The sequence below is a fragment of the Physcomitrium patens genome, chromosome 6 (assembly GCF_059467195.1).
Source record: "Physcomitrium patens ecotype Gransden chromosome 6, ASM5946719v1, whole genome shotgun sequence".
NCBI lineage: Eukaryota > Viridiplantae > Streptophyta > Bryopsida > Funariales > Funariaceae > Physcomitrium > Physcomitrium patens.
Window position 1 is genome coordinate 11,718,386 of NC_143415.1, and position 123,663 is coordinate 11,842,048.

The following is a 123,663-nucleotide window of genomic DNA, read 5'->3' on the forward strand; positions in this document are numbered from 1 at the left end:
AATAAGCCAATTTGTTTTTGGATTTTTATTATAAAAAATAATAATTTATATTAAAAAAATTATAAATAATTGAATTTTTTTGTAGAATAATTTTATTAATTTTAAATTTAAAATATATGTTTTATATTTTTGAATTTATAATGCTAAATTTTTTATTATAAATTATTTAAATACCAATGAAAATGTTTTAGTTCTATTACTTATAGACCTTTCATTAAAATAAATCATTTTATCTTGTGTACCAAGTCTATTTTTAATGAAGAAAAAAATTACATATCTATTAAATTTTTAGATTGCCAAATTTTTAGATATATCAGGTATATATTAGATATATATTAGAAGAATGTATAGTTAATAAATAAATATATAATTTATCATTTAATCACCAATGAAGGTTTATAAATAAAAAAAATATTTGTCCTTTAAAGCATGCATGAGAAAGAAGAAACAAAACATTTAAAAAATGTCATTAGTTTCTCATTTTTTTTACAACTAAAGGTGCTTTAAAATTATTTTTGTAGATTATATTTGTTAAATTAGTATATTTTTATAAAGATTAAAGATTTTGAATGTGATCTCTTTTTTTTGCAATTATTGTACCAACAATTTTTATAATCTTTATCATAATATTGATGCTTTTAAAATGATATTATTCCTTTTGAACATTGAATATGAGCTTGGTACAAATAGCTATTTTAGACATTCTTTAAAAAAAACCCTCAAACCTTTACTATAGTACTAGAAGATAAGACTATTAAAATTGACAATGGCAAAGTTGTTTTTCAAGGGTGTTTTGAAGTCCAAATTTTAACCAAGTTATTGGTATGAGTTTATCAATGTTAAATAATTGCAACCATATTTGTTGGTCAAATAGATTCATTGATTTATTTTATAAATACCAAAAAATTATATATGTTAATTAGAAGATATTTAAAATTTTAAAATATATTTAGATACATAAATAAATATGTGTTTAAATATAATTATTAAATATGTGTTTAAATATAATTATTAAATATGTTGCTAGTAAAAAGAATATTGCTAGACATAAAAAAAAATTCTGGCTTTTAAGTACCTTTTAGAACTTTTTAGACCCTTCTAAAATCCGAAAGATATATCAACTACGTTTTGTAGATTTGTAGAATTTTTAAAAGATTCTAAAACATTTCATAATTGTAAATATTTTGGAGAACCTTTTATAACCTTCCAAAAGTTAATATTATTTCCCACAACTACTCAAGACCTTCTACAGTCTTGTAAAAGTTTTTATAAAAGATTAAATAGAAAATTTTACGATTTTCTATTACTTTTAGAATCTATACTATAAGCTAGTTGTTAGATTTAGAGTTCAAAAACATAGTTGCTATTTTACAAAAAAAAGAGCTAGCAAGATATACTTTAGTCTTGCTTTAAATATTATGAAAACTTGTGAATTTTATTTATTTATTATTTATTTTTACTTAAACATACATGTATATATTTTGAAACATACAATGCAGTTTTTCAAAAGTTTATTGAATGCAATTTCGCAAAAAACGTATCACAAAACATTGAAAGAAAAACAGAAAGAAAAGCAAAAAAAACAAACATATTGATCCCAAGGTTTTTAGGCAACGTCCATGTGGTATCATGCAGAAACATCATCATGGAGTAAAGATACGCTGTGTTCAAAAATCATTCAAAAAAACCAATTTTTCCATAAGAACAGCCTCCAACGACGCCTATCTACATCATCCTTGTCTCGGTGTCGGTAGCCACATTCAACGCCGTCGCAGCAAAACAGAGTAAGAATGGCCATCAGGCGTGGCTTTCGAGGCTCCTCCTCCTCCTAGGCAGGCAGGCAACCCACCCACCCTCGCAATTTGTTTCCCGATCCGTTTCTGAGCTATTCCCCGAGCATTGCCGAAACCATCGGCTACGTTGTGCCCGAAGCTACGCAAACTGAACACATCGCTAATTTTCAACCAAATTAGTCTTTTGGTGCACAAGCATGGCGCCTCGAAGCTCAGATATGAAGAGTGAACAGTGGAACACGGAGTTGTTGGGTCGATCGTCCCCATCAGGGTGCGTGAGCACGAGCACTGCTACTGCTTCACACCGATCGCTAAGAGTATCTTCGTAAAAGCGGCAGCAGCAGCAGTCGAGTCGTTCTTCTTGTATTTTGGGTCCGTCGCTCTGCTGTAGGAATTTTACTTCTCAGTCGATTGTTTGCCAAGCACTTCTCATCGCTGGGGTTGCAAGTCTGCTGCTGCTGCTGCTGCTTCTGCTGCAACGACCCGAAGTTAAGGAAATCATTGATGAAAAGGATTTTTGGAATGCTTTGCTAATTTCTCTTGTAGTCTGGAGTAATCTTTGACGTCCGTGAATTCTACGTGTACTTGGATGTTGAGAAGGTGAATAAAATAGCGTGAGATTGTCCTTGGGTGAGATTCTTGTTGATTGATTCAGGCTGGAAATTCGTGTTCGATCTTCTTCTCTTCAGATCGATATCATTTTACTGTGAAGCTGCGGTTGTAGAGGTTAGGAGCATTGTGGGAGTGATCATGTGTAATTACTTCTGAGGGTTGAGGGTTACGTCCTGTTTACTCAGAACAGGTTTTTGGGTTAGGCTTTCCTGGTCTGTCACTTCGTTCCTCAGAAATTGGTAGAAAACGTGATCAAATCGATCGAGTTCTGGGTAACTTTTTTACCGCTTGCATGCATCGCGCCCTTACAGTGCGTCTTGAAGGGCGGATTCCGTTGTGAATACTTGTGTTCGCTGCATGTATAAGGCTTTGACTGTTTGACCGGCTTCGGAAAGAAATTTAGCCATCCTCTGAAATTTCCTTTCTAGTTACTCTGCTAAGTCTAAACATCGCGGATTGTCACCATTCATATTGCGGTTCCGAGCGCCAGGATTACGCAGCAATCACAGGAATAGGCTGACAGATGGTTTGTCAACAGAAGCAGCTCTCCAAAATTAGTCAAGAATGTACAAATTTGATGGGGTCGTTCGTTGCTTGGCCATGGAGCATAATAGTCATGCTCCTCTGCATTTACCTCATTCCGATTTCCAGCACAGCTTTGAATTCTGAAGGTGTTCTTTCCTCCATATTTTACATTTTGTCAGAGCAGTCACTTTTTGCTGTCTGTTTGGTAATATCGACATCGCATCTTCTGTATAGGGCTCTACTTGAGAAATGTGTTCACGTGCATGCGTCATACGTACATGTCCGATGTCGAGAAAGGTTTTCAGGTTCGACTTAGCTCGGCCCTTATTCACTCAGATACTTGCAACTCATACCCTACAGATTTAAGCAGTCTTTTTTCTTTTTTCTTTTTTATCTTTCGCCGTTGTAATCTCGTCATTGTTAGACCCCAACGTGTCCTCTTTTCTCAAACACCCACATGAATTAGAACTAGCGATGCTACCTTTCAATGCAGACGATACGCAAGTAATAGTTTTACATTTTCTTTTTCTTGTATGGGCTTGACAGCTATCAAATTGTGTGCAGGTTATGCTCTTCTTGACTTTGTTTCTAATGCCGCTGTCGGCGAAAGCGGCCTTGAGGATTGGAACTCGTCACACACAACACCTTGTCACTGGACTGGTATCCAGTGTTCCAACGAATTTTACGTGTTGGTCATGTGAGCACCTCTCCACCCTTTCCTGCTTGATGGCGGACCTGCTCATTGTGCACAATGCTATGAATCTCGAACCTTAGAACACTCTCAAATATCAGGTCGTTCGAAATTGATAAGTACGCTAATACCCAATCACAAGGTGTAGAAATTTGGCAGACAGGAAACTACGCGGCAATTTAACCCTGGATACGAGCAAGTTTAAGTGGCTGCAAGCATTGTAAGTTGGCGAAAAGAAACGTTTGTATTGTCTTTATATGAGCTAATATCCATGCATACAAGAAAAAAGTACTCCTTTCAATTTATTCTGAACATCTGAGATGCCTGTCGGATTCCGCAGAAACTTATCAACAAACCATTTGGAGAGTGAAATACCGTCACATTGGGGGTGCTCCAGGAGCTTAAAAAGTCTGTACGTAATATTCCCTGTGTCTTAGTGGCTATTCCTGCTTTTTTGGTGTTTCGAATCTCAGGATAGTACTCATTGGATTGATGGATACAAGTTGGAGGAAATGCAGATCTTATAAGTAACGTCCATTGAACCTTTCGTTAATCTTGCAGAAACATGAATTCTAACAAGTTGTCGGGCACGATTCCCTGTGTTTCAGAGCTGGGCCTGTTACAAAATCTCGTGGAATTGTATGCGTTGAGACACATGCCCATCGTTTGATTCTGTTTTATGTGTTAGCTTTCAAAAAGGGTAATCACTTATATTCACTAATGATAATGATGGGGATTTGCAGAGACCTGTCAAATAACCAGTTGCAAGGCGCAATACCGAGCAGCTTGAATCAATTGACTCAACTTTTGACTCTGTAAGTAAGGTTTGGGTTACAATTCTGCATGTCGGAAGAAATCCTCAACGTGGCTTTACATTTGAGATTGGTAGGTATGATTATGAAGTTTTCAGTTGAGCAGACTATTAAAATTTAATATTCAGTGTTCATAAAACATGTTCTGAAATACGCACACCACCAACCATCCCCGTGTATTCTTCTCTGAGAATTCTTTCGCTTTCCTCTAATAATTTGTCAAGAATTTTCATAACTATTGCAGAAACTTGTCAATGAATCATCTTCAAGGGCTTCTGCCACAAGGAGGGGTGCTGTCATCCCTCTCTATTGCCTCGTAAGCCAACCTTAATCCCTGTGGTAATTTACCTTTGAAATCTACGGTTATAGTGAATACAATCCAGATTTCGCGACATGCAAGATTGGAGTTATTTTTCTATGTGATTGATTGCAATGAACCAGATATCAGCTCAACAATCTTTGCGGCCTTCCCATCACTCTTGCTTGTGATACTAGAAGATCAATCGCGGAAAATACCGACACTACTATTAATGCAGCTTCTCCCGTCGTTTTTGGTGAGTGTATGTGATATTGTATATATAAGAAGTTTCAGCATGTAAGGTAGTGCTTGTTCGACTCTTCGAGGTGCGCTTGTTGTTCATAATTATTCCTAAATTTGCCTTGGCCATACTCATTGGATTCTTATGAGTTGATATCGTGTGGCAGCGGTTTCCAAGAGCAGCGGAGTGCAATTTGTGAAGAACAAGAAGCTCAGCATAGTTGTCATCGTCATCGTTTGTGTTGCTACTCTTGCAATATCCAAGCTGTTTTTAGGTGGTCTCTGGTATTGGCGGCGTACACGACAACGTAACGTTTGTGAAATCAAACTCTCTGGTACAACCTCTTTTTATCCGTAGATGAGCTTTGAATATGCATTGAATAAGCTTCAAATAGTGTTCATCGCTTCAGCGTTTCCATAACTGTGCTCATGGCGTTGGTCAGCTTGTGCCACAATGACAAACAAACCATTTGCACACACAGATGAAAAAAAGAAGTTCGTAATCATTCTTGCAACGGTAAGTGTCATTTGAAACTCTGGAAATGGTTTCCGACCTTGGATGTAGGTGGAAAGGTGGTATTGTTTCAAATGGCGGGTAAACCGAATCTCTCAACGACTGTCCTAATGGAGAAAATCGAGAAGCTTACTGCTGAAGACATAATCGGAACCGGTGGCTTTGGTACGGTGTATAGGCTTGTCCTAGATGATCAAACTGCACTTGCAGTCAAGAAATTGATCCGCGGAATTGACCGAGATCGAGGGTTCGAAAGAGAGCTGGAGGCCCTGGCAGATCTTAAACACAAGAACTTGGTTACACTTCGTGGCCATTACAGTGCACCAAATATCAACATTCTTCTTTATGACCTGGTGGGGAACGGGAGCTTGGACACATGGTTATATGGTGCGTCATCATCCCCTACTATTTTGTACTGCTCGTCTCATGTCTGTTCAACAGGCCGATGTTAACTCAGAGGTGTTCGACAAGGTGCGTATTTTCATGTAAGCAGAATACGAAGCAGCAGGACTACAGCCTCTGGATTGGGATACGCGAGCGAAGATAGGGATTGGAGCTGCTCGAGGCCTGGCGTACTTACACCATGATTGTGTCCCTCGAATCATTCACCGAGACGTCAAGAGCAGTAATATACTTTTAGATGCTGACCTAGAGGCCCGTGTGTCTGATTTTGGACTCGCAAAGCTTATGGACCTCGATAAAACACATGTCACTACGATGGTGGCGGGAACTCTCGGGTTTCTTGCCCCTGGTAAGAACTCTAATGCTTGTGTCTAATGGTGCTTCAGGTCCTTTTTTTAGTCGTATTTTTATATGATGCCTGTTGACGATACAAAGTTTTGATTTCACGGTTGAATGTGTGTGGTATCCAACATCAGAGTACGTCGCCACCGGCCTTGCTACCGAGAAAGTGGATATCTACAGCTTTGGCGTTGTTCTTTTAGAGCTTGTCACCGGAAGACATCCTTGTGACAATTTATTCAAAGATAGTGGAATTAGTCTTCCTCAATCAGTAAGAAACTGACCTTTTTTTAGTGTTGTGAGCTCAGAAAATCTCCTTATTGCTCAACCTAAAAAAGAAGCTTGCTCTCACTTGTTAGAACGTTCACGAGATTACTGTTGTGCTGCAGGTCCGCAACATGATTGACGAGAAAAATCTTGCAGTAGTTTTAGATGGCTTGCTGGTAGGCACATGCCCTGATGAAGAAGTGGCCGTGTTTGTAGACACTGCACTATTTTGTACAAGCAGTCTACCCTCTCATCGACCGAGTATGGCTCAGGTAGTGAAAATGCTCGAGGGCCATCAGTCTTCAAGACCTTCTATCGGCAATGACAGCATTGCGAGCTCAAGTCACAAACCTCGTTAGAATGAGAGCGTTACTTCATGGCAGGAAAAGTGCCCAACTTTGGAACCATTGCACCGGAAACACGATTATATAGGAATCAATTTTTTTTCCTTGGGGCAGCATCTAAATACAATCTCCAGAAGGCGAGCCTTTCCTTCCACCAAGGTTGCACGTGTACATTATTATTTCCTTAGCTGGATACCGAACAATCTAATTAAATCGATACTAACTGAGAAGTGACCGTTGATCTTTTGGTAATCCGCTTTTACGACTCATTTTCTCGGCAAGCAGATTGTCATCGATCACAAAGGAAGCCCGCATGATTCCTTGGCTCATGGAAGCACGGAGACTCCAGTTTCCATATTGTTAACATTCCGGTAAGCAATTGTGCCTCTCAAGTTTCCAGCTTGAATTTGAGAATTTACTTGTTCATAACGACATAAGCAATCTTTTTAACTTGCAGACTTTCATCGTATCTGAGTGTGTTTCAAGGTATCGTATGCAATATATGTTAGCGAGACGCCCTAGTGTCTAGGCTTCTCATCCCTCGCGTTGGGTATGTACCTAGACCGGGTATCTGTTTTGCACGCTGGTAAATTTGTATAAGAAAGATGAACTAAGCAGTTCTTGGCAGTAAAGATTGAGAGCTCCTGTAGTGGAGAAGCAGACTTGTTGCAAACATTTAAGTCTCGTTTTTGATCCCCTGTGTCGTCATTCTGTTCTATAATGTCATTACTTGATTGTTACTTGGCATGTGTAATGTGGTATCAGAGCAAACCAGGTAGTAGAGAAAGTGATGAACAGGAGTAACTTCATGAGTATAATGGATCTTGTGATAGCGCAATCGAAGATGTTAGTGGGACTAAAAAATTATAAGTCTTGGAGGAGTACAATCCAGAGCGCATTAGAAAGAGGATCTATGGGAAGTAGTGGCCTCGATTGAAACGACGTCAAAAAGACATAGTACAAGGAGAGCAACGTCTGAAAACAAAGCCTCTTCAAACACAACCACAACGGAGCACGAGTTGGAAGAAATGGACACACTTGAAGGAGTTGACAACAACACGGCGCCACAAACATCATAAGAATAAGAACTCATCAAAAGGAGAAAAATGCGAGCTATGGGTTTTCTTAGACTTTTGCTGACAAACATAGTAAAACCATACATTTTAGCCATAACTAATCTTGCAGTGGCATGGAAAATACTTGCTAATGTTTATTCAACTCAGACAATGGCAGATGTCATGAAAATCCTTGATAAGTGGGAGAATCTCAGCATGACAGACAAAATGACGATTTCAATTTTTATGCAAAACGTGTATGATTTCATAAATGATATGAGAGAAATAAATCAACTTCCATCAGATATAGTGGCAGTTCATAAAATATTGAAAATACTTCCCGCAAAATTCGAAACGTTTGTAAGGGTGCTGCGATCCGAGAAGGATGCACCAACTCTAGAAAATCTAGCGAGTCGCTTGTACATCGAAGAGATGGCGTTTAAACAGCGCAAGGAGCAGAACGGAGAGGCACTTGTATTAAATTTCAGGAACAACAACATCGACAAGTTCAGGACTACGTTCGGACATCGAACTGCGAGCTCATCAAGTAGCTTGTTTTGTAAGGGAGGACCACAAAACTGATCACAGTACAGAGAGCGAAGAAGCGAACAAGTGTGTCATAGATGCGGTAAATCAGGGCATATAGCCTGGTTTTGTAGAGCACCAGTACCAAATCAACATCAATCAAGAGCCAACAGTGCGAAAGAAATTTCGAGGAGTAACTTTCCAACATCGGAAGAAATTCAGAAGGCTCTGCAAGTTCTTTCAATAGTATCATCGCAGGATAAGGAATGGGTTATCGATAGCGGCGCATCAAGCCATTTTTCAGGAAGTCAGAGTGTTTTTTTGAATTTGGAATCACCGTCCCAACACGGTGCGGTTGCTACCGCAGATGGCAAATCGCATAGTGTGAGAGGACAAGGAAATGTGGACATAATGGTTCAAAACGAAGAAACAAATTGCCTCCCCGATGATTTTATGTATCGGGCCTGAAGCAAAATTTTCTATCAGTTGGAGAGTATGTCCGAAATACAGGTTATTTGATTGTTTTTGGAAGGAATCAATGCTTTACTGTAACTCGAACAAATCTACCAAAGGTAGCTATATTGGGTTACTTGGATGAACGATCCAACCTATACAAACTGATCAATGACAAGATCCCACAGCCGACAATATTAGTGAATCACAGTCGAACTCTCGAACAATATTTCAAAATTAATACTGTAAATATATCACAGGCATTAAAAGAAATTACCTAGTTATGGCACTGCCGCTTCGGGCACGCATGAAATTCAACACTTATGATACTAAATTCTGAACACACTCCTGGATTTAATGCAACTATAACTATATGTCAGTATTGCCTCAAAGGAAGGCAGACTTGAGAACCAATATCTAGATAAGGAGCAAGTAGATCACAAGAAATTTTAGAATTGTTACATGCAGATTTATGTGGACCATTTCCGGTGGGGTCATTGTCAGGTACAAAATATTTTCTGCTCCTAGTTGATGACTACTCTAGGAATTGCTTTATTAAAAAAAAAAGCCAAACCTTTGGTAAATTTGTTGAATTTAAAACCATGATTGACAAACAAACAGGAAAATTAATTAAGCAAATAAGAATGGATAATGGGGGAGAGTTTACCTCACAAGAATTCTTGAACTATTGTTTAAAATATGGCATTACATGCCAATATACATAGCTATACACACCCCAATATAATGGGGTAGTTGAAAGAAGAAATTGCACCATCATTGAAAAAGTTTGAAGTATGTTATTGCATGAAAAATTGTCCATTTATTTATAGCCAAACATAGCAAAAAGTACAATATATTTATTATATAGACTACCTATGGGAGTGAATTTTCAAAACAAATCTCTAGAACTATTTTGTGGGGCTTATGTAGATTTCAAATTTAGAACCGAATTCATATTACAAAGCTTCAAAACACAAAAGCTAGATGCAAGCAATAGAAAAAAAGAAAATGAATTCTATACATAAAAATGAAATGTGGCATCTCACAAGTCTTTTAATAGGTAAATTTATAATTTCTACAATATGGATTTATAAAGAAAAATTAAATACGGATGGATTACTTCAAAAACATAAAGGTAGATTAGTTGCCATGGAATTTGAACAAAAAAAGAGAATTGACTATGAAGAAATATTTGCACCAGTAATAAAATGGGCAATGATTACAGCCATGATATTGATTGCCACTCAAAAAAATTGGAAATTATATCATGAACAATAAGGAACAAATGGTACATAGACTACATAAGGTATCATATAAATTAAAACAATTATTTTGAATATGGTACAAAAAATTAGACTCCTACCTAAAAGAAGCAAGTTTTAGCAAGACAATGGAGATCATAATCTATATTCAAAAATATCACATGGCAAAATTATTCTTCTTGCACTATATGGAGATAATCTTCTTATGATGAGAAATTGCATAAAAAAATTAATCAAATTGAAGAAAAAAATATATGAAAAATTTGAAATGTCAAAATTGTCAAAAAAGAAAGTTACTCTATATTTAAAAACAAAATGCATATAGGTAAAAGAAGGAATATTTATGATCCAAAAGGCTTATATATAAAATATATTGACAAATTTTGGAATGGAGAATTGTGCATCTACAATAATTTCCATGGACGAGAAAAAAAAAAAAAAAAAAAAAAAAAAAAACTCAAAATAGATATGGAGGATGAAATAGACACTATACATTATTGTTATATTGTAGGAAAACGATTACATTTGATCTACATCCAATTGGACATAAAATTTGCAAGAAGATTTGTAAGTAGATTTATGGCAAGACCTCAATAATTTCATTTATTAATAGCCAAAAGAATATTATGTTACATCAAGAGTACTTAAAATTATGGAACATCATATTCAAACTACAATCAAACAAATCTTTCAAGTTATTGGATTTTGATTGGATTTTGATTGGATTGGGAATATAAGACAAGTCAAATCCACCATTGGAGTCATATTCAATATGGGTACAATTCCAATATCATGGTCATCTAAAAAACAACCCATGGTAGCTTTATAATCATCAATAGCAAAATATAGAGCATTAGTCAATTCATCAAAAGAGGCTATGTGGCTTGAAATGCTACTCAAGGACTTACATGTGGAAGTAGAACAACCACTGATTGACATCTCATGTAGTAGAAAAGTAGACTTGTTGTAAAGTCTTTAGTCTTATTTTTTATTCCATGTGTCAAAATTCTCCTCTATAATGTCATTATTCAATTGTTACTTGGCATGTGCAATAATATAGAGCCTAGAAAAATTCTTGAGTTTTTTACTCTAAAAAAGCATTTAATTTGATTCACATTGCTCAAGGATATCTTGCACGTATTTACATTTCTACAAAATGGATGTATTGTAGTCACAAATTGTGCTATGTCTTCCTTCTTTCACTCCATATTGAATGAATATTTTTAATTTTTAGTTTTAAAGAAAAATTAATATTATTTTTTGAAAAAATTATTGTTGAGGTTTTTCCTCCTCGATTGCTAGATATTGTTATATCATATTTCAATTAAAGAATCGATATTATCAACTTTCTTTGAATCACACTTGTTGAAGCACTTGGATTATTATAGGTTTTAAAAGATAAGATTGCTTCAACAAACCACAGGTATGGAACCTCTCAAAAATTTCACTTTTGTAAGCATAAATAATCACATACTGGGTGAAATAGATGTTTATTATTCTTTTCATTAATATTATTGCTAAAATATGTAGCACAATAGTATTTGTTCTAAACATTTAACACATATATATATATAATAATATTTAATTTTGATGATTTTATAATTTTAATATTTTTTTGAAAAAAATTAAAACTATTTTATATAAAACACTTTTACAACAGTAAAAATTGATGATGTGAGAATCAAAGTTTTAATACATAAAAAATTTAGATACTTCTATGTGAATTAAATATTTAAAGATTTTAAATAATAAAATAAAATAAAAAATTTCAAAAATATTATAAGAGACTAATAACATTTGTTGATGTGATTATTTAGCATCAAGATAGATATAATTTAGATAACTTCAATAATCACTTCAAAAATGGATGATGTGAAAAAAAATATTAGAAATATTTAAATCAAGTAATATTACAAATAAAAAGTTACTTCTAAAATCAATGAAGATAATATTTTAAAAGAATAATAATTACATTAAAATTTATGGTATTACAAGATTTTTTTTAAAGATAGGCTTGATAAATGTTCACTTATTAAAAATAGGCCTAATTAATTTTTTGAACTCAAAAATAATTTTTATAATAGAATTATGGAATTTGATATATAAGTTTAAGTATAAAAAAGAAGATTTAAGAAGATAATGTCTTCCAAAAGAAAATTTTGTAAATTTAAGTATTTTAATGTACAAAAAAAAAGGTTTTTAAAAAAAATAATAAAATTAAGTATGACAAATGTTGATACATATTCAATGCTTGCAAACTTAAGAAATCTATTGCTATGCATGATCATGCTTGCTCTGCAATTATTTAGTCTTGAATTGATACTTTTAGTACTTGAAGTTATTAGTCTTGTACTTTTAATTTTTCCAAGTGCTATTAATATTAATCTTGTACTTTTGATTTTTCTAAGTACTATTAATATTAGTCTTGTACTTTTTATCTTTTCAAGTGCTATCAATATTAGTGTTGGGAGAGAGTATTATAAAAATAGAGAGAATTTATTTTAAGAAAGCATTAAACTTTTAGCTAATGTTAATTATTCAATCAATTTTTAAAATAAAAAAATTCCAAATTAATATAAATATTTTTTCTATATGAGCAATTACATCAAATATTTAAGTCTTAAATATACAAAAATATCCAAAACATATATAAAAAAAAAATTAAATCTTATTTATCTAAAATGAGCATTTTTTTCAAAATCCAAAAATTTATATCTTTCAATTCAGCTATCCAAATGGTTTCAATTTTTTTTAAAAGTAATGATGTATTTTTAAAAGTTACCAAAATTAAATTTATTACTTTCAGTTCATTATATCTCCTCTATTCAAACTTTAGATATAATAATTCTTCTATGTAAGACATAGTTCTTGAAATCAACTTTACAACTGCACCTTTAATCTTTAAAAGCTTCCATACAACTCCTTTATATCTTTAAAAGATTGAGAATATACTTGAAATCCACACCCTAACTTGAAACAACTAATTTTCTTTCATCTCAATTATGAATCTCTTAAAATTTACATATAAATTATAATCCAAATCCTAAGATATACAATCTTCTCTTATTTTTTTAACATACTCTATGAAGTCATTGAAACTCTCTAAAACAGTTGTGTATAACCTATTGAAAGCCTATTGGACATAACCATTGGCCAAAGAAATTGAAGACCTCCATTTTTTGTTCTTCTTTCTCCATACCTTACTTTCATCTTTCTAAACTAGGCTTTTAGTAATTTTTTAGTCACCTTTAGTTTTCAAATCTCTACTTGAGGCTTCATACTTATTATTTAGGTCTCATAGAATTTAAACACCATAATCAAATTTTTTTAAAATAAAAAAATAAACCAAAAAAAAGTCTTAAAATAAATTTTTTTTAAATTAATTTACTAATAATTCTAATACAAATTTGGACTTATGAATATATTATATGCTTTGATTAGATTTTAGATACTATAAGCAATTGCAATACAACAGTATGAAGTAATATCAAAAAAAAATTAGGAATTAATTAGGGATTTTTTAATAAAGAAAAATAAAGAATATAATCTTCCTTATAGATAGTTATTTTTTAGACCTACAAAGCAATTAAGTTAGAAATTTCAAAATCTACATTGAAAAAGCTCTAAAAAAATGCAAAAATACAAGATTGCAGATTGTTCAAGGAAGATGCATGTAATAAAATTGACAACAAAATTAACATCCATAATATGCATTTACAACAACAATCATTTATGAATTGAACATGTATAATTGGAGAACTAATAAGTGTTGATAGTATGAATAATAAATAGCTTGTAGTTCAAGTTAACAATGTGGCATGTATGTAAGAAACTTGTCTTATAAATTAAGACATATGTCTTGGAAATCAGACACATATTGGAGGTCCTATAGGATGTTGCCATATAGCACCTACTTGATAATATATATGGAGGAAAGAGTGAAGCCTTCTTCACTCTTATCAATGCCTTTCAAGTCTTTAGTCTTATTTCAAGACTTTCTAGTCTTTTTATCTTTCACAATAGCTATTCCAATTTTAATACAATATTAATTTTGAATGAATATCTTTTCTTTTTGAGTTACATAAGAGTATATTGAATTTTTGGCTCTTTCAGATTTAAGTCTTTTATAGTTTGATAAGAGTGCTAAGTCATTGTTTTTTTCTTATTTTTAGAAGTGAATGAATTATCCCACTCTTATTATTGGATTTTAAAGGTTGCGGATTATTCACCTTTAATCTAATATTTTAGTTTCCTAATAGTGATTTTTTCTTTAAAGAGATTAAACTATCTTTTTTTGTAGAAATTTTTATTTTATTTTAGAAGTTATAAATTACCTTTATCTAATTTAATTTATAGATTTATTTGAATTATCTATAGAAAGAAAAATTATAGATGCTACTCTTAATAAAAGTGAATAGATTTGTAACCATTTCAAATCTTTATGAGCTTGTTAATACTAGTAGCATAGAAATCTCATGTATCTCTAATATCAACCATAGAGGTAGTATTTTAATGCCTATAAAAGAGATCAACAATAAAGTTCAAAGTTTACGCCAAATATGAGCTCTTAATTATGCTACCAAATTTAAATTTATTTTATTTTATTTTATGATAATTAAATAAATATGATTATGATTTATATAAGAAAAATCTAATTTTGTAGAGTTTTGAGGGTTGTTACCTTTGATAGTACAAATCCTAGCCTAATTCCTTAAATTGGATTAATTAGGACTAAAGTGATAAGATTTAGAATATTAATTAATAATAATAATAATAAAATATTAATTAACATTGATAACTATTGGTAAGAAGAAATAAATTAAATTAAATTATAAATACCTATAATTAAATTAATTTTGCTATTGTATAATTTGGAATTTTCCATTCTACCTCTTGAATCTATTGTGTAGTATTAGTTTCATAGAATGGTGGAATTTGGACTCATACTACGAAGTTATACAATTGAGAGAAGCAAGTAGATCAAATTCACAACAAAATCTGAGGAGCCTTACTATTACAAGTATGAAAGAGGTAAAGTTAAGTATGTTAAAGAAGTTCAATGGAACAAGATCAAAGTCTTGAAGGTTTTCACAACAAATAATTTTTTTTCTAATGTTGCATCTTTCTTAATACAGTGATGGATTTACTCAAGTTAGATTCATAGATCTATTTTTTTTTGGAAGTGCTTGCTCTTGATTTGTATCTTTGATGGAAAAGGATTTATAACTATTCTATGATTTAAATCCATTTTTGAAAGTCTTTGTAGCCACATTTAAAAAAAGTGATCAAGGAGGGATAGCAAAGATCAAATTCATATCTTTACAATAAGAATCATATTCAACTATTATATATACTAATGAATTCTAAAATCTTGCTTGCAACATGGATTGAAATGACAACACCTTTATTAATCAATTTTAATATGGATTAAAAGATAGCATCAAAGATTTATTATTGGTAATACCAAAAATAGATTCATTAAAGCAATTTATTTCTCAAGTCATTGCATGCAACAATTGACTCTTTAAAAGATGCCAAGAATAAAGATTTGATTAAAAAGATACAAGTCAAGTCATAGTAGCAGCATCTAAGTTTATAAAAACTTATTCATTAAGATCAAAATCTATACAAATTGATATGATACGTTTCAAATTTTTTATTGAGTAAAAAAAGATTTGATATTGTCAAGAAGGATTGTGCCTATATTATGGAAAATCTAAGTACATTATTTAATATTATCCAAAGAAGCAACACAACCATAAAATAAGAAGCATGATTGCTAAAATAAACAATTTGTTGAAAATCAAGTTTTTTCAATTATAATAAGAACCATGCAGCTAAAATCTTATGTGACACCTAGCAAAGGTCTTTTTTTCTTGTCAAATCCTTCACCTTATTTTACAATAGAAATTTTTTTAAATCCACAAAATCACAAAGTTTTAGCCTTATTAGATTTAGGAGCCTCAACTTGCTTTATAGATAAAGACTTTATTAAAAATAAGAAATATCTTTAATTAAAAAAATCACCCATATATATATATATATATATATATATATAGAAATAATTTATGGTTGTTTATTGTCTTTCAAAGATGTTATCCATGAAATAGTTCTTTTAGATATAGCAATTAGTAGTTATAATAGCTTAATAATATTTAATATAATTAAATCTTCTTATAATCCAATTAATTTAGGATTATTGTCGCTAGTAAATAAATAAGTGAGACTTTTTGAAAGAAAGATAAAAAAATAGAAATAAAAAAATATGTATATTAAAAAGAAACTAGAATGGCTATTGCCAAAAGACAAGAAAATTAGAGACTTCTTGAAACGAGACTACAAATTAAAAAAATAATTGATAAGAGTGAAGAAGGTTTTATTCTTGCATCTATATATACTATCTATCTAATAGCTATGTCGCAATGTTCTATAGGACCTCCAAAATATATTAACTTTATACAATAGGTATTTTAACTTGAAAGACAAGTTTTCTATATAGGCACCATATAATCAACTTATTCTGAAAGCTACTAATATATGTGGCATGTGATAAACTTGTTGACCAAGTTTCTAACCTATCAATTAACTACAAATACATTTAAAGTCAAAACAATGTTTATGAAGTTTTTAAAAAAAATTCTTAGAAGATATTATGAAATTAATCTATTTTTATTTATTTCTATCTATCCATATTACTTAAATAATAATTACAATAAATATATGTTTATGGCATTATCTCTTCTTCTAGGGATGAGTTCCAAGAGGAGTAGTAATCACATATTGAAGAAGTCTAAGATGTAGTGAATTGTATTTGTTACATACTTTGATCTTTGTTTCTTTAAAATATAATTGATAGGTCTTATTAGCCATTGGTAATATCTCATTTTAAGGTAGAGAGACTACCTTATTATTTGATCATTGCCAAGATCATTGTAACTTTTTTCAAATAAAATATTTGTAATACCATTAAGAATTGTTTCTATCTCCAATGAAATCACCAAATATTGAAACTCTCTTCTTAGGTTGTGTTATCAAATGAATTGTATCTTACCATCTATTCAAAGAAGACCATGTTATTTTTGAAGGTCTTTATTTCTACTATATCATCTTAAAGGCTACAATAATTATAATATTTTATTTGATAAGTCAAAAAATAATGGTTCTTGAGTTAAATTTATTAGCTATTGATTTTTCATCTTCTTAATGCCATAATTACACAAAAACTACAAACAAGGATAGAAGGTAGAATGCAATTTTTTCTTAATTTTATTTCTTTTATAACAAAGGTTTGCTATCTTTCATCTAAATTTTCATGGATGTCATTGATAAAAAGCTTTGACCTTCTTTCTTGCATTTATAAGATTTTTTTACTGGCTCCTTTGTGCATTTGCAAATATTTCTATCTATACCAATGAATAAGATATTTGAACTTAAGTAGGCACCACCTTTATTCTAAGACTTCTTTTACCTCAAATTTTTTATTATTATCCACTTCTATAAGAAGAGGTGGTATTTATCTTCTTCCCAAGATATTCACTATCTCATATGGCTCCAAAAGAGATACATAAAATATAAGATAGATTTTCATAAGAATTGAATTGATTGGCTATACCAAAAAAAGAAGATATGGGACTTAACGAGATTGTACGTAGGATGCGAGATCTTCAAATCAAACTTGTAAGGCTTGAGGAGAAGACTTCTACAAGAAATTCAAAAGCTACTTTTAAACAAGGATATGTATAAAGATGTATTTGATATGATGATGATTCTCATTCTTAAAAAAATTGTGGTGAATTCAATGAGATGGTACAACAAAGCATTGTTTATTAAAAAAATAGAAAAGTTACATTGAAGGATATTATTGATCTTCTTCAAACTAACTTTGATAAAAAAAAGTATCAAAGCATTGATTAATGATTATTTGGCAATACATAGAGTTATAGCAATAAAAGCTGTAAGTTATGGAACTAGGATAGATAATAATAGCAAACAAAATTTTGTTATAAATATTCAATCAAGTGGAGTTTGGTCTTCTACCATTTCTATAATGCAAAAAGAAAAGATAGCAGGGGTAGCTTTATTGAGGATTGTTGCAATAATTTGTGGTGCTACAAGTTGAGATGATCTTATAGAAGCTTTGTCAATACATGCATATATTACTAAAAGCCAATATGAAGCTTTAATGGAAGAAAAGAAAAGAATAAATTTTGATGATACTAGAGAAAGAAATTCTTCTAAGATGCAAACTTGAGGAGATGAAGCTCATGAAGTGACTTCTTAAAAATTATCTAAAAAAGATATTTTAATAATATTTAAAAATAAAAAATAAAAAAATAAAGATAATTTGATAATTTATAAATTACTTAGGATGTTAATGCAGCAACAGATTTAAAAAAAGTTCTTAAAGAACATATGATTAATACTAAGATTAGATCACATTAAAGAAGATTTTGAAAATTATCAAGAAAGAATTCTATCATGTCATTATTGATAGTATTAAACAAAAGAGGCAATTAATGAAAGAAGTTGGATTGAGTAATGCTATTGATGCTTGCATATATGAGGATGAAGAAGATGAAACTAATAATTGTTACAAATAATTAACAAGTGAGGAAAAGAATCATAATCAAAGAATATATTTTGATGATCAAAGTAATAAGGATAAAGAGATTTCAAGTCATTATATTCAAAAGTATTGGACTAGAGCAACTACATAGGCATTAGTAAAGGTTGGAAATATGGATGAAGCAGTTGTTGCTTTCATTGACCACGGCTCGAAAATAAATCTTATGTCTAAGGATCATTACATGAAGCAAAGGTAGCCAATTGATATGGAGCATGGATGGATAATATGTGCAACTAATAATATATAAGGTGAGTTATATGGTACTTGCGTAGATGTAAAAATTTGAATTAGTGACGTTGCAATGGAGAAAAATTTCTTTATTCAAGAAGCAATGACTTATCCTTGTTAGGAACATAGTCCTTAGAACCTTCTAGAGACAAGTTTCTAGAACCTTCTAGAAGCAAGTCTCTGAAACCTTCTAGAAGCTTTTTAGTTGGTAGAAGATGTTAGGGACATAGTCCTTAGAACCTTCTAGAGATAAATTTCTAGAACCTTCTAGAAGCAAGTCTCTGGAACCTTCTAGAAGCTTCTTAGTTGGTAGAAGATGTTAGGGACATAGTCCTTAGAACCTTCTAGAGATAAGTTTCTAGAACCTTCTAGAAGCAAGTCTCTGGAACCTTCTAGAAGCTTCCTTGTTGATAGAAGTTGCTTGAGAAGCTTCCTAAATAGGATTATATATTGGAATCGAGGCTGAAGAGTTCTTCAGTCTCGACAACACATCTCTTGGAGCTCTAGCTCACCTCTCTGGTATTGTTCTTGTATTCATCTGATTAATCTAGTTCTTGCTAGTTCTTCTTGAACTTCTTGTTAGATCTCAAGTCTGTATTTCTGTGTCCGTGACAGTTTTTCGAGACTTCACTCACCTCAGATATTAGAGCTAGTTTCTTCTTTGTTAGAGTGTGAATTACTCCTCTGCTTGGAAGTGTACTAGCATTTTAGAGGTTGCGGATTACCCTCCTCTAAACTGATACTTCTTTTGTTGCAATATTAGAGTCTTATTCTTCTTGGAGAGAGTGGATTACCCCTTTTCTTGAAGCTCTTAAGGCATTTTAGAGGTTGCGGAGTACCCTCCTCTAAACCAATATTGTCTTCTTGTTGAGTCATTTCTGTCCTTCTCTTAGAATGGTCGGGGGCCAAGACTTTCATATGACAGAAAGTTCAGAGTCCAAGTTAGATGCTATCATGAATACCCTCGCTACGTTATTGCAAAGAACTGCAGAGATTGAAGGAGTCGTGGCAAGGCTTCATAATGATGGAGCATTTGGGATGGCACAATCTAGGTTGCACCAGCCTCAAACTTCTGCACTTGGAGAAGCAACTTTGCCTCAGGTTCGACAAGCACCACTGGTTCTACAACATAAGGAGCTCCGAGTTAGCCTTCCGGACAAGTTCGATGGTACGCGTTCCAAGTTTCAAAGATTCGTCAACCAAATCAGGTTGATAACAGTTTTACAGTCCGAACGCTATCCAACAAAGGAGTCACGTGTTGGGCTTGTTGGAACCTTACTTACAAGACAAGCTTTATCATGGTTTGCTCCTTTGTTTGAGAAACGATCATCCATACTAAACAACTTTGAAACCTTTTTGGATGCGTTTGCGGAAGCATTTGGTGAACACGACATGGTTCGATGGGCTACAACAAAGATCCGGTCATTACGACAAAGGATGCATTCTACATCAATCTATACATCGGACTTCAGGCAATTAGCATGCGACATCAATTGGGACGAAGAAGCATGATGAGTCAATTCTATTGGGGTTTAAGGGACGATGTGAAGGATTTGCTGTTAACTCTTCCTGATCCGCAAACGCTCAATGAAGCTATTAGCCAAGCTGTGAAGTGCGATAACCGCCTATTCCAACGTCACCAAGACCAACGTTCAAGACAACATACGGTTCGCCACACCCCAACTATGTCGGCAAGCAGCGTGAATTCACATTCAGAGGTAGAAGACATGCAAATTGATGCGGTACGTGTCAAATCTCTTACTCTAGAAGAAAAAAAGCGGCATATGGAGGAAGGTCTATGCTTGTATTGCGGTGAAGAAGGCCACAAAGTTGGAAACTATCCCAAGAAGAAAAATCGACGTATTATCAAGACTAGGGGCGCGTTTATTCAAGAAAACGAGGATGCCCAGCCACAATAAGAACCGTGCGGCTGGACAGTGAAATATCCCAACAACAACCAGATTCTTTTCTTTCCGCTCAACCTGTCCTTTGTTTTACAATCCCTTTGCTTATTGGCCCTCAGAAACTGAGAACCTTAGCATTATTAGATTCAGGAGCATCTGCTTGTTTCTTAGACGAAGAAGTTGCGAAGCATCATAAGATCCCTTTAGTACAAAAATCCAAACCTATTCACGTTGAGGTCATAGATGGACGACCTTTATTGTCTGGTAGTATCACCCATGAATCAGAACCTATAGAAGTGACGCTTAAGGGCCATAGTAGTCATATTATTTTTAATATTATTAGAACTCCATCAAATCCTATTATTTTTGGTCTTTTCTGGTTGGAAAAGCATAATCCATCCATAGATTGGAAGTTGTGGAAGATAACCTTTTCCACAAAACCACCCAAGAGCAAGCCTAGTAGAAAACCCCGAATAGAAAAATCCTTAATTATTGGAGCAAGAGCGTTTATAAGATTGTCCAAAGAAGGAGCACAACCGCCTTTTGGCCCAATCTACAATCTATCGCAGACGAAGTTGGCGGAGTTGCGGAAGTACATCGACGAGAATCTAGCCAAGAACTTCATCCGTCATTCAAAATCGTCAACTAGAGCACCCATCTTATTTGTGAAGAAAAAAGATGGCTCATTGCGGATGTGCATGGACTATCGAGGCCTCAACAAGATAACAAAGAAGAATCGTTATCCATTATCCTTGATTTTTGGTCTCTTAGAACAACTTGGACGTGCAAGGATCTTTATAAAAATTGATCTAAGGGGAGCTTACAACCTCGTACGAATTAAGGAAGGAGATGATTGGAAGACAGCGTTCCATACAAGGTATGGCCATTTTGAGTATAATGTCATGCCCTTTAGTCTTACCAATGCTCCAGCAGTCTTTCAACATATGATGAATGACATTTTCCGAGAGCACCTTGATGATTTTGTTATCATCTATTTGGATGATATTTTGATATTCTCCAAAAATGAGGAAGAGCATGAAAAACATGCTCGTTTGGTCTTGGAGAAACTACGCGAGCGAGGACTATATGCCAAGTTGGAGAAGTGTTTATTTCACCAAATAGAGATGGAATTTTTGGGGTTTGTTGCGACTACGGAAGGCTTGAAGATGGACCCCAAGAAGGTGGAAGCAATCGTGTCCTGGGAGGTTGTGAAGACGGTTAGAGACGTACAATGCTTTCTTGGTTTTGCTAACTTCTATCGGATCTTTATCAAAAATTACTCTCAAGTTGCTGCTCTCCTCACTCAGTTGACATGCAAGGATAAGCTGGAATGGGGACCTCTAGCAGAGAAGGCGTTTCAAGACCTGAAGACCGCATTTACTACGGCTCCAATCTTGGTACATCCAGACTTTACAAAGGCCTTTTATTTAGAAATTGATGCTTCGGATTTTGCTTTAGGAGCTGTACTTTCACAAATGGGAGAAGACAAGAAGCTCCATCTGGTTGCATTCTATTCTCGAAAGTTCTTTGTTGCTGAAATCAATTATGAGATCTATGATAAGGAACTTCTTGCTATAGTGGATTCTTTCCAAGAATGGCGTCACTTTCTTGAAGGAGCTGCACATCTAGTGACCGTATACACAAATCACAAGAATTTGGAGTATTTCATGTCGGCTCAAGTCCTAAATCGACGTCAAGCTCGGTGGAGTATGTTGCTATCTAGGTTCGATTTTGTTATCACTTATCGACCTGGAAAGCAGCAAGGCCTATCTGATGCCTTATCGAGGAGATCGTATCTTGTACCAAAGGCTGGAGAAGTAGCGTTTGATCAACAATGCATGACATTATTGAAGCCAGAGCAATTTCAGCTTTGCGCTACTATTTTACCAATTGATGCTGACTTCCTGAATCAGGTACGTGCCGTGACCATTGAAGATTCAGTAGCCATTGATATTAAGTAACGTGCCAATGACGACAAGTTCAAGGTGGAGGAAGATCTTTTATACTTTGATGAGCGGTTATATATCCCAAAAGAACCAGTACGACTCCGAGTTCTTCAATCTCGCCATGATTTTCCAACTGCGGGACATTTTAGATTCAACAAGACCTTGGAGCTTATTTCTCGAGATTTTTGGTGGCCCCAAATATGGAAGGATGTGAAAGATTTTTTCCTCTCCTGCGACATTTGTTCAAGATCCAAGAATCCTCGACATCGCCCTTATGGACTCCTACAACCATTGTCGATTCCACGTTGACCATGGTCTTTAATTTCCATGGACTTCATCACGGACCTGCCATCATCGAACTCATTTGACAGCATCTTTGTCGTGGTAGATCGGCTTACAAAAATGACGCACTTTGTCCTTTGCAAGAAGACATCGTCCAGTGAAGTCACAGCAAGGCTCTTTCTCGATAATGTGTATCGTTATCATGGACTACCAGATGATATCATATCAGATCGAGGAACCCAGTTCGTATCAAAGTTTTGGAGATCTCTCTTTGAGATACTGAAGGTGGATATCAAGCTTTCTTCGGCTTTTCATCCTCAAAGTGACGGCCAAACGGAACGGGTGAACCAAGTCTTGGAACAATACTTACAATACAACATCAACTATCAGCAAGACAATTGGACCACATATCTGCCGCTAGCCGAGTTTACATATAACAACACTCTCCATGGGTCGATTCAATACACACCATTCTTTTCCAACTATGGGTATCATCCGAAGCTTGATTTATTGAGTCCATCAACAAATAACAATCCAGCAGTTGAAGGATTTGTGAAACAACTATCAGAGCTTCAAAATACGTTGAAGCTTCAATTACAATCCGCTCAAGAATTCTACAAGGTGTCTACAGATAGATTTCGGAATCAAGCACCTACTTTCAAAATTGGAGATAAAGCATGGCTTCTTCGACAGAATATCAAGACCAAGCGACCATGTGATAAGTTGGACTATCGAAGATTGGGACCATTTATCATCCAGAAGCAAATCAATCCAATGGCATACTATTTGGAATTACCAGCTTCTATGAAGGTACATCCAATCTTTCATGTTTCTCTGTTGGAGCCTTATCGAGAGTCGTCTTTTCCTGGAAGAGTGCAATGTCCGCCACCTAGTATTGAGATCGAGAACCACGAGGAATACGAGGTTGAAAAGGTACTGGATTCAGGACAAAGGTGGGGCAAGTTGGAGTATCTTGTTCATTGGTGCAGCTACGATATTAATGAGCGAACGTGGAAGCTAGCTGAAAATCTCGCCAATGTGCCACAAAAGGTACAGGAGTTTCATCAACAACATCCTCATAAACCTAAGCCGGTTCGACGATAGCTTCTTTTTGAAGCTTTCTCACCCAAGAATATAAGAAAGGGGGAGAGCACGACCAAAATTCGTAGTTGATGTAGTTATTTTTTCCAAGATAAAATAGAATTTTTTCAGTAGTCATAGTTTGGTCTTCTGATATGGATAGCCAAGAGATAGATACTATGCCAGTCAGATTATCTCAACTAACTAGCTCATGAAGGCGACCCCAAGATGAAGAACCACCTGCACCACAACGACGACGGAGGATACTAAGTAACCGATCACTGGTGATTGTATTTGATTCTGAGCCTGCTTACGATGGTCAACCAGAAGGCATATTTAGAGGACAATTTCACAATGAAGACACGGAAGTTCATGCTTGGTCAGAAATTGAAGGAGTGGGCCACTACCGTTGGCTTCAAGGGCCGATGAACCACTTACCTCGTGAACAACAGTTGGAGTTCATAGCAGACGTTATGTGACAAATCTTCATTTTCTTGCATTGGTACTGATTGACAACAACATTGCTTCTCAGAGACCTCGAAGCTAAAGGAGGGGGTGATGTTAGGGACATAGTCCTTAGAACCTTCTAGAGACAAGTTTCTAGAACCTTCTAGAGACAAGCTTCTAGAACCTTCTAGAAGCAAGTCTCTGGAACCTTCTAGAAGCTTCTTAGTTGGTAGAAGATGTTAGGGACATAGTCCTTAGAACCTTCTAGAGAAAAGTTTCTAGAACCTTCTAGAAGCAAGTCTCTGGAACCTTCTAGAAGCTTCCTTCTTAATAGAAGTTGCTTGAGAAGCATCCTTAATAGGAGTATATATTGGATTCAAGGCTGAAGAGTTCTTCAGTCTCGACAACACATCTCTTGGAGCTCTAGCTCACCTCTCTGGTGTTGTTCTTGTATTCATCTGATTAATCTAGTTCTTACCAATTTTTTTTGAACTTCTTATTAGATCTCAAGTCTATATTTCTATATCCGTGACACCATCTTAGTTGTTTCCCTTTTGTGTCATGTGCTTCCAAAGGTAAATCTTATGATTGCATATAAAGTCTTCTTATCCTAGTACATATTTTTTTTTTAACATGAAAAATTAGCTCATTTAATCAAGCAATTTTATAAGACAAATTTAACTACATATTCTTTGTGTAGCCCTCCTCAAACATTGTTTATTTCACCAATGAACACAAGGTGTCATGGACATACCCATATAAACTAGTAATTACATGTATAAATGGGTAGAAGTAAGTAAAAGTAGATAAAAGTAAGTTAATTCTATAATATTTGCTATGAAGCTTCTTAGAAGCTTCATAGACTCTGCTTTGACTTTATAGGTATCTTTAATTGACTTTTTGGATTAGAAACGTGGTCAACAAGTTGGCCATGTATCACACATGTTGTTAGTTTGAAGACCAAGCTATCTATGTGGCCCACACGTAGAAAAACTTGCCTTGTAAGTCAAGGCATGTGTCCTACAAAGTCAATTTATATTGGAGGTCCTATAGAACATCACCATGTAGCCCTTAGTTAGATAGTATATATAGAGACAAGAGTAAAGCCTTCTTCACTATTGTCAACTCCTTTCTTACTTCCAGTCTAGTTTCAAGGGTCTCTAGTTTTCTTCACTTTTGGCAATAGCCATTCCAGTTTCTTTCTTAATATCCATATCAAGTTATTTCTATTTTGTCATCTTTCTTTGAGAGAAGTTTCACTTGTTTATTTGTTTATATCATGTTCTTGTCATTGATGCAAGGTGTATGTTATGTTGAAGCTTAGGACTTACAATAAAGAAGTGAACATCTTGTATCTATAAAATTTAGAATATCAAATTCAATTAATGCATCTTATTGAAGTAGAAGTTAGATTATTTCAATCACCATTTGTAATGGTGTTAAAAGCAATACATATAAAATATTATATCTTATACTTTAAATGTAGAAAACATAACAATAAAATATGTAATTTCCTTTCAACCTTCAAAATTTATAAATCTTATGTCATACTTAATAACTTTTATTACACCTAATAACTACTCAAAAATATTTTTTTTAAAGTTTATTCAATGAAGATTAGAATAACAATTATATATATATATATATATATATATATATATATATATTTGATGTTAAAAAAAATCATGAATGTGTTACTATTACAAAATATTACAAGCATTGCTTTTACAAAAAATACATTGATAAGTAATAATTCTATTAAAAATTAATGAACTTACTAAAATAAAAATCATTATGAACTTAAAACATGAAAGAATTGGAAACTAACTTGTTAGTTGAATATGTCAATAAATCAAGTTTATTTTTAAAATACCATATACGAATTAAATAAAATATATATCTTGATTAATATTCAAAATGTCTCACAAAATAAAGATATACACAAATAAGTATTTTAGAATATACCAAGCTAAGGGTTTTGTTACAAGAATTGCTAAATATAAAATAATTAAAATTAATAATTTCTAGGTAATAATCAATACATTTTGTACAAAATTGTATGCAAAGAGACATTGAAATAGATTGCATTTTATTTCAAACATTTTACTATTCTTTTTATGAGCAATATACTCATACAAACTGTTAATCTATTATATTCTTTAATTAAATTCCACCAATATAGTATGTAATAATTTTTAATTTTTAAGAAAATAAAATTATTACTAATAAACTACCCAAAATATATATTTAAAATGCTTACCACTTATTTTGACTTGTTTTTGAGGCTTTCTTCATTCGATCTGATAATAAACATGGCTTTAAATTAATCAAAGATTAAAACTTAATAAAAATAAAAATGTCATTTACAGGTTTGTCATAAAATATTAAATAAGTAAATGTGTAAATCTGAAACTGCCCAAAAAGAAATAAATCTTTGATTTCCTATGCCTATATCTAAGCTGTTGTTTTTAGTCTATTCAAATATGGAAAATACTACCAAATAAATTGCAATTCAGACAACGTACAAAGACACTGTTTATGCAGAATTGAGCATTAAAAAACACTATCAAATAATATACATCTGCGAACAACCACCCTTCAATCATAAATAAAATCTTTGGCGTACATTAAAATCTTCGTGATTCAATGGTACAACTTTGATGTACAGTGGGGTACAGAAATAATTCGAATTTTTTTCTAGAGCACCACTTTTGCTAAAAAAATCTTGTTGTTCAATTGAATGTTGTGATCATGTTGGAAGGAATTTTTCCCCGACACTTGGCCATCTATTTTTGGAGTGCAAGAAGTGTCTAATTGCATGTAATTAGCCATGTGTCTTCAAAAGCAGATTGCAAATGTGATGATTAATGTGGAAGTGGTTAGGTGAGCTAAAAAATCACAGTTGCAATTAGGCATGCATGCAGCCAGCAAAATGGAGTGATAGCATAGAATGCTTGGATGGGGTGACTTATATAATCCATCTGAAGATGTGAAGCACATTGCACTGCCACAGATTGAGATTGTGAAGCACATATAGATTTTAGAAGTGTTCTTTTTTGGTTTTGGACATCGTTAGCTTCAGTGACTCCTCTCCTTCAAACTAGAAGTTGGTTTGTGCTATTTGAAGGCTTACAGCAAGCACCATGAAGTACAGAACATTGTCCCCTATGCAGAAGAATCAGATTGTGGGGATGAGGAAGGCTGGGATGAAGTGTAAGGACATTGCAGAAGTCTTCAGTGCTCCCTATTCCACCATTTCAACTATCTTGAGTCATTGGAAGGTCCATGGAAGTGTGGAGTCGTTGAAATCACAATGTGGCAGACCCAGGAAGTTGTCTGAGCGGGATTTTCGGGTGTTATGTCATGCTGTCAGTTCAAATAGAAGGCATACTCTAGTAGAACTTGCAAACTTGGTGAGTGTTTCCCGGACTACTGTTCGATTCTACCTCCGTGAGCTTGGTTTTAGAAATTGTATAGCACCTAAAAAGCCATATTTGAATGTCAAACATAAAGCAGATAGGCTTGCATTTGCACGTGCTTATGAGAGTTGGACGTTTGAAGATTGGTGTAATATTATTTGGACGGATGAGTCGTCATTCGAAACTGGCAAAAATCCACGGCAAATTAGAGTGTGGCGGAAGGCGTACGAAAAATATAATTGGGATTGTATAGCACCAAGTTTTAAGTCTGGACGTAGTTCAGTGATGGTTTGGGGTGCCTTTACTGGCTTTGATAAGTCTCCATTGATCATCATTCCTTTAGATAAGAGATCAGCAAGGGATTTTGTCACTATTGTTTATGAAGGAGTATTAAGTGGCTTTTATTTCTTACATGATGACCCTGAGGAATTGATATTGATGGAGGATGGCGCTCCAGTCCACCGTAGCTCATTGCCACTACAATGGAGACGTGCTCATGGTATAGAAAAGTTGTTTTGGCCTGCCAATTCACCAGACTTGAATCCAATAGAGAACGTTTGGATGGTTGTAAAAGATTTGCTCAAACATCATAGTAGACCTAATAGTAAGCTAGAAATGATTGAAAAAATTCAATCCGTATGAGATACCATATCTATAAAGTGGCTTCGTACATTGATTTCCACTATGCATTATAGGATGCAAGCAAGCGGTGATTGCAGCTGGGGGTGGTAGTACGAGATGGTAGATAGTATGTAACAAAAAGCTCTCTTGATGTATATTTTCACAACTTTATAATGCAAACTTGTTACACCATGAAACTAGATTCTACTATCTTCGCAATGCATTTTACTGCTCAAAAATGCGTTCGTTTTTGACACTGCTGGAGCTTTTTGAAGTTCAGTGATTTCTAACACTGATTCACTTTGAAAAAAAATTCGAATTATTTCTGTACCCCACTGTACAATTGCGACCTCGACCATTCATTCTGATCGTTACCTTCAATGCATCATAGGCCTACATGTGGGAACACGGCGTATCACCGTTCTTCCAAAAATAGCTGAATCTCAATGTTGGACAATGGCTTCTCAATGTTCTCCAAATCCACTGAAAAACAGTACGCTGAGTCGACCTAATTAGGACAAGCACAGCGTTAAATCTTGTACAAGAATGGTGTTCAATAATAATAATAATAATAAATGAATAAATAATAAGTAATTAAAGTACTAATTCAAAACGTTTCCATTTCCAGCACACGTAACATTTCGATAATTAGAACCACAAACAAGTTAGGAAAAATTGTACACATGTATTACAGTACATTGCAGTAAATGCCAACACCCAGAAGTCAATATAATCCTTTGAAATTTTCCACGTGGAAATTAACGTGGGTTTAAACACTGTTTTCAACAGCACAATGCTCGCTTAATAACTGATAATCTGGTAACATCGTACGGGAAGGCAGGATTTGACAAGACCTATCCAAAAGAAATTAATAATCAGAAACTCGCTCACTCTTTCTTACAGGTCGACTGACGGATAAAAAGAACCGGTACAACCCGGCACTGATGCACTGTCAAGTTGCGAAATCATCTCTCTTGAATGACGTCCGAGGAAATATCTCCATCCTCTACCGGTATACTCAATATGGAACGTTGAGCACTTAACAATCGCCTGCATATTCATTCAAAATATATATATATATATATATATATATATAGATAATTTACTCCCTGCGCAAAGAGTTCAAGGATATAACCTTAACTTATAGTCAACAAAAGCAGCAACCGTTACAGTCTTTCCTAATAAATTAAAGACCCTTGGAAACAAATTCTCAGCTTACCAAGGCGAATCCCTCCAACAATGATGGCGTTATTGATAAAAACACTCAACACACCAGAAAATCTCGTACTCAGAATACTTAGCCTTGCTACGCTGCACCAGTTTGAAAGAGCTGCAAATAGACTTCCCTCATTTTCACATGTTTATTAGCTTGTTCAAGTACAAGAAAAAACGTCCACATTACTTATCAGTTGTCCATACAGTAAAAGTCTCAACTAAACTACAAAGTCGATGACGTGATAATTCCAAACTATGTCAAGAATACATTTCCAATCCTGCCTGTCAAAAAGGACATGGTACAATATAAGAAATGTCAAAACATGATGACATAGTCTTGACAGACAGCCACATCCTGAGATGTTTGAAGTACCCAGACAACGGTTCGTACAGCACATTGTCCCAAGCACGAGCTGCAAACCCACAGTAATTGGTCCAAGTCAAACTCCTGAAGAACAGTCCAGTGCCCCACGAATCTATGATTAAGACGCAATAAAAACTACTTCACAGAAGAGCTAGAGAAGAACAATTTACTGAAAACCAAAAAGATTCAACCTACGATACTAAGGCGATCATAGACATCAACCAATCGAAAACTAAAGACGCTAACCAGATCGACAACTAGCCTTGTACTGGATAGAGACTTGCTGGTAAGAACCGACATAGTGACTTGTTATCCAAACAACCTGAAAAGCTTCGAGTTTCGGCTCTTGGTTCTCCAAATAGCGCTTAGCTTCTAGCTCCAAGCCTGATTTTAGCAACTCACAATACTGAGTACTTTCCAGGTTGAGCTGGCCCTGGGAGTTGAATAGCCGCTGAGGTTGATTCCTCAAGAATGCGTTTCACTTCCGCCTTGGCTTTCTTAACAGAGGCCTCAGTAGGGCCCTCAATAAACAAGAATAGCTTGCGTTCTCCAGGCGCCGGGACCTTTCCAGGAGGAAAATACTGACCTCGAGTGGTAATTGCTGCTCCAGTCCATTCACTGATCTGTCCCAAAGCATCCTTATGCGTAACTTTCCAGCGAGCATGCTGAGGAAAGTCATTGATCTCGAGCTCGATCTCATAACTCTCGGGAGCCACGTCTGCTTGTATCTTTGCCAGATTATTTTGAAGGTTGTACGCAGCGGCCATGGCAGCTGCTCGTGCAGCTGGATTCCCGTCGGTCAATCCTGCTGTAGCAGATGCGCCAGCAGCCATCCCCAACATTGGAGAACCAAGATGACCCATGGCACCTGCCATATTGGCCAGCGCCATCTGATTGGCAATTTGCTGCAGATTCGAGACTTGGCCCATGTTGGGCATGCTCATTGAAGCCATAATTTGTGCCATATTTGGCATCACTGGCATGCCAGGCATATTCATCACTCCAAGTCCTGGCACTCCCACACTAGGGAAGGGCATTGCAGGCAGACCAGCTGCTCCCGCTGCCGCTGCTGCAGCAGCTGCTTGATTGGCTACGGCAGCTTGAGCCATATTTGCTAAAGCTGCTTGTAACTGTGGGTTGGCAGCTAATGCCGGATTCATTGGTGCGGGTAGACCAGCTTTCGCAGCTGCGGCTAGGGCTGCTGCGTGCATGTTGGCCACCGATGACATTTCTCCACCTGCTTTACGAATGCCTTCATCATCAGATTCTGAATCTGACTTGTCCTCCTCTTCTTCAAAACCATATTCTCTGGCTTGAGCCTTTTTGGCTGCCTTTAAAGCCTCATCTTCCTCTTCATTAAACTTAAACCCACTGCCTCCGTATCCACTGCCATGAGCTTGCTCGCTACCCTGCTTAACTTTCACCATAAAATCATCTGCTAGTTTCTTTAAATCCTCAGGAATAGGCTGCTCTGAAAGCTCTAATGCCTTTACAAGGTCTGGGGCATACCTCTCCTCTTCAGTAGATATGAAAGTCACAGCGAACCCTTTCCGTCCAGCACGACCTGTGCGACCCACACGATGCACGTAATCCTCGTAGTGATTAGGGACATCATAATTTACCACCAGCTCAAGCTCCTTCACGTCCAAACCCCTCGCAGCAATACTTGTCGCTATCATTAAGTTACAAACACTTGTCTTAAAGTCTGTGATAGTGGACTCCCTGTCCGTTTGGTCCTTAGCACCATGTAATGACAGGCATGGGTAACCAGCCTTTAACAAATCCTTGAACAAGCTGTCACACTTCTCTTGAGAATGTACAAAAACAAGGATTTTTCCTTTCTCGTACCACTCTCCAAGAAGCTCAAGCAATCGTAAAAATCTTTCACTCTCTGGGCGAACTTCCACAGTCTGCGTGATGTCACTGTTAACAACGCTTCGTCCACCGATTTGAATTTCCACAGGTTTCGTTAAAACCTTGCGAGCAAGAACTTCGACCTGCCTGAAAATATTCAGAATGCAAAGCAATGTATCAGTATTAAATTCAATCATTGAAACAACCTTAACAAGCAAACTAGACTCCGATTCACCAATACAAGAAAACATAAACCAAGTAATCTAGGAAACACAACTCACCTAGGAAAAGTAGCTGAAAAGAGCACTGTTTGCCTATCTGGTCTAGTATTTTGGACAATGCGAGTTATCTGAGGTTCAAAACCCATGTCGAACATCCGATCTGCTTCATCCATCACAAGATAAGTCACACGTCGCAAATTTGTGATTTTCCCAGAACTCGTGCAAAGAATATCAATCATTCGACCAGGTGTGCACACCACAATCTCTGTTCCTCTTTTAAGGTCGCTAATCTGTTGCGCTACACCTGAACCGCCATATACTGGCACGCATGTCAACCCCACGACCTTTGAGAACTTCCTAATGTCGTTGTATATTTGTTGCACAAGCTCTCTTGTTGGAGCCATGATCAATCCTATCGGCCCATCCCCTTGTTGAAGGGGTGGCTGATCCATAATGTGCCGGAGCATGGGCAACACGAAAGCCAACGTTTTACCAGAACCGGTCTTTGCAATCCCAATGCAATCTCTTCCACTCATAATAATTGGAAGTGCCTGCGTTTGAATGGGCATTGGCTTTTCGAAACCTGATTTCTTAATTACATCCAAGACCTTGCTGTTCAAACCTGTCTGGTTCCACGTCTTCAGTGGACGAGGTACATCCTTTCCTCTAATCTTTAATTCCAACTCTTTCCTATATGCTTCAGCTTCCGCTTTAGTCATACGGGATATTTCCTTGACCTCGATGTAGAAATTTTTACGGAAGGAAGGATACTGGATCTTTGAATGGTCCACAATAGCCAATTTCTCTGCTTTGGTCTTTTTAACCCTCTTCAAAAACTCGTCGTCATCTTCATCACCTTCCTTTCCTGGAAGCAAACACCGAGATGTACACGGGAAAAGGTTAAAAGAAGAAGAAAAAAGAAAAAACGGAATTATAGAGAATTCCAAACACAGAGACATGGTAACAAAACACAACAAACAAAAAATAGAACTAGAATGATATGCCTATCATATTACCTTCTCCATCATCTTCATCCTCGGAGGCAGAATCGTCACCGGGCATGATTCGGCCGAGAGTGTTCCTATTATTTCGCTTAACAGGTTTAACATTATCCTGACCTTTTCCAGAACCCGACTTCGCAACTATTGGTTTGGATTCCGGAGCATCCAATTCCACAGCATCGGTACTACTCACCTGCAAATTCCAACAAACTAGAATCGTCAGTCACAAAGCCATGGCAATTCGCCCCTGGAAAATTGAACTCACATCCCTATGCTTTTAATTCCAGTTTAGTGCACAGATTTGTATCCGTCAATGTGACAATAAAAACTTCACAAGTCGAAATTCGTAAATGTAAAGATACACAAAACGAATGGACATCATAACTTCAACAGAAAACTGGTTAACATCTGTGAAACGGCTATAAAGTTTTATCTCACCTCTGGGATGGTGATCGAGTTCATGAATGCATCAAGTGGATCGATCTCTTCCTCCTCCTCCACTTCCTGCTTAACCTTGACAGTTTGGATTGGTGCTGCAATCTCCTCCTCGCTATCTTCCCGCTTCGGTTTCAACTTAACGAATTTGGCTGCAGGGTCCCCACTTCCATTACCACCGAAATCAGCCATAACTAAGTCTCCATTGTCGAAGGCAGCTACTCTAGAAGCTGTTGTGCCCCCAGACTTCGGCAAAACTGCATCCTCCTCATCATCAGAATCTTCACCTTCCAAAGTCCAAGTCTTCTTCGCGTTCTTAGGCGAAGATACAACGTCCGCATCGGCCTGCACCGATTCTCGCTTCTGTCGGTCCTCTTCATCTTTCCGCCGACGCAATTCTTGCCACTCCTGCACTCTTCGCCGTCTCTTATCAATCTCTTCATCGAGTCTCTTCTGCTCCTCTTCAGGGTCCTCATCGTTTTCAGGATCTTTTTTCACTTTCAAATCATCTCGTGCTGCGTCCTCTTCCTTCCTTCTCCTCTTTCTATCCCGATCCCTATCTCCTTCACCACTTCTTAGGTCACGTTCTCGATCCCTATCCTTGTCTCTGGTTCTCTCTCTGTGTTTGTCCCTTCCCTTTTCCCTATCCTTCTCCTTTTCTTTATCCTTATCTCTGTCTCTCGATTTTTCTCGTTCACGCTCTCTTTCTCTCGATTTCTCCCTCTCTTCTTCTCTATCTCGTTCCTTCTCTCTCTCCCGCAACCTCTCCTTCTCACGCTCACGCTCACGCTCCTCTTTCTCCCTGATTTCTTCCCTCTCCCTGCTCTCATCCTCATCCTTCTTCCTTCGTTTCCGATCCCGCTCCTCCTCAGCCTCCCTCTCACGCTCGCGCTCTCTATCCCTCTCCTTTTTACCCTCCCTATCTCTCTCTCCCCCCTTTCGGTCGCGCTCCTTTTCCTTGTCCTTGACCTCCACTCCATCATCATCACGCCTACTTCGCTTCCTCTCGTCTCGCTCCTTCTCCAAATCCCTATCTCCTCGCTTCTCCCGCTCCCGGTGCTTACGCTCCTTGTCTCTCTCTCGCTCCCAATGCTCCTTGTCTCCATAATCCTTCTCACGATCCCGGTACTTATCTCTCCCCATCTTCGCCTCTCTCTGTTACTCCACCCCCGTTCAAATACGTTGTCGCCGATTACTCCTGAATACTAAGTGAACGCGACAATGGAAAAAAATTGAGATAATTCCCGGCCCTCTCTACCGCATGAACGGGATGACATTCGCTTAAACCCTAAAAAATGAACGACAAACGACAAAGCGGAGGAGGAGTGTCTGGGAACACGCTGAAGCCGCTGTGAGTCGCACACACAGAGCCAGCCCTTTGGTAGGAAAGGAACACGATGACTGCGTAAGTGCGACAAAAGCCGACGGCGCAGTCAGAGTCAGATTGTCTATCGCCGTCGTTTCATCGTTGCCGTCGCCGTCGCCGTCGCCGTTTCCCAATGGATGTCTACATCCATCCAACTACGAATAGTTGCATCACCAAAACGGCCTTAGAGTGGCCACGTCGGATTACGACCATTTCTATGAAGTATTGCTTTGATAGTTTCAATTCCCTTGTATCGAAGTAATTTTATTGGGTATTTAAAAATTAAATTAAAAATAATCTTTTCTCCTTTATGTTTTTTTACCTAATTCAATTGTTTACCATTTATTTATCTTATTCTTTAACAATATTTCTACTTGCACAATTTTAAATATAATTTTGATTTTTTTTTAGCTTTAATATTATTCACAAAGTTTTCTTATTTTGTATTGAATAACATCCCATAGACTCATTTGCAATCTCACCATTTTCTTTAGAATAGAGAAGACAATAATAAATGATCTTTGCAATGCAAAGATACAATATTGATTTGTGGAGTAGTAACTTTGGCAAGATTGTTGTCTAATTATTTTCTAATTCATGTTTGGTATATATTAGTATAATATTTAGGTTCTTTCAAAAAAAAAATACTAAACTTTACACAATAAAAAAATATCCATTGAAGAATATCTATATAAAAATGTACATGTGTACATGTATATAATTAAAAGAATAAGATATTGTGACATTTTAATTACAAATAATATTAAGGTGAAGACATTACACACTTGGCTTTTTATTAAATGATATTTTAATGATTTATAGAACAAGAAAACTTATTTCCATTTATTTCCCTCCTAAATATCATTATTGCAAATAAAATATAAGTTGTGATAATTTTCACAACAACAATTGCATTTTCACCTTGTATTATTTTTTGAATAGAAACCAAGTATCCATAACTAGCTAAACATGAAAAATAATTTAAATACATTAAATATTTTAGTTTTATCCACGTTTTGCAAACATATCATTTTTCAATCAAACCATGATCACAAAATAATAAATAACATGTGATTAACAATAATCAATTTGCACATATAGTAAAGCACATTTAATGCTTATGGAAAGTAGTAGGGGCTAGAAAATTGAATTGGTTTACTAAAGCAATAGATTGGAAAACAACAAAAAATTTAAAGTCGAATCAAAAATCAATTTAATGAAGCATAAAATCAAGGAACGACAAATTTGAAGTGGGGGTTGAAGAGCAACAAGAGTTTTGAGATTTACAGAACATTAATGCCACAAGAATTAAAAAGTTGCAAAAGTTTGAAGATTAGAAACAAATAAAATTCATAAAAGAAGGTAGTTGTATATAAGTAAGTTTTTAGAAAGAATGAAAAATAATAAAAGAGGTTGAAAAACAAAAGAAGCAAAAAATGTCCTATCAATCTTAATGAAGGAATTTATTAAGGAAGAAAATCGACAAAAAAATAGTAAAAAGCTTCCTACTAATCCAAGTTGTGGAAGTCTGTGCTATTAGTCATTTCTTTGCTATATTTGTTGCCTTACACCTTCAAATCATTTGTTAAATGAAATGTGATTAGGAGAAAACTCAGTCTCTAGGAGCACATTTAAGTATTTATGTTTCAAGTTCTGTAGACCTCAACTAATTTCATCCTTTTATAGAAACTAAAACGGCCAATGAAGAAAAAGGCAATCCATCGTAAAAATGAGTGTGAAGCAGATAGTTGAATTGCTACACCGTTTCAGGTCCAAAATGAAGCAAAAAACCAATCTATGTTGCACTCCACAGGACAAAAACGCAGAAAAGGTCGCAATTCGGGTTCAAATATACATCCAAACCTCTTCACATGCGTACCAAGACAACTGATCTGTGGTCTAACGTGAATGTTGCCAGAAGACTTTAACCATGACCACGCCACCTGCCAAAAGATCTTTTCACATCGTGTCGTTTTCAAAATCTACAATGTCTACGAAGACATAGTTGGGCTCCAAACTGTAGCAAGCCGATACTCCAAGGGCTGATATATCATCCACCTTTGAGAACACCTTTTCATTGATACTTTCGTACATGGCATCATGTGACAATGGCTATAAGGTCGACTACATCAGAAGGAATTCAAGTTTTAATAATGACAATACAACTCCGTGCAGACGTTTAGCCGAAGAGTACGTGGGTGCCTGATCTTTAAGAATGTTACAAACTTGGGAGAAGAGAAAAAAAGAATGCAAGTTTGCAGTTAGATCTGGAAATACGGTTCCTTTAATGTGCATTCCAGTGGATCCAGATCTACTGTACAGTCCAAAAAATCCCTAATCAGAGTCGCTGTCTACGCTGCCCATGGCTTTCAGACCCCTCGGCCTCTGCAAGTATGCAACATACTTAGAAAATCAGAGAATATTCACAACCTAGTACCAGCCATGCTCAAGACGTTTGATCCTAAGGCAAAAAATCAGAAAATGAAAAATAAAACAAAACAAAAACAAAAACAAAAACTAACACCAAAATCAGATGCAAAGATTCCAACATCACCTTCTTGATGCATTTCTTTTCTCGTACTTCATACCGCTCCCTCGTTAAGTCACATAGCCAGCTCCCAGGACTCATAACCTTTTCAACACACAAAAACGCATCGAAAATAACTGTGTCAAAACGACGGTTGCAGATTTTCTGAGGACATTCTCCCAGGCAGATTGCAACGTAAGGAAATACAAAAAAATGAAAAGCAGAATCATCCTTCAACCTCTTTACCTGAAGAGTCCTCTCCACATGCTTCAACCTCTTTTTGGGTCTAATTGGGAGCTTGCATCCCTTGATCGCAAAAAAATCGTCCTCCTTTTCTTTCCGAGTCAAAGATATAATAAATTTCGGCCACTGGAAGAGCTCCATGTCAACTTTCCCAGAGGGTGCGATTTTTTCCAGGTGACTGTTCGCATCAGGTCTTGTACTGACAGTTGGGAGAGCTGCAGTATGAGCGTGGACGCTAGATGTCTTATCAGGATTAGCAAGTGGAGGTTGCGAGCTCAAATCGGCATTTCTAGCTGCGTTAGCTTCACTCTCGAGGACACCGTTTGCATCTAAATTCTTGGCAGTGGTTGTCGCTCCATTTCCTTCTGCATCTCTGATATCTCTGGTAAGGATATAATAAGCCAAGGTGAGAATGCTAGACTCCTCACTTCTCCCCAAATCAACTAGAGTATAACAGAAAAATAAGCAACAATAAAGATAAAAGACTACGAAAAACAACTGCACCTCCTGCTGCTTCCGTTGATCGATTTGAGTGGCAACTGCGAGCAAGGGGCGACAGCTGGGGCTTTGACTTGTGAAGGAGATACTTTTTCAGCCCTAACAACACGCCTACCTGGCCTTGAAATCGAATTCTTAGCTCCTGATGACTCCTCCACACTAGCTTTAGTGTCAAATTTATTGTTGCGCGTTCGTTTCTTCTGGCCCCACTGGAGGTTCACTCCATCTGGCTGGGGTCGCTTCGGACCTTCTTCCGACCCTTCCTCTTCGTCCTTCACACGACCATTCTCAACCGTCTCCTGCACTTTGTTGTCACTGCCATTCAGATCCTTCACTTGATGCGCTTGATGAGAGGAGCTGGCTGACTTCAATCTATTGCCTGGCATTTTCAGCAGAACTCTCCTATCCCCAAGCTTCACGCATTCTCCGGCTCGCTTATCATTCGGAACGGAGTTCTCGATTTTTAAAACCTTATCGCTGATCCTCTTCGAAAACTGCCCGGCGTGTTCCGGGAAAATATGTCTGCAAGTTAGGGTAAACCTTGTAAAAATTGGATAAGCATAGAGCTTGGCACTATGAGCACCAAAGCCGCTTCTGAACACAAGATCCCTCGATCCCTTCTCCGACATTATAGGGTTGCAAAAACCAGGTCAACTACGGAAACCTCACTTTGAGAGAGATGCGAGTAGAACACAAAACAAAACAAAATTAAATTAAAATAATTAAAATTCAGCGTTGCTACACGAGAGTGCGCGAGGGAAGCGTGCTTCACCGAATGTTATGGCGAACAGACACAGGTAGGAAATTCGGTTGCCTAGCTGTATCGTGCACGATCTTCGGTTCTAAACTCTTTGAAATATTTGAAAATTACATCTTCTATTGGACCGAAATCTACCTTAACTCAGCGTTTCATTTACCGGACCTCCCGCAGAACCAAAAGTGAGTACTTCTCTAAACATAAACATGGGAGCATTATGTGCACGCAGTGCTTGCTACGTCCCTCTGGCGCAACTTCTATCAGTCTGCAGGGGGTTAATGAACAAAACAAAAACTTTCTGCGGCGCCCACAAGGGATACACCCGACACCTAAACTCAAAACGGAGTGTTACAAAAAAAAAAAAAAAAAAAAAAAAAAAAATCCTCGCAACCACAATTATGACACCCAAACTAACGGCGTCCGTTCGTCGGCCTATGACCGCACTTAGCACGAAAGGTTACAAAAAACCGTGAGCCATCGAAAAATCTGTTTTCTCCTCTAGCGTTCAGATCCCTGCCTCTAAGAATCACCGACATTTCTGTTCTTATTCGTGTTGACCAATTTCCAGAGCAACGCACACAGAATATTATCAGATACTGCCCGGGAGAACTTAAAAATGGGCATAGCCTTATCTCAACTCCACCACGCAAGAGCCAGCTTTGATCCACTCCGAAAAACCAACACGCAAGCAAGCACCATCAATCATACACCACAAGTGCACACGCATAGATTAACATGCAGACCTCATTGCTATCGATGATCACGTCCACAGCGCCAGACTATGCTACAGCACACAGGAGCTTCCGCACTTCCGCGCCTCCCAACGAACAACATCAAGAGACAACAACGTCGCAACCCTGCAGAAAAATCGCGAACAACAACACAACGACGATCAACATCTTCCTTCCCTCTTCTTCTTCTTCTTCTTCATCATCCCCCCCTCCATCCCCCTCCCTGCCCCTCCACCACAAAATCGCCTCACAAATTCATCACAATCCCTCCCCGAACGTCAAATCAACAAACCTCCCATCAGTCCAAACCAATCTCCGCCATCTTCCCACACAAACACCACGCCATCACACACCACCACCACGTACTGCCTAATCAATAAACTCACGTTATGGAGCTCTAGCAACAACATTCACCGCGCACAATCAACGCCCCTCCGACGTGCTCCGGCGCTCTGTTCGTAAATGCTTCCTTCAACGCTTGGCAACCTCAACAACAAAGTCTCACACACACACACACCCGAGAAGGGCCCCCTTTCCTCGAGAGAGCGTTCCTGTAGAACAACACCTACACTATTACGAACCAACCAATTCCACACGAAGGAACAGAAATCATCCACTATATTCATCTATTGTGGGGGTGTATAAGTGGATGAATGCTGTTGCTTACCAGCAGCATCGAGCGGTAGGGAGCCCCCCCCCCCGACACTGGCCCCGTCAGACACGCTACCCTGTAGGGGCCTACCCTTTCAAACTGGCCGTCTAATTCTGAGGGTTTACCGCTATACCTGGAGGAATGCATGAACGTGTTTAATGGATGGATACGTGGATGGCTGGGTGAGTGGATGGATGTGTTGATGGCTGGGTGAGTGGATGGATGTGTTGATGACTGGGTGAGTGGATGGATGTGTTGATGACTGGGTGAGTGGATGGATGTGTGGATGGCTGGGTGAGTGGATGAATGTTTGGATGACTGGGTGAGTGGATGGATGTGTTGATGACTGGGTGAGTGGATGGATGTGTGGATGGCTGGGTGAGTGGATGGATGGGGTGGGCGTCAATGCACGTCTGCCCCCAATAATCCTTGTTTGTTTCTTCTGCTTCAGGTTTTGGCATTGAAAACATGCCTTGCCCTACACACAGTCATCAACCAATTTGATTTCTCAATATAATTTTAACAAGTTGGTGAATCTTATTTGTGTTAGTTCCGCAACTTTTTTGAATAAGCATACCCAAGGTTTTAGTTTACGTGTTAGTTTTAACACCCATATGGCTAACTTATTCACTAAAAACTTGTAAATATTGAAAGTAAAATGTATTTTTTTATGTTAAAAATATAAATATATATATATATATATATATGAATCAAATTTTCTCCAATGAACATAATAAATGTCTAGTGGTGTTATTAGGATATACTCCACAATTGACATATAGAAATTAGCATTGGATACCCTAGCTTTGCTTTCAGAATTACATGTAAAATCAAATCATTAACACTATATATATATATATATATATATATATATATATATTGTGCAACTAACAAATATTCTAGTGGTTTGGTTTGATATATCTATATATATATATATATATATTTTTTTTTTAAATTTTGTTTATGTAGAAAATAAAATGTTATCACAAATATTTTAAAATAACCAAATTTTATTATTGATTTTACCATCACAATTATTTTAATATATATATATGTAAAATCCACCATCTACTCAACATATTTTTTATTTTTAATTCTAATAATAAATTATATTTATACTATCAAAATATTTTCTTTTTAAATTATCTAAAAAGTAAAATTAATTTTAATTAAAATAATTAAAATTTTAATAAGAATAAGTTGTTGTGTAAATAACAAAAATTATGATGGCATTTGCAAAAATCTTAGATGTATTGATATTTTGCAAATATAATATTTTCAAATTTTTGAAATGTGATACCATAGTTGTACTTTTAAAAACAATCTCAAATCAATTTTGATTGAATAGTTGTAATATTTATACGAAACTTATCTATCATAATTTATTTTAATCTTAATTGATTTTATTTGTGCTTTGAAATAAATGACTTGAATGGATTTTTAAAATTTCCATGAAAACACAAAAATAGGGTTTTACTTATAGGAACAACAATTACAAAAAAAATTGCCTTTTGCTTTGTACAATGCAAGCTCAATCTAAAATTTAAAATGAATTTCACAAATAAAATTACAATTTTACTTTATTATAACTCCAATCCTTTTCACTATTGTTACACAAATATTACATTGATCTTTTTTGTAATTGACTACCAACACTTCCATGTTCTATTTTGAACACCAATAATTCAAGTATTTACTTGTAACAGATACTTCACTTGGCTTGCATTTTGATAACCCATTTATGAATTTATTTGTTTTCAGCTTATTGACTCACTTTTTAATTTATAGTTTTTCCATTACTGTAAAATGAAAAGTTGTTGCGTTCATCCCCTAAAAATCTGATCTTTATGTTCAGGTTCTTCATACAACACCAATTCTCCTTGTTTTTATGGGTGAAGTCTACATGCTGTTTGGACTAAAACACTGATTTTTACATTTACAGAAGAATGTGACATGAAATTCTTAAAACATATATATATATATATATATATATATATATAAACTAGTCAACAGAGTATTTGGTGCTGTATAACAGGTATTGGTCTCGCTGTTCTTTCAAACAATAAGTCTTCATTGTTCATTTCATCGTACCCACAAAAAGCTCTTTGACGAACCTGTCGGTGATAGTATTATTGTTCAAGACCTTGACAATTGTAACAGTCAACTACATGGCTCTTTCTTTTCTACGATCATTTCCAAAGCTCTTGCAAAACTTAACTGCCTTGACACCGTATTGCATGACATTCTTGAACATAATCGCTGTATCGAGACTCTTGCTAACCGTTTGCTTGAAGGAGGAAAAGCTGAAAGAAGCAAAGCACCCCAGTTGAAGGCATGCAACGTTAGTTGTTCCATCAGAGAGAGAGAGAGAGCGAGTCTACATCTTAAGTTTCTTCAATCAGCAAGAGCAGAATTCCACAGGCTTCTAGTTCTAAAAAACCCTTCTTATGGTAATCGTTCTAATAATATGATGATCGGATCTAAGGATCGACCTGCTTAACAATGGACAGCATCAAGCGATTCCTCTTGAGAAAACATCCTGTTGCCACAATTGTGAGGAGTATCACAGGCAAGGGGAGTGTCTTCTTCCTTCTTATGGTGATGAATCGGCCAAGGAAACAGTCGATTGACTTCTGCTGCAGGACTTACCACCGATGTAAGCATGTACACAGAAACTAAGGTAACACAAGCTGGATTCCTAGCCTGTGCTGAACCGTCTACTTCTGGTTTTATGGCAATCAACTTCTACCGATCAACACCACAAGCATGGTATGCCGACAGTGAGGTTACGTCACATGATGTTCCATTAGCTCTTATTCGGGCACCATCGGTGTCAAACGAAATGACAAATGCATTCCTGCGAACCTATAACCCCAAATTTAGTGCTGTTTCAAACCCATTCCTCTCTAGCTCATTTTATAGCACTCTGTAGAAAACCAATAAACCTGAGGTTTCAACTTGTTGATTTGAAGAGCTGTCAGGTTAGATAAAGAGGACTGACTGGCATTTCGAAGTTCAATTTCTTTCAGCCAGACTGCTGTGTTTGTTGCGACGCCTCTCCCTTGGCAGAACCGCTGTAGCAAATCTGGAAGTGAATTTCAGTGATGCCATTCGGTCACTACGATCGCAACATTCTTTTCGCATCCGAAGCTTCTACCCATTCACCTTCCTCATCCACAACTGCTTCCTCTGATAGCGAAGCCAATACACGTAATCAACATGACGCAAATTACACAAGCAAGAGAAACCAAATGAAAGGCTATGCAGTTGCTTTCTCTTCACAATAAGTGAGCCATAGGAACAAACAGGCCGTAAGTAGGTTTAAACTAAGATCGAAATAGTAGGTCTACATTAAATATTGGCATTAGTGTAACTAGTACCATTTGGTACATGGACAATATGTTGTAACATAAGACTGATGCGTTAACGTCACTGATGCGTTACAGTGAGTACCTAAAAAAAATGGATAACACAAGACTGACAGCATGGCGTTGATTAAACACATGGTTTTGGAAGAGACAGACTTGCATGAAAGCCTTTACATCTGCAGAGGCGAGTCCAACGCCCGTTCACAAGATGTTAGTCACCAGGCTTGTTTAAGTGACTACCTCAGCCTGGGTTTGGTGGGGCTATCGAAGGCGTTGATGCGGTCCAGTTGCATATTTTTCATTCACTCTAGGCTGCAAATTCCAGACCATCCGAAATTCCTATGGCTCACTTATCCGAATTTTGTCGAGTGTGAACAATGAAACTTCAAAATTTCAACCAGATTCTTCAATAGATTAGAAGAGAACTTGCATGACAAGGGAAATAATGAGAGTACCAATGCAACTATCTAAAGCAACGACTATTATGAGACTGAAGAAGTGATAAGTTCGAGTGTTAGGCATCAAAACAAACGAAGTGATTCTCTGGAGCAGAGGAGCGTCCAGTTCTTTACACTAGAGAGCAAACCAAAAGATTTTGGACACATTGTAGATGTATCAACCAGCACCAATAAACAAGACCAGATTCTTAGATAAACGAATACAATTCCAATTTGACCTCAGGAATTACGGAATATAACATAAGTAGCAGTTTTACATACCGATTGAAGCAAATTCATACTAATATGAGGTAGACATTAGTGTACACTCCATAATTGACAATGTTGCAAAACACTGCAAAGCTACAATTTCAATACATACAAGGGTGGTAGCAAGTAAACAAAACGTGGGTGCGACGTATCAAAAAAAACTTCTCATTCCTTTTTCTAGCGTGGAAGACTTCAAAGAGCGTGTAACAATGTCTCGTCCGAAGCTGCCCTGATTAAAAACACACCAAAATCTTAAATTCATGTATATGGTTCTAACTTCTACAACTCGGAATAGAAGCAAACGTACTCAAGTTTCGCTAAAAGGAAAGGAACAAGCACGTGGATATCATTGGCAAGCTATCGTCATTACAGAGAACATATGACAGGAATGATGTCCTGTCATGCAATAGAACATGAGTGATTGAAGAATTGATGAATTATATATCATTTAGGTAGAATCATGCACCGAAGCAGAGCATTTTGAACATCATCAGCCGACAATCACCCTAAGCTAAGCTTGATAAATAAGGATACTGCAAAAAGCTCAAAGACGTAACAAGACTATCTCAAACTAATCAAGTCTAAAAGAGACATGAGATAACAGTTCCATATAGAATGAAACAAGGAGACACTGCCCAACTACAGGACTAACCAGTTGTGTAGAGCTGAATTATCAGGTAGTGGTCCTCCTTCCGCTCTCCATCGAAACTGCTAGCTTCACCCTGCCAATTTAAAGCGCAGTCAGAATATTGAAGTTTTCACTCGGGAGGAACTGGACGGTGCATCCTTGAAATTAAAGCTCCTATGCAGTTGAGGAAATTTTTGTGGTGCAGGATATGCAGCAGTCACTATAGAAGATGTAGCGATGTCGAAGTGCTGTTATGTTGATCCTGCAATATCGACCCAACATTAGGTCCCCGATTTCAGCTACAGATTCTTTCAGCCTTCCCAATGTTTCTTCAGAATCTGGTATACTGGTCATGTAAACAACTTTGTGACGTAAGACAATCAACATCAGGATAATGTCAGTAATGAATTTGAACAACACATGAAGAATAGTTAAGATGCTCATCAATAAACAAATGCGATTCTATGGTCTCTATCAGTCGTGCTTCTACAGATGCATCTGGGTCTCTGAACCGAAGAATAACAAGGATGATTATTTGCTAAAAGAGATCATACAGGGCAAAGGATTGCTGCCCTAGAAAAGTCATAAGCTTCAATGGAATTTTAGAAACTTACCCAAAAATTTAAAGCACAAAATTTACAGAGCTATTCTGAACTAACCACTATATACAGTGAACTTAATTGTTCGAATAGCAACGCAAACCACGCCCTCTTCATGGCGAACGACCTTCACAGCTTCACTGTAAAAGGAGAATGAAATCATTCTGCACTGCAAAGCAAGTAGGATATGAAGAAAAGGAGACTTGTAGAGAATACAAGGACATCTGTTGCTGTTGTCTACCTGGGGTGCCGCACAAACCTATCAGAGTGGATGGGGTACTTCATGAATATGCAGAAAAATAGCGAGATGATAACACATTGTTAAAATCTTCCAAGTGACCATGATTAACTGTGACTCAACAGTTTGTTCAAAATGGATGGGCTAAATGGAAGCGTAATGGTGACAAGAGGTTGGTGCAGTGTTATGTTTCCCAAGGAACATGATACGATAAGCGAGATGCTATTCATGGTTTAGATCAAAAGGGAAGGAAATTAGACGGTTAGTGTTGTAACTGCTGAAAAAAGTTGACTGCACATGTTCAGGAGATTCGAGACACAGGTCACAAGTGTTCAAGTACTTCGCCTGTAACGTAATGAGGTTAGTGACTCAATTTGATATGCCAATGCATGGATGCACGACTTGCACTTGATAATGTGATCAATGTCGTGATGAGTCCGAGTATAAGATTCGGCCTTTACTTCATGAAAATAAAAACAAGCTATAAGATCCACTAAGATACGACTTCGACTGTCGGTAGCAACCATGTTCTGTTGGACAAAATAATTAAAGAGAAGAAAAAAGAAAAAAACGATATGACGCCTCCCCTATTCCCCTGCATGAGTGAGATTCAGACTTAATACATAAATATGGCGTGTTCGAAGCGTAAAAATTTGTATCATAATAATCAGCGTTAGCAATAGCTGCACAGCTACAGTGGGTGAATTTTTGTCGGCCCTCAAAATGAGAACAAAAACTTCCACCATCTGCTTCAACGCAAAAATACTAAGTAAGCTAGTCAGTACCGGCTAGGGTTAGCAGAATTGCTGCCAACTTGAAGAATTTGTGATACAAAAGATACTGCCAACATCTAAATCTTGAGAGAGCTGTTCAATGTTTCACACAGAACGACTAGATACATCCTCATGACGAAATTCTACAAATCAAAACTTCATCCTTGCAAAACTACAAACTTTGGTTGCAACTTTGACGTGATATGTATTCATGTCATTAAGAAATTCCATCGGAAAGACAGCCAGACCTCATCCAAAACATGTAGGGTCGTGCTGACTTCCCAAAATTCAAAGTACTGCCATGGAACTGTTGTGAACAGTACATGTTGCCATAAAAGTAGATAACCATTTTGTGTTGTAACATTCCCAGACCTGTTAAATCAAACGAGTTGCAGAAATTCCTTTTGCTCCATCCTGTTCAGCTGCGAATTGACAATTACGACAATCTTTCAAATCATGTATTGTGTGACAAGCTCCCTCAATCAAAATTATTTTTTGACGATCTAAACGACTTCTAAACAAAGCAGTCAATACTGACTGCTGACGGACTCAGGTCCATTGCCCTCACATTGTTGGAATATGTAATGGCAGTTTCCATTTGCAGCTGATCGTTAAGGCACCTGCACCTAACCATACAGTACTACATTTAATAAATTGCGCTATAGCTCAGAGAAATTGTAGAATCCATTTCAATTACTTCAACAAGTATCGATACCCATGAGAAATGGCATTACACTCAGCAGATTTTACCAAAGCCAAAGAATCTGGATTGTATTACATCGACGGTAGTGGCAAACACTAGGTCGCTTAACTCGATTTTCATGTAAATCCCCGAAAAAAAAACTTTCAAGTTAGCGAAAAACACATATCACTCCCTCGCTCTTACAACACGAATCCCAACGTAAAAGGTTCCTTCCAAAATTTCGTAACTACCCACACATCTAAAACTTGATATCATAACACGCACAAAACTATGCCCCAAATGCCGAGCCTCAAGCCTCAACCTCTCGACCAGGCGATCACCTACAAAACTTCCCATTATCATATCACCTCCGCCCAATCTCAGCGCCCCGACCACCATAACTGATCCTCGCCATAATTTTACAACTCACCTACGTTAATAAATCGCAAAATGCCGCTTTATCCTCCTTCGTGAAGAGCCGACACTGGGGTGCTCCTTCTACTCCTGCGATCGTTTCCTCTTGCAATTTAATTTTGCCTCCTGGAATCTTGTCCCAAGCGCCTCGCCATTATCCTCCCTCCCACCTCCGAGGCCATTCTTCTCCGCTGCCACATGGGGCCATTGTTCTACAATCATGATCCTTCCACTCCGTCCCATTTTCGAAAATACATAGACAAACCCTTTTTCAATCTATCTACTCGACGCCGCAGTCGCAAATCAATTTCCGCCACTCTTGTCTTGCAAGCCAATTTCCCGAAGGCATCGACTTGATATGGTCCCTGATTCAAACCACAAGAGCGATTTAGTAAGTTAACATTGGCACAGCACGAACTGTTCCATCTGGATAAATTCCACTTGCATCCATTGTTCAATACACTGCTGCTTCGATGCGCACCCTAAATTCCGCTCCTCGGCGGGTGATGGGGGGGATTTTTGCTGAGACAGGAAGAAGGAATGATGAACGTCGTTACCGACACGCACCCTGTGATAGCTGCGAGGACTTCGAATGTTCCCCGTAGCACCCATCGACTTTCCGAGATAGGAAGGCGTTTGATTGTCGGTCGGAATATTTCACAATGAATTCTCGGAAGCCAATGTGGGGCTTTGCCAACCACTTTTACTCGGAAATGTCAATAGTTTTGACAAAAAGCAGCTTGTGTTTCCAGCTCACCCCGCAGCAAAGCAAAAAGAAGATGATACATCATTGGTGAGACAATAGGAAAAGCGGTGATGGGCTTTATGGTCCATCCACTATTGGAAAGACGCACTTTATCATTTGGGTAGTGGTTATCATTATCATCGATTTCTGCTTTTTTAAGTTGGTGAAATCAACGCAAAGATATTCTAAATGAGAGTGTTGTTAGAAGTAGTACGATCTTTTTCTGTGAATGATAAGATATCATGTTTTGATTGCTCACAGCAGGACGTGATTCAAGTTTTGTTGTATCCGAGCTGATACTTGTTTAAAAAGTTCTTGCATTATGGTGCACCGTGCACCGTGAACTGGTTTGTAAGTTGAGCTGTACATCCACTTGTCAAACATTTAATGCTGCGCAACATAGAAAAAAATGAGCGTTTCATGTGTGATATTGGTATGTATTTACATATATAGTATATGTATCTCCAACATCAATATACACACAGGACACATCACATCAAAAAAAACAATTTGCAGGATGTCAACGTAAGGAGGCTTGATGAGTGTCAAATTCTCCCGTCTCCATTTTAGAAAAAATCCTTTCTCAATTTCCAAAACATGCCTACAGCACTGATCCACGTTGCCATGTAGGGTTACCGTATCACTTTACCATCGTTTTTTCTTTATTTTCCTTCAATACTTCCCTTCCAATCATTTTCCCCAGTTGCAACATTCCTCTGCCAGAGCACCTTTGTTGACAAGATACACAGAGCGACAAATTACATTTTTAATAATTATTTATCGGACAATATTCGATGCGAATGGATAATTTAAAGTGATTTACCAGAAGTCACCATGTCTAACATCTTGATAGCCAAGAGAAACGATAAAATGCTGACATTGAACCCGAGTGAAGGTATCCTACAGAAACTCCCGCTGTTCTTTCTCCTAGTGCCAAATTGATTTCCTGATTTTCGAATCAGTCTCCAATTGAATACATGTACAACTGCGACACAGTCTACTCTTATGCACTTTCCCACCTCATGTGGTATGAACTCAGAGTTGCCCTGCCACATCGAATCCAGACACATCTGAAGATTGAAATAGGAATGCATTGAACATTTAGTAATAACATCTATTCTACATAAAAGGACAGCTCATTTCAGAGCATAATTTTGATATTGTACAATTCCGGAGGTAGTGCCTCCGCCACAAGAATAACCTAAACTAACCGAACAGCGCATGGTCTGGATCAGGTAACACCTGCTGGAGGACCAACATCAGTCACGGTCTGATGATATACGATAAGAGACCAACTAGATCATTTCGAATGGTCCTTTGGAGCAAGGCAATCGAATAACTCATTTGAGCCTCCTCGCCTATGATCTGAAATTCTGAAGGTGGAGTTGGATTGTAGGACCTAGGTCGAATGTTGAAGACGAATTAGCTGCAATCTCGCTCCGATAATTGAAGGACTTTCAACTTCAATGCGTTGGAAGTAGACATAATGAAAATCACGCTACCTCAAAAACAGTTAAAGTAAAAACAGACGATTCCTGAGTCTACGTCGCAACTTCAGCCAATTGAGGCATTTTCAAAGACGATCCAAGATCAGGAAGCCGATTCCACTGCAGGTTCGGTTTAACGATTGCATCTTGAAGCATTAGTAGTTTGGAAGTCCTGGGATCTCCGAGCCATTCCCGAACTATATGTCCAGCACAAACCAGACGTCCTTCATTGTATCGACCAACTTGAAAGGGAGCCTTGATCTCTTGTAACCTTAATTCTACAGCTCGTTTCACAGTGCTGACACCTGCCACTTTGCTGTGTTTTCCCCACCCCGTCAAGATGCTGAGCACTCGAGGAAGGGCATGGCCATCCCAGACCAAGGCTCTGAGATCAAGAAGCCAGACATGCAGCATAGCTTGCGCTGCACCTACAGACATAAGGTGAAGGTCGAGACAGAACTGCTGCTCCGAACGCCACCACGCGTTCTCCCACACTTGTCGTCGCTTCGCAGCAACAACTACTTCTTGAGCTCCCTGTCTCTGTTCGAACATGAAGAACGAACCCTTGAATATGAGAATAATATTTTACTGAATATATAACCATATCAACAAGACTCGATTTGTATGATCGACTAACGGGATTTAAGATAAAGCACGAGATGCACATTCCACACAGAAAAGGGATTTAAAAAAACATAGTTAACTAACCTGACCAAAATGCCACAGCACATCCGTAAGAGCATTGTAAAACGCTGCTCCTGTAGCGTAGTCCATCCGAGAAATCTCGTCGAATAATCGTTGCGCCTCAACCCAGACTTGCTCTCTCAAACCCATCAAAAGCCCATGAGCGATACCGTACACCCAGCCATCGAAAAAGCGCATCTGTTCCAGCAGTACAGATGCTTCTTGAAGCGAAGCACACCGACTGCATCCAATTGATCCAAGTCAATCACAAAGATTCAAGACACACATCCATGTAATCCAAGCTACAAATTCGAATGATAGCGTACACATCTGATCTGACAGTGCTCACCTGCAGGCGTTCAGTATAGCAGAGAATGTCACAACATTTGGTTTCAACCCAAACTGCTGCATCTCATGGAACACACTCACAGCAGCTAAGACACCAGTGTGGTCACTCGCATTCTGCTGAGAGGGTGGGGGTTTGCGGACAACTTCCATGCTCCTTTCTCCAATTTTTTGAACGGAGTTCGGCATGTTCGCCTTCACAGCTTCCAGTTTGTCAGCCTGCAGATATCCCACATGTTAATTACACTATACATCGAAGTCAACCTTCCAAGTGAATGAAGCCCACACCAGACACATATCTGAACAATTTCAAGGAAGAATTACCTACTGGCTAAAAACTAAGAAACACAGCGAAGATTTAAAACTCATGCAGATATTACACATACTTGGCCATATCTCCCGTACGCATCGATGAGTGAGTTGTAAGTCACGATGTTTGGCTGAATTCCAGCTTGTGTCATCTCTTGCAGCAAGACTACGGCATCTTCGACCAGACCACACTTGCAGCATGAGTCGATAAGTGAACTATACAGAACAACGTCTGGTTTCAACCCGGCGCGTTTAAATTCGGTAAACACGTTTGAAACATCTTGGTGCATGCCTGCTTTCGAGTACGAATCAATCAAAGCAGAATATGTCAACACGTTGGGAACAAGACCCTCGCCCTTCATCTTATCGAAAAGACACGCGGCATCCTTGTATTTCCCCTGCTTCCCATAAGCATCGATCAACGCGTTGTAAGTAACCACGTCGGCCTTCAGACCAACCCTTTCCATGTCCTTACAAGCAATCAAGGCATCGTCGAAGCGTCCAAGCTTGGCGTAAATGTCAATGAGTGTATTGTATGAAACGCGATCAGGACGAACGCCTGATTCCTTCATGTCGTGGTAAAGACTTATAGCTTCCTCAAAGCACCCCAACTTTCCATAACCATCGATCATGGTACTGTACGTGACCACATTAGGACTAATGTTCTTCCCTCGCATAGTCGTCATGATGGAAGCTGCGAGCTCCATTTGTCCTCCCTTGCAAACGGCGTCAATAAGTGTGTTGAAGGTAAAAATATCTTGTTCGATTCCCCTCCGTTGCATTTCAGCAAACACTCGCTGAGAGTCCTCCCACAGACCACCCCGACTGCAGACAGCAATGAGTGAGTTGAAGGTGATACGGTCAGGCTCCACGCCCTCCTTCTGCATCTCATCAAAGATATCGAGGGCCTGCTTCAGGTCCACTCCACCTTTCCCGCACGCATCGATTATGGTATTGTACGTAATCAAATTCGGCTTGCATCCAGCCTTTTTCATGGCCTGGAAAACCTTGAGCGCCTCACGACATCTTCCGCTCCGCCCATAAGCACTCACCATAGCAGAGTAAGCATACACGTTGTTCCCGAATCCTGCCTTCTGCGCTCTGTTGAACACATCAAGCGCTATTTCCACCTTCCCCAGTCGTCCTAACGTACTGATCATGATACTCGCCAACTTACTCCACTCGCTCCGAAGATGAACTTGCTGCACCATCCACTCGTATCCCTGTAGAGCTCGCTCCCACTCACCCCGGTTCCCAAGCTCGCGCAGCAGATAAGGAAAATCTTCCAGACCGACGAGCTGGTGCGACCACTTCTCCAACAACAAAGCAGTTGAATTCAAGGGTGTTGACGGCGCTGACAGGATCTCCTGCGCGGCCAAATCCGCCTCGGGGCTGTGCTTTCCCATATACAACTTCTGCCGTCCATGATGAAACTTGCTCACCAACCTCGTCGACCTCCGACCACAGAATTCGGCATTTAAACCCCCAGCGGTAGTCGCTGCAGCGGACGCACTTTGCGTCTGCTGCTGATGCCCGGGCTGCTGGTGCCCCCAGCCAGCCCTATTGTTTCCAGTGACAGCCACCCGCTGGGACACCCACGCATCGCCACCGTGATGCCCGCCTTGCCTTGTCGTCGGCCTCCATCTCCCTCCTCGACTACTACTCGCGGATCCTTTCAATCCCGCGCTCCCATGATTCCCAACCACCACTCCAACACCTACCCCGGCACTCGCTGCCTTCGCCTCCGCAGACAGAAAACCCGCTCCACTCGCCATCTCTAATCAAACGCCAAAAAATATTTCCTAGTTTTTTTTCTTTCACCCCCTCTCTCTCTCTCTCTACCCTCGCTACTCACAGCCTAAGCCACGTCGTAGCGTGTTAAAGCTTCGATACAACCATGCAGAACTACGTGAGAGAAAGTCACCATGAGACCACCCGGCAACAACTTCTCCCCGACCCTCCCTCCACCATCTCTAACTTGCCCTAAACTCTACATCAATCCCATGGATCTATCTAAACTCCCAGCAACCCCACCCTCCACCGAGGAATAAGAAGAAGAAATGCTGACTGCTCTATATCTCTCAAATCCTAGCACCTCACGGAAGCAATATACTGGAGGCCGAATAGGGAGTAGCCACGCCCCCTCCCTCCCTAGCGATAAACTTAGGATGCTTCAACGTCGACTGCCCTACTGTTGCTGCGATGGGCGCGGTGGCAGCCTCACGATGACATGCTCCTCCGCTCCCTCCCTCCCTCCGTGAACTCTCATGCCTCGCCATTATCTAACCCAACCTGCCCCACCACCGCCACAATAACAATACGTATTTGTACGTGCTTGTGTATGTATATTCCCTATATTCCACCCCACTCATCCCCCAAACCTAAAACATATGTATATATAGTATGCGCGGAAGCATGCTCACCCCCCGTCCCGGGCCCCGACCCGACCCGTCCCGAACCTGCTTCTGCTTCTCTTCAGCACCTATACGGGATGCCGAGACGGGCACCTCGGGCAGATCTCGGGCAGCCCACAGGAACTTTTTCTCTTTCAATGGAAAGCCTGAGGACGCGCTTGGCTCCGAGCTGTCTCCCCTTCTCTTCCATTATTTGTTTTTATTTATTTATTTAGTTATACTATATTGTTAATTTATATTAGTGTGGGTTCGTGTGTTCGTGTGTTCGTGTACATGTATAATCCGGGAGAATGGGAACTGAGAGTGAAGCAAAGGCGTGGTTAGTAGGTTGAGGGGAAAGAGGGAGCTTCCTCGTTGGAGTTTGTTATTCAACAAACAAATAAATAATGTTCCCGTTCCACATTTATAGCTTTGTGAGCCAATGTGGGGTGTCTATTTTGTGGTGATGATTTTATTACTATGATTATTATTATTAGGGTTTATTCAATGTGCAAAAACCCGTACAGTAGTTAGCTTTCTTTGGTTTTAGTGGACAAATTATTTTAGTGCATGAAGCATTGACTTGCTGAAGTTTTGTAAATTGTTTCTTTTATAAAAGACAGGGTAATTGAAGGAGGGAATGGCATGTTGGGTAGTTTATGATATTGTGACTTTGGCCATACGTCTGCATTGCAATAGATTTGTTGGAATGATGATGATAAAAAAATAAAAAAAAAATAAAAAAAAAAACTCATGTCAACATTGTTTTAATATCACTTTGAACTGTTGTATTTGTTTTTAGTACCCAACCTTTGAAGTCATTTATTTATTTACTCATATAAAACTTTCATGAAATGGATTGAATGATGAAGTGTGAATCAATGATACCAGATCTTTTTACTTTCTTACTTGTTTCAATAATGACAATTAGGTTTTACAAAGATTTTCGAAGAAGATTTTGATTAAATCACGGATTGCTCAAAAGTCTACAGAATCTTTTGCAAACACTTGAATAGTGCAATCAATTTTTTGGAAGCTTATCGAAGTTTCTAAAAGTATGAAATTGCTCATAAAATCTTTTAGAATATTTTTGAAGATTTAATTGCTTTTAAATGTTAATTGAGACTATGATAAAATAGTAAAAAAATAAAATAAAATAAAATAAATCACTAACTAGTACTTGAGCATATTTTTCAAAAAAATCATGCCGGAATTGTTTGGAATGAGATTTTTTAATGACATTATTTAATATTTGGATGGTTTTATTTTTTATGGAGGATATCTATGTAAAAGGCGTTAACTTTTTGTGTGCTTAATGAATTGATTGTTGCAAAGAAAGCTCAAAGTCCAAATCTTGAAATGCTCTAACAGTCTTCAAGTTTGACTCACAAATGGTATGAATATAAGATTATAAAACTTTGGCTTACAAAATTGAAAAAACTATGAACCCAAAATCTAGCATTGTTATTCTGTGATACACATTATGGGGGAATATTTATCTTAAAAATAACATCATTAATAACTATTAAAAACATCCTATAATATATGTATCTATTTAAGACATGCTGGTATTGATTTATAAAGACACAACTAAAACTTTTCAAAAAGCCTCTTTATACATCGATTAGGTTTGAATGTGGTTTCTCTGTATGTTTGTATGAATACACACACACATATATATATATATATATATATATTAAAACAACAAATTAGAGAAACAAAAATAAATAAATAAATAAATAAGTAAATAAAATATATTTATAATCATTGGTAACTTAATTAGCCTCAATTTCACATTTATACTAAGTTATAATATATAGGGTTTTAAAACATATCAATATTACATTTTTTATGTAACATTTTAAAAAATTTCAAAAATATAATTTGATTTACAATGAAATTTTATCATATGTATCAGTTCAAAGATTCAATGATGATTACATGATATAAGTTTTTAATTAGAAAATGCAATCATATAATTAGTTGTTATTATATATTCAAAATAATTAAAATTTAATTTTAAATAATTGTAAGCAGCATTCAAAGAATTTAACTATTTTAATATTATAAAAATTATATTTCAAGGTGGTTGCACTGTATATTATAAATTAGTTCTGTAGATAATTATTAAACCTTTAATACCATTTCATTCTTTCAATATTTCCAACAAATGCTTTACGGTGTTTAGGTATGCTGAAAATTTTCAGTTGTTCCACATTTAATGTCATTATATATATATAGATAGATAGATAGATAGATAGATAGACACACTAGTAGAAAGGTGTGATGTTGGGCACCACAATCTCGAGCATATCCATCCATTTCCATGTTCTTCCATGCTCTCTCGTTTCCTTATCCCCATGTTCCTTGCATTCCACTTGTTCCCTTCTTTATGGCCAATCAAAAGACTTCTTTGTGTCTTTGTATTATAACCAAGTTCTCATATATATATATATATATATATATATAACCCTATTTTAAAGGCTTATATTTATTTCTAATAAAGGTTCATGTGACTAGTGGAAGGTTATCTTAACTTATAAATATATACATATATATATTTTGACATGGGGGTTAATGCAGTTCACATGGTCCAAAATCAAATGCAAGTCAATGCACAAATAAATCATTTCTTAAAAAAATCAAATATTTGAAAGTATTTTGGATGTCAATCATCACTTTCATTATAATTTGTACAAGTAATACATAACAAACACCAATTCCAATCATGCTACACATGTTAGCCAACTTTTATATCATTCTAACTTCCCAAGCAAAACCCTAAAGTTTAATTAATTAACTTGGCAAAGCCAATTTTGATGACCCGAATCGAAACGCGGAGGCGCGACTTTGGGGACCTGGCGTTCGGCCACGATCGAACCCCGGCTCCGACGCCTGTAGAAAAATCGAATGCTCCGTCTACCTTAGCTTGCGCATGTATTCCCAAGTCTTATCCTTACACACGTGACCCAGGTTCGATCCCTCCCGATATTAAGAGGAAGCTTTTAGGGCATTGTTTTCTCCGGCGAGGATTGTGCGGCAGTGTTTGTAGGTGTCAGATCTTGAGTGCGGGCAAGTGGTGGACAGTTGGAGGGCATGGGTGCCGACGTAGGTTATGAATGTGAGTGTGAGCAGTTGTGTTGTTCAGACAATCCATTCGCGTTACGTGTACAGTCTTCTCCCGTTGGCTTGGTGCAGCGTCACTTTTTATTATTCTACAATTAGGGTGGATGGATGAGGTTGTCGTCAGATGGTGTAATGAGCTGACGAGATGCTGTCGTTTCTCTTCGCGAGAGTGGTCATGTGTGATTTCTGTGATTTGTCAGAGCCCTCTTGTCTCTTTCTCCGAGGACGCGGTTCGTGAGATGAAGAGACTAGGTACAGCTGATCTCCTGATGGACTTACCATGTAAAATGACTTCCAAGTTTTCCGATCCACAGTGAAGCGTGTAGTGCCACTGTTGTGAAGGAACCATGAAGCCCTACGGTTAGCTCATGAGGAATTCTTTTAATGTGTGTTGTGATTCCACACGCATTTGAATGTGTACTGGACTTGGTTTCTTTACTGTTGAATCCCAGGCAGTAACCAATTTAGTCATGAATTATGTCTCTTCTATAGCTACTGTTTTGAGAAGGACTCTTGCAATGGTGAAATTAAACAGCGCTTACAAAGCTTACGAATGTAAAATATAGCTATTATTATGGCCATTAGATTATTGTCCGTGTAAAAATACATCTGGACCTTATAAAATAGTCCTTCTAACCCCATTGCAATGTCATGATATCGCATAATTCAAGCAAAATACAAATCTTTCCCAATTGGGCGCCACAAAATTGGGGAAGACGCACATTCCCAACACCCACTACAATGCTTGGTCTTGCCAACCTATTAAAAGAAAGTGGAAAAATCACCCGTACACTACAGTTTTTCAGCAAAATCTACTGACAGTTGCTCTTCTCCTCTTCCTTTTCTTATGTGGTACTCTTGCCTCAATCAGAGGCTCAACTTTTTCTCCATACCGTGTCGCAGGCGTTCGAGGTGCTCGTGCAATTTATAATTCTAAATATGCTTCTTCAGTTCATAACAAAACTACTTTCATACGCAGATTGAGATTCTAGATTATATTAACACTACCATACATTATTTACAAGATCATAGCGCAACAACAATTCCTCTTACAATTCCTGGAACGCTTACCATAGCAACATGCACGCCATGCCAACATTGCTCCACACCTCAACTGGTTTTGGCCCTTCAACATGGCCACGGACTATGCTGGAGGTCTATTGGGAAAAACTCTATTGGTCTTCATGTAGGACAACAATTGGTCGGGCAACTCTCGCAACAAACTCTTAAATGCTGATTCCACGTTGCTCACGCTCTTCATGGACACAAACTGAACAATATCACGAACGGCTACTCGCCCATGTTTGGTTGCGAGCCTCTTTTTATCAGAATCCAGGAGGTCCATGGCGCTGAAATCCGCATTCCCAACACCCACTATCAAAAGGGACAGTGGAAGGTTCGATGCTGCCACAATAGCATCCACCGTGGCATCCATGTCCAGAATTGCACCATCCGTGATAATCAGGAGTACGAAGTACTTCTGTTGTCTTTGATACTTTTCTGCCAAGGAAGCCGCTTGCCTTATCACAGGTGCAAACCAGGTGGGTCCATACAGCTCCACGCTGCACACGGCCTGAGAGTATGCTGCCAGAATGCCGTCAATTCCAGACACCTCACAGTTGCTCTCGTTGCCATTCAGGGCGAAGCAGTGAGACACCCCCTGGTTCGGCGGTATTCGCCCTCCGAACCCCCAAACTGGAAACATCTTGTCGCTGTCATAATACTGAAGCACGCCACCCACTTGTACTATCGCATCCTGGTATGCATTCAAGCGCCCGGCTGGATCAATGTAATGCAGCGACTTAGGCAGACGAGGGTCCCCGTTCGAAGCAGTGAAGTCCACAGCCACGTAGAAGCTTATCTCGCACCCACCAAACACGTAGTCCAGAAAAGAATACACCGGAATTATCACACACATGTCCACAAACAGCTTGCCCCGACCCTTATCATGATGTCTTGCCATCTGAGAGAGGCGAGTCAGAGTTAAGCACGCCTTCGCTAGAGCCAGCTCTAGCAGTCCGTTCAGCGAACACTTAACTGAACCAATCAGCTTGTGTTTCCCACTGCTGTTGTAGTCCAGAACCTCTAAAAGCAACGGTATGTCCTTGTTTCCATTGCACAGCTGCTGGAGAGTAGTCCGAAATGGTCGCCAAATGGGGTTAAGGTTGTTCTCCTCCTCCTCCGTCTGATAGACTGGTGTGATTGACCCATCTGGCTGCACCCTTGAGATTCTAAGGATGGGATCGCTTTTCGAAAACATTTCGCGGTTTTCCAAGTTGGTGCAGCGGAACGCCAGCTCCACCTCTTCAGGCCTCGAGATTTCGGAGACCTCCTCTGCACGGACGGAGAGGTCCCCACGAGAATGACCCAGCCCATCAGGGTTGCGTCTCTGGAGTGGTCTGGTGAGCACATGTGAAGGAGAATTTATGACTTCGGCAAGCGTGATCTGCATTTCTCCCAGATAATCTTGCTTATTTAGATCGAATTGGTCCGAAGTCTTTGTCTTGTAATTTGAGTCCACGTCGTAAACGGCGAGACGAAGAAGTTGCACTTCCTCGAAGCGATAGTCAATTGTCAGTTGATAGGTCCATTTGGGATTCAATGTGTTGGGGATTACTTCCGACCGCCCAAGCTCGCTCTCTCTCCCCGCCGCAGTTCTCTCATACACGACCAGCATTGGATCACTCGTACCCACAACATCCCTGTTTTTTAAGTCTTTCGCAGAAAATGATATTTGCACCTTTGAACTTGGAGAATAAGACGCACTCGAGAAGGGATATACCATCTTCTCCAATTAAATCTTACAGCTCTGAGGGTATGTACGTGGTTTCTCGGACTGGCGATCTATGCTTTTGTACAAGTGTTTGGCAATTTGTAGCAATGCCTTCTCATTACTTGTAGCTGCAACTTGCTTCTGCAAGAGGAAGCCACAGCGGGACTAAAATTTTAAATAATTTGAAAGAAAAATGGAACCCAAACAGTGTGAACCTATCTCTACCCCAGTTTTAAAGAAATCTAACAAAGAAACGGCAAACGCGCAATCGCTTCAACAACTGAGCTCAAAATCCAATATCAAATTCGTCGTGATGAATTATGCGCTAAAAAGAACATTCCAGATTAGTTGGTTCATTCATTCATATATTTTAATTTAATTACTTTAATTTTAAAGACGAAGAGATGTCAAATTCCCACTCTCACTTTACCTGCTGATGATGAGGTTTCTTCTAATGACGCCGAAACTTTCCCCAAAGACGCAGCAGTAGCTGTAAGTAGCGCACGACCGACTCACTGCAAACGACCCAGACGCATCAGTTCCTCAGTTAGTATATTAAAAAAAACCCCAGAATAACCTCTTCATGCCACATGGAATACATTTCATTCCTGCAGAAATCAATCGCTCGAGAAAAGCAAACCAAACCGCTTCTAAAATCAGCCAACTACAATCCACACTGGCGCTGAGAGTATCAAGCCAGAAGCCCACCTAATCAAAACCCTAACTGAAGCTTTTTCGCACAACAACGCTCAGTTCGAATTTCAAGTCCCGAAAAACAAAAGCGTCAGTACGCGATCAGAATCGAAATGCAGCCGTAAAGAAACATGAAAGCATCCCACACTCCGCAGAGGTTTGTATAACAAGCGCTTCCACAACAGCACTTCCCGACAATGATGTTTCAACTGCAGACAAACAATGCAAGTCAGCAACGTCGGTAGGGCTGAGATGAGAGCCGTTGGGCAGACAACCGCGAATCCGGTAACACGAGACGAATTTCTGCCCATAGAGTTGAGGAAGTTGCCACCGATAGATTTCCTTGAAGGTAGAGTTGAGGAAGTCAAAGTTGACACATGAAATAAAATGAGTGCTTTCAACGAAAATGTCCAATGGACCTCATGCTACTCTCCATTTTCTCCCCTAAAATTTTGACATTTGAACTCAATTTATACCTAGAAAGTCCACTTTGCGAGGTCATTGCAATAAAAATTCTTTTTGGAGATAGTATAAAGTGAAAAAAGACATGGAATATATTAAATTATTACTATTATTTAAGCTGTATTCATGTGTCAACTTGTATCTTGATTTCAATGTTCTTACAAGTATCATAAATTTGTTAAATGATTTACAGATATTTTTAGCAAAACTTGACAAAATTATTGTAAAAATCACATCTTTGAGATAGGTTTATTTTAAATTTTGAGAGAAAATATTATTTTTGCTACATAAAAAATAAAATAAAATAAAATAAAAATATATGCCTTATCATTTCTTCACATTGATTTGTTTTTATAAATATTAAGTCAATCAAGTGAGTTTTTTCAATTGAAATCAATTAGAAGCTTTTGAAAGTTGTAGCCTCCCATTTTTTTTTCTTCTAAGTATGAAAAATCTTTTAACAATGATTCCAATTATGATTAATTAATAGTAAAAAGTTACTTAATAAGAAATAAATTAATAGAGATTTATATGTACATATTTAGATAATTGAGATTATAATAGATATCTTAAAAATAAAAATATACCTATAGATGCATTGTTATTTTATTTATATTTTTTACTCAACAAAATATGTTTGTTGGATTAGTTGATTAATTGGATATAAGAACAAAAAATCTTAAGTTCTAATAATCTAAATTCAAAGTGGGTTTTGGATGATTACAACTATATCACATAGTATTTTCTATTCTAACATATTACTCGTCATTCAATGTATGTATAAGTAGATTGCTACAAAAAAAATGTTGTGATATGTTAACAATGCTATATTTACTCTTTAGTTTTTGAGTTTGTTTTAACCATCATTCAATTATTTTAGTATCTTATACATATAGTGCTTATCTTTGATTGATTTAATAATTTTTTTTCTTAAATTTAAGAATTTTATTTAAATCAACCTTCTTTAATATGAAAAAAAATTAATTCTTCTAAATTTATAATTATATGTTGATATGCATAAATATATTTATATAATATTTATTTATGTAGTTAAAATTTATATTTTTATTCCTTGATAGTAATATTTTTAAAGATAAGATCTATATTTTATTGTTTAAGAAGATGAGGATATGAAATAAACATCTTAAATCAAAAAAGTACTATATGATTTATAAAGACCTTAGATTAAAGAAGATAAAAATCCTAAAGACTTGATTGTATCTTAAAGTTTTATTTTTGGATGTTTATAAAAAAATAAATTAAACTAAGATTATTTACTAATAATAATATATAATTTTTACAAATATCTTATTAAAAAGTCTAATGATAAATTTTGATTTCATAAAATCTACTTTTTAAAGTCTTAGTCTTAGCTTTTTTTTTTGTTCCTTTTGTATTTTTGTATTTTTTTTATTTTTTATTATAAGACTTCTAACCAAGATATATATATATATATATATATATATATATATATATATATATTTAATTTTTTTTAATATAAGTCTTTATATATTTTTGGCCTTAACATACTAAAGCAAAAAAGAATACATTAACTCTATCAAGTTTATGTAAAGCCTTTGGATCTTCTTTTAAACACATCTTTTTATTAAATAAGATGTAAAGAAGACTAATATATCAACTTAATTACAATACATTACAATTTATGTGGTATTTATAGTTTATTCTATCTTAGACATATTTAATATTAAATAATTTTTATAAATTATGTGGTAAAATATACAATTTTTTTTTATAACTTGAAATCTTACTTATATTATATTTAGAAAAAAATAAAAATGGATTGATAGAATCTCACAAGTTACAATAATTCTTCCTTGCTTTTTGTAATCTAAAGTAAGTTTGTAGTTTAAAGATGTAATTGAAGTAACAAAATCTAATTCTTTTTTATTCTAAAATTTGATTGTTATTATAAAAGATTTTATCTAAGATCAATTGAAAATCATTGGCCTAAACTTAGACCAAAACTAACTAGCTTTCAAGGTGCATAACTTAAATTAAATCCTTCATAATTTGTTTAATATATAAGAAATTTACTCTGTTTTGTTTTGATTTATAACCTTAATAACAATAAAATTTATAAAAAAAATCTATTTAAAATGTATATTTTTTACTCTTTATTAATTTTAAAAATCTTAATAGTTTACAATTTATTTTTTATTTGTTCACAATTAATGTTTTGCAACTTACTTTATATTATGATTTTGGCTTTTATGTTGTAACTATTATTTATAAAAGTTAGATTTTATTCTTGATTAAGATCTCTTTATTTTTTATTATTATCTTGTAATTATAAATTAGTAAAATAGAAATTTTTGTTGTAAATAATATGAAATAAGGAGCCTCATGATTTGACTATTCAACCAAAAAAGATTCATTAATAAAAACTTGTAATTTTGCCAATTGTTTATCATAGTATTATTTTAATGTTTTATCAATGGATATCATTCCAATTACAATGGCATTATTCTTTTCTTTTTATCATTTGAAGAATTGGTAAAATAAAAAATATCAATCGAAATTATATATATATATATATATATATATATGAGAATGATATATATATATATATATATATAATATTATCATCCATTGTAGAATACATTACCAATGTTACATAAAGTGCGTTGTGGTGTGCAATACAAGTTTAGAACAACTTATACTGGCATTAGTAAAAATCATGATGGTATGTGGTTATTGACAAGTTATAGTAGCAGTAGCAAAAATTGTGGTAGCATTAGCAACACTCTTATAAAAAAATAATGAGAAGATTTCTAGATGAAATTATAATAGCAACTTATAATTTGTAAAATACAGATGCAAATATAGAATTGAAATTTCTTATATTTGAATGCTTCTAATAATTATAAAATTATTCACATGTTTAAATTAAAATGAGAAGGATTTTGTATATATTTATTATAGCATGTTATTTATATTTATGCAAAGGTTTTAGAAAAAGTATTGTTCAGCTTTTTGACAACCTTATCAAAGACAAAATGCAGTATGAACATTGCCAAGTTTTCAACAACCAAAAACAAAATGCTATTTATTTCAAGTGATGGCACATATCATGATTTGGTTAATACAACAAGAGATTGTATAACACAACCAAAATTATTATAAGTCACTTTAATTAATTCTAGAATTGTTTCTTCAGTTCATAATAAAAACTAATTTGATATGTAGATTGAGGCTCTAGATTACATTGTTAGTATTATACACTACTTATTCATATAGATTAAATTGATCTTAAAGTTTTTTTCTTGAGTGTGCGTTGAGAATCGTAAAACGGAGAGGTTGCACTTCCTCTAAGCGATAGTCATTTGTTGGTGAGTCCACTTGGATTCGATGAGTTCGGAATTATGGGCATTAGATCACACATTTACATTAAATCTCTGTTCTCCGTTCTGCACGCCGATTCTTGAACATGATAGTTGCAGATAATGACCGTAAGACCATTAAATAAGTGTTAGAAAGCGGATAGAGCTGACAATGGCGTAAAAATGCTATGAGAATCCATTTTACAAATAATCAGGAATTCGGAACACTTTCATGTATCTTGGCAATGACATTTGTCATTGAGAAACGGGATAATTGACCTTAACTTGCCTTTATAATAAATTACCTCACTAAAACCTGTTTGAGAATCAGAGGGTTCAGTCTTGGTCTAATTGTAGCTATAGAAAAACCTGAACGCTCACAAAACGAGCGTACAGGTCTTGTGTGTGAGCGTGCAGGTTTGTACGCTCATAAAACGAGCACTTTCAAAACCTAGAGGACTGGAGATAGCAACACTCGACTTGGTTTGTGTATGAGGCAGAGAACTTGGCTAGTTTGATATATGTATTGCACTCCATCGAAACCGTCGGATTAATCAGTCATTCGAATCCCGCTTATCGGAGCAATCACCTAGCCCCAGCAGGAATCCTGTCTTGCAAATATTGAAGCAATGTTTTTGTTCCCTTCTCCAAAATTGGTCGCCTTATACTGCAAGTAATCAAACATCAAACTCTAAGTCTCTCTTCAAGCACCAGACCTATCCTCGCTGGGATTTTAAGACAGCAAAGAAGAGGACCACAAAAAGATTCGACTTGGACACTTTCTTAAAGCAGCGTGAAAGCCTTGTGATGTAGGCATAATATTATGTAGAATAACAGAAAAATAACTGCAGCTCTAAAAAAAACTTCAAAACCTGTCACTCATGGCATGTGAGTCGCATGGGAAGGATTTGAAGTGAAATACCTTCGCAATGGGTTCCCATCAACCTTCAAATGCTTCAAGGTAGGCTCAAGTAATCCCTGCACCCAAACAACCAGATGTTTGTTGAAACAGTCTAGGTCTCGAACTTGGCGAACTCCTACTCATACGGGAAAGTTGAAACAAAAACTGTACTGTACCAATTTTGGTGGAAGTTGCGAGATGTTGTTGTCAGAGATGTCGAGAGTCTCCAGGCGAGCCAAGCAAGTGACCCACTGCAACATCAACCAGAGCGTCAATATAAAGTTAAGTGTAGCTTACAGAAATGGAATACAGGAGAAGACATTTGCAAATGCATAAGCGTGCCTGATGCAACACTACCCCGACAAAAATAGGTGCTAAACTGTTTTTGAAGTTCACAAGCATTGCAGTGTCAAAGTTGCATTCACAGAAAGCAGCAAAATTAGTAGTACAGAAGTAGTTTTACGATGAACACCTCAGGAATGACACTAATGAAGTTCTGGCTGACATCCAGGATGCGTAATTTCTGCAAGGATTTCAAATCCTCTCGGAAGTCCTGGAGCTGCGCTCGCCTGAAATCCGACTTCCAAACAATCAGAGAAATTGAAAGACTATGGAATCCTGTCTCCTTCACAATAGAAACCTTCGTATCCAAACTTAGTCCTACTTAAGCGGAACTGGAAATATCGTATGTTTATTCAGAAAAAGAAAAAGGACTATGAAAAGACAGCCGGTACAATTGTTTCTGAGTTGGTGTTGTTGGACATACGTTGCATGTCACAATACAGTTTTCAAGTGTACACACAAGGAAGGCTCTACTTACTTCAAACGAAGTTCTTGCAAGTTCGGCATCTCTGCTAATGCTGGAGGAGGAGGCAAGCGGGCTGGAACTCCACTCAAATCTAGCACAGTAAGCTTCGCTACAGCGACAAAGGCACCTTGAGGAAACTGTTACAATAAAAGATGAGCTGCAGTCAGTTAGAACCAACCATGTGTTGTCACGATGACATGGTCAGTGCATCTTAATGCTACAATAATGCTCATGTAATCAACATATGCCAAAATTATGCGCACTCTTCCACAAACCACCAGGGTATAAATACTGTTGCACAAAACTATGTAACAAAGGATGTGTCATATCAAGATAGAAATTGATATAGTTGAAAAGGTTAAGTGTACCTCACGAAAGGGGTTGTAAGCAAGGAGCAGCTCATGGAGGTTCGGTATAGAACCTAGTACTGCACCTGGCCACTCTGAGAACTTGTTGTTTGATAGCATCAAAACCTGGGTGATAAAACAACTAGGAATCTTCATTTTATTCCCGTGCGAATCTCAAAACATCACACTTTCTACTAGGTACGTTTCGAGATGCTGAGAAGATAATCTTACAAACTTGACAATAAATATTTCGATAGCTAGTTTAATGTTGCTCTTTTTAAAGCAACACATGGGATACACTTTGATATCGAACAAATTGATAAGGTGTTTTCGAAGTTATCTCACCTCCAATGCTGAGCACATGGCAAGCTCTGTTGGCAATACTTTGATCTGATTATGAGATAGATCAAGAGTTGTAATATCAGCTCCTTCCCATGCTGCGGGGGGAATCTCTGAAAGATTTTTCTTTGGCAAAGACAGAACCTGGATATATAACACGAAATTATCACCCCCAAAAAGTACATCTTTTACCTTGAAAATTTTCAGAGTCGTTGCTTGAGATGAAAATTTGGTAGAGTTTCATGACAGGTTCAAAGAAGACCCTCCATTGACACAGTACATTTAGAACACATTAATACCTGAGTAGAGTTTGACATAGTAGGTATCAAAATGAATAGGCGGATGCAAAACGTTCATTGGAAAATTAAATCAGTATGAACAATGCGCGGAACTCCATGCCGAAACAAAGAACATAACACTAAAATTTGTATATAAATCTCAAAACAGCCGTGTTATTATTCCAAAGTGCGGTGGTTTTCACAAAAAGAGGACAAACCTTTGAAGCCGTGGCCTGACGAGATGCATGAACGATTTGGTCAGATAGCCCTATGGTGCCAAATACATTTCCTGTAGCTGGGGCCTGCTCATCAGCTTCTGTAAAAGTCGATATTTAACACCTCTAATTAGTAAACACTCCGGCATGGTGAATCCGTTTATCTGGGAGTCAACGTGTGTTTTACACACTTGAAAAAGACCACAAATGCTCATAAAACTTACAATCACAGTCGTATGCAACAAGGTACTTATGTTCGTCTGCATACAGATAAGTACATTGCACCAAGTGATTTCAATGTGGACGTATATATACTAGCCTGCTTCAGCTTCTGTTTGGGGGATTCGAGATTGAAGGTACTTGAGCAAAGCTGGAGTTGGCCCCATGACAAGTGTGCTGCAAGTAGAACATATCACACGCAGCGCTTTAAATGAGAAGGGCAACAAATGCTCGGATACATTGATACTTGAACATGATGCATCAGCTGATAGATCCAACATACACCAAGTGTGAATATGTCATTTGCTTCAGCTTTAGTTCAAGACTGTACCTTCGAAGAGACCGCATTGGATTTCCAACCAGCAGTAGCTTACGTAGAGAAGTCATAGCACCTGCCTCAAAATAATGCAGCAATGTTCAGACATTAAGATAGACGGCAGTCATTTAAGCGAAATAAGATCTCGCTAAAGTGTCACTGCTGCGATAAAATAAAAAGCTGCTCAATACTTCAAATTTATTCAAATAAGACGTGTTCATTGCATGCACATCAAAGGGAAGAGTACAAAACAGCATAGAGCGGACATACCAAGCTCAGCTGGCAAACCAGACAAGTTGTTGTTCGATAAATCCAGGAGTGACAACCGTAATAAGCAAGCCTTTGCCGAGAACTCTGTCAGCTGATATGCACGTGATATAAATGACTACTACCACACAGCATCCGAAAAATTGGTTCATTCGACTCAAAAGTAAAAATTAACAAGAATATGAAGCCGTCTTCCGCATCACATGACCCACATGACTCCATACAAAAGAAGAGACACAACGTATACCTGGTTCGAGTGAAGATCAAGATTGCTCAAGCTCTTAAGAGACCCAATCTCATCAGGAACTACCTTTAGTAAATTGTCTCTGAAACCACAGGTAACTAACAATTAGTAAACTAGGAAAATATTTTGTCGTTTAGGAACAGATGGCAAAAGCTGCTACAGCATGCCAAGCGAGGTCAATCACTTCACCCATCACACCGAGTAACGCATCTCGCCAAGGTTTTAAATAGTGATCTTTTCATACCTAACTAGATGCAAGGGCGACGGTAAACAGTGTTTGATAACGCTTAAACCTAAGAGGTGCTGGAAGGTCAGTAGTGAACACTACATGTGTATATTACGCTCATTGTATGTCACTCCAATACAAAAGAAAATATCTCCTGACTAATATAGCATTTCGACTAGATCCATACCCCAGATAAAGCTCCATTAAGGCTACACAGCCAGCAATTGTTGGTGGAAGGTAAGTGAGGCCTACGACAAAGCAACATGAAGCATTACTTATATACTCTTCTCACGTACAGAGGATGTTCAAGAAAGAAACGGAACAAAATGGAAGTAAAATGAGTCTACCCGCAATATCCACAAACAATTAGACAAGAATACAAATTGCCCACTCTGCTTCTGTAGTGGGATACATACGGTTCTGATGAAGATCAAGGCGAATAAGCTTAGAAAGTCTTCCCAAGGAATTAGGCAACGCTGTAAGTGAATTTCTTCCTGCGTACAGGAGGTCAAAAAATACGTTGAATGCAGAGTATCAACATAAAAACATAACAGAATCCCTCAAAGACTTATGATCAAAATTTCAAACTTGAAATCTTATTGTGAAGCAAGCACAAGCAAATGAAACAAAAAGGTGAAAGTAAGAAGTCAAGAAACAACAAAGATGTCTAGATACAAAGCAGATTCCGTCTATTGATACTATTTGCAGAGAGTGACATAAATCCTCACATATTATTTTCATCCATAGGGACTTACCTGCAATTAATTCAGTTAAACCTGAGAGGGCGCTGAATAAGCTCTCAGATAGCTCACTGAGGCGATTGCTCTGTTACACCACCATTGTCTATAGTCAATAAACTAGCCTGACAAACTTGAAGAGAACCTCAAGAACTCAGTTTCTCTAAGATTTGACACTCTTGTGTTAGCAACTAATGCAAACGTAAAAGCATATCCATAATGAAACACAAAAGCATAACTATATGAGCATTACTTCACATCCATAAATACTATTAGAAAAAAACGGCAATCAGCAATAATGGTAGCAAAAAATAATCTGTACAATGCTTCATGCCTCAATATTGAGCGTGGAAAGTTTTGAGCAGTTCCCTAGTTCCTCCGGAAGTGTCACCAGCAAATTGTTGTGAGCCTGACAAAATGTCAAAATAAAACCTGTCATTTAAGCTTGCCTAGGTCCTATTGCAGACCACGAGTCCAGAGAGTGAAGAAACTTATCAAGAAAGTTCAACAACAATGATATCATTCAATAAGATGAATGCTATCCAGGCATGTAAATGTCTTACACGATCAAACAGTGTGTAACTTTCAAAAACCCAGTCAAAGATGATTTCGACAGTGTGACAATCAAAAATCAAAACGTAGCAACATTAACCATGACAGATAGACCAATTGGAATAGTATCGCACCTTGAGATCAACCAACTCGGTGCAATTGCCAAGGCTACTGGAAAGCTTTGATAAGGAGTTGCTTGCACAATTCAGTCTATCACAACAGAGAGCAATACGTCAGTGAGCTCCAGCTTTACCAACTTAAGCAACATTAAGACGAGCATTCGATCTTAAACTTTTCCTATGAAGATACACACGCAGTTTAAGGATCCTAATGAAGCACATTAACATGAACCTCCAAGAAATTGAAGTGATTGAAAGAGCATACCTGACTAGAGCGGTCAGAAACCCTAGCTCGGAAGGCAGCTCAACAACAGAATTCCCAGAAATATCAAGAATCTTCAGCAGTGAGAGACTACCCAGCACGACACCCAATGTGTAAGAAACTTTACCACTTAGAAGATAATAAACGAATGAGACGGAAACAAAGAGTCAAATAAAACGTACTTGCCGATGGCTGGAGGGAGAAATGATAGCTGGTTATGACTCAGATTCAGAAAAGTGAGAGAACCAATGTCCCCCAATCGATCAGATATGGCTGCTATACTGTTGTGGGATATGTCCAGCTTGTGAATCTCTACCACCTAGCATCGAACAATGTATTGACCAACCCCATAACAACTTATGTCAGGGTCCGAACCCTAATTCATCGAAAAAAACCTAAATGCTTTCTAAATGATCCACAACCAAGAGCCCAAAATTGGCCCAAAATGCTTACTAAATGGTCCACAACCAGGATCTTCCAGAGAACATCTTGAATCATCAAAATTAAATTTTCTTTCAGAACCTGAACGCTACTGAAATTGCCTTGTTATCATCGTAAGGGTCAAAGTTCGAGGCAGCAGCATTGAAAAAACAACAAAATTTCAAGGCATAGTCATACCTCCCACCACTTTTCTTCGGATCCACCTTCATTCAGCAAATTGTACACTCGGGGAGGAACCTCTCTGTCAACAAGAGCACGAATGACAACCTTGAATATATCGACAAATAACTTCTATATCTTGCGCTTGGTACTCTGACCTTCAATGGGAACTTATACTACATCTTTATCCTCAAATGAATTAGAATTTAAATTTCCTAAAAATCCCGCTTCACTTTTTTCCATCTATCAAGCTATTAATGATAATATTTCTGCTTTCAAGGTTTAGCCAAACCTCAAAACCATCAAATTGTCAGCTACTGCATTCCAAATTCAAGGACGGTGCCACTTCTAAGACATCAATGCCATCGTAACCATCGCGACTGGTCACCCTAAAGCATCCAGAACCCGCATCGATTCAATCATCTACTCGTCACAGATTCGAAATACGATACTGAGAAAATGCGCTTGCTTGCAACAACTGAAAGTTTGTAATTCCTACATAAACACCAATGTTCTTGAAGAAAGCGTCGCTCCTTCAGTCCAAGTGTTACCCAATGTTTAATTTCAGTGACATATAAACCATCGTTCCAGCCATTTACGATACACACTTCTTGACTGAGTCAGCTCAATCTACAGAACAGGAGCAAATCTTGAAAAATAATAGAGGGTTCATTGACCATCGATACTAACCCCTTCAATCTCAGAACTACCATGTAGTCTAGGAACTAGGCAATCGAATCGATCCACGAACAAGAGGAAAAAGTTGGTTGCAATCGAAATTTCTTGCATAACTGAACCCTCAATGAAACCGAGGCGCGGATATTGACTCCATTACTTTCACAATCTTATGTCGCAACTCATAGAGCTCACCAAAATTTTAGCTAATTCCAAACAGTCCTAAACTGAGGCGAAAAATACATGATGCACCCAAACAGGCGCGAGGGCGAATAGGGAACAACCCCGATACTATTCACCTTTTTCAAAAAACATGTTCCCTAGCGACCATTCCCACTGACCAAAAGCTAATCCAGTGCGGATCGGGCAAGCAACGAATGCGTTTGAGGGATAAGACTTACGCGAGACCACGATTGGAAAGGTTGAGCGATCCGGAAGACTTGGCGGCCTTGATCAGCCTCTCGATTCCTCCCATGGGATCCATCCTTCATTCCACCGAAGCCCTCCTTCTAGTGCTGAATCCAGCCCTCCCCCCACACCCCCAGTTGACAAGCTCTCTCTCCTCAACTAAACAGGCACCCAAATGTGACCCAATGACGTTTAGAAACAACGCAAAAAAAACGATGTGGGTGAGTGGATCCACGCAACTACTCTCATAAGCTTCAGCTAGCAACGGAGACTGTTGAGAATCCAAGCAATCAAGCCTGCGCGCATGCATTTCCTTGGCAAAGAGAAGGAGATGAGAAGAGGAGGGTGGTGGTGGTCCATCCCCATCGACGTTGGCTGGCCTGCCGAGGAATCAATCCCTCAGTGCCCCATGAACGAATGAACCTTTTGGATGACTCACCTCGTCGATCTCTCTTTTTCATCTACGGGTTCAGGGGTCGGAAAATGTCCTCGTGTGAAGATGGCCCCGTTCACACTGCTGGAGCTTGTCACGCACGGTGACCGGATACCGTGAGCAAGGATACATTAAAACCCTGCCCATTTGCTTTCAGTAGTTTGTCATGAAATGATATTTTGTAGATATTATGTTTTGTTAATAGGGTATTATGTCTCCTGTAACTTTGCAATCACCCTGGTATCTATTAGTTTATAGTGCCAAAATACACATTAATGGGTTACCATATTTCAATTTAAAGAAAATACTATACTTTGATATTACTTGAACATGTGTGTAAATTTTGACCTTGTTGTGATGTTAAGAATAAAAAATTAAAAAAAAAAAAAAAAAAAACATTGGCTTTATCCCCTTCTTTTATCTATATTCTTTTTTTGGAAAAAATAAAACAAAAATCTTAAGCTAATATGGTTAGGATTTTATAACATTCACAACCAACTAAATTAAACATCTACATTCAAAATTTTGATACTATTTAGCAGTTGCTATGCATTTTTTTTAAATATTGACTCCCTTGTGTAGCTACCCTACCCCTTGTAGACATCCAAAGGAAAAAACATTGGTAAGTAATAATGCAAAAAAATTATATCCTTTTAGTTTTGTTTCTCAATGCATCATTTTGTTCTGCATGTAAAGAACAAAATACAAAATTTTTACAATAGCTATATTTTGGTTATTATAATATAATTTTAAATATCTAATTTTCTCACTAATGTAATTACTACATATGTAAATTGTATCTATTTTAACATTTTAACATTGTAAATTTTCAAGTTTCATTACTTAAGAAATAAGTGTCTTGTATTTTCAAAACTGTCTAATTTTTAAACACGCATATATCTTGTCACATATGATATAAGATCTATGTGTGATTATTTTTACACAACTGTTGTTTCTTGAACTTAGAAGAAGAATCATGCATAGCATAGTCTAAATTCTCATCTTCTATTATTAATAAAAAAATATATTGCGATTATTATAAAATTGTGCCAAGTTTATTCTATTGTGAATATAAAAAAACATAGTCATATTATAGAAATTTACTTCTGTGCAAATACTAGATATTGTTAAGCCAAAAAACTACCAATATTAAAATAAATAGATACATGACCAAATGATACACAACTTGCAAGTTATATAAATATAAAATGAACTTCAAAATTCAACCAAACAACCTCTTCTACTTCTTCTTAGTCATATGTATAATATTTACTTGTTTCCTAACTATTAGATGACACCACCCATTACATTGGCTATTAGTATGAATTTTGCAATGCATAAAGTATATATTTGGTATTATTCAAGAATATAACCTATTTATTTCACTTACTAACTTGCTTGACTTTTTCCCAAGCCCAATTTTTTTCCTACATACATTTTTAGTACAAAATATCTCACAAGATTAACTGTGGCTCAAATTCACACAAAATTCCTTTTGCTTAACACTTCTGCTTGGCAAGTGACAAGGACCACGTTATAATGACAAAATGATTTGATCAATTGACATAGCTTCACCAAGTAAATGTTTGACTACAGGGGAATTTATAAAATAATCAAGAGACAATTTTTCTCGTCTCTTTTAATCATAGTTGCATGTAGAGCATTTTTGGGGTTCCTAAGTGGACAAAGTAATGATTGGCAATTGCTAACCTCACCTTGTTGAGGATATAAGAATTGTTCTCGATTCGTGCAAAAGCTGCCTGCTCAGCAAAGGGAAACAGGGTTGGTCTAAATTACACCTTACTTCATCGACAATAGATAACGAAGAGGAGCGTGAAAAGTACCTACGAGAGAGATGATGTGTTCGCACTAACTAAAGAGGTAGTTACAAAAGCAAAACAGACAGTTGTGTAAACAGGGGGGCTGAAACATGCCTGAAAAACCAGGCAGTTGCATCAAAAGAGGAGGTAATCACCTAAATCAGAGGTGATGTTCATGGAGGCTAACCATTCAGTGTTAAAAAAGGGAATGCCTACCGATGGACTTACGATAAAGGTGGGCGGACTTTACATTCGCTGTTCTTGCCTGATAACATTTGTGTGGTTGATGCCAAATTACCAGCATTAATGTCCTCATTCCAACAAACTTGGGTATAATGTAAAGATCATACCCATGTGCCACCGAAATCCTTAACCGATCCTTCTCTCATTGAATCATATATTCCATTCTCAAACAGCCTTAACAAGTTGGATTATGACAAATCCAAAAGTATTTTCCACTAAAAAGGACTCAGCCAAAAAAGATAATACCTTCGCAGGAGTACCCTTAGAGAGGGAACACAAGCTAGCAAACAGGGACTCCATGAGCTAACCCAAGACTTAAACAATTAACTTTGAGAAAAGCACCTGCACCGGGCTTTAAACGCTAGACCATTAGACAGGCTGATGGTGTAATTTGGTGAGGCTCATATTTGAAGCAAGGTGCAAGTACAGAGGGTTGCAGCAGTCCAAGCCCCCAAATACAGAACTCCTAGATTCTCTCTTATGACAGAGGGATTTACATTCGGTCTTCCCGTTGTCTAGGTGCGCACTTAATGATCTCGTCTACACGAAGGATCATCTCCGAAGCTTCTGTAGCAGACATTAAAACCGCCTGCTTCACCTTAAATGCCTCGTAAATGCCAAGCTTCTCCATGTCTCCAACCTACAGAGAAGATACGAGAACCCTTTAATATTACTTTAATGGTCGAGCGCAGCAGTACTTTGAACACTTTCAACGGAAGATATCAACAAAAGTATGCAGTAAATTCTTGTCATGTACCTCTCCAGAAATGACATCAATGCCGGATCTGCAACCATCCTCTGAATGAGCCGCACGTAATTGAGAGACTAAATCTGCACTATCCAATCCCGCATTATCAGCAATAGTGGTGGGAATGGCTCGCAATGCAGTTGCAAAAGCATCGATAGCAAGCGACTTCTTCCCCGGGGTTTTACGCGCAAGTTCCTCCACACGCCTAGCCATCAAAAATTCTGGCCACCCTCCACCCCAGATAACGCGGCTATCTTGAACTGTTTGAACCAGTACGCAGAGAGCGTCATGGAGAGACCGCTCAGCTTCATCTAGCACATGTGAACTGTAAAGACAACGAAAAACAGTAATGAACATTGTCATGATAAATTCACACTGAACAGCTCGAAGTTCCAGATGGAATTATAAAACTGGTAAAAGGCAGGTAAAACACATAAATACTTATGTAAAGGAATTCATGTCAAGAAATTCATAGAACAAAAAGCAGGAGAGCATGCATCCAAACGGTACAATAAACATGCACATGTATCATTCCATCGTAGGACTTCCTGAGCAGTAATATATATTCCAGAACTCCAAGTGATAATGCACATAAGATAGATGTGGCGATACAGACCTGGCGCCACGAAGAACAATGGTACAAGCTTGGCCCAATGCAACACCTGAAAAATGGATAAGTCTATCTTCCCCAATCATGATCTCTTCGATCAACTTACAATGTCCAAGCTTCACATTCTCGGGATCATTGAATGTTGAAGTAATTTCTCCTCCTGTTACAAGAGCCAAGCGTTCTATTCCATCGAAGTCGGCATGTTCGATAGCCATGACCCCTGCATCTGCGAAGAGCTCCTCCGGGAAATTATAAATGAGCTGTCTATTGACAAAACAATTGATGCCATGTCCTATGATCTTTTCAACCTTATTTTTCATTTTGTTTTTTTCAGCTGCCTCAATCTCCGCCACCTTCGTCATACCATCCACCCGCACCCGTGCCCCATAGATTTTGACCTTGTCGGTATCCATGGCTGTGTTAGCCACAAGAATTTTAGCATTTTCAATGCGTTTCGGTTGACCAACTCCGATCTTCTTATCTAGAATGAACCTGCAACTCAAGGGCACCAAATCCAATTACAAACCGAAGCAACACAATATGAAAGCTGATAAATGAAAGCTTCTCAGATTCATTCACATAAAATCTGATTCAGCAACCTACCCTTCATCTAAAAAGGAATCCTTCAAAGCTCCACCACACTTCTTGATGATTTGGATAGACTCTAAATTAGAGCTGCCCTGCATACATCGATAATCATTTACTTCAGCAAATATAATCAAAAAAGGCGGTTGAAGGACAGTCGACAGAAATGTTAAAAGCAGTACGGCAACAACAGAACATGATAAACGAAGATAAAGTATCAATTTTCTACAACTCAAAACAAAAGTCTGGATGAACTAAAGAGGGAGGGGGGGATCTCTACTCCAGTGAGTAGGTGCAGAGCATTTGCAGAAGAGGACGTTTACAGACGCATACGTACCTTAAGTCTAAGAACAGCATCGACAGCAAGATTAGAGAAGTGCACTTTATCCTGTGATAAAATCTTAGAGCTGAGTGTCGTCATGGCAATGTTGACAAGGTCTGATCTGAATCGCTCTGCAACACCATAAACATTTCTGGATTTTACCAAGTATTCTTCCGAAAATCCAACACTTACAACTGCTTTACTGCGTAAAAAATTACATTAATTTATGTTGTAAAACTAAAAACGTCCAAGTAAAGTATATGATGGATGGAAGTTGGAGTATCTTGAAATACCTAAATCATCTTTGTTATCACGAACAGCAGCTTCTAATGCACTACGAGCAGCCTCAGCAGCCATGCGATATCCTGCACCAACCAAATCAAATATCCCCAGTAGAATAAGAATCATAGTGATCGACATTCATTTACATGCGACGAACAAACAACGTATCTTATACAAAAATTATAACCAGTACAACACTCAGTCAGAGCAAATAACTCGTGGAAAAGTTATTCAAGACACTACAAACCAGCGATAATAGTCATTGGGTGAATCTTCAGAGCAACCAGCTTCTCCGCCTCTCTTAGCAACTCTCCAGCCAACACTACTACAGATGTTGTGCCATCTCCAACCTCATCATCTTGCACCTTAGAAATATCTGTCAAACAAGGGCGGGGAGCACAGTCCCCAATTGTGTCAACCATTAAACTTACACTGGCATATGATCAGCAAAAATGCTTACTGTGGACTGTTTTAAGCCAAAACTACCAAAATCAAGATAAATGTCTCATCTTCAAAACTACTTGTAATATGTTTAAAATCCAGTAAATTGTTGCATTCGTAGATAGTTTAAGTTAGAAATTTTTCCCGATCAAAACAGTTATTGTTGCAACACTCACAACGCATGCTTCGTAACATTGCCGAAGAGCACGAGAGCACAAATTTCTTAAAACCACCTCAGAATATGTAACCAAATGAGCATATACTCTGTTCTTAGCTGAATTGAGGGAAAGTCTGCTGAAGGCGTGACTTACCAACAAGGACTTTGGCAGCTGGATTATCAACATGTAGCGACTTCAATATAGTGGCACCATCATTGGTAACTGTGACACTATGGCCACGACCGGTAGATTGAAGGATTTTGTCCTGAAAAAGTATGCATGAACGGTCCTTTCTTAAAATAGATGATGACAGAAAGCTTCAAACCAGATAATATCCAAGACATCCTTTACAATTCAGAATATTTGAATGTGATGAAAACCAAATCTCATTAAAGTGGGACATTAAAGGAAGACATTACCGAGAAAACAAACCACCCGGAAACTACCCAAAAAAACTAATACTTTATAGTATAAGAAGACATGAGGAAAAAACGAAATTATCATCCAGAAACTTGCCGTAAACAAGAACTGTGTCTTAATCCATGATGAACTTCATTTCAAAATGCACCCACAAATAACATGATTAGAATAAAGGAATGCTCACCATTCCTTTAGGACCAAGAGTACTTTTGACAAGGTCTGCTATTGCCATTGCACCAATAAAGGAGGCCTGCAAGAAATATTCAAAAAACAAAATCACCAAAAGTTCGCGATTATTTTCCAGGAAAATCAAATCTCACGGTCTCAGAAAGCTATGAAAGAAATGTAAGAGATGCTGAAAAAAAAAGATAGCCTAAGAGGTCCAACATACCATCCTAGCACGCTCGCCTTTCTCTTCCATCGCATCGGGCTTGAACAACTCCCCCTGCGAAGCATTGAAATATGCCAGAGATTTAGTTACACTTGGATTCCATTGCCTGGGAAGCGCAGAAACTTTTGACAATATAAAAACTAGATCTGTCCGTTGCTTGACTACACGAAAACACCAAGTTGATTCCTAATCAACAAGTATCTTAAAAATGAGACGGTATGAAGCCTTCGATAACAAGGTCACGCAAATAATCTATAGGATGGGCCTCAAGAAAAAAGTAGTTAAGTTACAGGTGTATGATACAATGTACGAGTTGTCTACAGCACTGGACATTCAGCCAGTCGAAGTTAAGGTACAACAAGTACAACAAACCCTCTTTCCAAGAAAAACCGTTTGTTGCATATACAGACATTTCTAAAGGAACGTTATTCGTGACACAAATGACGAAAACCATTTCAGACGACCCTAAAGCTCTTACATTGCATCGGTAGTGAGATGCGCACAGAACTCAAAAAAGCAAAATGACAAAAAGTAATGCACCCTGCAAATGCCTTCTTTTCAATCGCGGACGCAAGTGCCCTGTGGACTGTCTTACATGGTCGCAGATCCTTCAGCAATAGCAGAACACGCAACCCCCCCCCAAATATTGTGGAAAACAAACAAAACAAACCTAAAAAGTAAAAAATGGGAGCAAATTGAAGAATATGCAGTTACGCTCCGACGTAGTACTTCAAGACTCGCAACTACAGGTCTAAGTCAGACACACGACCTACAAGAACATCCGGACCCCCACAAATCTGAGGCGCAATACAACCAACCTCACGCTACCTCCCAATCGCTCCCGGCTCAAACATACATCACCCCTCGAAAATCCAGCACATTCAAGAACCAACGACGAAACCAGCATTCCAGTTTCGGAAAACGCTCTACCGATCTCAACCAAGCACCAATACCACTTCGCCACCCGAAACGCAAATCGTCACAACGACCTCTACACTGAAGTTCAAAAGACCCACACCCCTGAACCCTAATCTGAACACCAGAGACACAATAGAAGGTGGAGAAAGAGCGGTACCGTGGTCGCCATTATTGGAGAAAGCGGGGTAGGGAGGGATCAAGGAAACACAGACAGACAAATAGAGTGGCTCCCTGCGATGCTTGCGATGCTTGCAATGCTTCGGTTGTGGTTGGAGAGATCCTGACACAACACAAGGCCAAGCAAAGCAAATGGGGCGCAAATACAAGCAAGAGCTACGCTGCACTGCGAGAGCTGCACACGCAGTGTCCAGTCGCCTTGCTGGGCCGTTTTATCATTCATCCTTTTTGTGAATATTTCATCCATCGGGGTTCTGTCCGCCTGACACTGGGTTTTAGGTTTTAGGTTCCCTGGACTCTTTAACATGGCTAATACTGTCTTCCTTCGTGTGCATTTACTTCACTTGCTTTTCCCTTTGACATATGTCTAGTTTGACCTAATTTTTTGGTATTTGCAGAAACCCTTTATTGTGGTGTGAAATTCCTTCACATGGCAATTAATGTTCATTCTTTTTTCTATGGTTTTGGAGGAAGAAAGAAAGAGGGAAAAACCCAATATTTATTTCTAAAATAAGAAGAGAATAGTGGACAATGGTGAGAATATGATAACAATGGTTTCAATGAAGCTAAACAGTGTAATGGTTGAAAATTGTCAAATTGAATGTGTTTTGAAACTTTGTCAAGAAAAAAATGGATTGTTTATTAAAGCACACACTGAAATGACATTGTCCCATTATAACCAGCAATTTGCAAATGTTTTCCCTGCATTCTTAATACGAGGGAGGAATTGACTATTTAAGTTAAAATTTATTCTTAAAATTCTAAATCTTTCTTTAGATTGGATACAATGTATTTTTTGCAACTTGGTGATTGTTGTCTTAGTGTTCAATCCATTGTTGCCTCAAGATGCCATAAGATTTAAAAAAGTGAGCTGAGAACCATTGCAAATTGGAATTAAAATTATTTCAAAATAAATAATATTGATTGTATATATATATATATATATGCACATATATTTATATATTCATTATATTCATTAAATATATGCACACTTACATATAAATAATAGAAAAGAATCCTTTTTTCTTTAAGATTATATGATAAAATCTACAAACATTTCCAAAAGTTACTTATAATTTCTAAATCAAAAAATATATTAAATACATTAATTTTTTTTAAAAATGGTTCAAAAAAAATTAATGTAAAGCATTGTTTGTCTTATCCTTGAATCGAAATCATTGTATATAAGTTGTGAAAAAATGCAGTTATAATTTAAAAAAAAAAAAAAAAAAAAAAAAAAAGTTCACTACTGCAGAATTTCAATTGTAAAATAGAAAATCTAAAACAATCATATGCAACATACAATACAAATGAGTATTTAGAAAAAATATTTAATACCTTGATCTGATATACTTATTCAAACACAAATATGTTTGATATTTGTATTTAGAGTTCATAAGGGATCAAAATACAATATCAGATTTTCTTCAAGATTAAATTTTTACAACGAGCACCTAAACTGATCACAGAATAAATTCCAACACGACAATTTCGTCCAGAAGACAAAAAAGAAAAAGAAAAACGGTGAAGCCATCGGATATTTTTTCAAATTGTACAGCAGACATTGAAATGCAATACAATGAAAAAATTATTGTGAATGTTTCTATTGTATATATTTTCTCATATTTATACTATTACAATTATAAAAGAATCAAGAATTGAGTTTTCTATATACAGTGACAAACAAAACCGAGTACAAAATCTGAACACTCATAGTTCATTAATCCTTCCAACTGACACATAAGTCAATTGATAGAATTACTTTTTTATTGTGTGTATTCATCCAATCCTCTACATGGATGAAAAATCTCATTATCATTTGAGGTAGGATTTATGAGAAAAGTGTTGTAGAAGCACACAGACGTGCGTACTCAGTTTTGGTTGCTTCTTCTTGCTGAATTTCGAAATTTCAATGTACACTCCTTGTTGCAAGATTTGAGGGCATTTTTTGTTTGTTGTGTTGCTCTTGTTGTGTACTATCTATAGTGAAAGTTGATTTGTCAATTGTATCTCTATGCCTCGGTTGTGTGAATCATTGAAGCACCAAGCATTGGTGCAGCTTAGGAGTGGTGTTTCTACAAGAAAAGTTGCAGTCTCACTTGGAATGAGTTAGTCTTCAGTAGCTCATCTGAGGAGGGAGATTAGTGGTGAAATAGAAAAGCAAAGAGGAGGACATCCAAAGGTTTTAGGAGAGTAAGAGGAGCGACTTGGTGTGCACCTTGTCACTGCTGGTTGTCTCAAAACGGCAAGTACAGCTGCAAAACAACTTCGAGAAAAAACAGGTAAACACTTCTCAGACATCACCTTGAGGCATGGTTTGAGAGAAGCTGGTTTGGGTGCTTGTGTGCAACAAAAGAAGCCTCTACTTGCCAAAAGACATGTTCTTGCAAGGTTGAGTTTTGCTCATAAATACAAAAATTGGACCGTTGATGATTGGAGACGGGTTATTTTCAGTGATGAGACAAAGATTAACCTAATCAACTCAGATGGTAGGTCTTGGTGTTGGTTGAGAGAAAGAGAACGACCTGGACCTAAACATGTTAGTCAAACTGTCAAATATGGTGGTGGTTCAATTATGATTTGGGGTTGTATGACTGCTTTTGGGTCGGGTGCTTGGTATCAAATTGAAGGTAGAATGGAGCAACACTTGTACAAAAAAATTTTAGAAACCTACTTGCAAAGTACCACACAGAATTACAACTTAGATCCTACTAAGGTGGTTTTTCAACATGATAATGATCCCAAACATACGGCAAAAAGTGTTCAGTTTTGGCTCTCTTCACAGCCATTTCAGCTCCTTCGATGGCGAGCTCAATCTCCAAATTTGAATCCAATGGAACATTTTTGGGCCCTTCTCAAACAGCGTTTAAGCCAAGTCACTCCAATGCCAAGAGGTGTTCAAGAATTGTGGGAGAATGTTTGTAGTATTTACCCTAGTTTTGATGCAAAAGATTGTGAGAAACTATACAAAAGTATGCCAAGAAGGATTTCAGCTATTTTGGAAGCAAAAGGTTATTGGACTAAATATTGAAGTTTGAAGATTTTCTTTGAACAATACTGAGTATAAGACATAGTTGTTGATTTAACTTTGTAGAAGGATGTTTAGTTATCAATTTGATGTGCAACTTTGTACATGTGTACAAGACTGTGTGTATTATTCCATGTAACTTTCAGATTTATAAAGCAATCATTGAAATTTCTGTAATTGCTCTTGAAAATTGGCACTTCAAATTTTGTACTCGGTTTTGTTTGTCACTGTATACTTTTATTGAATGCAAAAAACTTGAACACAACTGGGCGAGCGCAAGCCACTACCGAAGGGACTTGAAATCACGGGTTTAAATCACGGTTGGGCAGAGAAATCAAGGGCCGGGTGGGGAGACCCGGCCCATCTTATCCACCTCCTCTTCTTCCATGTGAGTAAGTTGTGCTTCGACATGCCTCAGCGACGTTGTTTTCAAGCCTCGCAGCAGCACAGCAGCTATGGCGTCTCCATCTCTTCACGTGGGGATTGGGACTCGACGGCCAGGCTGCTGCAACAGGACCATCGGGCCTATTCATTATGATTCGAAATTTTCCGGAGCGTACAAAATGGGGTTGCGGGGCGGACCAGCAGGACGCGTCGGGAATTTCTGTGATCAAGGAAGGCTGCGAGTGCGGTGCAGTGGTGGTGCTGAGGACAATGATAATGGGAGGAGTAGTGTAGAAAAGTCGGGGGCGGGGAAGTCGTGGGTGAGTCCCGACTGGCTCACCAAGATAGTGAGCCTTGGAAAAGGGCCGGATACATCTGGGATTCCTGTGGCGGATGCGAAGCTCGAGGATGTGAAGGACTTGCTCGGGGGTGCATTGTTCCTGCCGCTCTTTAAATGGATGATGGAAAATGGACCCGTGTACAGGCTCGCAGCCGGGCCGCGCAATTTCGTGATAGTCGGGGATCCTGCTGTGGCTAAGCATGTTTTGAAAGGGTATGGGACGAAATACTCCAAGGGGTTGGTGGCTGAGGTTTCCGAATTTCTCTTCGGGTCGGGATTCGCCATTGCTGAAGACCAATTGTGGACGGTCTGCTATCCATTCATGTTATTTCGCGCTTTTCGCCGGTTGTATTAGGCGTCATTGAAACAGGCAGTGTCTGATACGAAGCATTCTCTCTCTCGTCCTCGTAGAATCTTATGTTGCTGGTGTTATTTTGCGGTCTGCATAATGTCTTGGTTGATCAATGTGAAAATATTGTGTAGGCTCGGCGACGGGCGGTTGTTCCATCACTTCACAAAAAGTATTTGTCGACAATGGTGGACCGCGTCTTCTGCAGATGCTCGGATGCGCTGGTTGCCAAGCTTGAGAAAGTTGTTGCATCAGGGGCCCCTGTGAACATGGAAGCACAAATGTCGCAGCTGACGCTGGACATCATTGGGCTTTCTGTCTTCAATTACGAATTTGATTCTCTCAAAACTGACAGCCCTGTCATTGATGCGGTTTACACTGCCTTGAAGGAAACTGAGTCTAGGTCTACAGATATATTGCCCTACTGGCAGGTTGGAAATTTTCTATGTCTTCGCATTTTCACGTGCCATTGATTTTCTGGCAAATGATTATCAATCTTCGAAGTCTTTTTCGAGTTACGTAGGTGTATCCAACGTCTAGAATTTACACAAAGTTTGTAGCTAGGTCATAGATGCTGCCAATCGTGGTTATATTCGGTAATAAGTTAGTTTGCAGAGGATTTTTTCATAGGGTTAGCATGAAGCTTGAATCATTTTGTTGTCGTGGCGACACTGATACATATTTTAAATTTTTACCTATGAATGGATGCAGATTCCCCTGCTATGCAAAATTGTACCTAGGCAACAGAAAGCTGCTAAAGCTGTAGAAATTATTAGGGAGACTGTCGAGAAGCTGGTAGCTCAATGCAAAGAGATGGTGGAGGCCGAAAAGGAGACAATTGAAGGAGAGGAGTATGTGAATGAGTCAGATCCCAGTGTTCTACGGTTCTTGCTGGCAAGCAGAGAAGAGGTAATGATTCACAAGCGGCTAGATGGGGTTACGCAATTTTATAAATGACATGTCATTGTTGATGTTAGAATCTATATTGTTCTGCAATTGATTTGAAATATTTCGTTGTTTCACTTATCATACAGATGATAAGATTTGGCTGAATGTTCAGACCATGAGATGGACGAGTATGCACTAGCTGAGTTTTGTCATTCGGGTGCAGGTATCTAGTGTGCAACTTCGAGATGACTTACTATCGATGCTTGTAGCTGGCCATGAAACCACAGGTTCTGTGTTGACATGGACTGTATACCTTCTGAGCAAGGTAAACTCTCTGCCTTCCTTGTTTTAACTAATCTTTCAAGTCCTGTATGAAGTCAGCGGTGATTTAGTACTCCATCGTTACTTCTGTATATTCTGTGCATGTATATGGTTGCTGCTCAAGATAGTCCCTAAAGCACATAATGCTGCACCAGGTTGGTTTAGTTCAGAATTTTATGTAAAGATTCAGAGTGTCCGAAGTCTTCTAATTATTATTTCTTTATTATACTTTCTGGCATTTTGTAGCACAACTTAAAGGGCAAGTGTGTATTTACAGAACCCAGCCGCATTAGCAAAGGTGCATGAGGAACTTGACCGAGTCTTGGCAGGAAGAAAGCCACAATTTGCTGACATAAAGGAATTGAAGTATTTAACGCGCTGCATTAACGAGTCCATGCGCATCTACCCACATCCTCCGGTACGTGATCTACTGATTTGACCACTGTCAGCCTAATCCAAAGTATCATGCATTTTTAGAACTACTAATTTTGCATTCACATCTAAACCATGTTCGTGTAGCAATCTGTGCATTTTTAATGAATCAATATACCGTCTTTTAAGAAAATCTAGATCTTCGAATATCGCAAAATCCATGTGTTAAAATTCTTCGCCTAGGACCCTTAGATATTATTGATCGTCCTCTCAAGATTTCAGGTTAAATTCCTACTTTTTATCCGTTTTTTCAACTTCAAAATCGAGAGATACTGGCAATTGAAAGATGTTTGACTGCAGGTTTTGCTACGAAGAGCTAGGGTGGCAGATGAACTACCTGGAGGTTACAAGATTGAAGCAGGGCAAGACGTAATGATATCTGTGTATAACATTCATCACTCCCCCCAGGTTTGGGACAATGCAGAAGAGTTTGTACCGGAACGGTTTGACGTTGATGGACCTGTGCCTAATGAAACCAATACAGACTTCAAGTATGCGATCCTCATGCTCTTAGTACCAATGCCTTCTTGCTTTGTTTGCTTGTTTATTTGTTATGGTAATCTTATGAAAGGTGCCCTTTTGAAACCGACTGCTCAAATGAGTTAATTAAAAGGGTTTTCTCGCAAGACAAACCTCTAAATAGGTTCTGGATGGTGTTCGTAGATATATTCCATTCAGCGGAGGGCCTCGCAAATGTGTTGGTGATCAATTTGCTATGCTGGAAGCTACGGTCGCATTGGCAGTGCTTCTGCAGAGGTTCAAGTTTGACTTGGTTCCCAACCAGACAATTGGAATGACAACTGGCGCCACTATTCACACTACCACGGTAAATTGCTAATACATTAATTTGGATCTTTTACTATCGGGCAGTGCGTAAACCTGAAATGGGTGTTTTGCCATTCTTTGTAGCTTATTTCTGGGAACCTGGCGAAAGTAAAAAGATTTGCATACATGTAGATATAATGTCGAGAGTTTCTGACTTTGTTTTGTGTGCGCGTGCCAGGGACTATACATGACAGTTACCGATCGACAACAGACGAAAGTTCCCGACCTAGTCGTTGCCTAATCACACGTGATCATTGCTTTTTATTTAGTTTTCTGTATACTAAAAGTCTTTGCCAAAAGGACGATCGTTACTAAGGGATTCGTAACCCAAGTAAATCAGTTCAGCAGGTAGAGAGGATGAATATGCCGTATCAAGAGGACGAATAGTCTCAGTTTTCTAGCTATTCTTAACGACACAATTGTTATAGGAAAAGTTTTGTGGAAACTTTGGTTGAACGATTTCAATAATCCTGCGTATTTAACCAATCATGGTAGTGATAATGCTCACTTCTTAGCTTGAGCTTTGAGGGGCGTAATCCTCGGTAGCGATTCAACCATACTGACTTGTGTTGCGAAAGTTTTTTCTCTTCCTGAGATTAAAAGTGACTTGCTGGACTTCAATCAAAAAGGCAGATTATGACTGGGCTTCGCAAATTCTTTTGCACCAAAATATGATTGTTGACCTTCATTTCTATGCACTTCTTATTTTGTACGACACTGCCCAGTTTGTTACTCTGTGTGGTATGGCATATGTTTTACCAAAAAAAGATATTTTAGTTTTCCTCTTAAATGGAATGTTGGTATGTGATTTTCCGGTTGTGCGTTCAGAACAAAATATATTTGGAGAAATCAATGTAGAATCACTAATATAATGAAACAATATCATAAATATTTCTTGGCAGTTGTGATTTTGCAATCTCTGTATCGATTGGTTGATACTTTTTCTTTACACCTGTTAATTTCACAAAATGGTAAAACATACAAGGGATTGACGTGGGAAATCTCACTTCATGTCTGAATAGAATTAAGTCTAACCCTTTATAAAGGACTATGTGCCAAACATATGAAAAAATTAAGTTGGTGAGTTTAATAGGTAACTATCTCACATGTTTCAGAGATCACTTTATTATGTAAGACAAGTACACAACAACCAAGTTGTACGGCTCTATGGAGTGACTTTTGACTCTATCATTTTGTTAACTCTAGTCTTCACCTAGTTTCAAGGAATGGAGTATGTAGAAGTACCCTTCATAATTTATGATGGTATTTAGGATTCTACCTTTTTCTTAGCCATTGGGTTTCATGGTTTTCAAGTCACTATAGGTACCATTTTTCTAATATTATGTGCTATTTGTCACTATCAAGTTTGCTAACACCAATCTCTTTACCTTAATTTTTGAGTGTGTTCAAAATAGAAAAGAATCTCCATTGATTATGAAATACTTTTTAATTTCTGAAAAGACTCTTTGGAAGCTAAGCTATATGAAATGTGATTACTATTGCATAACCTCCTTTGATCAAATTCATGTCACTTTGCCAAATTTTGGTTTGTTCAATGCAAATTAATTTGCTTTTACATTTTCTTTCTAGAGGTTTTGGCAAAAGAAATTTTTTATTCACCAAACACTTTCACATCTTCAATTCCCAAAATAAACCTTGTTTGCTTGGTGATTGGCATTCTTTTTAACTCATGTTGAAAACAAATTATTGGATTTTTCAGCCATGTATTCACCAAGATCATGTTTTGTCATAATTTTTTAAGCTTTTCAAAAGCTTTTTAATCAATTATCCAATTAGACTAAGAAAAATAGAAACTAATACATTTCTTCTTGTGCAAGTGTTTTGTCAAGGCAAGGAGTGGTAAATCCTCAGGAAAAAAAGATATATATAGCTCTGCAGGTAGGCACCTATCTTTTGGCCATGGTCAATTAAGGTGTCATCTCCATAATTCTTATGACATGTAACAACTTAAATTGGGGGATAACATTCACTCAGGCTACTTTAAGCGGTTTAAATTATCCCATTAGTGATTCTGACTAAATTAATCAAAGAACACTTGAATAGGCTGCTCATGCTTTAAAACAACGAGGGAACATTTAGTAGAAGTAAAACTGTAGGAGTTGCACGAGCGCCTCTTTACAGATTAATGACCCAATCAAGGGCGAACAGTAGAAGATTCATTTCAAATGAAAATGAAGTGTCGTTATCAACAATGTAAGCATTTCTAAAGATAAAACAGTTTCTGTGGGTTCCAGGCAGTAACTCAAAATGGGTTCCAAAAAGAATGCACAATGACCGTGGCTAGATTGAATGAGATTTCGGTTCCTGAAGTACGCTGATTCCCATTGTGTTGTTGACTGGACTTAGTATCAACAAATTTCATGTCAGTAACTGAAACTTTATAAGAGATGTAGCATTCAAATTGCTGCAGGTATAAGAGTGACAACTTCAGATATAATGCTTCGAAAAATAATTTTCTTATTTGAGAAATGAGAGCCACGAAAATCACCTAAGAACTAAGAAAAAACTACAATCCCACTGGGAATTTACTAGCCAGCTTGACGTTGCCTCCCTTAACCTAAAACAATTCCTACATGCCGCGGAGAACTGAAGCCACCTGTTTCCTTTGGAACCTACTCTTCTGTAGATACAACCTCTAATCATACCTTCCAATACGATCTTGGTGTGCATTAGTACCATGCTTAACCAGTCCAAGTTAACTTGGAGCATTTTCAAGAATTCTACCACTCGAAAAAATCTGGGCCAGCCCTTGAGATGAGCTCTTGTCCGGCATCTTGTGCCAAAGCGATCATATCATCATAGAAAAATGAGCCCTTCCTTGAGGTCTCCAACACTGAAACATCACATTCTGAGCTTTAATCCTCATAGCTAACAAGCAAGATGAAAATGCCTCGCTATTTTGACAACTAACCATTTCAACAACCATGGTCAATGTGTAAGCATGCATGGTGCAACACAAGCAGATATAAAATAAGAAATTAGCCACACCAGTAAGAAAATTTAGAGAAATCTGATTGCAGGGGAGTACAAACTGTGAATAACAAAGCAACTGAATGCAAAAGTCTTTTCACAGACCTTGTTTCCCATCAGTGGTTGCAACCAGGCCCCGAAACGAGCAGCCGTCATCTGTACGTTGGGCCAAACCAGCAATTGGTGTGCGGCAAGAGCCGTCCAGCTTAGCCAAAAATGCCCTCTCGCATGCCACTGCTAGTCTTGTGTCCTCGTGATTTAAAGACGAAAGATACTCCTCCTAAAAAATTCGAACATGGTTAATGATTTAAGTCAAGTGAAGCACACAACTAACAGTTATGGTTCTGAACTTCTGGTACATCTCATAGTGGCGGAGAAAGATCAACGGACTTTACGTACTACTAGACTTCGACTAGGTTGCCATACCAATAAAATGAACTACAAATAAAATGCTATACTTGTTTTCTCCACCTTTTAGAACTCACCATCTTAGTGTCCCCAGTTCGACAAGCAATACCAATGGCTCCTTGTGCAATGGCAGGGAGCATATCATCGGTATCAAGGATAGTTGTAACATGCTCTGTCATGTCTAAGCGCTTCAGACCAGCCAGGGCTAAGAGTGTGGCTTGAACTGTTCCTTCACTCAACTTACGAAGCCGAGTCTGAACATTTCCTCTAAAATTTACTACCTGTGGCAAAACACAGCTTTACAATAAGTATCATGCGATGTGTTAGAAGACGAGTACAGCAAAAAAGTTAAGCTAAGGTCTGGTTCTTGACCATCTCAGTCGTAGTTTAAGACATTCAATGCTCCTCCAAAAGAATTGTATTAAAAGAAATATTCGTTCACAAACTAAGTAAAAAATCATTCTACAAAATCGATACAATGACTGCTCCTCAATGTAGTTAGTAAAAAGAAGAAAAAATCAACACAAATTATTTACTAGCAATTTGAAGGAATCGATTCAAGGCAACAACAAGCAAGGTACTGACCTGGACTCGACAGGATACTCTTCAGTGACGTTATCAGACGAAGAGGAAAGTTACAAGCCAACAGAATAGTGCACCCCTTGCATTTTCCACTGACTCAACTTCGCTAATCGGCACGTAAGGTAGAAGATGTACAACACAACTCCCATATTCCAACTGCAAAAGATCTAAACTACATTTCTACGACAAACTACAAATTTAAAATAAAATAAAAAATAAAAAATAAAAAATCACACACACACAAAATAGTAATAATAATAATAATAATAATAATAATATTATTATTATTATTAAAAACATAAACCACAAACACAAACAAAAATATAAAAAAAACAAAAAAAGATACAAACAAAAACAAAGACAGATTAGGGTGGACAATACTCTAAGATGAAAGGAGAAAGGACGTCAGTATATTACCTTAAGATGAGGATACTTGTGTAGGAGTTGAGATTGCCTCCGCAGAGATGCACTGCCAACCACACTGCCTTCAGGTAGTTCGGCAAGAGAAGAATAATTCGGACAAATAAAAGCGTCACGAACATCTTCCCGGGGGAGGTTGCAGGGGAGTATTGTGCCCTCAGGTAAATAGGTGGGAACGTCCTTCATGGAGTGAACGGCGATGTCGATATCACCGTTCAACAACGCATCATCAATTTCCTTGGTGAACAAACCCTTGCCTCCAATATCTGCCAACGGTTGACTCAAAATCTTGTCTCCAGTAGTCTTGATGATGACAATTTCAAGGGCTCCCTCCTCCGCCAATTCAGGATGAGCTGCCTTCAACTTGTCTCGAGTCTGATAAGCCTGTGCCAACGCCAGAGGACTGTTTTCCAGCCCCCATTCCACGTTACTAATGGTGCACTTTGGGAAAAAGTATTGCGAAAAACCCTTACAAACTTAGAGAAACCCTCCATTGAAACCTCTACTGAGAACTCAATCCCTCTATTATTCTCAACAGAATTTGCACTCCAATACCTGAGCTGCACTACACAGTAGACATAAAAAATTAAACACACGTTGAAAATGAGACACATTCTTACACTCGAGATTAGTTCAGCTCCGATAATTTAAAACCCTATAACATATACCTCTACCTACTCTTTGGCAAGTCAATCCAGCCCCAAACTACTTACAAGTACGGGAGCTTTGAGCAACGCGCCACAAAATCAAACAATCATGGAAGCACATCTCTTTATGTTGTACCTGAGAGAAAGCAGTCTAATTAATTTAGCCGTTCAGAATCCATAATTCGGACATCTAGGTCCACCAAACACTACGAAACCATTTCCATTTTTCCTCAATGCAGTCGTGCAGCAATTCGGGATGCATCAGAAACTAGCACGCATCCACAATTTATGGCAGTGCAGAGGGAACTAACCTTCCACGAGTACCAATGCGCACCAGCGCAACTTTGGTCTGCGTATCAAACGTCGCAGTGGCCTCTACAACACTCCGCTTCACACTCCTGCTTGCCGTAACACCACTAGGCTTCACCAAACTGACACTCTGCCCAAATAATGACCCCTCCCTGACCTCTCCGAAATGAGCACCTCGTCTCTGACGCAATGCCACCGCACCGATCCTCTTCTCAATCGTAGTGGCCCCAGGCGTCGCAGGAGCGTCCGCCCCGCAGCTCCGCAGAAGCGCAGAAGAGTGCGCCATTGTCAAGGCCGCCATAACTTCCTGCTTTTCCTGTTAATTCTTCACGCTACTGCAGTAATACGGTGCGGGAGAAGGGATCTGGCGATGGTGGCGAGAGAACTTCAAACGCTGCAGCAGCGAGCATTTCGAAGAAGGCCGCTCTTATCCCACAAGATTGGGTTAGGATAACCCACCCGGATTCTTCATTCATTGTGTCGCCATTCATCCGAGATCATTAATTAACCACGTCCTGTAGACTCAGTTCGATTGCGTTGCTTCATCTTTATGATTCCATTGCACCCACAAATTCTGATGATCCTAACCACATCTCAGCAGTAGTAGTTTAGAAAACAGTTGGGTCTGCGAAACGGTTTCGCCGTGTATTGGATTGAAGGGACTTCAGATTTGGCGTGAACGTTACATGAAACGTTGGCTCGAAACCTTTGGAGCCGAATAGACGAGACTCTTCGATTCCGCAGGACTCAGGCAATCCTTAGTGACAGAGCAAGCTGTTTGCCCACCGGTTGTTTCACTGGAGCTGTGGGCTGTAAGCTCAGCAGCAAACGCTTTGAAGGACATCTAGGTTTTCTCGGTGACGATTTAGTAGGCACAAAATCTGCAAACCCAATTTAGAGCAGCAGCGAAAGCGAAGATTCTCAAGAAATCTAAGGGTGAATCGTAACCAACTCCTGAGAAGAGGACAGATTTTGAGATTGTAAAGTCGGCAGAATGTTTCCACGACCAAACCGAAAGCCCGGCGTGCCCTACTCTGATTTCCCTGTCGATGAGATGGGTAACAAATCTGAAATGATCACTCACGGGACGCCGTCCAGATACTCGTTCGTGATCGAAGGTCTCGATGGCTACTGGGCTCATGTTGAACGATGCAATTCAAATCGAGTACCTCTCATTCCATCACTCCACCACACACACACACACTCAAAGCATTGGTTGAACTTCTTCCGCTGATGGGTTTGAAGTCATCTCTAGAGTCCTTGATGAAGTTTGTCCAGACGATCAACAGCAAAATGTGGCGCATACTTGTGCAAGTCAGCACTAATTTTGCAGAAGTGAATGCGATTCCATGGCTAATTGTCGAAAATTGTGTGTTTAGCTTCACTGACATGCTACTGGAATATCCCTTTTCTTGGCTAGTGAAAACGAAAATTAGACAACGTTGATCTTTCGTTTGCACAGTTTCCTTCTGATCGAGTCTTTGCAAGTTCATGGATGCAAATCAAAGCACGTTGGTCTCGCAGCAACATTCTCGACTCAAGCAGGGCATTCTAAAAATGTTGAAAGAGTCTGAACTTGTTGAAAATGTTAGGTTTCCCCTGACTCAAGAATTCTTGCAGGATAAGAGGAAGGATTATCTGCCCTTCATTGCTGGGCAAGGGCTTCATGTGGGCTTCATCCACCCCAAGTAACTCTCTCAGATGTCGTCAATCCTGCAACTTAGAAAGCTAGATGCATCATTTGTACATGTCACTGCAGATGTCATGAGGTTGCTTCAATTTCAGACGTTTTTTTGTTAAGGGCCCGCTTGATGTTTTGCGACTATATCCTCTTCTAACTGTGAAGAACGTTCCATTCATGTTGCAATTTACTTTTGTAGATTCTGTGGATGGCCACCTGGGTAGACAACTTGACAAGCTCTGCTCGATAAGCCTCGTGTTGTATGGACTGTGAATACTGTGGAGCTTCTTTGCCGCAGGTTTGCTGAGGAATTGAAGCGCTTCCCAGGCATTTTTACCTTTTCTGGGGACAAAGCGAAAGGACAGATGGTTCAATTGAACCGCACCCTCATTACCGAGAAAGATTGCACAGCTTCTGTCGAAGGCGTGATGCAAATCTTGGCGAACGAGGGCAAGATACACAGCTGGCGCAATGAGGTGAGCTGGTGTTGAAAGACAATTTTCCTTTATTGACATTTTTTTGATACACAACAAAATGGGCATGCATGGAGTTTATGCTTTGCTCTCCATTTCAAGAACTTCGATCACCTGTCGTTGGGCTTTTCATTCAGTGGGCATGCTTCAATATGTGAATTGGGATTTTGTAAAAAGTCTGAAGTGATTGTGAGTGATTGTGCTTTTGGAGCTTGCTTCGGAATTCGTTTAGTACCTTCGATCTAATTCTCAGTAACATGCACGCAGAAATATCCAGTTGTCACAAGCTTTGGATCACCTTCTCTGTTTTGGTTAGAACGAGCTTGCGTGCCATACTTGGGCACCAAAGTAAGTACTTTTCACTACAACCCTTGTAACTTTATGCTGCTCCAAAACTAGGATGCAGGTTTAATATTCTTTAATGCAGATCTCTTAAGCAAATTCAAATTTGCGCGAACAGATGTCGGGTTCCTAACCGAGGTGAATTACGAATGTACACACAGGCATACCACACGCATCTGAACGGGTACACAATCGTTGACGGCGAGATGTTCCTGTGGGTGAGCATTCGTGGTGATAGCAAGATGCATCAGGACTTTCCTGGGAAGTATGATCATCTTGTTGCCGGAGGCCAGGTCGGGCTTCAACCATTTCTCCACAGTTTCTAATAACATGCTTTAATGGATATAACTGTTGGATGATCTGCATTGCGTCTACGAAATTGCAATTCCGTGGTCATGTTTTTTAACCACCGAGAGTACTAATGGACCCTTTTGGAAATAGCCCGTCAACCTAACGCCTAAAGAGAACATTCTAAGGTACGCTCAAGCAAGAGCTAACATGCCATCTGACATGGCGGAGAAGGCCATTCCTGTGCGTACTATTAGTTACGAGCAGATCGATGATCAGAAAATGAAGAGAGATGTTATCTTCTGTTACGACCTCGAGGTGCCGTATTTCTGGCAACCAAAAAACAATGGTTTGCTCCAAACTTTCTAAGTTCTTACCTTGACGTCTACGTTGTGCTGACATCCTGACACATAAAATGATTATATTTGTTCTGCAGCAGGATTTCATTATTGGTAGCTTTGGAATGTTTCAGACGGAGAGATTGACTCATTCAAGATAATGCGTGTCACAGAAGTGGCAAAGATCATCCGATCGTCGACCGGAAGCTACAAAGCAAATTCAGCCCTTGTCGTCATCGATTTTCTGTACAGACACGGGTCTGTATTCTGAACCTACTACTACCTCTTTCGACCATTCTTGGGTACCTATCTACAATCAATGAGAATCCGTTAAGGAGAAACACCATGGGTTCTTTGAGCTTGAATTTAATCCAACAAATGAGTTTCATAACCTAATGCATTGCCTTGACTACTTGGAAAATGCAGATTCATAAATCCGAATGAGCATGGCTATCTGGAACTACAGCAATCTCTGCAACAAGGAGAAAATGAGTAAATCATCGTCTGTAGAGTTCCCCAGTTCGTATCCACCTGAGTTTGCATCTCTCCAGCTCCATCATCAAACACCAGGAACTTTCACGAAAAAACAAAAAAAAAGTAACAGTAAAGAAAAGTAGATAGATATCCAACTTTCATGAAAAGAGCAACCGATGCCTTCCGTATGTCCACGGAGTCTCCAGTTCCCAGTACCGACTTCGTTACGTATCAAGGGTAAACTTTGTCCCATTGTTTGAATATTCCCGCAAGACAAGGTAAGTTACTTCACAAAGCACCTCGCTTGTTACTGACAAAGCACTCTACTGACTGATGGATATCGACAATAGTTAAGGATGGGCAGGAGACTGGAAGGTGGCATTGTGGGACCAGTCCAAAGGAACTGCAGCAAACTGGATGATGGAATCTCGGTGCTCCGAAGAAGACATCTCTGACTTCTGGGGGCAGCTCTGAGTGGAAACCTTCCTGTTAGGACACTGAGTTGGACTCTTTAGAAGGAAACTCCAATTGAATCCTAAACTTAGTCAAAAATCTACCCCATTGTCTATGTTTAGAACTCCCGAGTGTTTAGAAACCAGCTCTGAACCGTCCACAAATCCGTGTGCAGACATCGAACACAACCAAACCCAGCAATCGGAGTCAACGTGCTCAGTCCACACCAGATCTGCTGGAGTGTGTGTACCCGGGACCACTTGGTTCACTGCATAATTCTACAAGTTGTGTTTTGCTTGTTGTTGTGAAGGGTGGGCTACAGTTAGTGGGAGGTTTTGCTTGGAGAATTCTGCTTAGAGAGGAGAGAAGAGGAAGGGCTAGTTGTGGGTTTGTTTTGTTTTGTTTTTTTTTGGCACAAATGAAAACGTTTTCATTGCAAGGGGAACCAGTAAACACTATTTGTGGGTGTTTTAACGAGGAAGATGCCATTTAGGAAACCTCCAAAGAAAATCATTGTGGGTCATTAACACGTTGTTGGAATGAGCTGTTGATGTCGTTTGTGAAAAAGTTTTTTATTTTTATTTTTATTTTAAATATTTTATTGATAATTTTTTTTTGTTGGTCACTAAATCTTATGTGAGGATAAGAGTAAAGGTTTCTTTTGTACAACTTTGTGTGCCTTTGTTTAATATTCTATGTAGACGCCATTTTATTTTCAACTTCTATTCCTAAAAAGTCGCATTCTTAGCTGAATTTTATATTGACATTGAATCATTTGTTTTGTTTTGTTTTGTTTTTTCCCAATCTATTATTTTTATTAAATATCCTTCATTAAGAGGACATTATTTATTTTTTCCAAAAAAAAATTAAATGTAGAGAGAGAAGAGAGCTATATATATATATATATATATATATACATATTTTTTGAGATTAAGTTTATTGAACAAAGGTGGATATCCTCTTCTTTGTACAAAACATCATTTGCAATCATTTATTCTTATACACTAACGTATTCTTTAATTTATTCTATTAGATTGGTCTATATTTAATCTAAAATATTTTATATTTTTCCTATTGCTTTTATTTTGCTGACTTTTAGTATTATTATATATTGAAAAAATATTAAATAGATCCATGCTTTTACTAAATAAATCCATGTTTGATGAAGAATATGATAATTATGATAAATGTGGTTGATTTTAATTGGTTATAAATCCAATATAGGAGAAATATATCTAGAGATTGTTTTTTTTTTTTTTTTTTTTTAGAATAGGTAGGCCGAATTAGTAAAAATTTAGATCTATTTAATAATTTATTTATTTATATTTATTTATAAAAAACATTAATCATGTTAATGAATATATCAAAAATAAAAAATATTTATGAAAATAATTATCTATATAATTTGATAAATTATTAGAAGATCGATTAGAAGCTTGACACTTTCTAATACATTTGAATTTGGTGATCCACATTTTGACCTATTTTGTAGTAAACTATCATAGACATACATATTTACTTAGATATGAAATGTTTGATAGAAAATAAATGTAGGTAGATTTGATATTATCTTATGGCAAAGCTTCTTAGAAGTTATATAGACATGTATTTGACTTTAGATGTACTTGTAGTTGATTAATAGGTTAGAAACTTTTCTAATAAGTTAGCCACTTATTACATGTACTAGTAGCTTGTAAAACAAGCTAACTACATGGTGCATATATAGGATTTTTTTTTTATAAGTTGAACATGTATTGAAGGTCCTATAAAACATTGTCAAGTAGCTTCTAATTAGATAATATATGGAGACAAGAGTGAAATCTTCTTCATTCTTATCAACACCTTTTTAGTCATTAGTCTTGTTTCAAGTCTTTTTAATCTTCTTATCTTTAATATTAGCCATTTTAGTTTTAATATTATATTAGTTTTGAATGAATATCTATTCTTTTTAACTTACATAAGAGTATGTTGAATTTTTGGATCCTTAAAATTCATATCTTTAATAGTTTGACAATTGTGCTAATTCATTGTTTTTGTTTTGTTTTCAAAAGCAAGTGCACTATCTTACTTCTATTGTTGTATTTGAAAGGTTGGGGACTATCCACCTTTAATCTAATATTTTGGTTCCCTAATAATGATTTTTTTCTTAAAGAGAGTAGATTATTCATTTTTATTGAAATATTTATTTGATATTAGAGGATGCAAATTATCATCTTCTAATTTCACTTATAAATTTGTTTGAGTTGTTTATGAAAAGAAAAATTATAGATGCTATTCTTAGTGGAAGTGAGAATAAATTTACAATCATTGTAGATCTTTATGAGTATATCAATACTCTTGGGATGGAAATTTTATGTATTTCTAATGTCAACTATAGAAGTATTCTAATACTTATAGAAGAGATCAATAATAAAGTTAAAAGTCTATGTCAAAAAGTTAATGAATTGAAAGAAGTAAATAAATCAAGTTCACAACTAAATTAAAAAAATCTTACTACTATAATTATAAAGGAGGCAAGGATAAATATATTGGAGAAGTTCAATGGAATAGGATTGAAGTTTCAAAGATTTCTATAATAAGTAAAGGTCTATTTAAGGTTGCATCCTTCTCAATACCTTTATAGATTTATTTAAGTTGGATTCATAGATGCATCACTTTTTCTTGGCTTGCACCTTTGATGAAAAAATATTCATGACTACTCTATAATTCAAATTCATTCTTGAAAGTTTTCATGGTTATATTTAGAAAAAGTAATTGAAAAAGGATAGTAGAAATCAAACTCATATTTGTATAAGAAAGAACACATTTTGTTATTATAAATGCTATGAAATTTTAAAATCTTGCTTAGAACATGGATTAGAATAAGAAGGCCCCTATCAATCAATTTTGATATAGATAAAAAGATAATATCAAAGATTTAATGTTGATAATTTTGAGAGCAAATTTATTGGAGAAATTTATTATTCAAGATATTACATGCAATAATTGATTTTTTGAAAGATGCCAAGAATAAAGATTTGGTTAAAGATGTATAAGTCAAGTTATAGAGATAAATTTTAAGTTTATAGAAACTTATTCATCAAGACCAAAATCTATGAAAATTGATATGATATATTTTAAACCTCTTATTTAGCAAGAAAAGATTTGATGTCATTAAGAAGAGTTATGCATATATTGTGGAGAACCTAAGTACCTTATTTAATATTTTTTGAAGAAGCAAGACAACTACAAAATAAAGAGCATGATTGCAAAAAAAGACGATGTGTGAAAAAAATAATTTTTTCAATTAAAATAGGGACCATGTGGTTGAAATCTTGTTCAATATCTAATAATGGTCCTATCTTCTCCTTAGATCTTTCATCTTGTTTTATAATAGAAATTTATTTAAGACCAAAAAATCACAAAGTCTTAGCCTTGTTAGATTTAAGAGCCTCACTTTGTTTCAAAGATAAAAATTTAGTAAAAAATACAAGAAATATCTTTAGTTAAAAAAACAAACTTATACATGTAAAAGTAATAGATAATTATTTGATGTTGTTTAAAGATATCATCCTTAAAATTTTTCTTTATTTGTAACAACTAATAGTTATAATAGCTTAGTAATATTTAATATGATTGAATCTCCTTCTACCTAACTATTTTAGGATTATTATAGCTAAAAAAATATAACCTTCAAAAAGATTGGATTTCATATAACTTTGATTTCTTCTATAATTTTACCTAGGATTTTGCTAGTTAAATAAAAACTTACAAGTTTAATATATCCAAACTATTCTTAATGGATGTAAGAATTTTTATACATGTTATAAAATAAAGATCAACTTTTGCTATATATACCACATTTATTTTTGATAGAAAAAAGATTTCAACTAATATTTCAAGCCAATATCAAAATTATCAAGACGTTTTTGTGAAGAAAAATGTAAATTTTCTTTTAGCATATTGTTTATATGATTAGTCCATCGATTTTCAAGAAGGAACTTAACTACTATTTGGACCAATTTATAGCCTATTATAGAATGAATTGGTTGTACTTAAAGAATATTTTAGTAAAAACTTGGTTAAAAACTTCATATGCCATTCTAAATCTCTAGTTGAGGCTCTTTTCTTATTTGTGAAGAAAAAGGATGCATCTTTGCAAATATTTGTGAATTATCAAGGATTTAATAAGATCACCATCAAAAATAGGTATTTTTTCTCTTTGATTTCAAGACTTCTTGATCAGTTCAATTAAAAAAAGAACAATATCAAATTAAATATACAAAGAATATATAATTTGATATGCATTAAAAAAAAATGAATCGAAGATTACATTTTGAACTAATATGGAAATTTTGAATATAATGTCATGCCTTTTGGATTCACAAATACACATTCTACTTTTTAATATCTAATAAATGATGTCTTTTGTGAATTTTTTGATGACTTTGTTATTTATTATTTGGACAACATTTTAATCTATTCTAAAAATATAAAAAAACTTAAACTTCATGTTTGTCATATATTACAAAAACTAAGAAATGCAAGATTTTATGCGAGAATGAAAAAGTGTACATTTCACATTATTCAAGTTGAATTTTTAGGATACATCATTTCACATGATGGCCTTATAATGGATCCTAAAAAAGTTTAGACTATCATAGATTGAAAGATCCCAATTACAATAAAAAATGTGTAATTTTTTTTAGGATTTGCTAATTATTACCAGATTTTTATCAAGAACTTTTTTTAAAGTTATGACTCTTCTTATACTTTTAACATGTAAAGACAAATTTGAGTGGAACAAAACAAATGAAGCATCTTATTAAGATTTAAAGACATCATTTATTATTGTACTAATCTTGTACTACGTCAACTTTTTTAAGGCATTTTTTTATAGAAATAAATGCATTAGATTTTGCTACAAGTGCAATTTTGTCACAAATAGAAGCGGATAACAAATTCTATCTAATAGCTTTTCATTCTAGAAAATTTCAGTAATTAAAATTAGTTACAAGATCCATGACAAAGAGCTTCTTGCAATCATAGACTCATTTCAATAATGGCATTATTATCTAAAAAATACTTCCAATCTAATCACCATATATATGAATCACAAGAATCTCAAGTACTTTATATTGTCATATATTTTGAATCATTGCTAAGCTTGTTGGAGCATGTCTTTATTAAGATTTTATTTCAAGATCATTTATCAACTTAGAAAACAACAAAGTTTATTAGATATTTTTTCTAGACATTCTTCTTTTGCACTAAAAAAAAATGCATCTTTTGATCAATATAGAACGATTTTCTTGAAGCAAGAGTATTTTCATATTTTAGCAATGAAATCAATATTAACTATTGATTCAATTTTTTTAAAGTAATTTCAATTGAGTATGTCATCTAATCATTTTATTTATAATCCTAAGAATAATTTTTAAAATTTTAATGATACTTCTAACTTCAAGTTTAAAAATAATCTATTATATTTTAAAAGATAATTATATATTCTAAAAAGCACCAATTATATATTTTTCAAGCTCGTCACAACATTTTGGTAATTGAATATTTTGGATACCAAAAAACTTTAGAATTAAGATCAAAATATTTTTGGTGGCCTCAAATATAGAAGGTGATTAAAGACTTTGTATAATCATGTAATATTTTTTCAAGATAAAAAATTCCTTGTCATTGACTTTATGTACTTTTTTTGCCATTATTTATTAAAAAACAACCATAGTCTTTTATTTCTATAGACTTTATTACAAATATTTTAATCTTAAGTTTTTCTAACTTTATATTTATAATAGTAGATTGATTCATCAAGATAACATATTTTGTATCATATATAAAATCTATTATATGTGAAGAAATAGTTAAGCTTTTTATTAAAAAAATTTATCACTATCATAGATTATTAAAGCATATTATATTGGATAAGGATGTGCAATTTGTATCAAGATTTTAGAGAATTTTTTTTGAGATTTTAAAGGTGGACATAAAATTATCTTTGTCATTCTATCTTCAAATTAATTGACAAAAAGAGTAAGTGAATCAAGTTCTAGAGTTTTATTTGAGGTGTACCATCAACTATCATCAAGACAATTGAATAACTCTTTTGCTATTAGCGGAATTTATTTATAATAATATAATACATTCTTTTATTAAAAAAACACCTTTTTTTACCAATTATGAATATTATCTACAACTTGATATTTTTGACTTTTCAAAAGATGATAATCCTTTAAAGAGAGATTTTGCAAATCATTTGTCAAAGCTACATGTAACAATGAAGGCTCAACTTAAAGAAGCTTAAGAATGATAAAAGTTCCGTGTTGATGCTTAACTTAAGGAACAACTTCAATTCTATGTTAGCAAGAAGATATGATTACTTTATTATAATATCAAGACTATTTCCTCTTATAATAAGTTGAATTATTGTAGACTTCAACTATTTTATATATGCAAAAAAATTAGTTCAATTGCTTTTTAATTGTAGGTAGCAAAATCTATGAAGATCTATCTCCATGTTCTATGTACCTTTTCTTTAAGCCATACAAGATAATATATATACTTAGAAGATAAAAAATGCTATCTCATCCTATAGAAGTGGATAATAATCAAAAGTATGAGATTGAAGTAGTCTTAGATTCAAGGCAACATTATAATAGATTAAAATATCTTTGTCATAGATATATTATATAAGAGATCAAACAAGAATTTGAATGGGAGAGTTTCAACAAGAAAGCTAATAAGAACTTGATTAAACTTGATGAGTACAAAATCAACACCAAGAGAGATGAGCTAGAGCTCTAATAGATGTGTTGTCAAGATTGAGGATTTCTTCAACCTCAACTCCAATATATACTAAGTATTTGGAAGCTTCTTAAGAAGTTTCCATTTTACTTAAAAATTAAGCAATGTTCAGAAGCTCAACAAAAATTTCCTATGTTGCTTGAAATTGAAGCAACCTTAAGTTGCTTCTTGAGAAGTTTTTATGTTACTTAAAGATGAAGCAATTCTAAGAAGCTTCTTAGACAATTTTAAAAATCTTTTTAGAGCTTTTTAAATTTTATTATAATATTCTAAGAACCATTTAAAATCTTTATAAATATTTTAGATTTTTTTAAATCTTATAAAATTTCTAATATCTAATAAAATATTCTATGAATATTTTTAGAATCTTTTTTTGGATGTCCATAACAATCTTGTTCATTGACACATATATGATATTAGTAAATGCACATGGGAGCTAGTCAAAAATCTTGCAAATGCAACAAAGAAGATAGATGCTTTTCATTGACCACATCCATCTAAATAAAGATGAAGGATAACAAATCTTGGTTATAAAAAAAATGCAATTGAGGAATTTTTTTTGTATATTTGTTGTGGTAAAGAGATGGAGATTCAATAATTAGTAGATTTAATTCAAGAACTATTATTTGTTGAGTTACTAAATGAGATTTTGCAATTGTTATAACCTTCAAGATGACGCAATAGAGATGAAGATTCTCAAAAATAATATGTGCTTCCTCAAATAGATAATGAAATAAAACATATTTGGTATTACAACCTTGGAAGAGACTTTCAATAATTGGTGATATTATTATAGGTAGGAACTATTGTTAATATTATTTTAAATATTTTATTTGATGAGAGTTATAAAGTCTTAACAATAATTAAACAACAAAGTAGTCTTTTAGCCTTAGTATGGGACAATATCAATGGCTGAGAGGACCTATCAACCACCTTCAAAAAGAACAAAGATTACATTATGTAGCAAATACAATTTGTTGCATCTTGGACTTCCTCAACATATGATTTTTACTCCTTGTGGAACTTGTCTGTAAAACATAATATCATAGACATATATATTTACATAGATAGAAAGTATTAGATAGAAGATAAATATAAATAGATATGATATTATCTTGGGGCAAAGCTTCTAAGAAGCTGCATAGATGCATATTTGACTTTAGATGTGTTTGTAATTGATTGATAGGTTAGAAATTTGGCCAATAAGCAAGGCACTTGTTGCACATGCTAGTAGCTTGTGGAACGAGCTTACTACATAGCACATATATTAAAAACTTCTTATAAGTTAAACATATACTGAAGTTCCTGTAAAATGTTGCCATGTAACTTCTAATTAGATAGTGAGTATGAAAACAAGAGTGAAGACTTCTTCACTCTTATCAATGCCTTTCTTGGCCTTAGTCTTGTTTCAAGACTTTTTAGTCTTCTTTTCTTAAGCAATAGCCATTCTAGTTTCAATATTATATTAATTTTAAATGAATATCTATTCTTTTTGAGTTACACAAGAGTGTTTTGAGTTTTTGGATCCTTGAGATTCACATGCTTGACAAGAATACAATAAATTTATATTATTCCACAAGAAATATTATGTATTTATATATCGAAGAGAATATACATTAATTAATAAATAAATACATCTTTCCAATATTTAAAACAATTTAAATTTCGACCTCACATCAATAATTAATGAATTTTTTATATTTTCTCATAATATTCATTTCATATTTATTTCAATTTGATACTTTGAAAACATTCTTTGATAAATGAAAACACCAACACATCACATGCTTTGAAAATTTAATTCTTTTTAGTGAAATACAAGTGAAAATCCTTTAAACATAGAAACCATGTCAATTGTTGGTACATGTATTGTAAACTTATTAAGACCTATTAGAAAGGAGTCATTTCTTGAATCATAACTTCTTCATTAAAAAATCATGCATCATTCCAAAGATTTAATCACATTACTCACAATCAACCTACCTCTGAAATCAATAAACTATGAAGTTTCAGTAGCTATGAACTTTACATCACACATTTACAACTGCATCCATCTGAACTAAACAGACTCTGATTCCCTTCGCAATCAATTCCCTTCCCCGTCGTTTGTCTGTCACGAGGCGATAGATGCGGACCTGAACGCCATCCTCATCATCACGCCTGGCAAGAAAGAAGCTAAAAAGGAAGACCGTTGTTGCAACTATCTCGCGGTCGGTAGAGCAACAAGTTGTGTTTTTTAATCGCAATGTGAATTTGGATATGTCCCGGGTAGGTGGTCAACATCTGCCCGAGTTAACCCTAGGGGACTCGTTTGCTAGCTCAAATTTGTCCCTCCCTTATCCCATTTGTAATCCTTTTGATACGGAATCGTCGCTAAATGATTTCGAAATAGGCAAAAAATAAAAAAGAAGTAGAAGCAATATTCAGTGAGCTGGCGCTAATTTTCCTGCCTGTTGTGGCGGTGACTGGAAGGAAGAGGAAGAGAGGAAGAGGACTACTATTTCCTTTACCGATTCGTGTCAATGGAGGCGATTGGATCCACTCGGGGTTCTGTTGACCAATCTGTATGTCGAATTTGTAGTTGAATGCGACGTTGCCCATGTCAGGAAAAATCACCCTCGGGGCCTTGTCAACACTGCCTGCTGCGCTCGCCTTGTGTGACGGTGGTGAATAGCTGGACCGTAACCGCGTTGCCTGGTGGAAGCGTATTTAGAAACTTGGTGTCTGCAGAGCACTTGACGGCACTGGGAAGATAGAGAGGGACGACACAAGAAGAGCTGTGGAGCTTTGCGGATGAGGTGTGAGCCATCAATTGTCGACAATTTGTTGTGGGTTAGGGCTGGTGGAGGATTAGGAGCTGGTGAAGACTCTTGGGTTCAGCTTCGGAGCTTGTTGATTTCTTCTTGTTTTAGGGCGATCAGAGGTGGAGGAGAATTTACAAGAGCGACGTTATAGAAAAGCGTGTGTGTGGAAGCGTCTGTTTTTAGCCCATGATGCCATGGAACGCACATGTTTCGTAGTTTGTAGGGTTTCTGCCTCCATGGAATGGAAATCTGTGATGGATCAGACTGCTCAAAAGAGCTATTGGAGTTCTTTCTTGTTTTGTCATAGGAGAAGATTGTGGCCTTCGTTACTTTGGCTCTGGGCTGCAGCTGTTGCACTGCTTTCAGGTTTTGGAACTTCTCAAGGGATTAATGCTTGCAACCGGATTAACGTTACCACTGATTCATCAGAAGGTGAATCAACTTTTACACAGTTTCAAATGCTAAGTACTGAAGAGCTCGCCTTTTGACTCGCTTGGGATTCCGACCTGACGAGGCTTTTTCGTCGTATTGTTATATGCTGTGCGCAGTGAACGCACTTCGCGCTATCTACAGGGGTTTTCTACTACCTTCTCCTGGGGACTTGCCTGGCTGGATTGAAGGAGGGGATCCTTGTGGGGTTGGAGGCAAGGAGGGATGGCGGGGAGTCGCTTGTCAAAGCATCATAAATGGACCTTGTAGCACCACTGTCTCGGGACTGTACGTACATCTTTCTCTATAACAAGAAGATTCGATAACTCTGAAGTTTTGCTTACATAACATGTCACTTCGTCATGATCAGGGTATTGGAGTATGTGATCTGTCCACTTGGTAGCATTTTGTAGTTCAATTTTGCTACCCAGCGACCCATACTTGCAATTCGGCGGGCAGAAGTATATCTCTGATTCACAGCTGTTTAGTGTAAGACGTGAAGTGCACTGCGATGCGGTGGTGATTTTCAAATTTAGCATTCGGTTTGTGGAATATTAGACGATCGTCTTCTTTTCCATCTCGTAGCATGTACTAGTTTCCTTTTGTTGAAAGCCCATTGTCTTCTGATAATGTGAATTTACGCTCATGGTGAGGGGTTAGTTTGGCTGTTGATAATCTTGCAACTAAATTATGCAGGCAACTGACAAATTTGAACCTCAAGGGGAGCCTGGCCAAGGAAATTGGTAACTTAAAAAACCTATCAATTCTGTAAGTGGATTCCAACCAGCCCGTCTATGCCGAAATTAAATTCCAGCTGCAGGAATTCTAGATCATTATTAAGGAGCAGTGATATGGGCGTTTTACCGAATTTCTTTTGTCTACCAAACTCGAAGATGTCACAGCCATCCATGAGTTGTTTAGATGCTAATATGAAATAAAAATTACAATCTTAGGAATTTTGGAATTGCTTCGTGATGAGCGGCTACTGTATTTGCTCAATCGATGTCGATGCCAGCTCCAAGTCGAACACCAATACAAAGAAGCAACCTAAGTCTGAAGACAGGATGCTTAGTCATGATTGTTTTGTCTAAGTGCAGAAGCATAGCTTACAATCCATCTCTCATGGGACCAATCCCAAGCTCTGTTGGAAACCTGACCAATGTAGTTGTTCTGTAAGTTTCAACCAACATTTGTGGGATATTTTATCGATGAAGGGCGTGAACTTATTTTGTAGTTTGGAGGATGGAAAGTAAAAAAATTGATGCATTTACCTGATTATAGACGAATCTTTTTGATCTATCGAATTTGTGATTTTGTTTTACAGAGATTTAAATGATAATGGCTTCAGCGGGAATATACCTTCGCTTGCTCGATGCAAAAGCCTGCAGGCTTTGTGAGTTTTCAATCAACCATCTTTGCCAATCGGCCATATTGCAAAAACATATCATATTTTTGTGTATCAAACGTTTGAGGGTTACAATGTGGCTGTTTCTTGCCAACTTCAGCGAAATAGGCAGCTGGTTCTGGGGACAACTCACAATATCAATACATACATTGCTTCTACCGTTGTTTGTCTTTAATGATTCTCAGCTTATGGGCTAGAATGAATATGCCCTCGCGTTTCATTGGAGGTTCTAGATCAATTTTATAAAATTGAAGAGGTTGGATTACTCAATTGATTGGGTCTGATCGTGAATTATATCTTTATTCAGAGACTTGAGCGGAAACAAGCTCAATGGTACGATATCTGAATGGTTAGGTAACTTGACGCAGCTCCAACGGCTTGACTTATCGAATAATCAACTCACTGGTAGCCTTCCAGTTTCCAGTCTGAACAACCTAAAAAATGTTGTTCACATGTAAGCTTTTATCCTTTAAGCTTTTCTTGATCATTCCCTTCAGCTTCTCGGCACTATGTCTGAGTCGACAGTTTTATTTTTTGTGATTCATTACACAAGTAAGCAGTATTGATGGGCAGCATCAACTGGAGTAAAATACCTTCCTGGACCAAGTAAATGTAAACATCTGGTGAATTGAAAGGGAATAGTTTCAGATGTTCGTGTTTTACATGAATGGGAGGAGGTCAAGCTCTGTCGTCGTTTAAGAAAATTCCACCATGTTGTTTGACCTTGTCATTGTATGATTGCAGAGCAATCAGTAACAATAATCTGACAGGAACATTGGATAACTTCAGCACCCCTATTTCCCTCAGAACTTTGTGAGAATCCTCTAAAGACCTACTATTCCTCTTGTTTATTTTAGCTGGCGTGATGTCACATCTGTGCGTCATTGCTGCTTTTTGTGCTGATTTTCTCGAGGCGCTGTGTCCTGAACATACGCCAGCAAAGTCACTATCTGAACCTGAGAAACTACTCAAACTGACAATGCTTTGCGCATTAGGAATGTAAGCAATAACCACTTCAGCGGCACAATGTCTTTTCTCAAAAACGAGTCGCAGCTTGCTGTATTGGACTTATCAAGGAATGAAATTAGCGGAGTATTGCCAGATATGACCACCCCAGGTCTTCAACAAATGTACTCTCATCTCTGGTCCCAAATCTGCTTCAAGAAATTGGAATTTTTGTATTTGAATACTTGAATTGTTTTATTTAATGAATCGGTACTGCAATAATTTTCAAAACTGACGCATTTTAATTTGCCTCTATTCAGATATATGGCAAGCAACAAGCTGAATGGCAATATTTCTTCTGCTTTCTTGAATAGTCCCAACCTTCAGTACTTGTAAGTGCCCTTAGTTGCATCGATTGGTTTTGATGTATACTAGTCTCGTCAACTCGATCGGGTTTCACAATAGTGATCACGTCAACCTTAAGAATTATGACTTCAGTTCGGAAGCAGTGGATAAATGTTAAATGAGACATTTTTGCTTCCATTTTTGGGTAGCTTAAGGCAGCTGATGTCAAGGTCATATTTATTTCTGAGAAGTTACGTAACACGAAGTCAAGTTTTAATCCTTTACAAAGTCGATGTAAACCGCAGTCTATTATAGGCAATTTGAGATTAACTGTGTATTTTGGTCACTTGTTTAGGAGCTTGGATTACAATCAAATCTCTGGAACCTTGGATTTGCCACCGCTGCAGAACTTTTCGAGGTTGCAGGCAATGTCGCTTTTAAATAACAGCATTACGAATGTTGGATTTCCGGCTTCGAGTATGCTATCTGCTGCTGACCTTTCTGTGTCGAACCTTCTTTTGTAAGTATCTTCATTTTTGCACCATTGTTAATACAGTTTCATTTTATACTCAATTGCTGTTTTTTGCTCATATTTTTTGCTTCAAAATACTGGTGCATGTATCAGTTCAACCATCAACTCTAAGGATACAATCTATCTGAAAATGTTCAGTAGTTTCAATGTCCTCAATTCTAGTGACTGACTGCTGCCTTGTTGGACACCCTGTTTTCAGCCTCAGCGGAAATCCATACTGCAGCAATCCTCAAACGGACCTTCTCCTGCAAATCTGTCGCTCAAATTCTAGCCAGAGATTGATAAGATGTCAGTTGTCTCTCACTTCATCCTTTGAACTCCTTAGGCAGAGCATTAATGATTAGTTACTTGATAGTCACGAGAATCACGAATCATGGTGTGCAGAGTCATGGCTCATGTCTTGAAAAACGAACGCATATATTTCCATATAAACGTGGTTCTTACGAATGATTTAAGCTGATTGTGAAACTTCAATTTTTTCTAAATCATAACCAGAACAATTTCAAACTGTCTTAACTAGTTTAGAAGTCTTGGTAACATTGAACTTGCAGTAATTTTTATATTTATTACTAACCAACTCTTCTTTCATGCTTCAGCGATTGTTACTGTGGTTCATAGTACCAGTAACATCAATAGGTTGCTTGTAATTCTTGTTATTATTGCTGCATTCTTTGGGATGCTGGTGGCAATCATCTCCATGATTGAAGTTCGGAGATTGTTGAAGAAAATCCAATCCCTTCGGGAAAATCAACAAGGTATGTCGTTTTAGTTTTGGTTTTTATTTTTAACCTTTTATTGTTGTTTATATATATAGAGATAGATAGATAGATATATGTTTCTTAAACAAGTTTTATGGTTGATATTTATGTTTGAAACCCAATAAAATCAGTACTGAATATGATTAAACCTCGAGTACCTAGTGGGAGGTGATTGAGATACAGTGTTGACAGCTACATTTCTGTCTTTGCCTTGTGCTTTGATTTAAAATAGAATTCGACTAAGTTTTGTGACGTCAACTGAATGTATACGTGTGCTCTTGAATTCAGATACTGATAAAGTTGACGTTCAAGTCCAACCAATCCTTTACTCGTATACTGAGCTGAAGGCAGCTACTGAAGACTTTTCCGACTGGAGTAGGTTGGGGCAAGGCGGTTTTGGGGTTGTGTTCAAGGTAGGGGTCAATACACCTGTGACAAGCACCAGCCTTGTATGTAGTTGTTATTGGAACACTGTTTAAAGAAATTCACCAACAATGGCAATCTACCAACAGCGGATAACGTTGTGAATGAAATTCCTCCGTGGGTGGATGTGAGTTATGATTAGCTGGAACATATAAAAAGATTGCATGAGGTATTGAATACTCTGCAGAAATATGTATTCGTAGGACTCGTTTGTTTAGAACTCTTTTAGCTAAAATGAAGTTATCATGCAGGGTGTTTTGAGTGATGGCACAGCACTGGCGGTCAAGCAGTTGACAAATTCAGAGCTAACGCTTGAAGCGTTTTTGAATGAAGTTGTAACCATCAGTAGTGTGAAGCATCGGAATTTAATCAGTCTCAAAGGTTGTTGCGTTCAAGGTGACCAACGAGTCCTCGTGTACGAGTACGTGGAGAATAACAATCTTGCAGAAGCTTTATGGGGTATGTCCACCTTTTTTTTTTGAATTTTTTCTAATTTAGGATCATTCTTGCGTGTACATGCTTCTGTAGATTTAAACTTTTAGGCAAGTATAGATCACGCTAAATTTTTTGCTTATCTGTTTGCTTGTTGACCTTTTAATCTGTCACAACGTCTAGTAGCCCAACGTAATTACATATTTAAACCATGAGAAGACTTGTGTTTGATTGTCTCTTAACTCAGCTTTGAACTGTCATCAGATGCCCCTTCGAAAGGCGGCCGTGAACTCGATTGGTCAACTCGATTCAACATCATATTAGGGGTTGCTCGCGGGCTTACACATTTGCATCATGTTGCAAGTCCACCAATTATACATAGAGACATTAAAGCTTCTAATATTCTTCTTGACACAAAGTTTGAGCCCAAGATTGGAGACGTCGGTTTAGCTCTGCTTTTTCCCACACTCGATAACGATCGAAGTCACCTTAGTGGTAACCTTTCCGGAACCAAGTAAGTTCGATCAAGCAAACTTTAAAATAAAAGTTGAATATCACTTGAATGTCATCGTCATAAAAGATTTCTTGTAATCTCGAAACGTAAGATTTAACTCAGTTACCTATGTTCTGATGTTATTTTTATGGGGTCCAGGGGTTACTTAGCGCCAGAGTATGTAGCTTATGGCCATGTATCAGAAAAATCTGATGTGTTCAGCTTTGGAATCTTGGTACTTGAAATCATCAGTGGTAGAAAAAATATCAACTTGAGACTTCCAGCAGAACAACGATACATCCTAGAATGGGTCAGTTGCTTTATTCTCCCTTACTCGTCTTCGTATCCAATATCCAAGATAAAGTAATTAAACATGAAATTATGTAATGTGCGATGTTAACAGTTTTATAAAAGCATTTGAGAATTGTTTTTTGTAACATCTTTTACTGAAGTTTCAATTGTGGTTACTGTGCAGGCATGGAAAATGTATGAAGCTGACAAGTTGTTAGACTTCATCGATCCGAAACTGGTCGACAGGTCGAGAGACGAGGAAATTAAGCAAGTCATGAAATTGGGATTAGCTTGTGTTTTATATGCACCTGAAAGACGGCCGACGTTTTCGGATATAGTGTCTATGATGGTAGGTCGTTCGCCATATTTAGGTACTATATGTAGAGATGAGGAGTTTTCGAAGGAGGAAGTTGACACCATGTTCGCAACGGTGCAAGATAGTGCTCTCACCCGAGTGGATGAAGATATTCCTTTGCTTGTTGGCTTACCTACGGCAAGCGCAAGTGGAGCCTTCATTGAGCTTGGGAAATTAAAACCCAGATAACGTAAAGATGGGTCATTACGGATACCAACGGTAGAAGAGGTCATCCAAACACTGCGCTGTAAAGCAGAGTCTGGCTTGTCAGTCTCTCGGCAGAAAATGTGATGGTAACAAGTGCTTGAACTTTTACTTTCGACATGACTACATTTTCCAATCACATTTAAAGTTACTTGTGAGTTTCCGGATCATGTACTAGTGTAATGCTGGATTCTGTGATGCACATGGCGTAGTCAGGAGGACGTTTCTGCACGACTTGCATTGTTTTCTTTTCATAAAATAATGCTTCCAGCTTGAAAAAAATTGAAGAAATAATAAACAACCTCATTACTAACCTCTTAGCCATGTGCTAGGGGATATGACTTAAAAAACTTTATGCTGCGGTAGACCTTGCCTCTAAAGACGATCCAGTGCGGCCTGAATATTTAATCTTGTGTGTGCAAACCCCTTCTGGTTGAACGTTGGAGGACTTAGTATGAAAGTAACCATGGCAACGCTCTTATCGAGTTAGGGCAATTTGCCTACTCATTTGCCAGCAATGACATAGGGTACAATATTTGTTTTATGATTTATTTGATAACATTCGCTAGTCACTGGTCTTGTGACTACGTCATGCCGAACCTTGAAGGTGTGGTTACGAGAGTGCTCATGTGCTGTGGCGTGAATGAGATGAATCAGAAGGTGGATTACGACTCTACATTTGAAACTTTGGATTTATTTTAGGGGATTTTTCTTGTATCAATCACTGTGACGATCCTTTCGTTTGTCTTTACTGCTATGTTTGTTGTTGTATTAATGAGGTCTTCATGTTCGAAGACTTATTCGTAGCACTTGAATTGGTCAGCCTCCATCTCTTATAACTAGAAGCCAGTGATTGTTGGCAGTATTCAATGTCTAGCTTTGTCTTTCCCAATTCTTCAGGAGTATACGAATTAGTGAGTGTGGACAAGATTCAAAAGTAGTTTTTAACCGGTGGTTGTTTTCATATACCTTCACCAGCAATACACACAGTTTCTTGCCATCACTAGCAAGCTCTGACGCCTCCGACTCAACCTTCGGTTTTGACACTAGCATCACTCGTGCTGCCTCGTGTGAATTAGAAACCTCTCTCAGCTCTGTTATCACTTTCCTACCAGCTGCGTGGTGACATCGATACAAAATTGTTCAAACATCAGCTCGCATCTCACAAGTGCATTGTTTCTTATGCAACCGACAGTCGTAGAGAACTATGTGAGCAACGTTTGCATCCGTCCATGGATGTGGCCCGGCCACCAATTAGTACCAATTTTATTCAAGACGTGATCGTGATTGGATTGTTTGCTCTTGGTCGTCCTCAATGTTGAGATCATTAAATATAGCCGGTGCTCTCCATAATATTTATTATAGACTACAATAAATACCATAGTTATAGTATTTAGAGTCTAGTGGAGAAGTACTGTTTATCCTCTTCCCTTTCTCTTCTTGTATACGAGACACAACCAGATCAATAGATTTTTGTGTGAGAAGCTCTCTCTCTTTAGAAACCCTCTTGTGTGAATGACTTACTACTATTCTTGTGTTTGTATATTACTTACTATTACTCTTCTATCTTTCTAAACATTTTCAACATGTTATCAACACGACTCTCTTCTATACACTATCACAATTTTTTTTGCTCTAGTCTTGACTCTTCAAACTGGTTGCTACTCTTGCTCAATATCTGCCTCATGATCTTGCTGCTTTTTTTGCTGATCCCTCGTACATTAGGTGCTTGCTTATAGCACTTGTTCCATTCTCTGCCTTGCTTGCTTAGAATACTTGTTTAGAATACTTGATCCAGCTCAACTCTACCTTAGCTTGCTCCCTGCTACATCCCCCGCCTGTCGCTGAACTGCTATCAAATTTGCCTCTATCGCCGCACTGCTGTCCATCTTGTCGCCGCTACCACCTTGCCTCCCTACCGTTGCCGCCTGCCATTGCTTATTGCCACCGTCCTATTGCTGTTCTGCTACATTAATCCACAACTTTGTTAAAAAATAAAAAATAATAATATTTTATTTTTCAAATTCAAGTTTATTATTTTATTTGACTTTATATTTTAAGGTATGCTTTACTCAACTTTTCTACTTGATTTTGTATTTTCTTTACAGATTTATTTATAATGAGTGCTTCAACATCTTCAACTACTTCTACTATGGTTTCAACTATTATTAGTATATTCCAACATTTTCAAGCTCTTTTATTTCTACCATAGATTGTGGATGGAAATAATTATTTATTATGGGCAAAAATGACAAAAGCAAATTTATTTGCAAAACAACTCTTGGATGCCATTATGTTTGAAGAATCTCCTACAATAAGTATTTCTATTCCTCTTGTTATTCATTGGAAAGCACTTCTTCTCCTTTGTCGTCATCTTGTACTTACATTACAACATCAATACTTGGAAATGGAAGATCCTACAGAACTTTGGAAGAATCTTAAATCCATGTTTGATCATCAAAAGACCATTTTCCTTCCACGCACATGTCATAATTGGACACATTTATGTATCTTGGATTTTTTAAATTTAAATGCTTTTGATAGTAAAATGTATAGTATTGTCTCAGAATTACGATTATGTGGATAAAGCATCTATGAAAAAGAAATAATTGATAAAAGTCTCTTTACATTTCCTCCTATATGTGCTGTGCTTGCACAACAATATAGGAACATGAAATTTCAGGGTCATTTTGATCTCATGTCCTATCTACTTCTTATGGAGAAGCAAAATGAACTATTCTTCCGTAATGTAGAAGCTCGTCCTATTGGAACTACAGTTCTAGAATCTCATGCACTTAATATTTCAAAATCTAAGAAAAAATTATATAAACATGGAAAACATGCTTATAAGTATCAGTGTAGTCATAGTCATGTCCATTTCTACCTATATGAAAAGAATAAACACTCTACTATTAATTATAGTAGAAAACAAAAATCAAAGATGCGTTCTTGCCATAAGTGTGGAATGATTGGACATTTAGCACATGCATGCCATATTTCAAAATATTTTATTAAAATATTCCAAAAAAAATAAGAAATTACGAGCTGAGGCTCATGAAGTTCATACCATGGATGCGTCGATGGATTTAATTGGTATTGATGACTTAGAGGCTTATATGAATGACAAAACCTCTAATGATGAATCAAATGATGCACTCATTGATTCTACAACAACGCATATTATCTTGCAAGATAGACAATTTTTTATTAAAAAAACTTCAACTTGGCAAACTAAAAATATAATGACCATGGCTAGAGCAAATACATTTTATTTCCAAGAGGGCATAGGGATGGTAAAATTACCTCTAGGTTCCATTATAAAATATAAACATACAATATTTGCATCCTCAGCACCTCGGAGTCTGATCAGCTATCGAGATGTGCGTATTAATGGTTATCACCTCTCGATTTTCATTTTAAATAGAAAAGAGGTTTTGGTTCTTATGAAGAACCATAAAGTTGTTAAAAAAACTTTTGCTACAAAAAATGGTTTATACCAAATTATGATTTGGCCTCCTAATATATTTAATTTTGCATCATCTATCACAAAGAGTTGTGTTTTTTTTTGGCATAGACAATTGGGACATCCAGGATGTATATTATTTAGAAAGATCATTCCATGTATAATTAGACACAATTTAAAGCTTGCGAATGTAGATTCTATGGAATTATGTCATGCATGCGTGCAAGGTAAAATGATTACTTGGCCTTCAATTTAGAAACTCCCACAAGAATTACCACCAATGCTTGAAAGATTGCATGGTGATATTTGTGGTCCTATTAATCCATTATCGAGACCATTTCATTATTTTTTGATCCTTCTTGATGCATCAGATAAACAATCACATGTTTCATTATTATCAACTCAAAACATGGTGTTTGCCAATCTTATATCTATGCTTATTCATTTTTGTGCACATTTTCCTGATTATCCTATAAAAATATTGCATATGGATAATGCAAAAGAATTCGCATCAAAGTCTTTTGAAGACTATTGTACTACAACATGAATTGAATTCACATATTGTGTTCCATATGAACATGCTCAAAATAGACTTGCAGAGTCATTTATAAAGCGTATATACCTCATTACCCGGCCACTCCTCCTTCACGTAAATTTACTTGCATCTATGTAGGATCATGCAGTTTTACATGCTGCAGCATTAATACGCCTCTACCTTTCTTCTCTTGAAATTGTATCACCACATGAGCTCATTTCGGGTCATGTTCCAAATATATCTCATTTACGAGTATTTGATTGTTGTGCTTGGATTCTAATACCAGAACCTCAACAGCGTACCATTGGAGTTCATTGATAAGAAGGCATATATGTAGATTTTGATTCACCAAGCATTATTCGTATTATTGATCCATCAACTGGAACATTATTACGTGTATGTTTGTAAAATTATCATTTTGAAAAAAATGTATTTCCATTTCTTTGAAGAAGAGTATCCAATCAACAAAGAAATAAAGTACTCATATTTAAAGCACCAGAAATGTTTACAATGAATTCCGATCCTAGGACATCTTTGATAGAAACTGAAGTTGCTAAGATTTTGCATCTAAAATGGATCACAGATGAAACACCTGATAGCTTCAATGATGCACCTAGAATTATAAGAGTTCCTATTAATGAGGCTCAAAATGCACCTGCTCAGATTGCAATGCCCTAGTACAATTAAACTTATATTTATAGGTATAAGAGCTTTATTGTATACTACAAAAGAAGGATCATCATGTGTCATTTATGCCACATCTATTTTTAATGGTGCAAAGACTTCAAGTGGCATTCCAAGTAAATATTAAAAAATTCAAGATGTATTTGAGAAAAAAAATGTAGATACTCTTCCAAAACATCGTCCCTATAATTTTTCAATGGACCTTCAAGAATGAACACAACCACTATTTGGACCAATCTACAATTTATTAGAAAATGAGTTGACTAAATTCAAGAAGTGTATTGAAGAGAATCTAGTCAACAATTTCATATGCCATTCCAAATCTCCAAGAGGAGCCTCAATTCTATTTGTGAAATAAAAAGATAGATCATTGCGATGTGCATTAATTATCAAGGACTCAACAAGATCACCATCAAGAATAGGTACTTACTATCTTTTATATCTATACTTCTTGATTAGTTGAATCAAGCTAAGATCTATATAAAAATAGATCTACAAAGAGCATACAATTTGATATACATCAAAGAATGAAATGAATGGAAGACTATATTTTGAACCAAGTATAGACATTTTAAATATAATGTCATGATTTTTGGACTTACAAATACACCAACAGCTTTTCAACATCATATAAATGATGTTTTTGAGAGTTTTTGGATGATTTTGTTGTTTTTTTTATCTAGATGACATCTTGATTTATTCTAAGAACATAGAAGAATATATACTTCATGTTTATTATGTGTTACAAAAATTAAGAGATATGGGACTCTATGCCAAGATGAGGTGTATTCCATACTACTCAAGTTGACTTCTTAGGTTATATCATTTTTAATAATAGACTTACGATACATCCTAAAAAAGTTCAAACTATTATGGATTGGAAGATTCTAAAAATGATATAAGATGTTTAATATTTTTTTGCATTTGTCAACTATTATAAGATCTTCATCAAGGACTTTTTTTGAGTTATAATTTCTCAAGGATATGAATCTCGAAGAAAGAGAATCCTCAATACACTCTTCTATCACTGAAGAGAACTAAAAAGTCACTCAAAAGGTGATGTAATATTATTTAGAATGGCTATTGCCAAAAACAAGAAGATTAGAAAGTCTTAAAATAAGACTAAGACTAGAAAGGCATTGACAAGAGTGAAGAAGGCTTCACTCTTGCCTCCATATATACTATCTAACTAAGAGCCATGTGATGATGTCCTATAGGACCTCCAACATGTGTTGACTTTGTTAGCCACATGTCTTATTTTGCAAGGCAAGTCATCTATGTATGCACCACATAGTTGGCTTGTTCTACAAGCTACTATACGGAAGTAACTTGTTCTACAAGCTATCAATACATGGTTAGCTTTTTGACCAAGTTTCTAACTTACGAACACATCTAAAGTCAAAATCGTGTCTATGAAGCTTCTACGAAGCTTCTCTAGAAGACTTTATGAAATTATTTTATTTTACCTACTTCTACTTAATCATATAAGTAAGTATTGAAGTAAATATATATGTCCGTGATATTATCCTCCCTTATAGGGACGATTTCTACGAGGAGTGGTCTTCATATACTGAGGAAGTCTAAGATGCGGCAAATTATATTTACTACCTCAGGAGTACTTCCTACCTCTAATAAAATCACTAAACATTGGGATTTTCTTCCAAGGTCATGATACCAAATACGTTGTATCTCGCCATCTATTCGAGGAAGGACATGTCATTCTTAAGGATCTTCATCTCGATTTTGTCATCTTGAAGGTTGTGACAATCGCAATGTTTCGTTTGGTAAGTCCGCAAATGAAAGCTCTTGAGTTGAATCTGCTACTTGTTGTTGCTCTATCTCATCACAAATACACAGAAGCTACAATGAAAGATAGAAGATAGAATGTCATTTTCCTTTGAACTTGTTTCTTTTATATCAAAGGTTTGCTATTCTTCATCTTGATTTTGATGGATGTTGTTGATGAAAGACTTCAACTTTCTTTGTTGCATTTGTAAGATTCTTTGATGGCTCCCATGTGCGTTCACTAATATTGTATCCGTGCCAATGAACAAGATATTCCAACCTATTTTGGTGCCACCTTGAGCCCAAGACTTCTTCTACCTCAAACTCTTGGTTATTATCCACTTCTATAAGGGGAGGTGGCATTTGTTTTCTTTCGAAGATATTCACTGTCTTATACAGCTCCAAAAGAGATATGTGAAACACAAGGTGGATCTTCATAGAATTTGGTAGATGTAATCGATAGGCAACAAAATTGATTTGTTCACAAATAGGAAAAGGTTTGAGCCTACGATAATCTAATTTATCACAAGGATGAGTAGTCTTGATATTATGACAAAGTAACCATACCTTGTCGTCCATATTATATTGTGGTTTCTCCTTGTGATAGGCATCTGTATTGGTCTTTTGCCATTCTTGAGTTTCCTTTAATTGTATCTTCATTGTTGTATGTAGCTCTGACAAGCGATTTGCTAAATCTTCGATCGCAGGATTATCAACTTTTGAAAAGTCAAAAGTATTAAGACATGGATGATAACCATAATTGGTAAAGAAAGGTGTTTGTTGAGTAGAAGAATATATCAAATTATTATATGCAAACTCTATCAATGATAAAAGAGTTGTTCAATCATCTTAATGATAGTTGATGATATATCTCAAATACTACTCCAAAATTTGATTTATCTATTTTGTTTGTCCATCAATTTGAGGATAAAAAGCTAAAAAAAGCTTTATATCTACCTTTAGAATCTTGAATAGGATTCTCCAAAATCTTGATATAAATTGAGTCTCCTTATCTGATATAATATCTTTTGGCAATCTATGATAGCGATAGATATTATTAATAAAAAGCTTAGCTGTTTCTTCACCTATGATAGATTTTGTATATAGTATAAAATGTGCCATCTTGGTAAAATGATCTACTATCACGAATATAGAATCATAAGAACATGAAATTTAAAGATCCGTGATGAAATCCATAGAAACAGAAGACCATGGTTGTTTAGGAATAGGTTATGACTGAAGAAGTCTATAAGGTCGATGACGAGGATTTTTTGATCTTGAGCAAACATCACAAGATTGTACAAAAACTTTGACTGCCTTCCACATTTGCGGCCACCAAAAATCCTTGGATATTAATTCTAAAGTTTTATTATACCCAAAGTGTTTTGCTGCTGGAAAGTCATGACGAGCTTGAAGAATACATAATCGGGCTTCACTTTCTTGAACATATAGGCGCCCTTCCAAATATAATAGATTATTCTTGAATTCAAACTTGGAAGTATCATGGGACTTAGAAGAAGTATCCTTGATATCCTGAACAAGAGGATGAGAGGACATGCTTGATTAAATTTGCTTCACAAATATTGAATCAATAGTCAATGTTGATTTTATAGCTTGAAGATGAAAATGCTCGGGCTTCAAGAACATTGATCTTTCTTGATCAAAAGATGCATCTCTTTCTTTTGATGCAAGATAAAAACGTCTAGAAAGAGCATTCGATAGACCTTGTTGTTTTTTGAGTCGATAAGTGATCTTAAAATTGAATCTAAATAAAAACATGCTCCAATAGGCTTGACAATGATTCAAGATACGTACTGACATGAAGTACTCGAGGTTCTTATGGTCTATATACACAGTAACTGGACTTGAGGTGCCTTCTAGATAATGATGCCATTCTTGAAATGAATCCACAATTGCAAGGAGCTCTTTGTCATGGATCTCATAATTAATCTTGATTATTGAAAATTTCTTCAAATGAAAAGCTATTGAATGGATTTTGTCATCCATTCCCATTTGTGATAATACGGCACCTATAGCAAAATTTGACGCATCTATTTCCATAAAAAATGCCTTGGTGAAGTCAACGGAATATAAGATTGGTGCAGAAATAAATTCCTTCTTTAAAGCATCAAATGATACTTGTGTTTCTTTATTCCATTGAAGTTTATCTTTACAAGTCAAACGTATAAGTAGAGTTGTAACTTGACAAAAAAATTTGATGAAGATTCGATAATAATTAATAAAGCCCAAAAAGCATTGCACATCTCATATTATTTTTGGAATCTTCTAATCTATGATAGTTTGAACCTTCTTGGAATCCATCATATGGCCTTTGTTGGAAATGATGTATCCTAAGAAGTGAAGTTGAGTAGTGTAGAATATACACTTTTTCAATTTGGCATATAATCTTGCATCTCTAAGTTTTTGTAATACCCGACGAACATGAAGCTCATGTTCTTCTATGTTCTTAGAGTAGATTAGAATGCCGTTTAAATAGCAAACAACAAAATCATCTAAAAAATGACAAAAAAAATCATTCATAAGATGTTGAAAAGTAGCCGGTGCATTTGTGAATCCAAAAAGCATGACATTATATGTCCATATTTAGTTCGAAAAGTAGTCTTCCATTCATATCCTTCTTTGATACAAACTAAGTTGTATATTTCTAGTAGATCTATTTTGGTATAGATCTTTGCTTGATTGAGTTGATCAAGAAGTCCTGAAATCAAATGCAAAGGATACCTATTTTTGATGGTGATCTTGTTGAGTCCTTGATAATCTACACACATTCGTAGAGATCCGTCTTTCTTCTTCACAAATAAGATAAGAGCCTCGGCTAGAGATTTAGAATGGCGTATAAAATTCTTTGTCAAATTCTCATCAATGTATTCCTTTAATACAGCTAATTCATTCTGCGATAAGCTATAGATTGGTCCGAATGGTAGTTGAGCTCCTTCTTGCAGATAAATTGAACAATCATAAGGTCGATGCTCGAGAAGAATATCTGCATTCTTTTTTTTAAAAACTTCTTGGAATTCTTGATATTGGTTAGGAATACCACTTGATGTTGTTTCACCATTAGAAATGGATATAGCATATATAACAAAAGATGATCTTTCTTTTGTAGCATACATAAAAGCTTTTGCACCTACTAGTAAAGGTTTAGACATATTGGACTTACATACTTTTACTTTGACAATATGAACTTAGATTATACTATCATGAAAGTTAAGGTTACAAGAAATCCAATCCATTTGAGGATTATATTTTTCTAGCTATGATCCTAAAATAACCAGATTAGAGGGAGATTTCATTACATTAAATACTACTATGCTGTTATGATCTTTAATTGCTATATCTAAAGGAATAGTTTCATGGATAATATTTTCAGAAGATAACGAATGACCATCTATGACTTCTACATGTACGGATTTAACTTTCTTCATTAAAGGTATTTTTTGATTTTTGGCAAAATCTTCGTCTATATAACATGCTGAGGCTCCTGAATCTAACAAGGCAAAGACTTTGTAATTATTAGGTCCTAAATATGCTTCTATTATAAAACAAGGTGAGGGATCTGAGGAGAGGATAGGACCTTTACTAGGTGCTGCACATGATTCCAACCGCACGGTCTCTATTGTAGCTGGAAAAACTCATTTTTTGATATACTATCTTCTTTGGTAATTGTGCTCCTCATTTTGTAATTGTGTTGGTTCTTTGAACAATATTGAGTATTATGCTTAGCTTCTCCACAATATAAATACAATCCCTCTTGGCAACGTTGAGTCTTTTCCTGCTTTGTGAGAAGTTTAAAACATATCATATCAATTTGCGTTTCGACTTTAATGAATACATTTCAGAAAACTTGAGAGTTGTCGCCATTACTTGATTTGTTCCTCTCCAACGAAATCTTTGTTCTTGATGCCTTTCAAATAAATGATTGTCGCATGCAATGGCTTGAGTAATAAATTATTCTAAAGATTTTACTTTTGGCATTGTTAATAATAAATCTTTGACGCTATCCTTCAATCCATATCGAAATTGGTTGATAAGTGCTTTGTCATTCACGCAAGAAAGAATTTGGAATTCTGCAGCATATGTAGTGGCTGATCGTGATCCTTGTCGTAAGGATAGAAGCTTGGTCTCTACTACTCATTTTTTATCACTTTCTCCAAATGTGGCCGTAAATACTTCTAGAAATGAATTCAAATCGTAAAGGAGTCGTGAATCTTTTTCCATTAAAGATACAAACCAAGAGAGAGCACTTCCTAATAGTAGTATGCCTATAAATCTGACTAGGATAAATCCATCAAGATATTGGAAAGGGTACAATCTTAAATAGAGCTTGACTTGTTGCAGAAATCCTCAAAATTTTGATCTTGTTCCATCAAACTTCTCAAGCATACTAATCCTTGTCCCTCACATACTTGTAGAAGCAAACTCCCTTGATTTGGTTGTGACGTTGATCTATTTGCTTCTTTCAACTGCACAACTTCTTATTCCAGACTTTGAACTTCTTTTATAGGCGTAGGCATAGTACTTCCATGATTCATGTTAGCAATACATGAAATTTCTACTCTTAGAGTATTGACAAGCTCATGAAGATCTGCTATAGTTGTAAATCTATTCTCACTTCTATTGAGAGTAGCATCCATAATCTTTCCTTCTATAGATAACTCAAACGAATTCAAAAGTTAAATTAGAAGAGGATAATCTGCAACCTCTAAAAATAAATCCTACAAAGAGGGGTAATCCACTCTCTTCAAAGAAAAGATGAGTATTAGAAAACAAGATTTTTTGTTTAAAGGTGGATAGTCCATAATCTTCAAAATACAATAATAGAAGTGGGATAATCCATTCACTTCTAGAATAAGACACAAACAATATGTTAGCACTCTTATCAAACTATGAAGGACATGAATCTCGAAGAAAGGGAATGCTCAATACACTCTTCTATCACTGAAGAGAACTAAAAAGTCACTCAAAAGGTGATGTAATATTATTTAGATTGGCTATTGCCAAAAACAAGAAGATTAGAAAGTCTTAAAATAAGACTAAGACTAGAAAGGCATTGACAAGAGTGAAGAAGGCTTCACTCTTGCCTCCATATATACTATCTAACTAAGAGCCATGTGATGATGTCCTATAGGACCTCCAACATGTGTTGACTTTGTTAGCCACATGTCTTATTTTGCAAGGCAAGTCATCTATGTATGCACCACGTAGTTGGCTTGTTCTACAAGCTACTATACGGAAGTAACTTGTTCTACAAGCTATCAATACATGGTTAGCTTTTTGACCAAGTTTCTAACTTACAAATACATCTAAAGTCAAAATCATGTCTATGAAGCTTTTAGGAAGCTTCTCTAAAAGACTTTATGAAATTATTCTATTTTACCTACTTCTACTTAATCATATAAGTAAGTATTGAAGTAAATATATATGTCCGTGACACAATTCTACTTACATGTTTGACTTGTAAAGACAAATTTCAATAGAATCAAGAAGCAGAAGCAACATTTAAAGTTTTATAGTCAGTCTTTGTTCCTACACCAATCTTGTATTGCATTGACTTCTCTAAGGCATTCTTTATAGAAACAAAGGCATGAGACTTTGCTTTAAGTGTCGTATTATC

At 36.7% G+C, this 123,663-nt stretch overlaps 11 protein-coding genes and 2 long non-coding RNA genes across 33 annotated transcripts; 4 read left to right on the top strand and 9 right to left on the bottom strand.

Annotated features, from left to right (window-relative positions):
- Window positions 1-1,814: 1,814 nt before the first annotated feature.
- Window positions 1,815-8,197, top strand: LOC112283908 (receptor-like serine/threonine-protein kinase At1g78530). 8 transcript variants are annotated; one of them, XM_090251266.1, is made up of 15 exons: window positions 1,815-2,064; window positions 2,944-3,076; window positions 3,495-3,627; window positions 3,770-3,841; window positions 3,962-4,033; window positions 4,183-4,260; window positions 4,365-4,436; window positions 4,678-4,749; window positions 4,875-4,987; window positions 5,139-5,306; window positions 5,537-5,872; window positions 5,979-6,236; window positions 6,364-6,497; window positions 6,616-7,208; window positions 7,603-8,197. In XM_090251266.1, the coding sequence occupies exons 2-14, from the start codon at window positions 2,983-2,985 to the stop codon at window positions 6,850-6,852; spliced, it is 1,839 nt and encodes a 612-aa protein (XP_090107392.1). In that variant the 5' UTR covers window positions 1,815-2,064; window positions 2,944-2,982; the 3' UTR covers window positions 6,853-7,208; window positions 7,603-8,197. The 8 variants fall into 8 exon arrangements, with proteins under 8 accessions (XP_090107392.1, XP_090107391.1, XP_090107394.1 ...); XM_090251265.1 differs by lacking the exon at window positions 2,944-3,076 and adding an exon at window positions 3,165-3,235 and having other exon boundaries at window positions 1,854-2,064; XM_090251267.1 differs by lacking the exon at window positions 2,944-3,076 and adding an exon at window positions 3,165-3,235 and having other exon boundaries at window positions 1,926-2,064; window positions 3,781-3,841.
- A 20,754-nt stretch (window positions 8,198-28,951) lies between these two features.
- LOC149989153 (uncharacterized) lies at window positions 28,952-29,712 on the bottom strand. The gene is made up of 2 exons (XR_016503330.1): window positions 29,587-29,712; window positions 28,952-29,193 (listed from the first exon to the last, which is right to left on the bottom strand). It is a non-coding gene; the product is annotated as an uncharacterized LOC149989153 (long non-coding RNA).
- Window positions 29,713-30,005: 293 nt separating this feature from the next.
- LOC112283510 (DEAD-box ATP-dependent RNA helicase 45) lies at window positions 30,006-35,064 on the bottom strand. Of its 2 annotated transcripts, XR_012217701.2 has the most exons (5): window positions 33,779-35,064; window positions 33,356-33,533; window positions 32,400-33,204; window positions 30,587-32,265; window positions 30,006-30,313 (listed from the first exon to the last, which is right to left on the bottom strand). XR_012217701.2 is itself a non-coding variant. In XM_073534759.2 (4 exons), the coding sequence occupies exons 1-4, from the start codon at window positions 34,916-34,918 to the stop codon at window positions 30,663-30,665; spliced, it is 3,726 nt and encodes a 1,241-aa protein (XP_073390860.1). In that variant the 5' UTR covers window positions 34,919-35,064; the 3' UTR covers window positions 30,006-30,662. The 2 variants fall into 2 exon arrangements, 1 of the variants encoding a protein (XP_073390860.1); XM_073534759.2 differs by having other exon boundaries at window positions 30,006-32,265.
- A 2,095-nt stretch (window positions 35,065-37,159) lies between these two features.
- On the bottom strand, window positions 37,160-40,425 carry LOC112283115 (uncharacterized). Of its 2 annotated transcripts, XM_024521451.2 has the most exons (6): window positions 40,284-40,425; window positions 39,910-40,023; window positions 38,416-38,931; window positions 37,915-38,293; window positions 37,696-37,773; window positions 37,160-37,526 (listed from the first exon to the last, which is right to left on the bottom strand). In XM_024521451.2, the coding sequence occupies exons 2-6, from the start codon at window positions 39,912-39,914 to the stop codon at window positions 37,476-37,478; spliced, it is 1,029 nt and encodes a 342-aa protein (XP_024377219.1). In that variant the 5' UTR covers window positions 39,915-40,023; window positions 40,284-40,425; the 3' UTR covers window positions 37,160-37,475. The 2 variants fall into 2 exon arrangements, with proteins under 2 accessions (XP_024377219.1, XP_090107395.1); XM_090251269.1 differs by lacking the exon at window positions 39,910-40,023 and having other exon boundaries at window positions 40,284-40,422.
- Window positions 40,426-42,622: 2,197 nt separating this feature from the next.
- LOC149989154 (uncharacterized) lies at window positions 42,623-49,139 on the bottom strand. Of its 7 annotated transcripts, XR_016503336.1 has the most exons (9): window positions 48,440-49,139; window positions 47,975-48,323; window positions 46,875-47,488; window positions 45,912-45,991; window positions 45,474-45,598; window positions 45,277-45,346; window positions 44,158-44,848; window positions 43,551-43,738; window positions 42,623-43,406 (listed from the first exon to the last, which is right to left on the bottom strand). It is a non-coding gene; the product is annotated as an uncharacterized LOC149989154 (long non-coding RNA). The 7 variants fall into 7 exon arrangements; XR_016503335.1 differs by having other exon boundaries at window positions 45,277-45,598; XR_016503334.1 differs by having other exon boundaries at window positions 45,277-45,598; window positions 45,912-47,284; window positions 48,526-49,139.
- Window positions 49,140-49,774: 635 nt separating this feature from the next.
- On the bottom strand, window positions 49,775-53,745 carry LOC112283763 (uncharacterized). The gene is made up of 4 exons (XM_024522871.3): window positions 51,606-53,745; window positions 51,224-51,438; window positions 50,899-51,115; window positions 49,775-50,730 (listed from the first exon to the last, which is right to left on the bottom strand). Exons 1-4 carry the CDS (start codon window positions 53,301-53,303, stop codon window positions 50,245-50,247), a joined length of 2,616 nt encoding a protein of 871 aa, XP_024378639.1. The 5' UTR covers window positions 53,304-53,745; the 3' UTR covers window positions 49,775-50,244.
- Window positions 53,746-57,599: 3,854 nt separating this feature from the next.
- On the bottom strand, window positions 57,600-60,915 carry LOC112283764 (protein BONZAI 3). The gene is made up of 3 exons (XM_024522872.3): window positions 60,529-60,915; window positions 60,251-60,335; window positions 57,600-59,961 (listed from the first exon to the last, which is right to left on the bottom strand). Exon 3 carries the CDS (start codon window positions 59,830-59,832, stop codon window positions 58,192-58,194), a length of 1,641 nt encoding a protein of 546 aa, XP_024378640.1. The 5' UTR covers window positions 59,833-59,961; window positions 60,251-60,335; window positions 60,529-60,915; the 3' UTR covers window positions 57,600-58,191.
- A 3,574-nt stretch (window positions 60,916-64,489) lies between these two features.
- Window positions 64,490-72,180, bottom strand: LOC112284140 (plant intracellular Ras-group-related LRR protein 6). The gene is made up of 21 exons (XM_024523731.3): window positions 71,823-72,180; window positions 70,765-70,828; window positions 70,329-70,465; window positions 70,150-70,236; window positions 69,900-69,975; window positions 69,548-69,622; window positions 69,232-69,301; window positions 68,893-68,970; window positions 68,664-68,724; window positions 68,254-68,332; window positions 68,010-68,100; window positions 67,755-67,815; window positions 67,524-67,600; window positions 67,208-67,305; window positions 66,718-66,855; window positions 66,394-66,498; window positions 66,038-66,162; window positions 65,690-65,786; window positions 65,394-65,468; window positions 65,239-65,294; window positions 64,490-64,983 (listed from the first exon to the last, which is right to left on the bottom strand). The coding sequence occupies exons 1-21, from the start codon at window positions 71,903-71,905 to the stop codon at window positions 64,902-64,904; spliced, it is 1,815 nt and encodes a 604-aa protein (XP_024379499.1). The 5' UTR covers window positions 71,906-72,180; the 3' UTR covers window positions 64,490-64,901.
- Window positions 72,181-74,448: 2,268 nt separating this feature from the next.
- Window positions 74,449-79,532, bottom strand: LOC112283349 (T-complex protein 1 subunit beta). The gene is made up of 11 exons (XM_024521935.3): window positions 79,358-79,532; window positions 78,283-78,336; window positions 78,076-78,141; window positions 77,625-77,736; window positions 77,120-77,248; window positions 76,884-76,955; window positions 76,606-76,721; window positions 76,287-76,363; window positions 75,690-76,175; window positions 75,083-75,398; window positions 74,449-74,965 (listed from the first exon to the last, which is right to left on the bottom strand). Exons 1-11 carry the CDS (start codon window positions 79,367-79,369, stop codon window positions 74,819-74,821), a joined length of 1,587 nt encoding a protein of 528 aa, XP_024377703.1. The 5' UTR covers window positions 79,370-79,532; the 3' UTR covers window positions 74,449-74,818.
- Window positions 79,533-82,842: 3,310 nt separating this feature from the next.
- LOC112283348 (carotene epsilon-monooxygenase, chloroplastic) lies at window positions 82,843-86,598 on the top strand. Its single transcript, XM_024521934.3, has 8 exons — window positions 82,843-83,436; window positions 83,613-83,909; window positions 84,190-84,387; window positions 84,590-84,691; window positions 84,965-85,105; window positions 85,420-85,610; window positions 85,783-85,945; window positions 86,123-86,598. Exons 1-8 carry the CDS (start codon window positions 82,861-82,863, stop codon window positions 86,183-86,185), a joined length of 1,731 nt encoding a protein of 576 aa, XP_024377702.1. The 5' UTR covers window positions 82,843-82,860; the 3' UTR covers window positions 86,186-86,598.
- A 1,801-nt stretch (window positions 86,599-88,399) lies between these two features.
- LOC112283846 (porphobilinogen deaminase, chloroplastic) lies at window positions 88,400-91,690 on the bottom strand. The gene is made up of 5 exons (XM_024523096.3): window positions 91,304-91,690; window positions 90,343-90,748; window positions 89,421-89,624; window positions 89,041-89,215; window positions 88,400-88,798 (listed from the first exon to the last, which is right to left on the bottom strand). Exons 1-5 carry the CDS (start codon window positions 91,600-91,602, stop codon window positions 88,686-88,688), a joined length of 1,197 nt encoding a protein of 398 aa, XP_024378864.1. The 5' UTR covers window positions 91,603-91,690; the 3' UTR covers window positions 88,400-88,685.
- A 139-nt stretch (window positions 91,691-91,829) lies between these two features.
- On the top strand, window positions 91,830-95,659 carry LOC112283847 (nudix hydrolase 20, chloroplastic). 4 transcript variants are annotated; one of them, XR_016503338.1, is made up of 9 exons: window positions 91,830-92,466; window positions 92,922-92,989; window positions 93,281-93,458; window positions 93,723-93,803; window positions 93,959-94,090; window positions 94,239-94,434; window positions 94,558-94,681; window positions 94,850-95,134; window positions 95,248-95,659. XR_016503338.1 is itself a non-coding variant. In XM_024523097.3 (8 exons), exons 1-8 carry the CDS (start codon window positions 92,296-92,298, stop codon window positions 94,917-94,919), a joined length of 1,020 nt encoding a protein of 339 aa, XP_024378865.1. In that variant the 5' UTR covers window positions 91,830-92,295; the 3' UTR covers window positions 94,920-95,659. The 4 variants fall into 4 exon arrangements, 3 of the variants coding, with proteins under 3 accessions (XP_024378865.1, XP_024378866.1, XP_073390955.1); XM_024523097.3 differs by having other exon boundaries at window positions 94,850-95,659; XM_024523098.3 differs by having other exon boundaries at window positions 94,597-94,681; window positions 94,850-95,659.
- Window positions 95,660-104,506: 8,847 nt separating this feature from the next.
- Window positions 104,507-111,731, top strand: LOC112283867 (uncharacterized). Of its 3 annotated transcripts, XM_090251270.1 has the most exons (18): window positions 104,669-104,943; window positions 105,316-105,381; window positions 105,498-105,666; window positions 106,075-106,146; window positions 106,476-106,550; window positions 106,703-106,771; window positions 107,091-107,237; window positions 107,528-107,596; window positions 107,779-107,913; window positions 108,049-108,120; window positions 108,429-108,593; window positions 108,805-108,893; window positions 109,202-109,360; window positions 109,652-109,776; window positions 110,038-110,245; window positions 110,483-110,732; window positions 110,871-111,021; window positions 111,187-111,731. In XM_090251270.1, the coding sequence occupies exons 5-18, from the start codon at window positions 106,501-106,503 to the stop codon at window positions 111,544-111,546; spliced, it is 2,049 nt and encodes a 682-aa protein (XP_090107396.1). In that variant the 5' UTR covers window positions 104,669-104,943; window positions 105,316-105,381; window positions 105,498-105,666; window positions 106,075-106,146; window positions 106,476-106,500; the 3' UTR covers window positions 111,547-111,731. The 3 variants fall into 3 exon arrangements, with proteins under 3 accessions (XP_024378906.1, XP_024378908.1, XP_090107396.1); XM_024523138.3 differs by having other exon boundaries at window positions 104,507-105,381; XM_024523140.3 differs by lacking the exon at window positions 110,871-111,021 and having other exon boundaries at window positions 104,660-105,381.
- The last annotated feature ends 11,932 nt before the right edge of the window (window positions 111,732-123,663 follow it).

What these genes read in the sequence shown, in the direction of transcription:
- LOC112283349 (XM_024521935.3), bottom strand. An exon ending in AGCTGCCAAAGTCCTTGTTG is followed by an intron (nt 77,249 to 77,624) that starts GTAAGTCACGCC and finishes CTTGTTTGACAG; the next exon opens with ATATTTCTAAGGTGCAAGAT. An exon ending in TTGATGTCATTTCTGGAGAG is followed by an intron (nt 74,966 to 75,082) that starts GTACATGACAAG and finishes TCTTCTCTGTAG; the next exon opens with GTTGGAGACATGGAGAAGCT.
- LOC112283847 (XM_024523097.3), top strand. Translation starts at nt 92,296, where the DNA reads ATGTTTCCACGACCAAACCGAAAGCCCGGCGTGCCCTACTCTGATTTC. An exon ending in ATCTTGTTGCCGGAGGCCAG is followed by an intron (nt 94,091 to 94,238) that starts GTCGGGCTTCAA and finishes TTTTGGAAATAG; the next exon opens with CCCGTCAACCTAACGCCTAA. An exon ending in CTGGCAACCAAAAAACAATG is followed by an intron (nt 94,435 to 94,557) that starts GTTTGCTCCAAA and finishes GGAATGTTTCAG; the next exon opens with ACGGAGAGATTGACTCATTC.
- LOC112283763 (XM_024522871.3), bottom strand. Translation starts at nt 53,303, where the DNA reads ATGGCGAGTGGAGCGGGTTTTCTGTCTGCGGAGGCGAAGGCAGCGAGT. An exon ending in GCTATACTGAACGCCTGCAG is followed by an intron (nt 51,116 to 51,223) that starts GTGAGCACTGTC and finishes AATTGGATGCAG; the next exon opens with TCGGTGTGCTTCGCTTCAAG. An exon ending in TGCTGTGGCATTTTGGTCAG is followed by an intron (nt 50,731 to 50,898) that starts GTTAGTTAACTA and finishes ATGTTCGAACAG; the next exon opens with AGACAGGGAGCTCAAGAAGT.
- LOC112283115 (XM_024521451.2), bottom strand. An exon ending in ATCAACGGAAGCAGCAGGAG is followed by an intron (nt 38,294 to 38,415) that starts GTGCAGTTGTTT and finishes TATCCTTACCAG; the next exon opens with AGATATCAGAGATGCAGAAG. An exon ending in ATGTGGAGAGGACTCTTCAG is followed by an intron (nt 37,774 to 37,914) that starts GTAAAGAGGTTG and finishes TGTGTTGAAAAG; the next exon opens with GTTATGAGTCCTGGGAGCTG.
- LOC112283908 (XM_090251264.1), top strand. Translation starts at nt 2,929, where the DNA reads ATGGTTTGTCAACAGAAGCAGCTCTCCAAAATTAGTCAAGAATGTACA. An exon ending in GAATTTTACGTGTTGGTCAT is followed by an intron (nt 3,628 to 3,769) that starts GTGAGCACCTCT and finishes CACAAGGTGTAG; the next exon opens with AAATTTGGCAGACAGGAAAC. An exon ending in TTGACTCAACTTTTGACTCT is followed by an intron (nt 4,437 to 4,677) that starts GTAAGTAAGGTT and finishes TAACTATTGCAG; the next exon opens with AAACTTGTCAATGAATCATC.
- LOC112283348 (XM_024521934.3), top strand. Translation starts at nt 82,861, where the DNA reads ATGGCGTCTCCATCTCTTCACGTGGGGATTGGGACTCGACGGCCAGGC. An exon ending in TGCTGGCAAGCAGAGAAGAG is followed by an intron (nt 84,388 to 84,589) that starts GTAATGATTCAC and finishes ATTCGGGTGCAG; the next exon opens with GTATCTAGTGTGCAACTTCG. An exon ending in CTGTATACCTTCTGAGCAAG is followed by an intron (nt 84,692 to 84,964) that starts GTAAACTCTCTG and finishes GTGTATTTACAG; the next exon opens with AACCCAGCCGCATTAGCAAA.
- LOC112283510 (XM_073534759.2), bottom strand. Translation starts at nt 34,918, where the DNA reads ATGGGGAGAGATAAGTACCGGGATCGTGAGAAGGATTATGGAGACAAG. An exon ending in ACTCGATCACCATCCCAGAG is followed by an intron (nt 33,534 to 33,778) that starts GTGAGATAAAAC and finishes TGGAATTTGCAG; the next exon opens with GTGAGTAGTACCGATGCTGT. An exon ending in TTTTCAGCTACTTTTCCTAG is followed by an intron (nt 32,266 to 32,399) that starts GTGAGTTGTGTT and finishes GAATATTTTCAG; the next exon opens with GCAGGTCGAAGTTCTTGCTC.
- LOC112283764 (XM_024522872.3), bottom strand. Translation starts at nt 59,832, where the DNA reads ATGGTATATCCCTTCTCGAGTGCGTCTTATTCTCCAAGTTCAAAGGTG.
- LOC112283867 (XM_024523138.3), top strand. Translation starts at nt 105,144, where the DNA reads ATGGAACGCACATGTTTCGTAGTTTGTAGGGTTTCTGCCTCCATGGAA. An exon ending in AGTCCCAACCTTCAGTACTT is followed by an intron (nt 108,121 to 108,428) that starts GTAAGTGCCCTT and finishes TCACTTGTTTAG; the next exon opens with GAGCTTGGATTACAATCAAA. An exon ending in GTTTTGGGGTTGTGTTCAAG is followed by an intron (nt 109,777 to 110,037) that starts GTAGGGGTCAAT and finishes GTTATCATGCAG; the next exon opens with GGTGTTTTGAGTGATGGCAC.
- LOC112283846 (XM_024523096.3), bottom strand. Translation starts at nt 91,602, where the DNA reads ATGGCGGCCTTGACAATGGCGCACTCTTCTGCGCTTCTGCGGAGCTGC. An exon ending in ACAAGTATCCTCATCTTAAG is followed by an intron (nt 89,625 to 90,342) that starts GTAATATACTGA and finishes GTTTTGCCACAG; the next exon opens with GTAGTAAATTTTAGAGGAAA. An exon ending in AACCACTGATGGGAAACAAG is followed by an intron (nt 88,799 to 89,040) that starts GTCTGTGAAAAG and finishes GTGATGTTTCAG; the next exon opens with TGTTGGAGACCTCAAGGAAG.
- LOC112284140 (XM_024523731.3), bottom strand. Translation starts at nt 71,905, where the DNA reads ATGGATCCCATGGGAGGAATCGAGAGGCTGATCAAGGCCGCCAAGTCT. An exon ending in TTTAACTGAATTAATTGCAG is followed by an intron (nt 68,971 to 69,231) that starts GTAAGTCCCTAT and finishes TCCTGTACGCAG; the next exon opens with GAAGAAATTCACTTACAGCG. An exon ending in GATGGGAACCCATTGCGAAG is followed by an intron (nt 64,984 to 65,238) that starts GTATTTCACTTC and finishes GATTACTTGCAG; the next exon opens with TATAAGGCGACCAATTTTGG.